The sequence below is a fragment of the Mobula birostris genome, chromosome 18, assembly GCF_030028105.1.
Source record: "Mobula birostris isolate sMobBir1 chromosome 18, sMobBir1.hap1, whole genome shotgun sequence".
NCBI classification, from domain to species: domain Eukaryota; kingdom Metazoa; phylum Chordata; class Chondrichthyes; order Myliobatiformes; family Myliobatidae; genus Mobula; species Mobula birostris.
In genome coordinates this window covers 38,674,834-38,787,944 of record NC_092387.1, presented here as the reverse complement: position 1 = coordinate 38,787,944, position 113,111 = coordinate 38,674,834, and the positions used below count along the sequence as shown (strand labels likewise).

Below are 113,111 nucleotides of genomic sequence, written 5' to 3'. Positions count from 1 at the left end.
GGCTTTCAGAGAGATAGTTAACTGTCCTTATACATAGGCCACTGAAAGCCAATAAGAAATCAGGATACATTAAATGTTATCCTTTGCAAAGAGGGGATTTAGGTAAAGAAATAAAGATGTGTTAATGTGATTATACAGGACATTTGGTGAGACTGCCTGGAGAATTGCGTACTTAAGAAAAGGGCTAAGTGCAGTGAACACTTACCAGGCTGGTTCCAAGTGTAGCAGGTTTATCATAGGAGGAGTGATTGAGCAGACTAGGGCTATATTCCCTAGGTTTGAAAGACAAAGCAGAGACTTCATTGGAACTTGTTATATTCCTACAGAAATCAACTGGCTGATGCAGAGAAGATGGTCTGGAACCAGGGAGAGGATCATAATAAGGGAGTTGTGCAGCCTCCCCTCCCTGGACCATGTCTACACTTGTCTCGGTAAAGACAACTACCCCAGAAACGTTCTCTTCTCCCTCCCATCGGGTAGAATATACAAACACCTGAAAGCACGTAGCATCAGGCTTAAGAATAGCTTCTACCCTGCCGTTATTAGACTATTGAACAGACCCCAAGTACAATAAAATGGATTCAGCCTCATAATCAACCTCATTACGGCCTTGTACCTTATTACCTGCCTGCGTTACACTTTCCCTATAACACCTTATTCTGCTTTCTGTAATTGTTTTCCCTTGTACAACCTCAATACATTGTTGTAATTGGATGATACCCAAAACATTTCAACTGTATCTTAGAGCATGTGACAATAAATGTAATAAATTGTTTTTTTATTATTATTATTATGCTATTTAGGACAGAGAGGAGAAACTTCTTCACTCAAAGAGCGAACAATTTTTTTGAATTATATACCCTAGATGTTGGTGGAGGTTCGATCATTATTATTCAAAAGAGATTTCTAGACACTAAGGGATATGGGGATAGTGCAGGGAAGTGTTGAGATGGAACAGCAGTGATTTTGATGAATACCAAAGCAGCCTCCAAGGACTGACCATCCTGCTCCCCTTTTTTAGGATTTAATGACCTGCCCTCCTAATTTTTTCTTCCACATCTCTATTTCCATAGTCTACTGAGATATGGTGGAGGAAGTGAGACAATCTTGGGATGATGGCCCATTGAACTGTCCTTTTCGAAAAGGACCTAATTAACACATCTCCATTAAACCCTTGCCCATCTAATTATTAAATGCAGAATACTGCACACCTCGTATGATGATACCTTGGTGCCTCATCACCTCAGTTCATTACAGTATGTAGGTTGCCACATGCATAGTGCATTGGTGTAGTCAGCAGCTTCTCTTACATTAACTCATCCCATCAATAAATTGGTCCACAGTTAGTTCATCCGCTTCCCTATAAAAATCTCCACCACCTACCTTCTTGACGACAAGATCCAAACCCTCACCACGAAATTAGGAAATTTCTCCTCAATTCAAAGAGATTTAACTGTCTTTGTACATGGGCTACCGAAAGCCAAAAGCATTCAGGACAAATTGTATGTTGTCCTTTGCAATGAAAGGATTTGAGTAAAGGAATGAATTCATTATTGGATTTAGTTGAATATCTGATATTTCTAGGCCCTGTATTTTGGATTCCTTCACATGTGGAAACACATGTCCAGCCAATCCATCACCTCCCCTCTCACTCCTTCCTTTCCTAGATAAGATAGTTCTACTTTGGGTCTTTCCACAACCATTTGATTCTCCCAAGTTTGCCTGTTCAAAATCTGATGCTTTATCACAATGAATACAGTGCCTAGTTTAAGACAAGAGAGAAACAGGACCTCTCTCTGAGATGTCCTCATCTGCTAAGAGTAAACATGAGAGATGTTTGCAAATCTCTGGCTGGTAATTGAGGTAGTTGCCAAAGGACTGAGCACTCTTTCGGGCTGGCCATGGCCCGGGACAACTACACTGTAGCCTCAGAAGAGAGATCACTCTTCACGATGGCACAAGATGAGGAAACAGATGCTAATCTGCTCCGATCACTGGAGCACAGACAGTCTGTGGCATGTCAGGCCTAACAGTCTGCAATTTGGGCCAGGGACCAGGGACAATTTTTCTGCACTAAACAAATCTTTCTCAGAGGGCTCGGAACGCTGACTCATCAGGCTGTTCGACAGCCATGATCAATTGCTTTTTGGACAACAAGCAAGAAACTGGATAGGGACAGCCACAGGCGAGAGGTGCTAAATGGATGACTCTTGTTCCAATTTGCTATGTCTCTCATTTCGGACAGAGAACACATATTACTGGAAGCAGCAAGACCCATCAGATCTACCTTACAATGATGAACTCTTGGCCACTGGCCATTGGACAGAAGCCCACAACGTTAGTCTGTGAAGGTCCAGTTCCTTCCAGACGCAGACTGAATTTTAATGAAATCAGTAACTTTGAAGCTCAGTACTTGCTGCTGCCTCTGGGTTTTAAAAGTTTCATTTTATATGACACTCATAATTCAAGTTTGGTTCACTTCAAACCAGCTCAGTGGGGAGTCAGTTCTGAGTTCTTACAGCTCCGAACCAATACTGACGCTGCATTCAAACACAACCCCCACCCTGGGTTACCAGCCAGTGATCACCACAGAACGTTCCCATGAAGCTACTGGGAAAGTGGCCTGGACTGAACACGCAGCACCTTCTGGTCAGAGGCCTCTTACAGTCTCATTCTTGGGACACTAGGCGTTACTGCCACAGCTGGAATTTGCCAGCTACTGTGAGGGCCCCTCCCTCAAAGCCACTGCAAGGCACAGTCTGCAGGCATCCTCAGCGAGGAATCTCAGGATACGGACCCAGAGATAAAACAACAGCAATGCATCTCCATGTTGGGTTGTCTACGTACTGCCTTTGTCCTCATCAGTCATGGTCATGGACTTAGAAGGTGCTGGTTCAGAATTCTTGGCATTATGTGGATCGTGTGTCTACTATTGTCAGGATTATACTCCATTGAATAACTTCAAGCTTCAGGTTCTTTTAAAAGAAAACAATACACCACATGTTGTCAGAACATTTTGTTTAATTGGATTTAAAAAGTCAATAGTGTTGAGGGGGGAAGGGGAAGGATGGGGAGGGGGAAGAGATGAGATAAGTGGAGTGCAAGTACATTAACATCTTTTACAAAATCCTTTATGAAAATACATGCAATACAACTTGAGAGCTTTGTAGCTACATTTCCTTACAGTAAGATGACTACTCTCAGCAGGTGGAGCTATGTGAGTTTTGATCAAGTTATCCCAGTCATGAACAGAGAATACAAAGTAAACTCAACCGAAATGAGTAAAAGTTTTAATAAAATCTGCCCTGATTTCCTAAAGTTTCGTTTGGAGTATTAAGAGTCCTTATAAATCGAGACTTACACAGAGCTTGGACAAATGGCTGAGAGAAAACGGCTGTGCAGCATTATCTCAAGAACCTCAAACTGAACTCTGAGCGCAATGATACATCTATGTTTGTTTGCATTCACAGTGCACAGCCACAACATTCTTGCTTCGGTCAGGCAGTAAATTCAACTATTCCCAAGCAGTTTCAAGGTTCCATACCTTGAAATGTCTGCCTCAACTGTTGGGGCAATGGAGGGAAGTGTGCTGGGGAGAAAGATGATTGTCCCACATTCTGGGCCACAATACAGTAGCCAGCAACAGGTATCACATTGCACAGACGTACCAAAATAGGGCTTAAGTATGTGATACCTACAGGAGGTAGTTGAAAAATTCACCAAACTCAATAGCAACTAAGGCCCTACCTAAATTACAATATTGCAGAATTGGGTCAAAGTGCCAACTACAGACTTATTCACCCCCTCAACATCTGAGAAAGACAAGATAAGAGAAGGTGAAGGAGTCAGAGTGAGAGGGAGAGTCAGTCAGTGGGACATACTCCTGGAGCTGGATTCTGTTTCCCTCAGCCCAAACATAAGATGGGGCGAAGTGTCCCAAGTAATTCCAAGGGTAGGTTACTCTTGATAAATCCATCAGTCTCCCTTGTCAAGATCTTCTGTTACCTAATAATGCCAATTAAGGGTAGACTTTGCATGCTACACTTTACATAGTTCAACCACCACTGGCCTCAAATGGAGAAGAGAAGCTCCCAAGAAGTTGTCAGCCTCTGTCGCGATAAATGCGACACCTCACATAGGCACGTAATCCGCCTCAATTTTCCTCAGCCGCTTGTTGTCATCCACCTTGAGTTGGAGCAAGTTGTGTTATCGTCCAGCAAGCAGGAAGAGTCAGTGTTTGCACAATCGGCCACAGCAGAGGGTGCAAGGGCGAGGAGGTTCAAAGATTGAAAAAAAAGAGAATGTAAGTTCCTGCATATTCGACTCAACTGCCATCTTCCAAGAATCCTCTATCTCAAAAAAATCTTTTGCGAACAGAGTGAGGAGCAGTCTGAATTGTTTACAGCAGCTGGGACTGTTTATACTACAAATTACAAAGAGTTCCAAGAAATTTAATTAGAAAGAAGTTTAATTTAAAAAAAAATTAAAGCAGTAAAATGAAACATCACTGCAAAATGTGATATTCTAAAGGAGTGTAAAAAAGTGGATGCTGAGCAGATGTTTCTTCTGAAGTAAGGGGTAATCTAAAACCGAGGTAGGGGGTGGGTGGAGAGACAGCTTCAGGATTTAGATGAGGAGGAGGAATGCTTTTGTGGATCTTTGGCAATCTCACTGAATGCATCCAAGTCCAAACTGGTCCAAATCTTGGTTTACAGGAGAATTGAGGGTTTTGTGAAACTTACAGTGTGAAGGCCTGGCTCAACAGTGGAACAAGCATATTGGACTTGTAGTTCAGTTGTTCCAATTACTTGTATCCTTATGAAAAACTGCAACTTGGCTTCCATAAGGATACAAGTGTTTGACGGGTCTGGGCCTGTACTCGCTGGAGTTTAGATGAAAGGTTGGGGGGCGGGGCGGATCTCATTGCAATTTAGCATATATTCAAAGGCCTAGATAGAGGAGAGGATATTCTCAATAGTGGGAGAGTCTAGGACCAGTCATCACATTTCTGGTGTTTAATATAAAGCAACTACTCACATCGTAGCCCCGAAGGACAGCAAGGTGGAAAGCCAGGAGCTGGAGTGGAATAACGCTGAGGATGCCTTGCAGACAGTCGACTGTGTGAGGGACCCTGATGGCCCGGTAGGCATTTTTCACCGTCTCTTCGTCGCCCTTCTCGCAGATCAGAATGGGCTGTCCCTGCAAAACAGAAAACAGCCAGGTGACTGGACTTGGTGCCTGCACATTGAATAACAGCTCCTGGACCAGCTACACTGTTCCAAATTCGTCCCCGACATTCTGTATCCCTGGTGCTAGGAGAATAAAACCTGCTTCTAGACTATGTAAAACCACGGCGTTGGAACAGGGTTTAAAAATAAACCGATGGGCTCCAGGACTGTGGCCCAAGCACTACAATGGAGCAAAGAATTCAAATATATCGGGACGTGGAGCAATTTAGTACAGAAACGGCTCTTCCACTTGGTGAGACTGTGCGACCACCAACCACCCATTCACATTCAGCCCAACCTTTTATTTTCTCTCCCCACCCCCGCCACTCATTTGCATTAACCATCCACTAATGTACTCAAGGTACATAATTAACAGTGGCCAATCAACCCAGCAACCCACACACCTTTGGCATATGGAAGGAAACACTAGCAGTCACAGGGAGAACATGAAAAGTTCCACCTGGGTCGCTGGCAGTGTCACCCTTACCTGGTCTCCAAGGAGGGCTGAGTTTGATACCAATCCAATTAAGGAGGAATTCAGGTACCTCTACCTTCAGTGACAGAAGTGCAGGAAAGGCAGTCCTGCCATCTTTCTAACACAAGCAGTTGTCACCAGCTCACGAAGCACACACGGGAGGACCATTAACCTCACCGGCTCCTTACTCCTGTGTAGCAACAGTCATGAGCAGACAAGCAAAGGAGGAATACTCAGCAGTCAGGCAGGATCTACGGAGGGAAATTTTGGGGCAAGACGTTGCCTGCCCATTTCTCACCTCAGCTGCTGCCTGACCTGCCGAGTTCCTCCAGCATTTTGCTCTTTGCTCCAGATTTCCGCGATCTCTTGCGTCTCCCTGAGCGCTCAGCAGCCCATGTGTGTGTCGCAAGGGAGAGGCAAGCGACTACAGATGCAGACCCAGATGAGAAAGGTCTAGAACTGTGGAGCCTTCATGGAACAACAGCACACTTCAACGTCTTCCTATGATTAGGCAGAGTCACACATAAACCCATTTTTCTAAAAGAAATCTAAAAGGTAAACATTGCAAATATCTAGACAGCTACAGTCATTAAACCAGCTCAGAGCTTCCTTTCTTAAGGCTGGCAGGCAGAACTGTGCACGAGCCAAAACAAATATCACCATTTCAAAAGCCGTTGAAACACGAAGGCCACATTTTCACTCAGAACACCGAGGCTCACAGCATCTCAAATGGTTCCAGCAATCCGTGGCCCCACTGTCACCTGGCATAGGCTTACAATCCGTAAACAAGATGGCATCAAAGGAAGAATTTAAAAAAAAAGAAAATATTTTACACGTTCTCGCAGTTGCAATTTTAAAATGGGGAGGACGAGTCCAGGAAGACGGGATTAGAGTCTTACAGCATGGAAAAAGTCTGTCAGTCTACTGACCCAATTGATCAGGTACTATTTCTACTGAGCTTATTTTTCAGTACGTAACAGTGATAAAGTCATACAATATGGAAACAGACCCTTCAGCCCAATTTGTCTATGCTGACCAAGTTGCCCACTAAGCATTTGGCCTGTGTCCTCCTAAACCTTGCTTATCCATATGACTCATCCAAATGTCTTTGAACGTGACTGGCTGGCACACACAATTGTGAGTGTTATGTCCCCCTCCGGTTATCCCCCCTCTCAAAGACTGTCACAGGGAAGTGAGCTCATTGGTCCTTCTTGTAGTTGCCCAGAGTTTAGGGATTTTAAGCTTTCACATCTCTGCAAACCGATTCGCCAATCCACTTATTTGCCGAGAAGAGGCAGTGGATGGGTTTTGGAGCTGACGTGGGCTACTAGCATGCACTTTGTCGGGCTGAATGGCCTATTCCCTGCAGCAGCATAGCATGGGCTCCCCCACCGGTACCAGATCCAAAGGACACCTCCAAAGCTGTCAGTGTTTACCTGGCGAGCCACCACCTGTTGCAGTGCGTTCTGGCACTTGGTAAAGGTGGGATCCCGCATGACAATCATGATGACTGGCATTCGATTATCCACCAGGGCCAAAGGTCCATGTTTCAGCTCTCCTGCCAAGATTCCCTCTGAATGCATGAAGGTTATCTCCTTAATTTTCTGCAATTTAAAAGGGGCAAACGTCACTTACATTGTGGTAGCAGAGACAGAGGACCCTAAGAAAACTTCATTGAAAGCAACTGCTCTGAACATGACCAGAAGAAACTGTACAGAAAGTCAGCAAATCACCGAAACCAGCAGACTCTGTCTACACTTCCTGCTGCCTCAGTGAAGCCACCAGCGCAATCAAAATCTCTACCCACCCGAGATTTTCTCTCCTCTCCCCTCTTCCACTGGGCAGAAGATACAATAACCTGAAAGCATGTACCACCAGGCTCAAGGACAGCTTCTACCCTGATGTAATAGGACTATTAAATCACTCCCTGGTATGATAAGATGAACTCTTGACCTCATGATCTACCCCGTTACAATCTTGCACTTTATGATCTTTAGATCCTGCACTGCACTTTCTCTGAAGCTTTTACATTTTAATCTGCATTGTTATTGCTCTACCTCAATGCACTGTGTAGTAACTTAATCTGTAAGATCAATATTTAAAGGCAAACTCTTCACTGCACCTCGGTACATTTGACAATAATAAACTGATACCAAGACTATGAGCACAAAGTCCATTACTTAGTCCACAAAAGCAATCACTGTGTGACTTAACATGGCATTTACTAAATTAGGGATGTGTTAAGCAGGATAATTAACCATTTAAGCAGTGCCCATTGGCTGTGGACCCCACAGCATCCCCTGACTGACTAGTAAAGATTTTGGTAATATTGAAATTATTAGCCACTTAATAGATCATTGGAATCTGGTCTCAGTTAATTGGGAGACACAAACTTCCCCTTTTGCCCAGAAGCATGTGTGTTACTCACCAGCGCTCCCTCCAGGCATGTGGCATAATGATAGCCACGACCCATAATAAGCACAGACTTCTGCTGATACAACTCGCTGGCTAACTTCTGGATTTCCTCGTCCAAGTTTAGAACTTCCTTTATTTGGTCTAGAAGAGAAAACAAAAAAAATGGTGTGGAGAAGTTGGCAGGTGGAAATGGAAAACAGATAAAGCTTACTTTTTGAGCCACTTGAACTACATGGTCTTGGTATTCTAAGATATGGCAGTGCATGAACAAACAATATTTGTATGTTCATTATAGCTACAATTTACCAGTAATACAGAGTATTGATATGAGTACGCTGGTGCAACTGGAATTGCTATGACAATTTCCACTTAATGCAGCGAAAAGTTCCAAGTTGAACTTTTTCAAACAAGATTTGGAAGTGAACTACACAAACGAGCTTCTGGTTGGCAGGCTGGCCAAAAAGGTGGGCTTCCAGGAGCAATCAGGGAGCTGAGGGCCCAAGAATCTTACAGAGGCTATTTCCAAAGATTAGGGTGAAGGCACTGACACCTGTGGGGGGACGGAATCCGGGGTTGTCTTTGAGGGACAAGTGCATGAGCTTTGAAGGGAGTGACTGAAAGGTCTTAAAGAGGCCACAGAAGAAGTTTTGAATACAAGAATTGTAAAAGATAAGGTGGGTGAAGTATCAGAAAAGTGACCAACTACAATTATGACAAAGTACAATGACAACAAAATCATAAGCATGTATAACCCACTGTATGTTGAATTACTAAACCTGAGGTCGTAACTAATTTCCTACAACCTGGACCATATCAAAAATACTGCACTGGTTTCAAAGCATTTTGGGATGTCCAAAAGTGCAAAACAAATGTGGCTTCTTTCTTTCCACAATCATTCTCTCCCACAGTCAAAGATATTGCTTCAACAATCTTAGTCTGCAGATGTTTGAATGTGGACATATAAGAATACAAAGCAGCATAAATTTTACCCAGGAACTTCAACACAGCCTGGCTTACTTTTGAAAAATTTAACCCAAACATATGAGGGGCAATTGATAAGTTTGTGGCCTAAGGTAGAAGGAGATGAGTTATACAGCTCTCCTTACATGCACGTGCAGTTCAACTCTTTGAGTGATTATGCAGAAAGTCTGGAGTTAATAACTCATCGGGGTGATTGATAAGTTTGTGGCCTAAGGTAGAAGGAGATGCGTTATTAACTTCAAACTTTCTGCATAATCACTCAAAGAGTTGACCTGCATGTGCCTGTAACGAGAGCTGTATAACTCATCTCCTTCTACCTTAGGCCACAAACTTATCAATCACCCATCAGTGGACACTTTCTGGAGGTCCAAGATCCGTATGCTCCACGACCGCTGGACAAGTCTGTAAATGTAGGAGGGGACTATGTTGAAAAATAAATGTACTAGGTTTTCTAAAATTGACTCCTTCTACCTTAGGCCAGAAACTTATCAATCACCCCTCGTAACTGCACTTCTTTACAACACTGTAGCGCAGGCAACCGAAACTACATCCCCTCCCAATATACACCCTTGTGATTTTACAGGGGTGGATTCCCTTTCCAGCTCAGATTACCTGGTAGAGTCTGGAGACCCTGAATGATCTCCCTCCGTCTTTTCTGCATAGATATTCGGTCTTCTGATATCATGAGAGCAAACATTACCAGGGCCACAAACTGGCTTGTGTAGACCTGCAGAGCAGATGAATAATTGAGACTGGTCTGATCCCCTGCACCAAGTCCAATGTCAGAGTTTATCAGGGAAAATAAGGTGGCTGGCCAGTAAATAGAATCCATAAAACCCTCCATCTGGTTAAAGCATTTCCCCATAAAACAGCAAAAACCATTATTTGGAATGTAATTAAAACCCAAGTTGATCTCTCATTCTGCTGTCTTCATACCTTCCGGCTGATCACTGGCTACAGAGATATCAAATGTATGGCAATATTTCAGAAATCTGCACAGACTTAGAACACGGACAGACTCCTGAATGGACATTGAACCCATGAACGAACACGCCTTACTTTTATTATAGAAGCTGCTGGCCTGCTGAGTTCCTCCAGCATTTTGTTATTTTTATTATTTCTGTTTTTGCACTATTTTTAATTTAACAATTTAATGTACATATATACTTACTGTAATTGATTTACTTATTTATGTTCTTTCTATATTATCATGTATTGCATTGTAGTGCTCTCACTAAGTTAACAAATATCACAACATATGCAGGTGATACTAAACCTGATTCTGATTCTGATCCTAAGTGGAGCTTGTTTCAAAAGGCTCAGAATCAGAGGAGTATAGAAGAACTAGAAAAGGGCAATAATAAATGGAGGACACTCATCACTGCTCATTATAATTCCACAGTGATACGGCAATTTACAGAGAAAGACTCCAGCTGCAGTATTGTCTGCATACAAGTCCTCAAAATGTCCCCGAGTGGCAGCTATTTTTCATTTAAGCTTTAGCAATCATTTTCTCAGAAGAAAGAATAGTGACCCGTTCACGTGTTTTATTTTACGACTTCAAATCTTGGTTCAGAGAACATTTTCCCCAGAAGATCATCTGACCACTTCCTGGCAATTTTGCTGAATGAGTACAATCTAGCCACAAAGACTATAGAGCAACTGGACAAGAATTACAGAGTAAGGCCCAACTGGTTTCCTCCAGATTCAATGGGAATACTAACCTACCATGTTCTATTAGGAAGATTACTGATTAGAATCATAGAGAAGTACAGCACTGAAACACCCTTTGGCCCATCTAGTCCATGCCAAAACCATTTACACTGCCTACTCTCATCGACCTGCTCCAGAACCATAATCCTCCATACCCCTATCATCCATGAACTATCCAAACTGCTCTTAAACATTGAAATCGAGCTCGCATGCACCACTTATGCTGGCAGCTCATTCCACACTCTCACAACCCTCTGAGTGTATAAGTTTTTCTTCATGTTTCCCTTGTACTTCTCACCTTTCACCCTTAACCCATGACTTCGGGTTGTAGTCCCACCCACCCTCAGTGGAAAAAGCCTGCTTGAATTTACGCTACCTATACCCCTCATAATTTTGTATAGATCTATCAAATTTCCTCTCAATCTTCTACTTTCTAAAAAATACAGTGCTAACCTCTTCAATCTTTCCTTATAGCTCAGGTCCTTCAGACCCGACAAAAGCTTGTGAATTTTCTCAGTACTCGTTCAACCTGGTTTACATCTTGTCTGTAGGTAGATGACCAAAACTGCACACAATATACCAAATTAGGCCTCATCAACGTCTTATACAACTTCAGCATAACAACCTTATCTCCTGTACTCAATACATTGATTTATGAAGGCCAATGTGCCAAAACCTTTCTTTATGACCCTACCTACCCCTAACGCCACTTTCAACAAATTATGGACCTATATTTCCAGATCCCTTTCTTTTATCACACTCCTCAGTGCCCAAGCATTCGCTGTAAGGCCTAGTTGGTCCTACCGAAGTACAATACTGACACTTGTCTGCATTAAATTCCACTGCCATTTTTCAGCCACTTTTTCCAGCTGATGCAGATCCCTCTGCAAGCCATGATAGCCTTCCTCACTGTCCACCACACCCCCAATCTTGGTGTCATCCGCAAATTTGCTGATCCAGTTAACCACGTTATCATCCAGATCACTGATATACATGACAAACAATGACGGACCCAGCACTGATCCCTGCAGCACACTACTAGTCACAGGCCTCCAGTTAGAGAGGCAACCTTCTACTACCTCTCTCTGGGTTCTCCCACAATGTCTCATCCAATTTACTATCTTGTCCTGAATGACTGAACCCTCTTGACCAGCCTCCTATGTGGGACCCTGTCAAACGCTTTACTAAGTTCAATGTCGACACCATCCACTGCCTTTGCCTTCATCCACGTTCCTAGTAACTTTCTCGAAAAACTCTAGGAGATTGGTTAGTCATGACCTATCACGCACAAAGCCATGCTGACTAACCTTACTCAGTCCACATCCATCATAATACTTACATATCGGGTCCCTTAGGCACAGGATACATGGTAAAATATGGGATACCACCACAACAAACTCCAAGAGGTTAAATTCCTCCCAGAAAGTTTCCAATACGCCTCCCTTCCGTTGGATGCCAAAACTTACTAGACCACCTGTTTACCGTAATCTTCAGTGCAAATTTTAATCCTTTACATTAGCCTGACGTTATTTTCAGCAGTTTTCCATTTCCTTTATCATTCAGAGGCAACGCAGAACCTTAAAGCCAACTCTGATCTTTTTTTTTTAAATGGAATATGACAATAATAGGAATATTGTGCCCAGCTAAAGGATAAAAAGCCAAAAACTGATCTTGCAGCAATTACATCACTGTACTTCCCTTCTGCATCAGGATGTTGTGGTAAGCCACAATCCAAGTATGCAATTCAGACCGTCCCAGAGTAGCTCTGAGGGAATGGTACATCCAAATGAGGTCATGAACAATCTTCCCACTGCCAGACATCGCTGCGGCCCCTGGCCTTTATCGACTGCTATCCAAAATCATTTTACAACTATCTTGGAACAGGCACCAATTTGGCTGCTGCACTTATCAACAATACTAGTAGCTACCTTTAAAGAAATAAGTTGCCTGCGAGATCTTTTTGTGGGTGGAGAGTTGTGACTGCAAAGTTCTTTAGGTTTCCGAGTTGTGTTGTGTACAAGGCTTGTCTCCCATGAATCGGCAGGGCCACTTGCACTCAGCACATCCAGGCACATTTCTGAAGTTTGGACCTCTCAATGTGGACCCTGTCAGGATTTGTTTACTTCAGAATACTTGCGCTCTAATAATCTTTTGGCAACAGGAAGGAAGTGTATGAACAGGTAAACATCCAACGCCAGAGATGTGCAGAGCGCCATGTTAGGAGAGTGGTATGAGTCAGTGTGCCCATCACAATGGATCTGTAAGTTGACAGAACAGGAGTGATACAACCACCTTAGGGATGGTTGTTTAAAGAATCTGCTCAGCCCTTCAGCCCGGTGTGAGGCATGAGGTTACCTTTTCCTCAGTGCTGCAGCCTCATTTCCACCTCAAATGTTATCTCACACAATGACAATGGATAGATCAACCAATGCAGCAAAGTGGAGCAAGTACTGGAACCACTGCCTCATAGGTTCAGAGACTGCCTCATCCATGTGGAGTCTGCACGTTCTGAACAATTTTGTTTAATTTGTTCGCAGGTTGTGAGTAAAGCTGGAATTGTGCTCAACTACTTCAGGGGACAATTAAGGGTTAAACACACTGGGTATTTGCAGCCACTTATAGACAAACCAGGTACGGGCAGCAACGAAACAGACGTGTTTTATTACTTCAGGGAGCAATTAAGGGTTAAACACACTGAGTATTTGCAGCCTTTTATGGACAATCCAAGTAAAGGCAGCAATGAAGCAGATGTGTTTTTAACAGCGGTCTGGTAATTTAACGATCACCTAGTACTTTCGCCACGCTGAATTCCAGATCATATTTAATAACCTGAATTTAAATCCCCTACTTGCTTTGAAAATGAACAGAATCCAAGATTTTATAGAGAGTTGGAATGCAAAAGCAAGCTAGTGAGGTATAGAAATTAGGAATCTGGTAGAATATTGCATCCGATTTAGCACGTCACATTCTAAGAAGCACCTCTGGCATTGGGAGGCCACCGAGAGGACATGTTGGAGCTGTGTCTACAAAGGGCCTCATTCATGAGGAGCGTGTGGAAGTACTAGGATTGTTCTCTTGTGAGAGAGGCTATTGGGAGATAAAATAAAGGTGTGCATAATTATATAGAGTATGGTTGAGGCTGGTAAAGAGACGATGTTTTAATTGGCAGATTATGGATTCTATTCAACAATCTTCACAATCTAACTGTACATAAAGCACAAACCCAATGATCATACACAGCTGGATCTCCTGGTTTAACATACACGGAAAATGCCAGGAGTAGGCCATTCAGCCTGTTGAGCTTACACTCCTTCTTCAGAATGAGCCATCTCATCACCAAGTTCTCTTACCCTCCCTATGCTCCTGGATTCCATGTCCCTTCAGGAATTTATGAATCCTCTTAAATATATTCAGCAATCTGGGTTTTACAACTTTCATCTTCAGTACATAAATACCTCCCCACAGTATCTCAGTCCCAAATGTCTTGCCTTGTAACACAATACTCCAGCTCCCTCACCCCCAGTCAGTAAAAGCACCCACCACACTACCAGTCTAAACTAAATCCCCTCTCAATTCTTCTAAAGAGCTCCCAAATTAACTGGGTTCTGCCCTGTGCATTTTGCTTCAAAACTATCATAGGATATCCACACAGCTTGGAGCTGGTCTAACGACCTACCTTTGTGCTGGCCACACCAATTTCTGGTCCAGCGTTGACATGAACGCCGCAGTCGGTTTCGCGGGAGATTGAGCTGCCCACTGTGTTGGTGATGCCAACAGTTAGGGCTCGTCTCCCTTTGCAATACCTCAAGGCCATTAAAGTGTCAGCAGTTTCACCTGCAGAACAAAGAATGGATATGTGACTGAGATCAAAACGCACTGCTGGGGTATTTCATCAGCCACTGAATCCCAATCCATGATGCAATACATTCAGCATTGGTGCAGGATGCAAACCAAATAATCAACCAATAGAGAAACCACACCACACCAACAACTCGGACCCTTAGCATTCCATGTTGAAAGGAACGTCATCAAAAACATGTGACACCAGGAACAATAAAGGGGAAGGGAATAAAGTAGGCAATAGATTTTAAGGAATCCCCCACAGTAGAACTGGTAGAGGGATTCATTCAAGAAAATCCATAAGTTTTTTTTAGATGGGACAGTATATTTCCGAGCCTAAAATCAGTAAAAAGACAGACTTGGATATGCAGTAAGAACTTAGGAAGCACGAGCCCAATTTCATGAATCAATATAAACTATTTTGTATGAAATATCTTGAATAATCTGTCATTTGATTTGCAAAAATATATATACACATACACACACATATATATGCACATATATATAATTTAGCTCTGTAAAGATTAGATTCAGGAATAAAGTGAAATGATTAGGCAACTTTAAAATGAAAGCTTAAACCTTTTTGAATTAACATCCAATAATCTAATATATATTATCTGAAGTAAATAACGGCATCAATGTCTTTGTTCAATTTTCTGTGACCCTTTCACAAGCTCTCCACCTGCCTAAACCATCAGACACCTCCTGCCCCATCTGCGGGGGAGACTCTCTCTCTCACTGGACTTAGTTACCTTTAAACCCACAGAATTGAAGCAATAATTCAACCTCAACCCCAAGGGACTGGCTAAGATGCTGATTCCGAAAAAGCCAATAGAACATCCTCATAAAAATGCTAATGATATTTCCAATTTATGACAAGACAGATTTGTTTGAATATTGAAAGGCATAGACAGAGTGGATGTAGAGCTGATGTTTCCTATAGCCGGTGAGTCCAGGAACGGACAACACAGCCTCAGAACAGTAGAACATCCCTGTAGAACAGAGATGAGGAGGAATTTCTTTAGAAAGAAGTTGGTGAATCTGGGCAATTCATTGCCACGGACAGTTGTGGAGGCCAAGTCATTGAGTATGTTTAAAGCGAAGGTTGATAGGTTCTCGATTAGTCAGGGTATCAAACGTTATGGGGAGAAGGCAGGTGAAAGGGGTTGAGAGGGATAATCAGCCATGATCGAATGGCAGTGCAGACTTGAAGGGCTGAGACCCTTAATTCTGCTCCTATGTCTTAAGGTTTAATATCAAGAATCTTTAAGGCAGTCCGATTTATAGAATAGACATCTTAAATTCAATGGTTATGTTGACAAGTGATAGTGGCTGGCACATCACTTTCACCAATACACTCACTACACAGAAATGTATCCAAACAAAACAGAAAGGTGCAAGAATAAATTGGCATAAAATGGAAGAGAAATTATGTCCAATTCTGACAACAGGGCTGACATCCAGTAGGTCACACAGTAAAGGCTGATTTATACTTCTGCGTCAAATCAACGTCATAACCTACACAAGTGGCCTACGTGCGTTGCGAGCATTTATACTTGTGCGTTGGTGTGTCTGCGTTGCTCTGCAATTCGCGCACGTCACGCATGCGCACACACCTGCCCGTGCAAGGCTTCATGGTTATGGTAGTCTTTCTCGGGGTAAACAAGTTTTAAGCGAGCGTCCTTTTTCGTAAAAGCGAAATGTGTCCTCCATAATTTTGGAGGTCTGTAAAGCTTTATGGAAAGCACTGCAGCCAGAGTTCCTTCCCTGCCCTTCAGTCGCCCAGTGGCAAGCTGTTGCAGCATAGGAGGAAATGCGATGCTACCAAGCACACCAATCACAGCTGTTGCAGCATAGGAGGAAATGCGATGCTACCAAGCACACCAATCACAGCTGTTGCAGTCTGCGTTGCCGTGATGCATAGTTACGTTTTGGGAGAGGTGCGTGTCAGGCTACGGCGTAGGGATCCGCGTAGGCACTGCGTAGGCTTCGCGGCTACGCCGTAGGTCGGCGTTGATTTGACGCACAAGTATAAATCAGCCTTTAGCCAGCGTCTGTTGGGAAGACAGGGTGATTCTACATCCCCTTACTGTTACATATTGTGTGGAGCAAGAACAACAACTGAGAAGTACAATTAAATATTTTTACTGAGTCATGTTAGCATTAGCACACTCTGGGCAACACGGCGTGGGAGTGAGGAAATGGGCCCACAGAGATACAAAATATACACTCTTGGAAGCCCGCGCCAAAAGAGAGCGCCTCCTGGACAGAGAAGCCCAATTGATTTACCACACGATTGATCAGCCGTATTCACATTCCACAGTGTTGTAATCGATCTGATATGTTTTATCTCCTTTCAATTCAAATAATTAAATAATCCTGTTGTGCTCCACAGAGCATTGGTAACTGAGGTTTCATTCGACAGGTTGACTAGCAGTTAACCTTTTAACAGTTGGGTTCAAGTTACTGAAGCCCAAGGCACATAAACATAAACTAGGTTTCTGCCTTTGTATCAGAGCAGTGACATTTAATGTACCAGATTGCTCTCAGCAGTACAAGACTACAGCAACTACGTCCTAAATATTTCTGCATTGGAGTGGTTTGTATCAGGATCCAAATCTGCATCTGGTTTGTGGAGACTAAATGTCTCACAGTTCACCAACCCTGACAACACGCTCGACAGATACGGCAACTTATAAACTACCAGTGCATTTCCGCACCCGCATATGATGGGAAGACATGCACATATTCCAATGCCACTCAAGTTAAACCAAACAGAGAGTGGTTGCCAGGTCAGTGAAGGTAAGCTCCTTTTTATTGAAACAGACGATATTCTGTCTGGGTATCCTCCAACTCGATAGTATGAATATCAATTTCTCCTTCCGGTGAACAAAACTCCTCCTCTCCCTTTCCTCTATTCCCCATTCTGACATTTTACTTCTCATCTGCCTATTACTTCCCCCTGGTCCCCTCCTCCTTCCTCTTCTCCTATGGTCCACTCTCCTCCCCTATCAGATTCTTTCTTCTCTAATCCTTGAACTTTCCCACCCACCTAGCTTCGCCCATCACCAGCTAGCCTTCTTCCCCCCTCCCCCCCACCTTTTTTTATTCAGGCATCTTCCCTCTTCCTTCTCAGGACTGAAGAAGGGTCACGGCCTGAAACGTCGACCGTTTATTCATTTCCATAGTTGGTGCCTGACCTGCCGAGTTCCTCCAGCATTTTGTGCCTGTTAAGTCAAGAGAGAGAGATCTGACGGCAATAATTAAATTATAACAGGTTTTGATGAGGTTGGTAAGTAATCCAGCGGCATGTTTAAGATCTACATGTTTAATAGCTCATCCTAGTCATAAATTGGTAAGTTAACTGGTCACTGTAAACTGGCCCTAATGCATGGGGTGCTAGGAAAATGAGGGAGAACTTGGTGCATAGTTGAGAGAGGAAAATGAGTGGCAGAATGGAATTGCTATGAGAGGCATCATCACGTCAATCGTCTTTTTCTATACTGTAAGCTACATTGAGAGCTGGAGTCCACACCCAACTCCAGTGGATGTGAGGGCCCACTGTCTTCTACCAAATCAGCCATTACAGTAACTACACATTGAAGACTGGTGGATATGTATTTAAGGTGAGGCAGGGGAAAGTTTAAGAGATGTGTGGGACAATTTTTAGAGAGAGTGGTAGGTGCCTGGAATGGCCAGCCAGGGGTATGGCGGACGCAGATACATCAGTGGTGTTTAAGAGACTATTAGAAGGGTGTGTGGATAGGCAGCAATATGGATCGTATGCATGCAGAAGAGATTTAATTTGACAGCATGTTCAGTACAATCAGACTAAGGGCTTGTTCCTATACTCTAATGCTCCATGTCCCAAGCTTTAAAGCAACTGTGGCAAGCTAATAGTGGGAAATCCACAGTCACCTTAGAAGAATTGACTAGCGTGTACTTGTCCTGGGACCAATCAAGAACCTTCTGATTACTAACCAGCCAGACCATTGGGAACACATCTTCTCATACTGGAAAGCTACTTGATCGTCATAAAAATCCAGGTGGTGCTTTAAAGTCCTTCAAGATAACTCCACTGAACTGTTCTATATTCCATGTACTCCAACAGACACTGAAGGGGGTTGTAATGACAATTTTGGAACTGCCTTCAATAAAGTAAGGTGCCAAGGCCCAAACTACCTGGCCACTCTGCTGGAAGATATGTTGGGACTCCACGACTATTCAGATTGAATCACCACCACTTTCTCTGGGTGACTGACGTTAATGTCGTGGAGTGTCACACAGCATGGAAAAATACCATTCAACGTATCTCCCTGCCCACCCATACCTACAATTCAGGCATCCTACACTAATCCACTGCTTACTCTCTCTTCACTTTTAGTGAATTTTATCAATCACATTCACACTGGGCACAATTTACAAAGAGATTTTAACATACAAGTTTGGTAAATGATAAGGGGAGGGGGAACCCACAAAGACACACAAACTCCACACATTAGCACCAGAGATTGGGATTACATATCAGTGACTGAAGCTGCAAAACTCAACAAGCTGTGCCATCTCACATTAAATCTGGCCTCACCAAATATTTCAAAACTAAGAGAAAAAGTGTCACGGTAGTGCACGACATCTTACGATAAAGAAAACAGCATGTATAAGAATGGAAGTAACTACGGCTTCTAAATGAAGCTGGGAACTAGTGCGATACAATACGTGGATCTTTGTGGGTGACTGTCTCCAGCAAAACACACGTTGTTCAGTCTGTTATTTAACAAATTCAAAGGCAGTTTTTATTTTCAACAAGCTAAAAGAATTTCAACAGAATGTAAACTAACTCAGAAGAAAATGGAGTTTAATTCACCAGCAAGGTCCTGGGGAACACTTCACAATGCCTCCAGTTTAATCCACTTTGTCCAGGGCAGTGACATACTCCAAGAGCAAACCCTTCACCCAGTGGGTGGGCATCAGACAGCTACTTATCCTCTCGACTCCTGAAGTTTGGCCCTCTGCCATCCCAGCCCAGCAACATACCTGCTTGTTGTTGGAGCTTTTCCCAAGCCAGAGCCAAATACAGGAGACGGGTTCAAATCCCACAGGAGAGTTTGGGGAGTTGGACTCAGTTTGAGCATAAGACTGTAAGACACAGGGACAACTTTAGGCCACTCGGCCAATCGTGTCTGCTCTGCTGTTTCATTGTGGCTGATCCATTTTCCCTCTCAACCTTCTCCTGCCTTCTCCCAATGCCCTGACTAATTAAGAAACAACCTCCGCCTTAAATTCACCCCATGACCAAGCCTCTACAGCACCTGTGACAACAAATTCCAGATTCACCACCCGATGCCTAAAGAAATTCCTCCACATCTCCATTCCAAATGGACATCCCTCTATTCTGAGGCTCTGCCCTCTGGTCCTAAACTCCCCAACCATATGAAACATCCATTCTATCTAGGTCTTTCAACACTCAATAGGTTTCAATGAGAACCCTCCTCATTCTTCAAAACCTAATGAGTAAAGGCCTAGAGCCATGAATTGCTGCTCATATGACAAGCCTTTCATTCCTGGAATCATTCTCGTGAAGTTCCTCTGAACCCTCTTTGACGTCTCTGCAATAATCTGGCAAAATGAAGCAGAGGTGAGGTGAACATGCCTATTGGATCCATATGGGATTCCAATCCAAGCTCCTAACTGCCCTGTGAAGTGACTTGGCAAGCCCCCACACTGACATCAGATCACAAGGAAGAATGAGGTGAGGCAGGTCCGGTTGACTTGCCACCATTTCCTCAGGGAGAACCAAAACTTGGTCAGTGAATGCTGACTTTGTTCAGCAGTCCAACAAATAACAGTACATTCAGAAACACATTTCACAAATGCTGCGTCGTACCTGACTGGCTGAGGAAAAAGCAGACGTCGTCCCGGAAAACAGGTGTACTGCGATCCAGGAAATCGCTGGAAAGTTCCACCATAACTGGCAGCTCCGTCAGCTCCTCTAGGATCTGTCGTGTCTGAAAGAGGAATCAGGGAACAGGAAGATGTCAAGTCAATGGCAATCGTGTGGGAAAAAACAGGAAAAGGAATCGCTTCTAAAAGCAAATATCAAGAGTGGATGTGCAAAGGCGTCTTGCACGCCAATATCAAGCAATTAAAAGGCAAATGTTATGTTGGCAATAAAGAAAAAATATTGCCATAATTTACAGAGTTATAGCAAGACCATCCCCAGAACAATGCCTGCAACTTTCATCCTGGGATATACTTGCCCAAGGGAGTACATTTCACACAGAGGATTTTTGAAGAGCCACTGCCCCATAGCTTCCGTGACTTAGGTCAATGTCTGTGTGGAGTCTGCATGCTCCCCCTGTGGATTTCCTCTGCAGGTACTTTGCTTTCCTCCCACACCCCAACAATCTGCGGGCTGCTCGGGGTTAATCTGCCTTGCGTCCGCAGCGTGTGAACGAGTGGCAGGTGATGGAATGTGTGGTGAAGAAATGGAAAAAGGATTCATGTAAATGTTTGCTTTATACTCTGTGCTGACGTGGTAGCTTCTGTGCTGTATCACTGACTTTGTGACTTAATAACTACTTCTCATACAAGTCCCATGGAAGTGCCTTTTTGTTAAGACAATACTATTTCAAAATTGCAAGAAACATGTTTGACTGCTGAAGATGTAGTTGTATTGTAGTTTTCATGTAAATTTGTTCAACTCAGATTTCTATTTGTTGCTGAACTATTGAACCATTGGCGTCACATCCAATACAATTTGCAGCCTTTTCCTTCCGTCCTACAAAGTGACTCCCAAACAAGGGCATATTCTGGACAAGCGATCAAGAATAGGAACCATGTCCCCTTGCCACCCAATCTCAGGATGGCACCTTCCACACCTCAGCTGGGTGTTCCAATCTGGTGCCTTCATAACTCATCCGAAACTCTGCCCCAGAGAGTGGAGCATACAACACAGATATAATTGTCAGGAAAATACTAAGAGAGAGCTACTTTGTCAGAAGTGCCTTCGTAAGTGACAATAAAGCCAAGCCCCGTACCCCGCCCCGCCCCCCCCCCCCCCCCCCGGACGGAGTAGTCAAGCTCTCCTACGTCTTCTTAAATATCATCACTAAAACTGTTTGCCGCATTAATTTTTTGTAGGACTTTAGCTATGAACAACATTTTGCTACACTACGGCAGTCACTACATTTCAAAAAGTTCCTAAATACTTTAGGATATCCTAGGATTGTAAAAGGCACTACACTTCCCCACTCCACCATCCCATCCACCAACAAACACCCTTCCCCACCACCACCATCTCATCCACCAAAACCCTTCCCCACCCCACCATCCCATCCACCAACAAACACCCTTCCCCACCCCCACCATCCCATCCACCAAATCCCTTTCCCACCCCACCATCCCATCCACCAACAAACACCCTTCCCCACCCCCACCATCCCATCCACCAAATCCCTTTCCCCACCCCACCATCTCATCCACCAACAAACACCCTTCCCCACCCCACCATCCCATCCACCAACAAACACCCTTCCCCACCCCCACCATCCCATCCACCAAATCCCTTTCCCCACCCCACCATCTCATCCACCAACAAACACCCTTCCCCACCCCACCATCCCATCCACCAACAAACACCCTTCCCCACCCCCACCATCCCATCCACCAAATCCCTTTCCCACCCCACCATCCCATCCACCAAATCCCTTCCCCACCCCACCATCCCATCCACCAACAAACACCTTTCCCCACCCCACCATCTCATCCACCAACAAACACCCTTCCCCACCCCACCATCTCATCCACCAACAAACACCCTTCCCCACCCCCACCATCCCATCCACCAAATCCCTTTCCCACCCCACCATCCCATCCACCAAATCCCTTCCCCATCCCACCATCCCATCCACCAACAAACACCTTTCCCCACCCCACCATCTCATCCACCAACAAACACCCTTCCCCACCCCACCATCCCATCCACCAACACCCTTCCTCACCCCCCACCATCCCATCCACCAACACCCTTCCTCACCCCCACCATCCCATCCACCAACACCCTTCCTCACCCCCACCATCTCATCCACCAAACACCCTTCCCCACCCCACCATCCCATCCACCAACACCCTTCCTCACCCCCCACCATCCCATCCACCAACACCCTTCCCCACCCCACCATCTCATCCACCAACAAACACCCTTCCCCACCCCACCATCCCATCCACCAACACCCTTCCTCACCCCCACCATCCCATCCACCAACACCCTTCCTCACCCCCACTATCCCATCCACCAACAAACACCCTTCCCCACCCCACCATCCCATCCACCAAATCCCTTCCGTCCACCATCCCACCCACCAAATCCCTTCCCCACCCCACCATCCCATCCACCAACAAACACCCTTCCCCACCCCACCATCTCATCCACCAACACCCTTCCCCACCCCACCATCCCATCCACCAACACCCTTCCTCACCCCCACCATCCCATCCACCAACAAACACCCTACCCCACCCCACCATCCCATCCACCAAATCCCTTCCCTGCCCCACCATCCCATCCACCAACAAACACCCTACCCCACCCCACCATCCCATCCACCAAATCCCTTCCCTGCCCCACCATCCCATCCACCAACAAACACCCTTCCCCACCACCATCCCATCCACCAACACCCTTCCTCACCCCCACCATCCCATCCAACACCTTTCCTCACCCCCACCATCCCATCCACCAACAAACACCCTTCCCCATCCCACCATCCCATCCACCAAATCCCTTCTCCGCCCCACCATCCCATCCACCAACAAACACCCTTCCCCACCCCACCATCTCATCCACCAAATCCCTTCCCCGCCCCACCATCCCATCCACTAAATCCCTTCCCCACCCCACCATCCCATCCACCAACAAACACCCTTCCCCACCCCACCATCTCATCCACCAACAAACACCCTTCCCCACCCCACCATCCCATCCACCAACACTCTTCCTCACCCCCATCATCCCATCCACCAAAAGCCTTCCCCATTCCACCCATACCAGTCGCTTTACCCTGTTTTAGTACTTACTTATAAACTGTAATTTTTATTTTATCCTGAGGAAAGACAACCGTCCTGAACCACGAACTGTTGTCACCTTAACCATGTTGCAGACAGCACTCAGCCAGGTGGAAAGTATCCGTGAAGGGAGAAACAGAGTTAACTTTTCAGGTCACTGACCCTTCTTCAGTTCATTGATCTGAAACGTTAGCTCCATTTCTGTATCCACAGATGCTGCTGAACTTGTTGAGTGTTCACAGCAATCAGTTTTTGTGTCAGGTTTGCAACATCTGCACATCCCCCCCCCCCACTCTCAGTGACTCTTGTTACGTACCCCGTAACTGGGTTGCCAAACCAGCAGAAATGGATCACTCAGTTGGAGTCTGGATTACTAGATCTAAGAAAGTTTTATTAAAGAAACAAGCAACACAGTAATTGAAAGGATAATAAATGCAACAGTTCAGCAATGATAAACACACATGTGCACAGAATTAAGATAACAGGATCAATCAAGCTCTATCGTTGTCTAGGGGTAAATGACCAATTTCAAAGTGACACAAAGTCCAGTTCAATTTAGTTCAGTTCGCAGTAATCGTTGCCATGGCGATGGACAATGTTGGGGGAAGGAGAGAGAGAACAAGAACGAATGATCATTCTAAACGGCTTCCACACACAGACCTGCGATATTGCTCACAAGCAGCTTTCGGGCGGGTCCTTTGTGATGTCACCTGAGGTCACCGACTGTGACTCCTCCTCCAGATGCGCTCGATCCTCTGCAGTGAACCTGGCACCCAAGCAAGGGTGGACACACACCGAGTTCCCACTGATCGTACCCTTCCACCCTGTGCGTCTATGGCTTGGTTCCGCAACCAGCCTTCCAAAACGACTCCCGCCGACTTGCGGGGGGGCACCGCTTCCAGGGTCTCGTCACCTCGTGGTGTCGTGTGTGTCCTGCCTTAGTGAACCTGTCCCTTTTTATCCCCCTGCTGGGGTATCGCCTGTCCATCACTTCAAACAGTTCAGGGTTCAAAGGGGGAGCCACTCCAGACAGCTCTCTCTCCCATCTCTTCATTACATATCTCCAAATGCTGCTCCATTGTCTTCCTTATCTCTCTCTTGAAGACAGGTGACAGACCAACTGCTGATCACACAGGACAGCTAACATCTTATCTATGTGTATTCTTGTCACACTCTAAACTCATGAGGGGTATAGATCGGTTGAATTCACACAGTCTTTTTCCTCAGGAAAGGGGTACAAAACACTAGAGGACATAATTTAATGTGAGAGGGGAAGATTTCTTTCATGCAGTGTGGGCATCTATGTAGATTGAGCTGCCAGAGGAGGTGGATGAGGCAGGTACAACAATAACGTTTAAGAGACACTTGGTCAGGTACATATATAGACCAACCGCTGACAAGCAGGACTGGCTTACGCAGGGCATCTTGGTCAGCATGGGCAAGTTGGGCTGAATAGCCTTTTTCAAAGTTCAAAGCAAAATTATCAAAGTACATTTATGATGCCATATACCGGTTTGAAATTTTTATGCAGGAATTTACAGTAGAATAAATAAATACAACAGAATCAATGAAAAATTGCACATAAAGTCTGACAAACAACCAATGTGAAAAAGGCAAACTGTGCAAATACAAAAAAAATCATAATAAATCAAAAATCCTTTAATAGGACTGGAGTTTAATATTCTGTATCTGAGACAAATAAATCAGTTCTATTTAAAAAAAAAATAATAAATCAATAATACCGAGAACGAGTTGAAAAGACCTGGAAAGTGCATCCATAGGTTGTGTAATCAGTTTAGTGTTGAGGTGAGTGAAGTTATCCACACTAGTTCAGGAGCTTGATGGTGTAATGGTAATAACTGTTCCTGAACCTGGTGGTGCGCGATCTATGGCTCCTGTATCTCCTTCGCGATGGCAGCAGCAAGAAGAGAGCATGGCCTGGACCGTGTTTCTGTGATGCATTACCCATTGACTCTGCTTTGGGCCTAATAAGTCCTTGGGGACGGATCATGGTTCTGTTTCGGACTGTCTGGGAAACTGGCAGAGTGCCCCTTGGGAAAGGGAGCTGAACAGGGACCCTCAGGGAAGCACTAGAGAAGGAAACTGGATCTGTGCCAGCAAATGTTAGTTCTCAAAATTCACCGCAGTTTTAGCCAAGTCAAGCCACCTCCTCATTCACTGAGTGGTTTCACATGTTCCAAGAAAGCTTCCAAATGCAGACAGGAGTTGATTACATCAGGGAACATGACTAAAGAGCAAATGGCCGACTTCACTTCTGCTGGGCAACTTGTGGTGTAAATAAGCAACCAAAAGGCCAACATCAGGAGTACAGTCGCACAATTATCACACAGCAAACTCTGCTCTGCTTGGGGCAATAACTGAGTGTCTGGGGAGGTGCTGGTTTGTGGGGGAGCAGCAATGGCGCAGGGCTTGACAGTGCTACAATTTACATATGAATTCAATTTCTGGAGAGATAATTGCCTCATTAGAATCAAACAGGATTAATGAGGCGTGCAGCCTGTCAATATGCGGCACAGTTCTGCGTTAAACACCTCCCCGCCCAGCCTTTTTCAGTCAGGAGACAATTTGTCACCATTAGACAACAGGGGATGCCAGCTGTGTGAGACAGACTCCAGATAGAGAACTGCAATAAATTACTGCTAACACGTCCCTTCAGTCAGCACCGCGCACGCCCCTCCGAATACCAAGCACTCGTCCTCCTCTCCCTTCTCCCCTGTTCCGCGTCTCGACACCACCCCACTTTGCCATCCTCAGAAATCTACAGAAACCTGCCCACCCCCCACAATTCCTTCCCCTCCTACTAACCATCACCTTTACTCAAGCCGGACTCAATCCCTTCTCCACCCACCAACTCAAAAACCCCAACCCATTTGCACAAACCCCATCTAATCCTTTCTGCACCCACCCTCCCAACCCTTTCACCACCCACTCTGGCTAGATGAGGGTGTATCAGTGGAATTCATTGCCACAGACAGCTCTGAAGGCCAAGCCTTTAGGTAATTTTAAAGTGAAGGTTGATAGGTTCTTGCTTTGTAAGGGCATCAAATGCTACAGGGAGAATGGGGTTGGGAGGGAAAATAAATTAGCCTTGATCAAATGGGAGAGCAGACTCAATGGGCCGAATGGCCCGATTCTGCTCTTATCTTCCCTCGCTCACCCAGTCACTACTCTGCTCAACCCGAGGTTGGGGTTCCTAACCTTAAATCTGGTATTGATGGCTGATCTCCTGCACAGACTTGCAGGAAATCATTCAGGTTTAAAAATACTTTGTGCTTGCAAATAATATGACTAGACATGTTCATTTATAAATTATAAAAGGATGGTTGAAGAAGGACGGCAAGACTGGAAGTTGATGAATTACCCAGTCAGGCATGGAAGAATCTCCTTCTCAATTGGCACAGGAAGGGCAGGATGTAGCATAGTTAGCCAATAACAGAGGAGAGCTGGGTCACGTTAAAAAAAAAGCTTTCAAGAATAGGTCTAGCAACACTGTCCAAATTTATAATCTTGGCCTCTGCTGACATTACTCAGTCAAAGATGCAGTGTGATGGTCAAAGGCACTCTTGACTTGCAATTTATCACAATAGGTTCTGATAGGCTCCTAATGGGATCCCTGGGTCGTTGTATATGTGGCTCACCCCTCCTTAGTAAACTGCAGATATACACCTCCTGTGAGACGCAGCAGGTTTCATACAATCATAGAATTGTACAGCACAGAAACGTATTATGTTCTTACCCTTCTGCTCCTTGTGTATGCGAGTACCTGACCAAGTGTCTTATAAATGTTGTAATAGTATCTGCCTCCATTTCCTTCTCTGACAGCTCATTCCAAATATTCACCACACTCTGTGTGGAAAAAATTTACCTCTCAGATCTTGCCTCTTTCTTTAAACTAGTGCCCTTTAGTTTTAGATACCACTGTCCAGGGGAAACGACTTTGACTATCTTCATCTTTCGTAATTTGGTAAATCTCCGTAAGGTCACCTCTCAACTTCCTGCATTCCAAGTAGTACAACTCCTGCCTATGCAATCTCTCCATTCCAGGCAAATCTCTTCTGCACTCTCTCTGCAGCTACCACATCCTTCCTGTAGTGTGACAACCAGGAGCAGTCTAACCAACAACTTGTGCAACTGCAATGAGGTCCCAACTCATATACCCAGTGCCTTGCACAATGAAGGCTTTATCACTGCTCTATCTACCTGTAACACCAAGTCTATAACTCCCTGAATGTGAATACAGCCCTTCAAAAAAGGTTTTTGATGGCTTTTTTTTGGTTTGGTCCAGGCAGTTCATCAGTGCATTAAATTTCTCAAAATGGATTGATATTTTTTCAATGTTCAATGGTTATATTGATGAAGTGTTCTCTTTCTCTCTCTCTCTCTCTCTCTCTCACACACACACACACACACACACACACACAAAGTGAACTTATCATGACAGAAATAAAAACAGAAAATGGTTGAATATTCAGTAGGTTAGTCTGTATCTGTAGAGAAAGAAACAAAATTACTGTCTCAAATTGGAGGAGTTGTGTACAGAAAGGACAGTTGTCAAAGGATGCAGTGGGTCATAGATCAGTTGGAAGTTTGGGAGCAAAAGGGCAGATGATAGTTAATCCAGACAAGTGTAAGGTCTTGCGCTTCAAGGGCCAACCACAAGATGGGTGTGTACAATGAATGTTAAGCACCTAGGAACATTAACATTGAATAGGTCTTGGAGTGCAAGTCCGTAGCCGTCCAAAAGTGGCAACACAAATGGGTAAGAAGGTGAAGAAGGTGTACAATGTGCTTACATTCGTCAGTCCAGGCTTTGGGAATAAAAGTTGGGAAGTCATGTAGAACTCTGGTTAGGCCACATTTGGAGTATTGTGTCAGTTCCTGCCATCAAATTGTATGAAGAATATAGAGGCTTTGGACTGGGTGCAGAAGCAGTATTAGAGAGTATTAACTGAAAAGAGAGGCTGGACAAACTTGGGTTGCTTTCTCTGGGCATTCTCTGAGTGGTGACCTGACAGAACTTTATAAAAGTAAGAGAGGCAGTGAAAGAGTAGGTAGTCAGTGTATTTTTCCCAAGGTGGAAATGGCAAATATGAGAGGGCACTGATTTAAAAGGGGAGGGGGAATGTTTTAGGAGATTTGTGGCCCAAATTTTTCTGATTTTGGTTCCTGGAACACGCTGCCAGGGGTGGTGGTACAAACAGATACGATTGCAATATTTAAGAGACATTGAGAGAGATTTCAGAACAGGCAGGGAACAGAGGGATGCAGACCATGAATACATGGATAGGACTAGTTAAGATTGGCTTCATGGTTATTGCCCACAAGATAGGCCAAAGGACCAATTCGTGTGGAATATTTTTGTGCTTTATGTAAAGGGGAGTTCCTTAATGAATACATCACCAGTGAGAGGGACCTTGATGTTTATGAGCACAGTGTAAAACAGGCTGATATGCTTGAACATTACCATGTTAAGAAAGAGGATGTGCTGGAACTTTAGAAAAACATTAGGATAGACAAGTCCCTGGGGCAAGATAGGATATATCACAGGTTACTACAGAAAGCGAGGGAAGAGATTGCTGCAACTTTGGCGAAGATATTTGAATCCTCACTGGGCACAACAGAAGTATCAGATGATTGGAGGATGGCAAATGTTTTTCTTTCGTTCACAAAAGAGAGAAGGGACAACTACGAGAATTATAGACCAGTGAGCCTTACTTAGTGGTGGGCAAATTGTTGAGGAAGATTCTCAAAGGCAGGATTGATGAGTATTTGAAGAAGTATAGCCTGGTTAGGGATAATCTGCATGGCTTTGTGAGGTACAGGTCATGCCTCACGAGCCTGACAGAATTCTTTGAGGATGTGACAAAGGACATTGATAAAGTGCGGTGGATGTGGAGTATATGGATTTTAGTAAGGTACTTGATCAGATTCCCCATGATAGGCTCGTTCAGAAAGTCAGGAGGCATGAGATCCCGGGATAATTGATTGTGTGGATGCAGAGTTGGCTTACATTTAGAAGGCGGAGGGTGGTAGTAGATGGAGTGTAATCTGTCTGGAGATCGGTGACCAGTGGTGTTCCACAGAGATCTGTTCTAGGACCACTGTTCTTTATGATTTTTTTACAAATGACATAGATGAGGAAGTGGAACGGTGGGTTAGCAAGTTTGTAGATGATGGGAAAGATGATGGAGTAGTGGATAGTGTGGAGGGTTGTTATAGGTTGCAATGGGATGTTGACAGAATGCAGAGTTGAGCTGAGATATAGCAGATGGAATTCAACCCAGCAAAGTGTGCAGTAATTTACTTTGGAAGGTCAAATTTGAGGGCAGAATATAGGGTAATGGCAGGATTCTTGGCAGAGGAACAGAGGGATCTTGGGGTTCCACAAATTTGCTGCACAAGTTGATAGAGCTGTTAAGAAGACATATGCTGTATTGGCCTTTGTTAATCGGGGCATTGAGTTCAAGAACCACGAGGTAATGTTGCAACTCTGTAAAACCCTGGTTAGACCACACTTGGAATATTGTGTGTTCAGTTCTGGTCGCCTCATTATAGAAAGGATGTGCTAGAGAGTGCAGTGGAGATACACCAGGATGCTGCTTGACTAGGGCCATCTCTTACAAAGATAAATTAAGCAAGCTAGGGCTTTTCTCTTTGGAGCAAAAGAGATGGAGGATGAGAGGTGACTTACTAGAGGCGTACAGGATGATTAAGAGGCATAGATTGACTGGATAGCCAGAAACTTTTTCCCCGGGAAGAAACGGCTCAGACAAGAGGGGCATTTCTTTAAGCTGGTTGGAGGAAAGTATAGGGAGGATGTCAGAGGTAAGCTCTTTACACAGAAAGTGGTAGGTGCATGGAACGCCCTGTCAGGGGTGGTGGTGGAGGCAGATACATTAGGACATTTAAGAAACTCTTAGAAAGGTACGTAGCTGATAGAAGAATGGAGGGCCTTGCAGGAAAGAATGGTTGGATTGTTGATGGGCTGAAGGGCCTGTATTGCGCTATATTATTCTATGTTCTAAACTGATGATCTCCCATCTCTCAAGAGTCCAAGTAAGCTTCATGTATTATTAGGAAAGGGAAAATAAGGAGATGCGTCTAATATTTGAATGTCAGCCATGTGAAATGCTAACATTGATTCCCTCCCCACAGATGCTGCCTGACCTGCAGAGTACTTGAGAATTTACTGTTTTTACTTCATACTGCTTTTGTTTGCTTCACACTTTAACCAGCACACTTCCAACACCAGTCACACATCATCAGCTGTGTATACACTTCAGACTTGAACCAGCCCATCACTAACACCAGTCACACTTCATCAACTAACTCTACACTACGAGGGCACGGAGCAAGAAGGCTACACATCCCTGGGCACCTGGGAAATGGGCAGTCAATTGTGGCTCCAAAGCAACATCCACAAAATACATGCAAGACACGCACAGATCAAACAGAAAATGTGCTGTCCTGAAAATAATGCTGTGACTTCATGGGATGGTCATAGTAAAACTTGAATCAGATCTTTTGATACTTGCTCTAAGTTTAAGAATGTTAGACAATAATGAAAACATACCGCCAGTCCAGAATGATAACTCGTTCCACAGGCAATAATTAGCAAACGTCTGCATCTTCTGATTTCTTTAATTGAATCCTTTAATCCACCAAGGATCACTTAAAAAAACAGACAAAAAATTTACAATAATAAGGTTGAGCCAAACATCACGGCTGATCAATTTGCCTGAGGCTACATAAAGTCAGCCAAGTTTACCAGGGCCGGTATATTGGTGAGACCTGATGTAGATTGGGAGACCACTTCACCAAGCACCTATGGGTGCTAGTGCCGAGTCCACGACAAAAAGTGGCATCACCCTGCAGCCACCCATTTCAATTCTTCTTCCTATTCCAGCATGTCAGCCCATGGCCTCCTTTACTGCCGCGATGAAGCCATGCTCAGGTTGGAGGAGCAACACCTTATATTCTGTCTGATTAGCCTCCAACCTGTTGGCGTGAACATTGATTTCTCGAACTTCCAGTAGTTACCCTCCCCGTCCACCTTCTTCACCATTCCATATTCCTGTTTCCCTCTCTCACCTCATCTCCTTACCTGCCCATCACCTCCCTCTGGTACTTCTCCCCCTCTCCTGGTTTCACCTATCACCTGCCACCTTGTACTTCTTCCTCCCCTCCCGCCACCATTTTACTCTGACTTCTCCCCTTCCTTTCCAGTCTCGAAGAAGGTTCTCAGCCCGAAATGTCAACTGTTTACTCGTTTCCATCGGTGTGTGTGTTACTCCAGATTTCCAGCAACAGCAGATTTCATCACATTATTGTTACCAGGGAACTAGGTTGTTAGGGATCTAGTTGTGATGGAATGAAGGGATAGGTAAATAGGGGGGAAAAACAGAGGACAATGATTAACTTGTAATCAGTCACCTTGTATGAGTTTGGACAAGTCAGAAAGAAGCTTTACCCAGCAACTGGTGACGTAGTAGTCACTGTTCTCTAAAGACAGGCAAAGGCTCAAATAAGGAACTATCTGATCTTGCAGAAGCAGCTCAACGTATAGCTAAATATGGGAGGGATAAGGTAACAGCTAGGATGTTCTGGAGAAAAGGGGAAAGGTCCTAATGAGGAACTGGTGGGCTAGCTTTGGCTTAAAATAATTATAACTAACTGACCAATGATTATCTTACATCTAATTGTATCTTAGCATGTGATTGAAATAATTCTAATATTGTCTAAACTTGTAATTGTAAGACCGGTTGTTAAGAGGGGAAATCCCCCACGCGAAGGTCAGGACCCTGAAGTGGGAGTGAGAAAAGGATCAATGTTATAGATTGTGGAGAACTGTGTAATTCGGGGGCAGTTTCTGGACTGGCTCTTTTGGGAGATCAGTCTGTAACTTCCCCCATAGCATGCTATGAGTAGAGAATAAAGTTTTGAAAACAATTACGTGTGTCAGTGCATTTATGGTACAATTGCTATTGCATCGGGTCCGATCGAATACGACAATTTGGCGAGCCAAGCCCGGAGGTCCAAATCGAGGGCCTCGTTAGATGGTGTCAGAGGTCGAATCGGTGGCGGTGACCTGAGGCAGATGGGCTCACAAGGTAAGAGTCACCTTGAACCTCTCTCATTAATTGTCCACCTTGACAATCCCCTCGTCTGGCGGGTAATCCTCTGACGGACCCCCTTCGAAAGCCCGAGCACCACAGTTTAAAAGAGGGGTTAGAGTCCCCAACAAGGTAAGGTAAGGGGTTAGAGTCCCCAACAAAGGTAAGGTAAGGGGTTAGAGTCCCCGACAAAGGTAAGGGGTTAGAGTTCCCAATGAAGTATATGGTGAGGTAAGGGGCAGGAGTCCCCAATGAGGTATTGAGATTCTCAAAGCCTGCCGGTGCTAAACAAATTGGGCAGCGGATCACTGGTAGTAGTCTATTACATTTTTCTTTTGAGTGTGTTACAGCAAATTGGTCAGCAGGTTAGTGGCAGTAACCTATTACATTTGGAGCTGGTGACCATTCCATTGGCGTGGGGGGGCCGGGGCATGCAGACGCAGTAAATTAATCAGCACAGGGCAGAGCAGATGTTTGGCCAAACACAGGGGAAGTGGCTTTCCCCTGCAATTTATCCGGATGCTGTAAATACGTTTTGTGGTATACTTGTGACAATCAGCACCCTGCCTTAGACTGGTTGTTAAGAGGGGAAATCCCACAGGCGAAGATCAGGATTTTGAAGTGGGTGCAGAGAGACACGGCACAAAATTAACGGGAAGTAGGGGTTATAGATTATAAGGTGGTAAAGCCGCACTCTGGAGTATCAGCACCCAGCCTTAGACTGGTTGTTAAGAGGGGAAATCCCCCACGCGAAGGTCAGGACCCTGAAGTGGGAGTGAGAAAAGGAGGCAGCTGACCCACCCGATTAGGGAGCACGGGGCAAACGTTAGATAAGTCTGTAAATAACAGGCCATTGTTTAAACTTTGTAAAGATGACCCAGAGAGAGAGAATGATTACCGAACGTTATCGGCATGCCTAAATAAGAAATTGGGGAGTGAAATTTGGCCTCTGGGTGGGACATGGGATTTAGATAACTGTCTAAAGGCAGAAGAAGCAATCTGGAAGCGTAATACCAGACAAAAATGGAAGGTTTTAATGTCCAATTGGAGAAAAAAATGGCCAAGGAATTAAGTAACAAATCTAACAAATTAGTTGGGAGCATAACGCACGTCGCTGAGGAATTAGTGTATGTGACAGTGAAGGAAATTCGAAACCGTGGGAGGTATTAAAAGGATTGTGTGAGGATCACGATAAGAATAAGGAAGAACAGGATATATAAAAAAAAGGAGATAGGTGGGCTAAGGATAGACGGAAGAATGATGATGAAGCCAGCAAAAGTAAAACTGAGGTAGCTCTTGACCTGTCTGGACTGCCCATGCTCTTTAATGATAATGAGATTGAGGAGGAGGAGGTATGGCATATCCCCGTTAAACCTCCTACAGGCCATACTCCTCCCCGAAAAATTAGCCATTATTAAATGTTTGGCTCATCTAAAGGATGAATCTGTAGTGAATAAAAGCAATAACAGGGCCGATTTGGCAGCTAAACAGGCTGCGCAAGAAGGGACTCCTATAGTTTTAACTGCAGGACGATTGGCCTTCACCCTGACTAAAACACCACGAGCGTCGGGCACTCCAGACAGGGCTACAGTTCAAAAGCTTCAGGGGGACACCCCTGATTCAGAGAAACAACTTTGGAAGACACACAGATGTATGCATTCGGTGTCCACGGGCCTCTGGCATACTCCAGTTGACCAACTTTGCATTCCTAATACATTGCTGCCTACGTTGCTCGATTGCTTGCATACGGACACCCACTTTGGCAAGGGGAGAATGAGTAATATTTTGCTCTGAACATGGTGGCACCCCAGGCTGGAGGAAGCTGCTGCAGCAAAAAATACAAGCCTGTTTGATTTGCCAAAAGACAAGCGCGGGAAAGGGAGTAAAGTGTGCCCCAGGGAAAACCCCCTTGCCAAGTGGTCCTTTTGAATGTATTCAGCTTGATTTTATCGAACTACCGCGCGTAAAATGTTATAAGTATTGTTTAGTGATTGTGGATGTGTTCAGAAAATGGATTGAAGCCTTTCCGACCACCAATAATAAAGCTTCTACGGTGGTAAGGTTGTTGCTTACAGAAATTACACCAAGATTCGGAGTACCCAGACAAATAAGTTTGGATAATGGCCCCCACTTTGTAGGAAATATAAATAAAGAACTATGTGAGGTGCTGCACATCGAACAGCAGTTTCATTCCACTTACCGCCCGAAGGCTGCAGGAGGAGGGGAACGGGCCAACGGCACCCTGAAAAACGAGCTGTCTAAGTTAATGTCCAAAACCGGACTGAGTTGGCTGAAGGTCCTTCCGCTGGCTTTATACCATATGAGAATTACCCCACATTCCACTACAGCGGTATCTGCAGCTGAAATTGTTTATGGGCGTCCTGGAATGACCCCGTGGGACGCTGACATGCAGCTTCCCACCCAAATTGATCTAAATGTTATGGGGGACGAATTGCAGAATTACTTTCGCCAACTAACATCCTCTCTAAAGTTTCTTCACTCCCAGGTGCAGAATACCCTGAAGGAACCTGGAGACCAGGAAAAGGTGTGGCCAGAGTTGAAAATTGGAGATTCAGTACTGATCCGGGTTGGGGAGCGTCCCAAGCTTAGACCCCAGTGGAAAGGGCCATTCCAGATACTCCTGCAAACACCAACAGCCTTTAGGGTTCAAGGGCACAGCCGCTGGATCCACCCGAGTGATTGCAAACAATGGGCTCCGCAGGTGGACTAAAGACTGTTATTGAACTTTTTGCTATTATGATTGCCCCCATGGCACTAAGCCTGAAGGACAATTTACTTTATAAAGCTCACATGCGTCTGCATGGTAACCGTACTGCATGTTATCCTTTGGTAAAATCTGTAGATGCATTGTTTGTCGCTAACCCATCAGGGCTAAATTGGGCAGAAAATGACTTAATACTGGTGGATAGATCAGGGGCAGGATGTAAAGGGACCAGGGGAAAGTTTAAAAGGGGGGGTCAGGGGTAAGTGTCTTTGGAGAGTAGGGGATGAGAATGTGGGTGCATTGGGAATTATCCCTTCTGTTTTGTGGGTGAAGGGGAGGGGTGCGTCCTTGCCAGGGTACCCCAGGAGATACCTTGCCTTCAGAAAACTTGCCTGGACCGCCGATGTAAGATAAGCCAGGGAATATTCTCTCGCGAATGTATCCACGAACTATGCGTGCCCCTCTCTAAGGGAACTCAGTATGTGTGTGGATATTGCAATGGGACTTATGTGTCGGCAGGTTCAGAGACTTTTGAGTACTCCTCCCTATATCTACAGAAGCACTTGTGGTAATAAAATAGTGAGTTACACAAATACTTGCTACAGGGCCAAGAGAGGATATGTGTTATTGTTTAGTGGCACCTATACTACAGCTACCAACACTCTGCCTAACCTCTTTGCAGTAGGAACGATCGGACCACTTTCTGTTCCCTGCCCCCAGGCTGCCCACGTTCAACGGCGACTGACAGCTCGAGCCGCGAGTAAAGAATCCTGTGCTGACTGGAGGAGTCCCGTTACTCTGGGCTATGGGTTCCTGAGTGCTCTCTCTCTAGGGAGTTCGGCAGGAACCATGGCCACGATGAACCGCAACTACATCATTTGTAGGCTGGCGGCACTGGGGAACAGTACGATGGAAGGTCTGGAGGCTGTTAACAGAGAATTGGTGGAGTTGCAACTTTACGCACAGCAGACCAGGTATGCTGTGGATTATCAGTTGGCCCAACAGGAAGGGGTGTGCGCAATAGTCGGAGACAAATGTATCACCATGTCACTGACGAATCATACGTGACCCATGCCATTCAGTCTATTAAGAAACAATTGGATGATTTCAGGCAGCGTTCAGGGAAGGGGGATGGCTGGTTAGGATGGTTGCAGGGAGGATCATGGGGGTCTTATTTGCTGCATGGGCTGATAATTCTCATTGTTATAATTATTGCTTGCTGTGTGATAATGACCTGCCTGAATGGTGGCTGCCGACTTTGCATGGAGAGACTGATGCTGCTTTGCTCAGTCCCTGTTTGATTGTTTATCATAAAGTGATAAAAAGGGGGGAATGATGGAATGAAGGGATAGGTAAATAGGGGGAAAAACAGAGGACAATGATTAACTTATAATCAATCACCTTGTAAGCGCCTTAGCTTACTGCTTTGGACAAGTTTGGACAAGTCAGTAAGAAGCTTTACCCAGCAACTGGTGACGTACTGGTCATTGTTCTCTAAAGACAGGCAAAGGCTCAAATAAGGAACTATCTGATCTTGCAGAAGCAGCTCAAGGTATAGCTAAATATGGGAGGGATGAGATAACAGCTAGAATGTTCTGGAGAAAAGGGGAAGAGGACCTGATGGGCTAGCTTTGGCTTAAAATAATTATAACTAACTGACCAATGATTATCTTACATCTAATTGTATCTTAGCATGTGACTGAAATGATTCTAATATTGTCTAAACTTGTAATCGTAAGATTTCCTACTACCTGATCAATGTTATAGATAGTGGATAACTGTGTAATTCAGGGGCAGTTTCTGGACTGGCTCTTTTGGGAGATCAGTCTGTAACTTCCCCCATAGCATGCTATGAGTAGAGAATAAAGGTTTGAAAAGAATTACGTGTGTCAGTGTATTTGTGGTACAATTGCTATTGCATCGGGTCCGATCGAGTACGACAGGTGGAGCTGGCTAGGGCTTTACTCTTTGGAGAGAAGGAGGATGAGAGAAGACATGATAGAGGTGTACAAGATAATAAGAGGAATAGATAGAGTGGGCAGCCAGTGCCTCTTCCCCAGGGCACCACTGCTCAATACAAGAGGACATGGCTTTAAGTTAAGGGGTGGGAAGTTCAAGGGGGATATTAGAGGAAGGTTTTTTACTCAGAAAGTGGTTGGTGCATGGAATATATTGCCTGAGTCAGTGGTGAAGGCAGATACAATAGTGAAATTTAAGAGACTACTAGACAGGTATATGGAGGAATTTAAGGTGGGGGATTTTATGGAAGGCGGGGGTTCAAGGGTCGGCAGAGCATAGTGGGCCGAAGGGCCTGTACTGTGCTGTACTATTCTATGTTTCCGATCATCTTCAGGAAGAAAGTAATCTAATACCATGCCTACACTTCACTAGACATCCTTACAAGGCAAGTCTTGATCAGCATGGAAGAGTTTGTCCAAAGGGCCTGCCTCTGTATTAATACTCTACGAATCTAGATCACAGCAATAGGAGAATTAACTGCTGCGTCACGAAAATCATGGAACTTTCTCAGACTTCACACCCAGAAATACCTGTTATCTGGGAATTAAAAGATCATATTGCCACCAACTAAACACAACTGTGAACTGACCTGGTCTGCAGTACAACCCCGAATACAAATAATGGTGTTAGTCTGGGAATTGGGTTGGACTGTCCCCAACCAATAGCCCAGCAGTAATGGGCCGAAGTGTGGTACATGCCTCCCCCTCCCCCCTCCACTGGAAGGTGGCCTGATTGGTGGAGTGGCTTGCTGACATAGCCAGCTCCAACCAGATGCTTCCAATTAATTCCCTCACCACTCATTTGGGAGATGGAATCAACCCCGCACCCGCACCCCGCCCCCCCCAGCTTACATCTAGTTTGAAGGCCTTTGACAGGCAGTAATCTGTTAAAGATCATAAGGATATTCTGGAGACAGCTCCCAGAATGTGTCCCACCTCACAAGACCCCTCTTGGGCAAGGTATTAGTTCAACTGACCCTACCTATCCATGCAGCTCCCCCTCTTCACATCCCGACTAATTCCCAGGAATTTCCAGGCTTTATCGAGGCAATAAATGGCAGCATTTCCAAAGAGTTGGATATTGAAAAGATGAGTTCATAGAACAGAGTTAATACCGGTGTTGTGTTCGAAATTGACTCGCCCTCTCATTGTGTTCACCACTGATTCTGGCTGCTCAAAGATTTCTTTCTGCATAAAGGAACTGTAGCTTCCTGTGGAAAGGTCAGGCAGAATCATAACATGAGCATCATTTCATACAGAAAAGATCAGATGTTTCTGTCAAGAAGGTAAAAAAGTCCTAGAGCTATGCTTGTAATAATTCATCAAACATTCACAAAGGTTCATGTTAGCTAATAGCTAATCAGTACCTAACATGAATTTTTGCTGTAAAAATAGTTTTAACATTATTGTTTACCCATTTTAAGGTACACTTACAAGTTCAGCTTCAGGGCAAGGCAACCTACAGTTGATTGTGGTAGGGAACTAAAGCTCACCAAATCTCACAATACGGTAAAATTCTGATCATTCGGCATCCAATTGTTCAGAAATTCTGATAATCTGGCTTTTGGTGCATTCACTCATCCAGAACACAAGCCAGAGATCCACAGTGTACAGCCATAGACGGGGATGTGGACTGTGATCCAGAGCGGGGCTCAAGGTTTCAAACACAGGAAGATAACTACCGACCGGTAGGGTGGCACAAAAGTGGCAGATGGAACTGAGTCCAGAGGAATGTGAGGTGATGTATTTTGGGGAGGTAAGCAAGATGAAGTGATGATAGTTGGATGCCATTAACCTTGTGCCCAGGAATCTCTTAAAACGAGCCAGACAGGTAGATATGCTGGTTAAGTTGGCACATAGAACACCTGCCAATTTCAGCCGACGCAGGGCTTGAAAGAGTAGACAGATCATGTTAAAACTGCACAAAACACTTGTTAGGTCACAGTTACAGGACTGTGGACATTTCCGATCACTACACTGCAAAAAAAGATGTAAAAAGCTGTAAAAAAAAAATGTAAAAAGATGTAAAAACTTAACTGGTGCAACAGAAACAGAGAATTCAATGGGTCAGGCCATTTCTATGGGAAGACAAACCCCAGGCTCACATCTGAACTGACAAAGGGTCTCCAACCTGAAACATTGACTCTTTCCCTCGATACAGCCTGACCTGCTGAGTATTTCTGGTATTTTCTGTTTCTGTTTCAGATTTACAGCATCTGCAGCTGTCGAGGAGTTGAGGCAATATTTTTCTAACCCTCTAGAGGTGGGACTCTGAACCCAAAACCCCACCTTAACTCTCACAATTAAAGATATCTGAACAAGCTCTTTGAGAGTGCTAACCAACCATATAGATAGAGTTGGATGTCGCAGTACCAACCAGCTTTACTTATGGCCTCCACACACACAATGGGCTGAATAGATGACTTCCCCACTTTAAGACGGTGCGTTCACATGCGTCCTTACCCTTCATCATCTGTTGCAGCTCCACCTGCAGTATCTGAATACCACGTGCCGGGTGGTCGCTTGCGGTGCGCTCGACCCGGTGAATCGAGAGACAGCCATCCACCACTGCCGCCACATCATCATCCTCCAGGAAAATCGCTCGGTTCGTGTGTTCGACGATCGCACTGCAAAATGAATCAAAATAATGATGTCCCGCCAAAAAAAATCACCACCGTCATCTAAGAAACATATAAATGAGGCCACTAAAAAACATGGATCATTTGCTCAGAAAGTCTGTGATACCACAGACTTTCCTCTCCACTTCTCACTATCACGAGCACTCCCAACTTCTAGCACTGATAAAACAACTGTAAATAATTACATTCAATATATTAATGTCTGTAGTATTTGGTTTTAATCCTCTTTATTAACAAAAAGCTAATCTTATTATTTACAGTATCACTTCTTGTGTGCCCTCTTTAACATTATCACCACTTACAGACACTCTGCTTTCATGGTGTTGGTTTCAGCGTGGTTCCAGAATTGTGAGTTCCATTCCTGGGAGCTGAACTAACACTGGTTATGATATCTCAATGAGAATAAGGAGCATTGGTACAACCAGTCTTAAATTTCAGTCAGGGATACGCAAAAAAAAAAGGAAGAGGAACAACTTTTTAATTATTTGCTGCTGGTCAGCTACTAGTATCCAGATACAATTAGTTCAGGAATTCCAATCCCACAGTTCCCGATACTTTTCAGTAATGACTGCGCGGCTCCTGCCCACTATCCCTATCCCACTCCTGCTATCTTCCCTCCCAGTATCCTGTACTCACTATGCTCCCTTCTAGTGCTCCAGGATTCCGAAATATCTCCTCTCAACTGTTCATCGCAATCCCATACTCACTCTAGGTGTCCCAATCCCATCTGTACCCTACTCTCCCTTTTCTAAGATCCCTCACCATTTCTGTGATTCATCTAAAAGCAATATTCTCAGGTTGACCAATTGACATCCCTGTTACATTTAAGCTTCACCATCCTAATGAAGACTTTGTTAACCACATACCAATTGCCGGTAGATATCCATGCAAATCATTAACTGAGCCCAATTTAGCTGCCTTTCCTAACAACCATTTGTTGATCCCATGTTAGAATCAGTCTTAGATGTCAGACAGGGATACTCAAAACATCCTTATCTGAAAGCTAAAAGGAAGACAATCTAATTTCAAGCTATATTTCAAGTACTGCCAACACATACTGTAAATAAAGCCAATCTCCAGTTGGAAATACTGGAGTCTCTGAGCTATTTAACCATCCATCAACTACAAAGGAACCCAAGCCTTCAGTCCAAAATTAGACAGAAGCCTCATAACTACAAATACCTTTAGCTGAACAGCAGCTGAACTCTAATGTTCCTCATATGTTGTTTTTGTAACGTTAGCAGGCCAATCTTTACTTTGGCAGATTACAATACACATGTAAGGCTGAGATATTCCTACCCTAGTGAATGGAATGAGAAATGATGGACAAAGTTGTACTAAAAGTTATCCAACTCCGTAACACTTAGGAGACTTTCTGAATTAATGAACATCATTACTCAGTTTGTACTCACGTTTAATAAGATGTTACACAGTAGCATATAAAACTTTTCAATAAACCCTGTGAGTTTAAAATTCAAAGTACATTTATCATCGAAGTATGTTAACGTTATACAACTTTGAGATTCACCTCCTTATAGGCAGCCACAAAACAAAGAAACCTAAAATAAACCGTGCAAACAATGAAAGTAAGCAAATAGCAATTAGAACAAAAGTGAGTCTGTAGACACGAAGCCTGAAGCAGCCGGTGCAGGGCACAGCCTCGACCAGCACAGAGTTGAGTGCAGGAAATGTGGGGAACAGGACACCAGGGAGCCAGGTGGTGAATCAAAGGAATAACTAGATGTCAGATTATCTAACTTTTACTGTATTCAATTTCCAGCTGCCACAAGTCACTCACTCTGCACTTTGCCACAAATGTAAATTAATAAAATACCCAGTGATTTCTTTCCTTTGCTGACTTCTAGTGGAACTTCAGTTTTACAAGTTTGCCATCTTAAAGCAGTCAGAAAGGACATGCCTCACTAACTACGTTATTCTGGTGACACAAAAATGGGATATGTGAGCAATGCTCAAAGAGTTGGCAAATGTTTAAGTTCAAATGGAAATCTACAAGAATGAGCTGAAACATTTCACCTACAAGAAAATATATGTTACCTCTGATTTTACAGACTTCACTCCCATACAATGGACACAAGAGAATTAGCATAATAAAATGTAACTATTCACCTGGCATCTGACGCAAAGTAGTACTCCACTGACTTTTCTTCCCCAACAGGGTACAAAGAGGTAGAAGCATCGATGCGAGGCAGTGGACAGCTCATCTTTAATTCTTTACCTGCTAAAAGCATTCAAAAATCTAATTACTCAGGAGAGACTGGCATTTGTATCATCCCCACCAGCCCCTTGCCAATGGAAGCTCTGAACCAAAGGACAAACACAGATTGATGGGCACTGGATTGATGTACAGCAAGAAGTCTTTATTTAGACCCAATAAAAACAAGATGGGGAGATCCTACAGTAGTCCTAATCAGCTATTTAGCCAACACCAAACAGCCTCTGTGACCATTTTATTCATATTCTGAATTCAATTTGTGCCTCAGATCACCATTAAAAATACATTCACTGAAACGCATTTGGTTGATATTCCCAGTGTAAACTATTTTACTTTGCCCATCCGAACCAAGTTGGTGAGACAATTCATGATAAAATTGTATCCCTGGCCCCCAGGATCTAATAGGTTTGAGCATAGTATATTAAATAAAGCCTTGCAGTATTATGATGAGAAATACAGTCTTTGTAGATAATTCGTGTCTCATTTCACACAATGAATGAACTCCTTTACCCTTAGATCCAGTGTTACTTACATGTCCGATACAGAACTGGTATGTGATCTGTCGAAAGTTTATGGTTACTTCTCACACCGATCATCAGAGGACTTCCCCGTCTAGATATTTTTTAAAAAATCAGCACTATGTATTTAATCAGTATTTAAAAACACTTTCAAAGATGTTGATGTTAAGAAAGGGAAAATATACTTCATAAACCTGGGAAATGACACTGCTCCAAATTACATTGTAAAGGAAGGACGATGACCAGTTCTCTCCCTTACAATGCAGGGACACGGAGAACCCAATTCCTGCATAGCAAAGAGAGAGCTGATCAAGTAATTTGTTTTTATGAGATTCTCAAAGAAAAATGTGGACTATGACATTGGACAAACTCCTAAGTCTTCTTAGGATTATGACACCTTCCTGTAGGGTTAGCAACTAGAGGGTAGAGTTGGAGGTGGAGGAGCATTTTCTGGATATCACAAAACCATTATCCTTTATTCAAAGTCTGCAGGAAAATTTGAAGCTGCAATCTTCTTCCACAGCTCCAACATGTTCCAATATGGTGAAAGAGCTTTGATTTCTGTTCTCCTCGACTTACTTAGAAACATTATAACTAGGACACAATTCAAAGGTACAAAGGTTCATTTTATTATCAAAGTATGTACGCAGAATACAACTCTGAGATTTGTCTTCTCCAGATAGCCATGAAATGCAGGAAAGTCATGAAATTCATGAAATTCATTGAAAGAAACAACGTCAATGCCACCCCCCCCCCCACCGCATGAAAAAGAAAAAGAAACAAAACTTGCAAAACCCAAACCCCCCAACCCCTCCCTCACACATCACCCACCTGGACATGGCAGCTAAAAAATCAAATCCCTAACCCCCAAGCCCCTCCCTTGCAAAAAAAAGCAACTCAAAAATTAAATATCCAATATTAAATAAACTGCACAATATTCCAGGAAGGGTCTCACCAATGTCTCATACAGCTATAACATGATGCCCTAACTCCCTTGTTCTCAAAAGGCCCTCAGTCTTCTGATGGCAATATTGATCAGCCAGGAATGAAGGGCATCGAGAGCAACATACACAAAATACTGGAGGAATGTGACAATTCAGGCAACATCTATGGAGGGGAATAAACAGTTGATATTTCAGGCCGAGAAGAGTATCGGCTAAAAATATCGATGCTTATTCCCCTCTAAAGATGCTGTCTGACTTACTGTGTTCCTCCAGCAATTTTTGTGTATCGCTTAAGATTTTCATCATCTGCAGAATCTCTTGATCCTATAAAGGGCGTCTAAGGGGCTGGAATGGCATGAAATAGGGGAGTTAATGCTGGGTTTTTGAAATCTTTGGAAGACACGGTCTCACAGTGCAGGAACGTCAGAAACTGGAAGGCCAGCAATGTGGGAATAGAATGCAGGGAGTTCCAATGTTGGTGCTGGATGGTCTGTGCGCAGGGAATTTCATACCTGCCTGGTTGGGATTGGCAGAATTGTCTCAAGTGCTATAGTTTTCATATTTCTTTGGATACAATCACAGCAGATCACAAAATTCAAACAAGTATTATATGGCATCTCTATTGAATGAATTTATTTGTGTCTACTTGAGAAAGACCGAAAACAAATAACATGACTGTCAGACTTGCGGGTCACTCAACTCCACATCCAATTATTTCCCTAAGACTAAAAGACACTGGGGCAGAACTAGGCCATTCAGCCGATTGTGTCTGGTCCATCATTTGATCATGGCAGATTTATTTTCTGTCTCAACCCCTTTCTCCCCATAACCTTTGATCTAATCAAGAACCTATCAACCTCTGCTTTAAATATGGACTTGTCCTCCACAGCCATCGGTGGCAATGAATTCCACAGGTTCACCACCCTCGGGCTAAAGAAATTCACCCTCTTCTCTGTTCCAAAGGGGCGTCCTATTCTGAAGTTGTCCCCTCTGGTCCTAGGATCTTCCAGTATTGGAAACATCCTCTCCACATCCACTCTATCTAGGTCTTCCACTATTCGGTAGGTTTCAGTGAGATTGCCCAAATGAGATATCAAAATTAATCTGCAAGTCAACGTTTGTGTTTACCTTTGGGCATTTTGTGAAGAGTTGGCAGAGTCTACTTTGGATGGGAACAAAGAGTCAAGATTCCAGATCCAGATGTCAAGAGAGAGAAGGCAGTTGAATGGGGTTGAGAGGGATAATACATCAGCCACAATAGAATGGTGTAGCAGACTCGATTGTCAGTGGCCTAATTCTGCTCTTATGTCTTATGATTCTACTCATCCTCTTGTACATTTAGCATAATTACATCAATTCTAGTTGGCCAAACTTCGGGCAATGCAGTTACTGAGTGGACTGTTGAAGAAGAGCAGTCGTTTTTGATAACAATTCCTAACAATGTGGTCCTGCCAGAGAGCGGACCATTTCAGCAATAAAGAGGACACAGACAAATATGGCTGTCAGTCATGGCTCAGTTGGTACCTACTTCTTTACGGAAGTTGCAGGCTCAAGCCACAGTTAAAAACTTGACTACCAGAGGTTGCTCCAGTGTCAGTAGTGCGTGTTTTGGATAAGACATTAAGATGTTCAGTATCCACTTGGATTTGCACAAGGTTCTGTGGTACTATTTTGAAAATAAACAGGAGAATTGCTCCCACTCTGTGTCAAAATATCCCCCAGTCAATACATTGAAGAAGATTATCGGGTCATTAATCCAACACTATTCATGGGATGTTACTGTTTACAATAGTGACTGCACTATTATGATCCACTTCACCACAGGCTCCTTTGAAATTCATACCCTCATCACCTGGCCCATTCACTTCCTAACTTGGTGTGAACTATGTGTGACTCCTGCCACAAAGCAAAACTGGACCAGATTAGAATGCATTAGATATGGAACGAGGTGTTGACAGAGTATAGATTCAAAGGATGGGGCTGATCCTGGATGTTTCACTTGGAGCACAAGGATTATGGGACCACGGATCAACTTTATTCACTGTATACATTCACCCACATTCAGAATTTGCTGTAGTGTGTTAAAAGGGTGTGACTTGCAATAGAAAAATAACAACATTCAACAAGTATAACAAATAAAGAATAAAAAAAAATTAGAGGTTAAAGTACAGATATGGAATAAAATATGCATAAATCCTTAAATACTAGCAAGTATTTACAATGTAAACATTATAAGCTCTAAAGTGTTTACAGTACAGTGCAGTGACTAGAGAGGGGCGGGAATGATACCTAGAATGGTTGATCAGATTAACCGCCTAGGGGAAGAAACTTTGAAGATGGTGTTAAATTTTTGTCTGAAGAGCTTGATAGCACTTTCCAGAAGCATGCTTTTAGTAAAGGCAGTTTGCACTGTCCACAATTCTCTGTATATTTAAATTTTCATTTCTGGCAGTCAGCCCCAATACAAAATCCACTAAACAAGTAGTTTTATGCAGCAGAGAGGGCCTCAAGATGGCTGTGGCTCAAAACAGGGGAGCCATGGAGTCATAAGTAGCTAGCCATCTGGACACAAGCTGGGGTCTGATCAGCCCCGGCTGGGTCACCTGGAGGAGGTTGTATGATGTTGAAAGACCCGAAACACCCGATGATTCCAGGAACATCACTGAAGATGTGTCCCGAAGCATCAATAGATGTATGTACACAGCTATAAGCTTCCAACTGGCCAATTTTCAAATGCTTGTGGTACTGAAGTCTAGTCAACTCAACAGTGCTGTTGCAAAAATTTCTCAATATCCCAGTTAAAACTCATCTTTTCTCCCAACTACGAAGTCAGAAGCAGCCCTCTTGCCGACAATAGTGATGTATAATTAGCTTCCTCATGTCTCAGATGTAGAAGCAATTTCTGCCAGTTTCCAGTGTGATAAGTTCAATGTCAGACGTCGGCCATCTCCAGAACAAAGGCCACCATTCAGCGGAACTACCACTGCCATGTACCTGACTCTCAGCACCCCGAAGGCCACCAGTATGTGGAAATCTCTTCCACTGCTGTAACCAACCACCATCTACTGTGTACATCTAAAGGAGGTTTATAGAACATAAACGTTACAGCACAATACAAGTCCTTTGGCCTACGATGTAATGCCAACCTTTTAACGTACTCTAAAATGAAACTAACCCTTCCCTCCCACACAGCCCCCCGTTTTTCTATCATCCATGTGCCTTCCTAAGAGTTTCTTCAATACCCCTAATGTATTTGCCTCCACCACCACCCCTGGAAGGGCATTCCATGCACCCACCACTCTGTGTGAAACAGAACATAATTAAAAGCCCGGAGCAGTAGGTGCCCATAATATGCTGCCAAGGGAGATAGCAGGACAGATATAACAGCATTGTTTCAGAGACAGACAGGTGAGGACAGAAGAATTAAGGGATGTAGACCATGTGCAGTTTAACATTGCGATCATGGTTGACATACACCATTGGCTGAAGGGTCTGTTCCTATACAGGATTGTTCAAAGTTCTATGTCCTATGATGAACTCCTATAGCTTTGTTTTGTTCTAGTCGTGTTCTTTCTTGTAAAAATCATATTCAATTATGCTTAACTTGTTTTTCTTATGAATACTACTTACCTAATGCTACGCGCTGCAAGTAAGCTATACATCACAGCTATGCATAGATGCAGTTGTGCATATGCTAATAAACTCAACTTTGATGGAAATTTTCCAGTTAACAACCCCTGCCACCCAGAGAGACAAGGACAGAGGTGCAAGGGAGCACCACCAACTGCGTCGTTTCTCTGACCTGTTCAGCAGACAGTTTGGACACTGAACCTCCATTCCTGTCTCAACCCTGGTGAAACCATGAACACATGCCAACCTTCCAGCCCTGTGCAAGCAAATTCACCACATGGGCTGCAGATGTTCAAACAGATTCACCACTTTCTTTTGAAAGGCAAGGAAGTGCTGGTCTCGGCATGCCAAGGAGAAAACATTGTGAATTCCATTAAGTGGCTGTACCAAATAGCCGAAGTTTCATGAAAATAGTTATAAAGGTATAAAAAAAGACAGACTACTGTTTAACTGAGTAAAAATTATGTATTCAAATGAAATACAGTACAAATTAGAACATTACTATAGTACTATAAAACAGTAGTTTTAATTCTATTGTAGTTCCTAATAGTTATTGGTGGAGTATTTACTCAATGTACGCTGCCGTGTATGGGGTGTCCAAGGAAGTATAGCAACTCTGGTGAAGGGGCTTGTCAAGTCATTCTGGGGCAACTCACTCAACTTTGGTTCCCACCAGACACTCAGCTCTCAGCTGTGGCTTCAAGTAGATGTTTGCCACACCCCGATACACCGCTTCGACAGGTGGGCTAAACCAGATAAAGGCAGCTGGCAGGGCCTCATATTCCTGTGAAATAGGGACATACCTGTCCGAGCACGTGAAGTCAGCTCTGGCGGACCGAGATCAGCAGCGTGATCCAGCAGCCAGGAAGGTGGTTCTGTAGCGCATCATGGAGAACAAACGGCATAATAAGGCACAGAAGAATTCATGGTTATCCATTGTAACATAGGAAGATCCTAATTTGTGACGACTAAAACAGGATCCAGACTTCTGAGGTCGAGAGAGTGGAACTGTCCCAGTACATACATCAAAGTTGCTGGTGAATGCAACAGGCCAGGCAGCATCTCTAGGAAGGGGCACAGTTGACATTTCAGGCCGAGACTCTTCGTCAGGACTGCTGCGTTCACCAGCAACTTTGATGGGTGTTGCTTGAATTTCCAGTATCTGCAAAATTCCTCGTGTTTGCTGTCCCAGTACAATGGCTTTTCCATTTTAAAAACTCTCCCACACATGTTTCACTGTCATCATTGGATACAATGGACAACCAACACACTGCTGTGCTCTTTTGGTTCACTGCAACTGAATAAAATTGGCCCAGGCACCTAATGCAGATAATAGATTGCTTTCAATGACTGCATCCCCCACATCTTCATTTTCATTGTAACATTCAAGATGATTGCCGATACCTTCAAATTCTTACTAGCTCCTAACTTGCTGAAATACTGAAATCGTTTCATTTGCTCTCCCAGATGTTTCTGGCATCTCCAAGCCTGAATGCTTGAAACCGCCGTGAGCAAGACAATTCTAAATTGTCTTATATTGCTTATTTCTCACCAACTATCTGTGACAAAAAAAATGCTGATATTTGAACACAAGCACATGCAAATTATGCTATTTAAATTCAGTTCCCTCTAAGCACGGTGTAGTGTCTGACAGCCACACAAGTTCACCTGACCTACGCTAGTTAGAAACTATTCAGCAACAGTCTCCTGTCTCGATTAGGTGGCACAGTGTCCCAAGTAAACAAAGAGAATTCCCACTATTTTCTCCATTAGTTTTGTTCTTCCAAATAAGCAGCTGCCCTGATCAACCGATGGACCAATTAACTAGAATTCACCATGCACAGTTATTTAAAAATTTAAACTATCTTTTTAATTCTAGATGCTGGTTGTGAAATAAAGGCAAAATCTTTGGAACACTTTGGTTGAAGAGCTAAGATATGAAGCACACACTGGAGGGATGGGGAACTTCAGGTTGCTAAAAGGTTTACATTGAAAGCTGAGTAAAATTATAAAAATAACTCAACAGCTTCCTGTTAGTGATCACATTACTCTGAAGCTTCATTGAGCAAAGCCTGCAGATTTCAGTGGAGTGGCTTTTGGAGACCAGTTTATTTTACCCATTCCCACCCAGCATAAATATACACATCAACTACAGAGTAAACAGAGAATCACTAGTTTAGTGAGATTTGTAGGATGGCAACTCTGCTAAAATTCCTGTGGATTTGCTGACAGATGTACTCATTTGCCAGGAATAGTCATCTTTTAATATATTTCTCCATCCAACCTTCTTGCAGTTTTGACTGGGAGGTGATGTGTCCTGGAGTCTGAGGTCACAAAACTGGTACCTCATAGCTATTGTGAATGAATTCCTGACATTCTTGTCGGTGTCTTAATCCCAAGGAATAGCATCTATGAAAGCAATGCACAGCTTATACTTTCACAAGAAACTAGAAGACTTCATCACCTGGGAACTGAATTGGTTCTTGGATCTGTGAGAACGCTGACCTAAAAACCTGTCCAGAGAACTTCCATTGGCATCAGACCTGGCTGCCTTTTACAAGGCGGTGCACTATCCACATGCAGCCATGAAGGTTTAATTTATCATTAAGCCTTTATTTTGCCTGATGTAAACTGCAATCTTTTGGGGTTAAGGAGAATTTCTTTGGGGGGGGGGAGGAGGAAGGCTGAGTGTGGTAGCTATTTCCTAGTATAGGGTCAGATGATTGCAATCTTGAAATGTCTGACGAGTGAAACTTTCAACAGAGGAGGTGAGAGAGGGAATAGGGAGGGAGCACAAAGGGTACACAAGCCCAGGGTTGGAGAAATTTTTCAGATGGTTGTAGGGTATAGGGGAAGTGTTTTGAAAGACGGAGATATGGGAACATGAGGGAGAGGTTTTTTTTTGAAAATGTGTGCTACTGGGCTGGGAGGTAATGCAGAACTGTGAATAGGACTGCACACAAGGAACTAAACCAGGAGATTTGGAAGAGCTACAGGCTATGGAGGGAGGCTGACCAACAGACAGTGTTCGTCAGGGGTGATGGAAGTAGAATTGGAGTCTCATCCCTGCCAGAACTTCCTTCCTGTCCATTAGAATAGAGTTCATGGACACCAAGACTTAACTCTGTGTGCCATTCCTGTCATTTCATCTGATAGGGCAGCATTTCTGGTGCCCAGCTAACAGTTATGGCCATAACCATGGTCACCACCGAGAACAATCCCCCAAAAGCCCAGCATTGCAGCTTGAGTATTTTGAAGCTCGCCGATTCTGAACAGGCAAGTACCAAACTCCCATGCAGAACCAACATTGAAACTCCCTGCATTCTATTCCCAGATTGCTGGCCTTCCAGTTCCTGACCTTCCTGCACTGTGAGACTGAGTCTTCCAAAGTGCTCAACAACCCAGCATTAACTTCCCATTCTCATGCCAGTCCAACCCCTAGATGCTCTTCATAGACACAAGAGATTCTGCAGATGATGAAAATCTTAAGCAATACACACTAAAGGAACTCAGTAAGTCAGGCAGCATCTTTGGAGGGAAATAAACAAGTCAGCTTTTCTGGCCGATACTTTTCTCAGCCTGAAGTGTCAACTGTTTATTCCCCTCCATAGATGCTGCCTGACTTGCCATATTCCTTCCGTATTTTGTGTGTGTTGCCTTAGATGCCCTTCACTCCTGGCTGATCAATATTCCCATCAGAAGACTGTGCCTTCTGCGTACCAGGGAGTTAGGACATCATGCTATAGCTGCAAGAGACATTGGTGAGACCCTACCTGGAATATGCTGTGCAGATTTAGTTGCAATGTTACAGGAAGGATTCAATTAAGCTAGAGAGAGTGCAGAAAAATTCCACAAGGATGCTGACAGGTCTGAAGGACTTATCAGGAGAGGCTGGGCCTTTTGCTCTCTGGAGCACGGGAGACTGAGAGTTGACCTTAGAAATGTTTTCAAAATCATGAGGGTAGCAGATAAGGTGAGTAGTTACAGACCTTCTTCTCCAGGATAGGGGAGTCTAAAATTAGAAGGCACAAGTTTAGGGTGAGAGGGGAAAGATTTAGAAGGGTGCTGTGGGACAGGTTTTGTCACATGGAGGGTGGTGGGTACATGGAATAAGCTATCAAAGACGTCATGTACCATATTTGAAAGACACTTGAGAGACAGATTCATGGATAGGAAAGGTTTTGTGGAATATGGACTAAATGCAGGCAAACTGCACCAGCTCAGGATAGTACCTTGGTTGCCAAGGATGTGTTGGACCAATGAGACAAATTGCTTTTAGTATATAGTGATGTTTTCTGTATAGGTTAATGGAACTCCAGGTTGAGAGATATTTCAATCTATTGCTGAATGCAGACAAAAATAGTTTTTCCAATGCCATTACTGGGTAGGCTACCATTTAGTAAGCTGTATATAAAATGCATGAAAATCTCTCTCTAAAATCCAGAGCTAGGATAGATTACCTGGTGCAGACAGCTTGCCCAGGGAAGTGAACGCTCTTGAACACCAACGCAAAGGCACCTTCCTGTAAAATCAGCATAGTCACTAGTGTACAACACAAAGCAATTTTTATCAAAAATCTGAAAACAATGTTTTCATCCTTAAAGTAGCTATTTTTAGTAATTATATAAGAGGGACTAAGTTTCCTTTCAATATCAGCTTATATAACATCAATTACAGCAGCTGAAGCAATCTTTTGTCAGATCTTGTCTGATCACCTGCCACCAGCTCAGATGGGTACTCCTGTGCACTGATGATTAGTGTTGCTCAACATGGTAATTAAAACAAGCCCAGGCCACTCAAGTTTGGGTCTTTGGCCAAAGGCAATATCATACACACAACAGAAGTTGGTTGCAGGTCAGATTCCAGCAGACAGAATCAGAGTTGTAACAGCATGCAAACTGGCCCTTCATCCCACCAAGTCCTGGCCCACCATCAAAAACTCATTTAAACCAATTTTTTATTCTCCTCCCATTCCCATTGCCCTCCCCACTGCCCGGATTCTAACATCACATACTCTAGGGGCAATTTACATGTATAATTAACCCACTGCCATTTGCCTGGTCTATGGAATGAAACTGAAGCACTGTGGGGTAAACCCACACAGTCACAAGGAGAATGTGCAAATTCCACACAGACAGTACCCAAGGCCAGGACTGAATCCATCTCACCGAGACTTGAGACAGTGACTCCACCAACTGCACCAGCATCATTCCAATGAAAGATGAGGAAGGAACAAGATCTCAGGATCATTTGCGTAGGTCTGTTGACAAACTGGCACGTGCCTTTCCTCCGAGGGGGGCCACACCAGTTCTCATGGAGGTGTCGGAGTGGAAAGGGTGAGCAGCTTCAAGGCCTTGGGCATCAACATTTGAGACGATCTATCCTGTGCCCAACACATTGATGCAATCACGAAGAATGCACACCAGTGACTATACTTCACTAAGATTTTGAGGAGATTTTGTACATCATCAAAAACTCCAGCAAATTTCAGCAGAAGTATGGTGGAGAGCATTCTGCTTGGCTGCACTGCAGCCTAGTATAGAGGCTCCAAAGTAGAGGATTGCAAGAGAGTTGTAGACTTAGCCAGCTCCATCACATACATATCTTGGTGCCTTAATAAGGTGGCATCCATCACTGAAGACCCTCACCATCTGGGAAAGGAGCCTGAAGACCCAAACTCAGTGATTCAGAAACAGCTTCTTCCCCTCTACCATCAGGTTTCTGAATGGTCCATGAACAAATCTCATTATTCCTTTTTATGCAAGGTTTATGTATTTTGGTAATTTATAGTAATTTTTAAGTCTTTGCACTGTGCTACTACTGCAAAATAACAAATTTTACCACATAAGCAGTGATAATCATAATCTGCCTGTGTGAAGGAGATAGATGATTCGAGATGCTTCCTGCGGCTTTACTGAGGTGCAATATTGCACAAGAATAATCTGCTCGAGCCAGAATGATGGAAAGGTGAAACCCATTTGAAACCACATCAACTAATCTGTAAGGAGATTAATAGCTGCCATAGTGTTGCCTACATAGGGAATAAATTTATTTACTGACACATTTCTCCTTTTCTTCCCATTTGGGGTCTGAGCTTAAATTCAGTAAGAAAGTACTTTCGTCACCCTGCAATTAATAGATATTCTTTTAATTTGTTTTAAAATAAATTCTTGCTCTTGCATTTCTGTTCCTTCCCATGATAAATCATCCATGATCAAATGGTATGGCAGACTCGACGGGACAAATGGCCTGATCTTGCTCCTACATTTTATCACCTTATGATAATCAAACTATGTCATAAAATAGAGAGCATGCGAGAACATGAAAGTACAAGAGCAAGAACAAATGGATTGATTATAATGAGACAGTGAAATTTGGTGAAAAAAAATTCAAAGGTGAAATATTCACGGAAAGAGTTTGAAGTCGGCTGCACAGAGAACCATCACTTTTCTAAACGTATGAAAAGTCCAGCGCCTTCGACTAGGAGTTTCAGTAGGGGGAATGTGATGACCCAAACCATTCTCAATCATTGCACTGCTGGTTAGCCATTGTTTCAGTAAGATTTCATGCAAGGCTCTAGAAGAAGGCGAGAGATCCCCACACCCCCCCCCCCACCCCCCAGCTCTCCTGGTCACAGCCATGTTAGTTCACTGTTACTTCAACGATGACACAAAATTTGCACACCCCCTGCAAAAATAACAATTTGGCTAACATCCAATTTCAAATGCAATCTCATTAGTGCAACCTCTTGGTCAATGTCCCCATTGATTGAGGGATATGATTCCTCTCGTGACCTGGGTTCAATCTTGACCTCAAGTGCTGCCTGTGTCGAGCTTCTACTTCCTCTGTGACTGTGCGAGACACCCCTGGGTGCTCACGTTTCCTCCCAGTTAGTGGGCTACTTGAGCTCTGTAATTTACCCCAAGTGTGGGTGGGTGGCAGGAGATTCCGGAGGGGATGATGGGCTTGGGACAGAAAATAGGTTACAAGGAAATAAGCAAGACAATGGGATGGGACTGAGAGCTGACACTGACTCAGTGGGCTGAATGGCCTCAAGGTTATCAACTGTGAAATGATATAACATGCACATGATATAAAGACCTCCAGGCTGGCACAATGCTTGCACTTCTCACTCACCAGTTGCTGGATGACTCTCTCCACCAAAGTAGCAAAGCTGATGTTCTCATTCTCGCTGTTATCGTACACGTACTTGATCAGTTTGGCAATAGATTCCGTATCAGTCTCTGACTCAAACTTGTAACCTTTGCTTTCCTAAAAGGGAAACAAAATTCACGTGAAACAATTGCTCACAATGACAGCAGCAACTTGGGGTTCGCACTAAGGTGCCCCAAAGTTGCATTGTTGGGAGGGTGTAGTGAAATGGGAATTTACCTGGGGAGGTCAAAGGGCATCAGCAAATTTGGCTGAGGGGGATAGGCTTTGAAAATAGAGGATAGGAATTTCAAGGTAATTGAAAGCTCAGACATCAACACAAAGACAGAAGAAAGGGGGACAAAAAAACAGGTAAAATGGAGAGACAATTCATCAAAATTCAACATTGTGGCAATTACCATCAAAACACAAACTATGAACCCCAATGTACCTCCTCCTTCACTGCCACTCATCCACTGAGCCTTACTGTGTTTCCATTTGTTAGTGGTATAGGCAAGGAACAAATTATCTGGAGTTTGTGATATATGAAGCTACAATTACTTGGTTCAGAGGTATAATCCACATAATCTTCAATGTACGAAGGCATGAACAGTCAGGTTTCATAAGGCTGTTTTCTTTTTCTGCCTACGTGAAATGCCAGTGCAGTTTAAGACCATTTCTTTACTTTCAACACTAGTTATTGCTGATGGAATTTGCCCGGAAGATACCAAAGAAATTGCACAGTTAATGCCTTAACCTGAAAGTAATGCTATTCCAGTATAGCATTAAGCCATCTGGCCCACTGAATCTGCTCACCATTTGATCATGGGTGATTATTTTTGCTCTCAAACCCATTCTCCTGCCTTCTTCCCGTAACCTTTGATGTCCTAATTAAGTACTTGTCAACCTCCAGGTCATATACACAATGACCTAAACTCCATGGCTTTCTATGGCAATGAATTCCACAGATTCACTACCCCCTGGCTAAAGAAATCCCCCTTCATCTCTGTTCTAAATGGATGTCCTTCTATTTTGAGGCTGCCTCCTCTTGTCCTAGACTCTCCCATTACTGGAACAATTTTCTGCACATGGACTTTGTCCAGGCCTTTCAAGATTCGATAGATTTCAAAGATTCCACCTCATTCTTCTAAACAATAGCAAATACAGACCAAGAGACATCAAACTGTCCTCGTACGTTAAACCTCTCATTCCTGGGATCATTCCCGTAAACCTCCTCTGGACCTTTCCAATGGCAGCTAGATTATGCAGGAAGATTATGCATTTTAGTTGCAGGAATGCAGTCTGAACTAGTGATTTTTTTCTGACATGCAAGCACTGTTACGTGTTTCTTCACAGCTCAAGTCATACGAGAAGATAACCAGGCAAAGGTAAAAAAGATTCAAAGATGTGCTCAATGTTTCTCTGCAGAAATGCAATATCCCCAGCAACTCGTGGAGCCCCCTGGTGAAAGGCGGAGAAAGACTGGCAGTCAGAAGCTCAAGGACACATACTGAGAGCACACAGAAACAGAGTGTAAATGGCGGGAGTGCAGCAGCTCACAAACTACCCAGACCCCAACCCCTTCAGCCAGCTCCTACCTAGTCCATATTAGAGTCAGTTCGGACCCCACAGAGGGAAACCATCCTCAATCTTGAAGGATATGTCTTGATCATAACGAATCAGTCCCTCCCACATTTCTCAAACAGAAACACAAACACAGAATGGAGGATCATACAGATCTAAGAATTTTGAAGGAAGGCTACAAATATTCATAGATTCTGATGAGGAATATGGGAAGTCTCAGCTCATGACTTTCAGTGACCAAGAGAGTGAACACACACACACACACACACACACACACACACACACACACACACACACAAACACAAACACCCCTTTGCCAGAATGTTGCTTCAGGAGACAGGGAAAAACTGGAGGAAAGAATCATCAGGTAACCGTGCAAAATATAATTTACTAAAACATGCTGTTATTAGAGAACCTTTACATCAAGTTAATTGAGAGAATTTCCATGTGAAGGAATTACTGGGCACTGCACGAAAATGCTGTGGAAGCCAATGTTAAGCAATGCTAAGCATTGCTGAGTACTTACCAGGAACCTCTTTAGATTCATGTGGTTTGTAATTATGCCATTATGAATAACAACAAACTCTGCAATTTAAAAACAAAAATGTTAGTACAAGGAAGAGACAAGGAATGCTTAATTTTTCCACTGAAATCTAAGTCAAATTACTGACATATTTCACAAGTGTCGGTGCCCTTGATTACAAGATTTAATTTGAATTCAAAAACAAAACATTCATAAAACTAACATACTAGAAATACGAAACAGTTGCTGAATTTCTTTACATATACACATCAATGGGCTCTCTTCCAGAGAAGGTGGGACCTGTACAGAGGGAATGGTTTGCACTTGAACTAGAGGGGGACTAATATCCAAGAGGGAAGGTTTGCTAGTGTTGCATGGGGTGGTGGGGGGGGGGGGAGGTTAGTTTAGAGTTGCAGGGGAATGGGAACCAGAGCGTCACAACAGATAATGGAGAGAGGTGCTGACAAGCCTACGTACAAAGTCAGGAATTGAAACATTGAGCATGGAGAGACTAATGTTCTGAGTTTCAATGCAACATGTATTGTAGGAAAGGCAGATGAGCTCAGGGCATGGATAAGCACATGGGATTATCACATTGTAGCCATTAGTGAGACTTGGTTGCTGGAGGGGGCAGGACTGGCAGCTTGTGAGGTCAGAAATAGGAAGATCATACAGTTTAACACGTGGCTCAGGTGTTGCTATAGCAGGGAGGGCTTCAGATTTTTGGATCATTGGGCTTTCTTCCAGGGAATCTGGGACCTGTACAGAAGAGACTGTTTGCACCTGAATGTTGCAGGGGAATGGGAGCAAGAATGCCAGAGTAGATAGTGGAGAGGTTGTGGAGACATGTTATTAATACTTCAGACAAAGTCAGGAAGCAAAACGTTGAGCGTGTGGAACTAATGTTCTGAGCTTTGTATAATTCAGTGCAAGGGGTATCGTAGGAGAGGGAGATGAGCTCGGGATCAGCACATGGAATTATGACTTTGTAGCCAATCGTGAGACTTGGTTGCAGGAGGGGTAGGACTGGCAGCTCGATGTTCCAGGGTTCTGTCGTTCTAGATGTGATAGAGCAGGAGGGGTTAAATGGGGAGGGGTGGCATTACTAGTCTGGGAAAATGTCATAGCAATGCTTAGACAGAGAGCTCATCTAGAAAGGCTTTATGGGTAGAACTGAGGAACAAGAAAGGGATTATATTATAGACCAGCCAACAGTCCGCAATATTTAGAGGAGCAAATTTGTAGAGAGATCACAGACTATTGCAGGAAACACAAGTTTGTGATAGTAGGTAATTTTAAATTTCCTCAAAATGACTCGACTCCCATACTGTAAAAGGGATAGTTCAGAAAGTTTGTCAAATGTGTTCAGCAAAGTTTCCTTCATCAATACACAGAAGTCCCAACTAGTGAGTGCGATACTTGAGCTCCTAATAGGGAACGAGACAAGGCAGATAACAGTCCATTGTGTAGGTGAACACTTTGCATTTAGTGATCACAATGTCATTAATTCCAAAGTAAATATGCAAAAAGATAGGTCTGGTCCACGGGTTAAGATTCTAAATTGGAGAAAGACCAATTTTGATAGCATCAGAAAGGATCTGGTAAGCGTGGATTGAGACTGGCTATTTCCTGGAAAGGGTATACATGGTGAGTGGGCGGTCCTCAAAAGGGAAATCTTGAGAGTACAGAGTTTGTATGTTCCTGTCAGAATAAAAGGCAAGGATAACAGGTTTAGGGAACCTTGGTTTCAAGAAATATTGAGGCCTTGGTTAAGAAAAAAACCTGAGGTGCACAGCAGATATAGGCAGGCAAGAACAAAAAAGATGCTTGAGTACAAGGCTATAAGTCATAGGAGCAGAATTAAGCCATTTGTCCCATCAAGTCTCTTCTGCCATTCAATCATGGCTGATCCTTTTTATGCCTCCTCAGCCCCACTTTAGGGTGTTCTGCACAAGGACTCCCAAGTCCATTCGCATCTCAGATTTTTGGATTTTTCCCTGTCTAGCAGATAGTCTGCACATATATTTCTTCTACCAAAGTGCATGTCTAGGCAGAAAATGGTTCGGCACAGCCAAGAAGGGCCAAAAGGCCTGTTTCTGTGCTGTAGTTTTTCTATGGTTTCCATGGACCATGCACTTTCCAATATTGTGTTTTATTTGCCACTTTCTTGCCTATTCTCTAATCTGTCCAAGTCCTGCTGCAGCCTTCCTGTTTCCTCAACACTCCCAACAATTTTCAAATCATCAGCAAACTTGGCAACAAAACCATCTATTTCATCATCTAAATCATTGATAAACAGCATATAAAAAAAGTGGTCCCAACAGTGACCCCTGCTGAACATCACAAGTCATAGGCAGCCAACCAGAAAAGGATCATTTTTTCCCCCACTCGCCGGCTCCTACCAATCAGCCAATGCTATAACCATGCCAGTAACTTTCCTGCAATACCATGGGCTCTTAACTTGGTAAGCAGCCTCGTGTATGGCACCTTGTCAAGAGGGTTTTGAAAATCCAAATATACGACATCCCCTGCATCCCCTTTATCCATCCTATTTGTAATCTCCTCAAATAGTTCCAACAGGTTTGTCAGACAAGACTTTTCCTTAAGGGAGCCCTGCTGACTCTGTTCTATCTTGTCCTGTGCCACCAAGTACTCCATAACCTCATCCTTAACAACTGACTCTAACATCTTCCCAACCACTAAGGTCAAGGCTAACTGGTCTACAATTTACTTTTTTGCTGCCTCCCTCCTTTCTTAAAGAGTGGAGTGGCATTTCAAATTTTCTAGTGCTCCGGAACCATGCCAGAAAACACATAAGAAATGCAAGAAAACAGTTAAGAAGGAAATCAGGGAGGCTAAGACATGAGATTGCCCTAGCAGAAAAAGTAAAGGAAAATCCTAAGGGTTTCTACAGATATATTAAGAGCAAAAGGTTAGCAACAGATAGAATTGGTCCTCTAGAAGATCAGAGTAATAATGTTTGTGTGCAACTGAAAGAGATGGGTGAAGTACTAAATGGAATTTTTTTGCATCTGCATTACTCAGGAGATGGACACACAGTCTTCAGATGCAAGGTAATGCAGCAGTGAGATCATGGACCCCACAGAAATCACAGAAGTGGCATCATAGGTAAATAGGGTCGTAAAGAAAGCTTTTGGCATATTAGCCTTCATAAATCAATAACTTGGAGTATTGTGTGTTGCTTTGGTCATCTACCTACAGGAGAGATGTAAATAAGATTGAAAGAGTGCAGAAAAAAAATTTACAAGGATGTTGCCAGGACCAGAGGACCTGAGATATTGAGTAAGTTTAAATAGGTTAGGACTTTATACCCTAGAACACAGATTTGATAAATGTATAAATATCCTGAGAGGTATAGATGGGGTAAATGCAAGCAGGCTTTTTCCACTGAGATTGGGTGAAACTAGATCTAGAGCTCATGGGTTACTGTGAAAGGTGAAATGTTTTAAGGGCAACATGAGGGAGAACTTCTTCACTCAGAGGGTGGTGAGAGTGTGGAACGAGTTGCCAGCCCAAGTGGTGGATGCAGGGTCGATTTCAACATTTAAGAGAAATCTGGGTAGGTACATGGATGGAAAGGGTATGGAGTGCTATGGTCTGGGTGCGGGTCAATGGAGCAGTTAATGGATTGGCACAGACTCGATGGGCTGAAAGGCCTGCTTCTGTGCAGTACTACTTTATGACTCTAAAGATTGTCATCATTAATACATTCTATGTACAAAGCACTGGTTTAAGATGGTACTGGTGAAGCACAGTGACTATTTGCCTATAGCAAACAAAATAAAGAAAACTACTAATTACTTTATTAATCACACTTTTTCTGGAAAACAATCACTGCAATCGATACCCTGCAACTTCCTTTTTGGAGTTGAGCTTTTGAACTGCCTGTATGACCTGGCATTTTTGAGGTGTGAACTGAAGTGTCGAAGGAGCGGGACAGTTGCAGAGAAGCATGTGAGGGCTGACTCAAGGCAGTGGGGCCCAGGCCCGAGAGCGGAGAATGAGCCAATGCTTGGCCATTGCTGGAGCGGACCTGGAGGTGACTCGGTGTGGCAGAACCAAGGTAAGGCGAGCTGAGGTGAAGCAGGGCCAGAGAACAAAGAAAGTCCCACTGGGCAAACTGGAACGGTCAGGTATGGGTCAAATCGAGGTGACGGGCCCAGGCCTGAGAGCATATCAAAGCAGCAGGGCCTGAGTTCGAGAGTAAGGAATCACCCCAGGTTTGACAACAGTCAGGTATGGGTCGAAGAGTGACTCAAAGTGGCAGGGCCCAGGTGTGAGAGTGAGGAACAGCCTGAGACTTGGACAATTTAAGCACAAGGTGACGCTGAAAAGGTCATAGTGTTGGAGCCAGAGGTGAGGGATGGGCTAGTTCAATTCACTGCTTTGCGGAGTTTACCCATCTCTGCGCTGAACTGAGGCTGTCATCCACAACTAACCGGCTACTGGATCTGCTGCAGTGATGACTGAGTTTGACACTATGGACTCTCTGTTGTGAACTTCAGTTGCTTGCTTGCTTTTGTTATTTGCACAATTTGTTTCTTTTTCTGCACATTGGCAGTTTGACAGTCTTTTTTTAAAAAAAATGGGTTCTGTTGGAGCTCTTTGTTTTGTGGCTGACTGTAAGGAGAAGAATCTCAAGGTTGTATGGCAGTGATCCCTAACCTCCGGGCTGCAGACCGATACATTGCCGCGAAGAATACAGTGGTGCAGCAGTAGTCAGGACGCACCCAGCACATTTTTAAGAAAAAAACCGAAATAAACAAGCTAATTAATTAGGTGCCGCCTAGCATGTAAATGTCGGCCATTTATGTGTGGGGCAGCACCTAATTAATTAGTTGTTTATTTCGGCTTTTTTCTTAAAGATGTGCTGGGTGCGTCCCGACTACCATTGCACCACTGTATTCTTTGCGGCAATGTATCGGTCCGCAGCCTGGAGGTTAGGGATCACTGTTGTATGTGGTTACACACTTCGATAATAAGTGTACTTTGACTTTGACTTAGGCCAGTGTCAGTCATGTGAACAGTACAACCTCAAAGTATCTGAGACTCAGGACCCAGCCTCCCAGTGTCCAGTGACAGCAGGGCCTGAGACTGTAGTCCTTCCTCACAATACTGAGCAATGCATCTCACTATATGCTTCGATATACACGTCATAAATAAACTTGAAATTTGAATCTCGGATCCCTCAGCACGCATTCCTGTAGCCAAGTGGCACCAATTACTTATGAATATCTTTTGTACTGGAAGAATAAAGAGTGTCCTTCCCAGGAGTGCCAGTTTTCCAGCAACACTCTTACTTTGAACATACTCAAAGGAATCATTCTAATCAGTCCAACCAGTTCATTCTAAGATTATACAGTGCACAGATTTCCACTGGCCTTCTTCCTTTCCAGTCCAGATGAAGGGTCTTGACCTGAAACGTTGTCTCTGTTCTTTTCCTTAGATGCTGCCTGGCCATTTGAGTTCCTCCAGCAATTTTTTTGTGTGAATTTCTCTGGATTTCTAACATCTGTAGAAGTCCTTGTGTTTTTAATGTGCTGCTCCACTGTAAAGTCTCTCTGAGGTAAGTTTAAATCTTTGATGGGAGTTCTGCCTCACTGCTTCCCCTTGTTGATAACTCCTGCTCACCGACTCTTCAACCATGTGATCACCCAGATTCATGCCCACAGTCCTGTGTCCTTTCTGGGAACTTGTCTTCAACCCTTTACCTTCTCCAAGTATCACCTCCCAGCTTCTTACTTCATCTCTCCTCCTCCACCACCCATCTTTCCCCTCATCTGGCTACAGCTATACCTTTTGGCTTGCACTCCTTCCCCTCCCCTAACCTCCTCCTTCCCCCTTCCTCTTCCACCCTGATGAAGGATCTCAGCCTGAAACTTGACCTGTTGAGTTGGTTATTCCACTACAGGAAGGAAGTTGAGGCTTTAGAGAGGGTCCAGAAGTAGCTTACCAGGATGCTGCCTGGTTTGGAGGACATGTGCTATCACGAGAGGCTGGATAATCTTGGGTTGTTTTCTGTGGAGGAGCTGAGATGGAGGGAAGATCTGATAGAGATTTGTAAGATTATGAGAGGCATAGATAGAGCAGACAGGGAATATGTGTTTCCCAGGGTTGAGATGTCGAATACCAGAGGGCATGCACTGAAGGTGGGTGGTGGGGGAGGGGTAGGTTCAAGGGGGCTACCTTGAAGGGTAAGCCTGGGAGGGGCAAGCCTTTTTTTTTTAAACTCAGAGAGTGGTGGATGCCTGGAATGTGCTGCCTGGTGTGGTGGTAGTGGCAAAAACATTAGAGGCTCTTAACAGACGCTTGGATAGGCACATGGATGTAAGAAAAATGGAGGGATATGGTCATTGTGTAGGTAGGAGGGATTAGTGTGCTTGATTTGCTTTTTAACGGTTTGGCACAACACTGTGGGCTGAATGGCCTGTACCTGTGCTGTACTCTTTTCTGCTCTATGTTCCTCCAGTATTTTGTGTGTGTTACTCTGGATTCCCAGCATCTGCAGAATGTCTTGTGTTTGTATTTGCATAACAGTCTATGTCCCTCTGAAAGAGCTGCTGAGACACAGTATGATGATTCAGCTGAAAGATGATACCTTAGACCATGCAATGGACGCTCAATGCAGCAATAAAGTGCCCATTTAGGTGATGTGCTCCCCGAGGATCAAACCCAAGGAAAACATAACCCACTATGGCAGTTTTAACAGCCAACTATGACTGAGACGCCATAAAGCATTGGTCAGACAACATTTGAAGTATTGTGAGCTGTTTTGGGTCCCGTAAGGATATGCTGACATTTGAAAGGGTCCGGGGTAGTTTACAAGAATGATCCTGGGGATCTGGGATTGAAAGGGTTACTGGATGAGAAGCATTTGATAGCTCTGTGCTGTAATTGTTGGAGCTTAGAAGAAAGTGGGGTGGGGGGAGTGGGATCTCACTGAAGCCTACCAAATACTGAAATGTCTGGATAAAGTGGACATGGAGAGGACGTTAACAATAGTGTGAGAGTCCAGGACCAAAGGGCACAGCTTCAGTCGCCTTAGAACAGCGAAGAGGAGGAATTTCTTTAGCCAGAGGGTGGTGAATCTGTGCAATTCATTGCCAGAGATGGCTGTGGAGGCCAAGTCATTGGGTATATTTAAAGCAGAGGTTAGTAGGTTCTTGATTAGTAAGAGCATCAAAGGTTTACGTGGAGAAGACAGGAGAATGAGGTTGAGAGGGAAAATAAATCCAGAGTGATCAAATGATGGAACAGACTCAACGGGACAAATGGACAAAATCTGCTCTTATGTTTTATGGTCTTATAGTTAAATGGAGACAACGTTGCAGATCACCGCTAATTCAAATGTATACTGGAGCAGGTTCCAAGGGGGTGAAAGACCTCCCACCATAACCTCTAAATTGTAGCCAGGAGAGCTACCAGGCAAGCTGACACCTGACAGCAAAGGACCATCATACTTTGCCAAGGCCGACTTTCAATCTGTTTCCTATAGCCCGCATCACAAAACCAGTTGCATTAAATGATACAAGCATGAAAATTTGCTGCCCAGTCTGTTCAATGATTACTCCTGCCCAGGCTCTTCTCCCATGTCTGGCAGAGGAGAGGCAGTTTACAGCCCTATTTTTAAGCTCCTGGCTTCTTCATACTACCCTTCATCAGCCTTTTCATAGGTCCATAAGCAAAGGTTTCTCGTGCACTCCAAAAAGCAGGAGACATTAGAAACACATTGGGTGTTTGCTGGCCAGTGGTGTAATGGCATTAGCACTGGACTTCCGAGGCAAGTGGCACAGGGTTCGAATCCGGCCGGCTCCTTGCACGCTTTCCATCTGTGCTGGGTTCAGCGTCGAGGTAGCAACCTGGCCTCATAAAAAACAGACAAATTGATAAAGAAACGGCAAGGTTGCCATTTGATGAGCTACAAGGCACAGAAAGGAATAACAAGGTTGGGCGAAATGGCTCCAGGATGCTGACTGGGAGTTATTAGTAATTTTTATACCCAAATTCCTTGGTGAGATCAGAAGGGAACCACTGATAACAGAATCAATGGGCAGGTGAGTCGTAAGTACTTTTCATGAACTCTAAAACCCAACTTTCCCTTGGTGACATTAAGCTTAACAATCAGCACAAAATGATGCTTGAAGGCATTGAGTAATTGAGTTGGAATGAAAAGGAGAAATATTGCCCTTCAGCCAATCCACTGACAGGTGTGGACAAGACCTGATAGATTAATAACTATTTGTCAAGGTACCAAAACCAGCTTCTGAAAAGTCTGACTGCCTTGTTCAATCAATCTCTCTGATCATCTGGTAAAATCCTTCATTGAACCAGAAAGGGGGCAGGGGATAATGAGAATACATTTCACATCCTACATCTCAAGACATGCTACCAGTTAAATTCTACCTCTAAAAATAAAAAAAATGCTTTCCCGCCTACAAACATTCTGCAAGCAAACATTCCTCAATCCTGTCAGGTACGTGGCACCACTGAAGGTCCTTCCCCAGGTTACGGGCAGGCCTCTCTTCCTCAGAACTAACCGTAATCTGACCAGTTAAATTGGGATCTTGGCCGCCCAGCAACATATCTAAATAAAAGCAGAGGCCAACTAGCGGCAAAGTTTAGTTAAGCCAGGGTGTTCAACTAAACCATTCAGATTTTATCATGGACCGAGCTCCCATATGGCAGATGGTGCCTGCAACTCCACAGCAGCTGGTAAATCCACCCCTCCTCTCACCAACACTTGTCTGTACGTATGGACTGTATATAAATCAGGCAATCATAGCCTGGGAAAGACCTGTTTCTGTTCTGTATATAGCATGCCGAGAGCAGCTTAGCTGTAGGCAGCAGTGAAGTGTTGGGGTGGTGCAGAAAGAAAGGAACGCAACAAGCATAATTTTCCAGCACCTCCAGGCAGCTCTCCATTCTCTCTGTATCACACAAGGTGCTGCAGGAGGAAGAAAACCTGCAGGGAGAGGTGGGATGAGGAAGGAAAGGGACAATGAAATGGACAAGGCAGTGTGACAAACAGTGATGGTGCTAGGAATCACGGCTCCTTACGGGGAGCAAGTTCAGAAATCAGAGGTACAAAGGGACTCAGGAGTCCAAGCAACACACCCAAAGTGCTGGAGGAACTCAGCAGGCCAGGCAGCATCTATGGAAAAGAGTAAACGGTCGACATTTCTGGCCAAGACCCTTCATTCTGATGACGTTGACTGTTTACTCTTTACCATAGATGCTGCCTGGTCTGCTGAGTTCCTCCAGCACTTTGGGTGTGCTGTTTGGATTTCCAGCATCCCAGATTTTCTCGTCTTTGTAATTGGGAGTCCTGGTTCAGGATTCTCTAGAGGTTAACTTGCAGGTTGACTTCTGTAGTAAGTAAAGCTAATGCATTGTCAACAGTCAGCATTCATTTCAAGAATATAAAAGCAAGAATGTATTGCTGAGGCTTTAAGACATTGGTCAGTCCACGCTTAGAGTACCCAGAGCTGCTTTGGGCCCATATCCAAGGAAGGATGTGCTGTCTTTGGAGAGAGTCCAGAGAAGGATAATGAGAATGAAAGGGGTTAATTTATGCAGAGCATTTAATGGTTCTGGGCCTAAATTTTATGTGTAGTTTCATCTTTGTGGCCATAACTGATAAATTTTAAAATACAATAACTCATCCAAAGATAATCACTTAACTAGAATTTTCCCTGATATTTTCATTTGCATATTGCTAAATAGTGTTCACTGGTTTATTTTTTAATTTCAATAAATATTACAATCCAAATCACCGGTGGAGATTAGGATCAAAAATGTTCACAGCATGTAATTTTCTTCTAATTTTGCAGATATTATAATGTGCATGATTATGGTGTGGAGTGTTTAAAAAATATCAAACATGTGCTTGAACAGGCGTGTATAGTTCAGAGCCACCAATTTTCTACCTCGACCATCCCTGCCCTCCCACCCACAAGAGGCAGAAGACACCCCAGCAACAGAAAATCAAAGACACCGGGGAGTTGTTGAAAATGTAAACAAGACAAATAACCCAGAAATTTGTCTCACTTCAAACATTAATATTTTACCATTTATTAGGAACAGTACTTATCTATAGGTCAATGCCTCTCTCTGATCACTCATGAACAATGTGACATGAACAATAAGTGTCAAGTCTTCCATGGTTCAAGATTCTCTGGAACCATTCAAGATTTTAACTGTACTTATTGATTTTCATAAGCACATCACTTCGTATGAATTTTACATCCTGTTGGTCAGGATTTTCTCTGCCTGAGGAAATAGCTTCACCGGTATTACACACTTGCCCTATTTCAACAGCCTCAAATTCCAGGTTAAAGCCTTGTTCCATAAACTTCCCACTGCCTCCTTAGGTCACATTCACTGACTCACATTACAAATCAACTGTCATCGCAGAGGCAAGGATTTACTTCAGTGTCACTGGTCTCCAGGGTGGGAAGAGAGCAGTACTGTATCCTGTTGGGAGAAAGCCTGCTCATATTTTTGACAATGTGGAACATTCCCCAAATTATTTTTATGGAAGGAAAATGCCGAAGGCTGCTCAACCCCAAGGCAGAAAACTGTGTGGCTCACGACCCCAGCACCTCAAACATTTCACCACCAAACTCATCTCTCTTTCCATACAGAATGCCTCAGATTACCCCATCAGACTGCAATGTACATCAGCCTCACCCAACACCCTTCCAGTGACTTTCATTCTATTTGCAAGACAGTCCTTGTCACTCCGAGTTTGTGTGCACCTATATTATACAAGACATTTCATGCCTGTCCTGGTCTCAAGATTAAGTGAAACAGGGTTGGAGAGGTGGTTGATAACAGAAAATCAAGGTCTATTCATCTGCCTTCTAATCATCCTTGTAGTTGTGTGATACAATATTAGTAAATCAGCTTTTATAACAATTCACACCAGTTCCAGACATGTGACAAGGAGAATCAGAATCAGGTTTATTATCACCGATGTATGTCATGAAATTTGTTAATTTTGAGGCAGCAGTACAACGCAATGCATAATAATGGAGAGAGAAAAGTGAATAGTTAAATTAATTAAATAGTGCAAAATAGAAATAAAGTAGTGAGGTAGTGTCCATGGGTTCAATGTCCATTCAGAAATCAGATAGCAGAGGGGAAGAAGCTGTTCCTGAATCACTGAGTGTGTGCCTTCAGGCTTCTGTATCTCCTTCCTGATACAAGCAACAAGAAGAGGGCATGTCCCGGCTGATGGGGGTCCTTACTGATGGACACCACCTTTCTTAGGCACCCAATGATAAAGCCACAGGTCTAACCTCACCCATTACTACCAACACATCGTCTCATACGACAAATGCAATTGATATTCGACACATTTGGCATGGCCACCTCAGGAAGGTAAACATCTGCTCAGTCTATACCTCTCATAATTTTATATAGTTCCATCAGGTTACCCCTGAACCTCTTGACACCCCAGTGGGAACAATCCCAGTTTGTCCAACCTCTCCTTATAATTGATACTCTCCAAACCAGGCAACATCCCAGTGAACCTCTTGTGCAGCCAATCCAAAGCCTCTCCCTCCTTCCTGTAACATGATGACCAGAATTCCACCTGTGGCCTAACCGGGTTCAGTGCCCCAAACAAGGAAGGCAAGAACACCGTACGCCCTCTTTACCACACTATCACCTTCCGGTGCTACATTCCGAGAGCTACAGCCTTGCACCTTAAGATCCTTCAGATTAAATGGTTCATTTTGGCGGGGGATTACTCACTGCTGGTATTCCATGTGTTGTTATCATTCCTTCTGTAACACACACAAAATGCCAGAGGAACTCAGCAGGTCAGCCAGCATCTATGGAGAGGAATAAACAGTCAAAGTTTTGGGCCGAGACCCTTCAACAGGACACGTCCCCAGATGTTGATTGTTTATCCCTCTCCACAGATGCTGCCTGACCTGTTGAGTTCCTCCGGCATTTTGTGTGTGTTACTTGGGATTTCCAGCATTCACTGAGTCCTGTGATTAGTCATTCTTTCTTTAGCATCCACAGGTTCCTCAGAATACATGGCTGTTGGCAGGCCATTGTATCCACGTAGCAACAGCAAATCTGTACATGATTTACTGCTTCCAAAAAATAAGTTATGTTTTAAATAAAAATAATCCAATTTGCCACTCCATTTCTATAGAACGTTATTGTCTGCAAGCTGTTAAGAGAAGCCATAAGTTTATAAAAATCAGAATTTCTTTCCCCAGCAGAAGAGGTCTTCACTGACCAATTTAACACAACCCACAATAACATTACTGGTCTAATTTTTACGATACATATATCATAAATATTTAAAACAACGTATTTACTGTGCTCCAGCTAGGCACTCCAGTTGCCTTATTTTTAAACAAGTACAGTTCTATTTGCAGGGATAATGTTTGAACAGTGACAGTGAAGGTAAACAGCAAACAAATATTAATGCAGGTCACAGCAAGCAGAAAACAACCATGTACATGTCTCTAACTGGATTGATTGCACGTCAACCTCCACTTGAGGCCGGGCAACTGTACTCTCACCACACCAAGTCTCTAAGTGGCTTTTGATCATGTTCCCTGTCTTAAGGTGGTTTCCAAGCACAAATATCAAACTGCTGATGTAATTGTGAAGGTGACTTGTTTTTGACAAACTGCTCTTTGCTGGCTGGCAGCAATCTGCAGCCATCTGTACAAAAGTATGGGCACTGGGGATCACCAGCAGGGGGCAGGCCTTTGCAATGTGACTGAGCAGACAAAATGTACACTAATTCTGTAAACTAATATCCTATCTCAATCTGACGCCTGGCTTCCAGTTTCAGCTTCTTTTGGGGCAAGAGTTCCGGATCTATTTGTGTGAATTGGTGTTCTTCACAAACAATATCAAGAAGCTTTGCCCTCATTTTAAGATTAAACCCCAGGTTCTAGATTTCCTATTATACTCTTTTAACCACCTTAAACATATTAGTTGACCCCACAACAATCTTCAATAGACAAGAGATTACTGGTGCTGTCTGTGTGGAGTTTGCATGTTTTCCACATGTCCATGAGTATTCGTCCAGAAACTTCAGTTGCCTCCCATGTTCCAAAACCTCATATGTGGGAAGGTAATTGGCTACTCTAATTTACCCTTTTTCTGTAGGGGTGGAAGAATGTGGGCAATGTAAAGGGGTGCAGTTAGTGGGAATATGGAGAAAAATAAAATAGGATTAGCACGGATACAATGGGATTAGTGTAAATGGGCAGGTGATGTGCGGGACAGACTCAATGGGCCACAAAAACAAGACAGGACAAAGGAGCAGAAGTCGGCCATTCGGCCCATCGAGTCTGCTCCGCCACATGGCCTGATTACATACTGTATAACTATAAAATAATTTTCACTTGAAACCTGATTCTCATCAATTAGTCCAGCATCAATCCAACAAATCTGTCTGTTCACATCACCAATCATTAATCCACACACACACACACACACCTGCAAGAAATCACCTTGTGGAGGAACTCAGTAGGTCAAGCAGCAGCATCTGTGATGGCGGGGTGAGAAATAACTATTGAGGGTTTGGATTGAAACGCCACATCAGGACCTGTTCCGTCCCCATCGCCTCCCCTCCTCTGGGTCCTAGTTGTCATGGAGACACTGGCAAAAGGGGCCTAATTACTGCACGTGATGCCAGATGAGGGAAATGGATCCAGGAAGCCAGATCTGGGCATCACAAAACTCTCTAGACCAATCAAGGAAATGCTGGACAGGTAGGGAAGGTTTGTACAGCATATAAAATCAATCTGATGAAGCGTTATCAACCTAAAACAATTCTCTCTCCATAGGTACTGCCTTACCTCCAGGGTATTTTCAGTATTTTATTTTTCATTATACAAACTTCCTGCTCCTAGATGATTTTTAAATGTAGCATCCCTAATCAATTACCTCCCCTTCACATCAAGTTGAAAAGATATTTCTTCTGGCGAAATATCTTTGGCAGCTTCCCACACTCCCAGTTCAGGTTCAGTGGGGTATAACCCCATTCCTGGCTACAAGAACATGAAATACTTGACGAGGTGACCTTTCTCTACATTCACCTCTGTGAATCCCCTAGACTGAGTGGGAGACAGCTTTAGAATATGCATCACAAACTGACTCCACCTTCATTACAACGATCTCCTGCTTTCACCTCAGAAATATTGCACCCATCTGCCCCAGCCTGTCTGTGACTGAAACCATCAGCAATCCTGTGACCTCCAGACTGAACTGAGGTTCTGGTGGTTTAACTCTCCTCTCTCCCCACCCCTGCCATGCTGTGCCCTCTGTAAACTCTGCCATCCATCTCCCATCTCACTTCAAGCCTCGTTCATCCCTCATTCTCATGCTCCCCATCCATCAATATCTCACTTATCACATTCTCACCTTAGTGCTCTGACTATTCCTTGGCCCCCCCCCCACCACCTATCCCCGAACTTTCTGCACGTCCATTCCACCCCAAGGTTTGCTGTTAATACAATCCCCACACCGTGCACACCGACACTGGCAGCTGCTTCTGCAGCCATGCAAACCATTCTTTCTCTAAAGAAGCCTCTCCATCTCTCTTTCCGAAAGAGCACAAGGCATAGGAGCAGAATTAGGCCATTCGGCCGATTGAATCTGCTCTGCCATTCAATCATGGCTGATTTATTTTTCCTCTCAACCCCACTCTTCTGCCTTCCGCACATAAACTTTGATAATCCTACCAATCAACCTCCGCTTTAGATATGCCCAATCACTTAGCCTTCACAGTCCCTGCACAATAATGTCCGCACATTCACCACCATATGGCTAAAGAAATTCCTCCTCACCTCTATCCACTATACTGGGGCTTTGCCCTCTGGTTTTAGATTATCCCACTATGTATTAGAAACAACTTCTGCGCGTCCACTCTATCTAGGCTTTTCAATATTCAATAGGTTTCAATGAAATCCCTCTTCCCCCCCCACCCCCGCAATCTTCTAAACTCCAGTGAGTACAGGCCCAGAGCCATCAAACACTCCTCATATGTTAACTCTTTCATTCTCTGGAATCTTTCCTCCTTTAAGACCATCTTTAAAACCTACACCTTTTCCTAAGCCTTTAGTCACCCATCTAATGACTCCTTAGGTGACTCAGTATCAGAGTCTATGATCAGGTCCTATGCTGCACTTTGGTGCACGTTGTGACGCTGCAGGTGTTGCACAAAGGCACGTTTTTGCTGCTGTGGCTCTTGTTGGAGGACATGGCTCTTTTTATTCATACCTGACGCTGAGCTGGCTGCCAGGCTGCATTTGTCACATCAAGTCAAGAGATTCATGGATTGTAAGCAAGCTCACATCTATTTTTCTAAAATAAGAACAACATAATCCCAGCAATGGCTGTTCAAAGAGTAAAGATGGAACAATCCCAAACTACGAAAAACAATTGATTTCTAAGATGCATCTCATCCCTGGCTCTGGCTGATGGAGCAAGCCTATTCGTTGAGTGTTGCATCTAGAGGACAACTCCAGCTCAAATAGCCAAGGGCATAAGGAAACCCTTCAAACATTGTTTCAGGACAGAACACCTTGGATTCCTCAATAGTGCCTAGGTCAGGGGTTCCCAACCTGGAGTCCATGGTAGGGGTCCATGGCATAAAAAATGCTGGGAACCCCTGCTCTAGATGCACTTCCCTCTATCACTCATTTCCAAAGATGGCCCCCATGCTATACACCTCCTTCCCCATCTCCAAAGTTGCTCTCTAGGATGTACAGAGCGTCCCTCACTACCATCCATATCCCAGGATAATCTCCAGGGTGTAAATTTCATCTCCTTTCTGCTCTATCACCTATTCCCAAGGACTTTCGCCAGGATGTGCACACTTCCAACTGAACTACCATCTACCCCCAAGGATGGTCTCAAAGGCATAGTCTTCCTCTATCAACCACTCCTAAACATAGTCCATAAGCTACACACTCCCTGTCTAGTGTATTTCCAAGCCTCAGAATACAAGGACGCCCCTTTAGAACTGAGATGAGGATGAGGAACTTAGCTACAAGGTGACGAACCTGTGGGATTCAATGCCACAGATGACTGTGGAGGCCAAGTCATTAGGTATATTTAAAGCAGAAGTTGATTGGCTCTTGACTAGTAAGGGCATCAAAAGTTAAGGGGAGAAGACTGGAGAATCGGGTTGAGAGGGATAATAAATCAACCATGATGAGCAGATTTGATGGGCCAAATGGCCTAATTCTGCTCCTATATATTACTGTCCTATGGTCTTATGTGCTCCAGGACAAACTCTCCCTCTAGCAACCATTACCAAAGATGGTCTCCAGCACAAACCCACCTTTCCCCAACTCAGAGATAGTTACCCACCTTCTGCCACTATCTCAAAGGTTATTTGCAGAAGCCCGGAGAGATGTCCCTTCACTATACTATAAAGTTTTAATCAATCCCTATGGTCAATAAAGTGTTGCAAGAATGATCAACCTTCCTTTCAAAGGCACAATACATTAGACTGTATCAGAGACAATGAGACAACGTTAGCCATGAGGTATCAAGGCACTTAAAGATCTTTTTAATGTAAGAATTTAACATATAAAAGAACCCTCCTAGAGGAGCACAACCTTGTCGTGGTTTGGAGGCTTCAGTGACCCAATGCTGGAGTCAGGGCTTTATGCTTTGGCTTTTGGCAGGGTCACCCATGCCAAACAGGTCAAAGGGTACAAGCCAAACTAAGAGGAGTCCACCGGTCCTCCAGGTTCGGGGGTTCGACTTGGGGCTAACAACCCTGATTGGTAAAACAAAACTTACAGAAACAACAATGAAGAATCCTTCTACATCCGAAGTCTCCTGTCAGACTTGCTGACTGATAGAAGTGAAAACTGAGCTACTGGCAGAATGAAGGAAACTCTGAACACCACCAGAGACAGAGGACCTTCATTGCTGCCCTAAATGCCAGCACTATAATGGGCAGTAGGGATTAAAAGAACACTGCATTATAATACAGCAAAGACGTTAAATATTGAACTATTCAATGTTCCAGTTCAGGAACAGTTATTACTCTACAACCATCAGGATCTTGATGGTGTGGATAATTTTAATCACCATTACCAACTCTACAACCTGCAGACTCATTTTCAAGGAGGTTTTACAATTCATGCTCTCAGTTTTATTTTATATTTGTGCACAGTTTGGCTTCATTAGTACATTGCTGCTTATCAGTCTTTGTCAGATTATGTACAGTTTTTCATGAATTCTATTCTATTTCTTCTGTAAGTGCTGGCGAGCAAATGAATCTCGAGATACTATATTCAAAGTACGTTTATTAACAAAGAATGTTTAAATTATACAACCTTGAGATTATTCTACTTACAGGCAGCTGCAAAGCAAGAACCCTGAAAGACCCCAATTTTAAAAAAAAGACCAGTTCCCAATGCGCAGAGAAAGAGAAAAAAAACCACAAATCATGCAAACAATAGACGCAAGCAAATGCAACAGCATTCTGAACCAAACTGAGTCCCCAGATCCAAGTCAGGAGCAGCCTGGAACAAGTCCAAAGCCTCAGTATTTAGTTCAGCATATTAGCGGGGCAAATTGCTGCAAAGTTCACAGACACGAAACACAGCAGGGGGCAGTAATATTATTTATATGTATGATTGCATTGCAAAACACTCACCGCTGTCTTTATCTGACCTCTGTGGATGAGCATTTACAGAATTAGGAACACCATGTGTTGCCCAGCGAATATGAGCAATAGCAAAATGTGTTTTGTGTTCAACATCAAAGTCAATATCTTCTTGTTCTAGAAGAAAATGAGAATATATTTAACATACAATAGTGTGACAAAACTTGCTAATCCAATTGTCTTACGGATGAAAATATTTATACAAATAAAGTGCTTCAACCTTGGAATACCTTTCAGAAATAGCCAACATCACCCAAGGTGCATATATAAAATGATTTTCATTTCTACGCAGACCCTCAAGAACAGAGTAGACGAGGGGGCATCGTGGGGTATTTGTATTTTCAAATGGTCCTACATAGAACTTTTGATGGACAAGTATAAAACCCATGGAATTTACAGTTATACATTAACAATGATTTAAAGCTGGTTAACAGATAGAAAAGAGGAATAAATGGATTCTTCTTGAGTTGGTAGGTAGTAACTAGTGGGTAATCTCAAAGCTGGGTTATCAATAATTTGTCCAAGGGGTCCTAAATGGAACATTTCCAAATTCGGCTTCCAACATGAAACTAAGTGGCAATGAGAATACTTTATACTTTATTGTCGCCAAAACAATTAATACTAGAACATACAATCATCACAGCGATATTTGATTCTGTGCTTCCCACTCCCTGGATTACAAATATTAAATATTAAAAATGGTAAAAATTGGTAAATATTAAAATTTTAAATTATAAATCATAAATAAAAAATAGAAGAATGGAAAGTAAGGTCGTACAAAAAAACTGAGAGGCAGGTCTGGATATTTGGAGGGTACGGCCCAGATCCGGGTCAGGATCCGTTCAGCAGTCTTATCACAGTTGGAAAGAAGCTGTTCACAAATCTGGCCGTATGCGTCTTTAAGCTCCCGAGCCTTCTCCCGGAGGGAAGAGGGACGAAAAGTGTGTTGGCTGGGTGGGTCGTGTCCTTGATTATCCTGGCAGCACTGCTCCGACAGCGTGCAGCGTAAAGTGAGTCCAAGGACAGAAGATTGGTTTGTGTGATGTGTTACACCATGTTCACGATCTTCTGCAGCTTCTTTTGGTCTTGGACAGGACAACTTCCATACCAGGTTGTGATGCACCCTAGAAGAACGCTTTCTACGGTGCATCTATAAAAATTAGTGAGGGTTTTAGGGGACAGGCCAAATTTCTTTAGTTTTCTCAGGAAGTAAAGGCGCTGGTGGGCCTTCTTGACAGTGAACTCTGCTTGGTTGGACCAAGTCAGGTCATTTGTGATATTGACCCCGAGGAACTTAAAGCTTTTGACCTGTTCCACTTGCGCACCACCGATGTAAATTGGGTCGTGAGGTCCGCTACTCCTTCTGAATTCAACAACCGATTCCTTCATCTTGCTGACGTTGAGGGATAGGTTATTGTCGTCGCACCATGCCACCAGGTTCTTAATTTCCTCTCTGTACTCAAACTCATCATTACCCGAGATACGACCTACAGTTGTTGTGTCATCAGCAAACTTATATATTGAGTTCGATGGAAACTTGGCTACACAATCATGGGTGTACAGAGAGTACAGCAGGGGGCTGAGTACACAGCCTTGTGGGGCACCGGTGCTCAGAGTGATTGTAGAGGAGAGCTTGTCCCCTATTTTTACATCCTGGGAACTGTCTCTGAATACAAAGCTGCTTCTAGAGGAAACTAACTATCAAACCAAGTGTATAATAGCATAGCAGCTGGAGTAGAGCATGGAACCGAGTCTGAATCAGATTTATTATCACTGACATATGTTGTGAAATTTGTTCTTTTGTGGCAGGAGTATAGTGCAAGACATAAAAAGTTAAAGTATATAAATAAAGTGCAAGATGGAAATAACAAGATTGAGTTGACAGGTTCACGGACCGTTCAGAAATCTGGTGCTGGGGAGGAAGAAGCTATTTCCAAGATGTTGAGTATGAGGTTATTCACTTTAAAGTGGTGAGACTGGGAAACGTTGATATTCAAAGGGACATGGAGGTACACAAGACATAAAAAAAAACTTTCAGGCAAGTGGAGCTGGCAATTAGGAAAGAAAATGAAAATGCTTGGTCCTACTACAATCACACAGGACCCCAGTGAAGCTACAAATGATAATTATTTTGGTAACCTAGACAGGTCAGAAATCAGGAAACGAGCTCCCACACACAGCTAAAGGTGGCCACTGCCCCCCAGCAGCTGGCAAACCCATTCCACCGATCTCCCAAATATTTAACTGTACGTGTGGGCTATGTATAGGTTAGTGAGGATGTGTCTTAACCTGGAGTTCTGCACTCACTTCCCCAAATGACTCTCAGAGGCAACAGTTACCCACCTCCAGGCTAAAAGAGAGTGCAACTTTGAAAAATTGATGAGCTCTGTTATTCTTGTCCACATGTAATTTTTCTTGTCTTATTTTATTACAGATGTGTGAAATCCTAAGCACTGCATTCCAATGTTGATAGGTCATTGATATCAAAGCAGACAGCTCCATGCACCAGTGTCCTCAGCTGTACTCTACACCTGTCTCTAACTTTCAACTGGAAGAGGATGGAAGGCCTTTAATTGGTGAAACTGAAACCCTTGGAAGCCACAGACTTTTCAAAAATCAGCTGATAGTGGTAACCTGCAAGTCCAGAAGGAAACAAAAACTTTTGCTTGCAGTTTTCTGGCTTTGCTTGAAATGTTCCCACACTTCATTTGCAGGGCCTGGGCTGCCATAATTGAAAGCAGGTTTTCATTTACACAGAAAATTCCCAAGAACTGCTTTGATCTCAGTTTTCTTTTAAATATAAAATGTCAAAATAGTTAGGAAGGAATGGATTAAAAGCAATAAAGTTAACTTCCAGGAGAAACAGAGGGAACCTTCACTGGAGCGTAAATACTGGCCTAAAATAGCTGAATGAATAGTCAGATTTTGTGTTGCAAACTCCACATCATTCTACCATATTTAATCTTATAAAAGCAAATTTATATGACGTAATCCCAAAAAATCTAATGCTGCTTTTAAAAAGCCTTCCCACATTGCAACAGGTATCTAATACATTGTACTTACTGTTTATTTCCTCTTCCAGCGACTTTATTTTGCCGTCTGTTTTAATGATACAGATATGTTTCCCTTCGCTTTCACAATCCTTGTTATTTCCTCCATCGATTCCAATACCTTGGAAGAGAGAAATTTATAGTCAACAGTATCCCCATTTAACATAACGAGTCAACAAATTAACATAATCTAATATGGTCCACCTCCGGCCATCCCTTCTTGGGATGTTTTAGAGTTGAACAGATTGATTGGCAAATGGGAATCGGAGTTGGAAAAAGGGAAATGTCCAGATGTTAGGAATAAGATACAAAGAACAGTGCAATAGGGTGAGAGAGGAGAAGTTGTATTGAGTGGGATTAAGCACATTGAAGTAAAGGCATGGGTTGGAAGTGGTTGAGGGACCCCCCCCCTGCCTTCCTGCCTCTAGTCTTCATTTACTGTGTGCCCACACGCATCCACATTCCAGTAACCAGGAAAGTGCAACTTCACGCCAAGCTCTGAAAGCCTCCACAAAAGCTCCTGTACCTAATCAACACGGGTCAGAGTTCAAACCACACGCTTGAGCTTAAAACAGGGCGGTGCACTTCCCAGACCGCGAGGGATCCAAACATATCTTCCCCAAGAGCAACAGCTGTGCTCAGAAATGTGCAAGTACACCCCCAATGAACATAACAATAAAACTATTCATCTCAGCTCTGGGAAAATCTCACAGCCGAAGATATTTTGCTCTGCATGAGAAGATGCAGATTGGCAGTTACATTCATGTGTCATTTCCTGGCCACAGAGTGTTTTATAAAGAACTGAGTATTCCTCATGGGGAGATACCTAGAACACTTGGCAGCATACACACACACAAGTGAAGTCCAACAAAGGCTATGATGATGGATGAGGGAGAAATGGTGGCCAGGCCATAGAAGGAACACCCTCATTCTTTGAAGAAGCCAGTACAGTGGTCACTCACAGGCAATTTTTTTGGGGATCTTAGCTCCCTGAGTGAATGTACAGCAAGCCCTGAGCCTGAAACTGATGCGTCAGTCTAGACAGGATGCTCATACTTCTGGAATGCTCAGAACATAAGTTACTTGTGTAATTTAAGACGTTTTCCTTCGGGGTTTGGAGTAGAATGACAATATTTTAATGAGGAAATCTTCTTTCACGGTGCACTTGATCAATTTTCACCAGTAATGATGAGCAGGGCAGTTGTGATTCAGAGAAAGTGTTTTCCTGTACTATGCGCTACTCATCTCTGGAGGCGAGGGAGAGGAGTAGATGAAAACCAGATCCTTTTCTTACAGCACAAGGTCCGGGGGTGGGGGTGCGGGGAAGAACACCTCAGTAATCAGATCTGTGCCACAGTAACCCTATTACAAGCCAGTATTCAGAGTCAGACCAGGTCATTAAAGGTGGTAAGTTAGGGGTATCAAACTAGCCCTTATTTTTGATGTTTCCCAGAAACTTGCTTCATTTTTTTTAGGCAAGAGTCACAGTTCATAGTCATAGTCATACTTTATTGATCCCGCGCGAAATTGGTTTTCGTTACAGTTCTGACTTATTCCACATAGTTTCCAACTAAATTTCCCACCCATCACACTTACCCTCCATCACATTTACTGGCATATCTAGATTATTCATTATTTCTCTACTCATTGCTCTCATCATAGTCTCTATCCATCAGCTCTGACTCACTATCTCATCCTTCACTTCACTCAATGCCCCAGCAAAAGACTTTTTCATTCTCTTCAGGCTCCAAAGTTTTGTAAGCTTCAAATAGCCACTGAATGCAAGCACTTTTTTTCAGACCTTTCTGCTGAACCCAATTCTCCCGTGAGATTTACCCCTTGCCTATTTCTTTTTGATCATTCCCTCCTTGGTCCTGGACAATCAGCCCTGTGTAGAACTTTAAATTCATCCCTTATGTCTGCTTCTGAATCGATTCCTGGGCTGCATTCCTCATTAGCCACCTTTGTCTCAGCTCCTATTTAGTTGGTGAGAAGTCCTCACCAAGGACTAGACCCTTTCTCCAGTCTTCAGCATTCCTGGTCCACATGGGCCTGATCACTCAACCTCTTTAAACCTATTCCTCCAATGCAATGCCAGCCACATTGATCGCTACCCTTCCCTTATCCTGCCACCAAGTTTTTCCATCTGTAAGACACCAGTAAACAACTGCTGGAGACACAACACTAGCATCCCCAGCAGTTGTTTGGTGGTGTCAGACAGTGTCTTTCAACTGCATCCTTTCCCTCCTGCCAGGGACACAAACTGCCCTTCCAGGGGACGGAGGTAAAGACGGCACCAGAGGGCAACTTCTCCCAGCTCATCAGCGGAGCAGATTAAATTTATCTTCTTTCTAATGCCTCCTCTTCCCTTTTCAAGGCAGCTGGGGTCCTGTTGGAGTGCACGGTCTACAGCTGCACTCAAACTGCGGCGTGTTTCTCTTCTTGGAACTCGCTGAGCAGGCGCATTTTCAATATCTCCCAGGAGCAGCCTGGAAGAAGGGCACATTCAGGATGTGGCCTTGTGCGGACCTCTTGCTGTGGAAGGAGTGATCTCCCTCTCTCCCCCTTGTTAGTGACAGAGAAAGCCTGTAGGATGTCAGACTGTTGGGATGAACAGTGGTTTTTGATGGAGTGTAGACCATGCACTCCTTTGGGGCTTCGCTGTTGCTTGCATGGTGGGTGGTAGGAATGCCGATGCTTTCCAATGGAATGTGGAGGGAGGGAGGAGTGTGGAGGGTTGATGCTGTTAGCGCGTGGGAGGGGGCAGGGGGCTTTACGGTTCTCATATTTTTTTCTGTCATTCATTCTTTGGAGTTTTTCTGTTTTGAGGATGTCTACAGAGAGTAAAAATTTCAGGCTTTATTCTGTATACATTCTCTTAAATGGAACCATTGCGATAATTCTCTTGCTCTTTTTCCAGTGTAGTGTACTGCAGTGAGTGCTCTGAGGATTACTTGAGTTTCCAGCTACCTGTCATTTTTGGTTCGTTATTCTACTTCCTCACTACCTTCTGGTATATGCACCATTCCAATGAAGTATGATGCAAGCTCACGGAACAGGACACAAACTAATCACATCAGATAACCAGCCAGTCTAATCTTACATTTCAGTTCGAGCAATAATTCTCAACTCCCCATCCTTTCTGAGAATTTCAGGTTTAGTTCAATTCCTGCGAATTCTATGTGGCATCTTGTGTGATTCACTCACATATACCCCCCCTTTTTTCAGCTGACACCATCAACACCCATTCGCTCATCTCCCCTATCACTGATCTCTTGTTACTAACCCTTAGCTAATTGCCAATTCTCACCCATTGGGAAAGAGTAATGGTAAGTAAGTTCAGGTACGGCAAACTTAGTTGCTTTGTCCATGCAAAGCCCTTCCCCACTGTTGGGTTTAGTCAGCTTGTCCAGTTATGAAGCAGCCAAAGCGTTAACACAAAGACCATTATAAGGTGAACGACATATTAAGTAGGCATCGCGGTAGTGTAGTGGGTTAGCATGATGCTAGTACAACTCGGAGCATCCCAGAGTTTGAAGTTCAATTTTAGTGCAGTTCTTTAGGGAGCCTTGATATGGGTTTTCCCCAGGTGCTCTGGTTTTCTCCCACAGTCCAAAGACGTAGCTGGTAGATTAATTGATCACTGTAAATTGCCCTGTGATTGGGTTAGGGTTAATCGGGGCGGGGCTCGAAGGACCGAAAGGGCCTACTCCGTGTTATATTGCTAAATAAATCTGCATGAAACATTTGGATGACAACATTGTCAGTATACTTAGTAAGTTTGTAGACAACAGCAAAATTCAGCATGTAGTAGACAATGAGGAAAGTTACCTAAGATTACAACTGGTAATTGGAGAAGTGGGCAAGGAATGGCAGATGGAATTTAATGTGGTCAAGTGTGAGGTGTTATGTTTTGCTAAATTAAACCAGGGTAGGAGGTACAAAGTACATGTTAGGGTCCTGAAGAGTGCTGTAAATCAGAGATACCACGGGCTACTGCACATAATTCCCTGAAAGTGGTGACACAAGTGAAGAGGTTGGCAAAGGCAACATTTGGCATGCTTGCTTTCATTGCCCAGGCCACTGGGTCCAAGAGCTCGGACGTCAGGTTGCAACTGTACAAGTTGTTGGTGAGATCGTACTTGTGAGTATTTTATGTAGTTCTGGTCACCCAGCTATAGAAAAGATGCCATTAAGCTGGCAAGGGGGCAAAAAAGATTCATAAGGATGTTTTTGGGACTGGAGGGCTTGGGTTATAAGTAAAGGCTGGGACTATTTTTCTCTGGAGCTCAGGAAACTGTGTGGTGATCTTATAGAGGTATATAAAACTTTGAGTCTTTAGAATCATGAGGGGATGTAGATAAGGTGGGTGGTCACGGTCTTTTTCCCAGGATAGAGGAGTCTAAAATTGCAGTACGGATAGTAGATTTAAAGTGACAGGGGTAAGATTTAAAAGAGACCTGAGGGGAAACTTTTTCACACAGTGGATGGTGGGTATATGGAACGAGCTACCAGAGGAAGCCGTGGAGATGGGTACAATTACAATGTTTTAAAAACATTTAGGCAGGTACATGGATAGGAAATTACTAGGATATGGCCAAAATGCAGGCAAATGAGACTAACTTGGATAGATATCTCAGTTGACATGGATGTGTTGCGCTGAGGTGTCTGCTTCCATACCACGTAACTATCTGACTTCACATCCCTACAGATCATAGAGGTCTGAGAAGTGACAGCAGCTTTACAAGCACACACAGGGCTCATGACAAAAGTCAAGAGCACACCGCTGTGGGTATGAAAACGGAAGGTGATGGAAGTGCTCAGCAGGCCAAGCAGCGAGGAGGGAAAGCTAGGTTCAAGCACATTAATGGGGCCTGGGCGGAGAGAAGAACAACAGTTGGGGGGCGGGGGCAGAGAAAGAGGGGAGTTTTGATCAACTTGTTGGGATGGAAAAGCCAAAAGTAAAAAAGGTTGGTGGATGCATTGACTTGCAATGGTTATATTTCCTGGATCACAAGGTAGCACTGGCCTCACAGGTTATGGCAACTGAGGAAGCATGTCTGGAAGTTCAAGTACGCACCACAGCTTTTGCTCCCAACATCATGCGATCAAAAATTAATCCTTTATTCATTGAGATACAGCGCGGAATAGCTCTTTCCAGCTCGAAAGCCATGCCACACAGCAACCCCTGATTTAATGCTAGACTAATCACGAGAAAATTTACAATGACCAATTAACCTACCAACTGCTGCATCTTTGGATTGTGGGGAGAAACCAGAGGAAATTCACATGTCACGGGGAGAACATACAAGCTCCTTACAGGCATTGGTGGGAATTGAACTGGGATCGCCCGTACCAGAAAGCACTGTGCTAACCACTATGCTAGCATTGCCACCCCTGTCCATCAGTGAAGCGTGAGAGCAATCATTAGCAGTTCACTCTATACAATTTGCCAAATTTGTCTGGGCCGTTTCTGTGGAGGGTCACTCTGCAGACCTAGATGTGACTTCAATGCTATGGGATGACATCACTGTGGAGCAAATAACTGCAGATGCTGGAAATCTAAAATAAAAACAGAAAATATTGTGAATACCAATGCTGGAAATCCAAAGCAGCACACACAAAATGCTGGAGGAATTCAGTTGGTCAGGCTGTGAAATGAATAAACAGTTGACGTTTCAGGCTGAGACCCTTCAACAGAATTGGAAAGGAAGGGGAAAAAGCCAGAATAAAAAGGTGGGAGCACCAGAAGGTTGTCTATTGTATCTGGTGCTCCTGATGTGGCCTCCTCTACGTAAACTGGGGAGACCACTTTGTTGAGCAGCTCCGCACCCAAAAGTGGAATTTCCTGATGGCCAACCATTTCAATTCCTCTCCTCATTCCCGTTCCAACATGTTGGTCCATGGCCTCCTCTTCTGCCACGATGAGGCTACCCTCAGGGTGGAAGAGCAACGCCTCATATTCCAGCTGAGTAGCCTCCAACCTGATGACATGAACATCAATTTCTCCTTCCAGTAAAAACTTTTTCCTGCCCTCTTCGCCTCTTCTCCTATTTCCCACTCTAGTCTCTTCTTCTCCTCGCCTGCCTATCACTTCCCTCTAATGCCCCTCCTAATTCACTTTCTCCCATGATCCACCCTACTCCAATAGCAGAGTAGATTTCTTCTCCAACCCTTTACCTTTCCCACCTACCTGGCTTCACTCATCACCTTCTAGCTTGCCTATTTCCCCTCACCCCACCTTACTAATCTGCCATTTTCTTCCCTATTCCTTTCCAGCCCTGATGAAGGATCTCAACCAGAAATATCAACTGTTCATTTATTTCCATAGATGCTGCCTGACCTGCTGAGTTCCTCCAGCATTTTGTGTGTGCTGCTCTGGATTTCCAGCATCTGCAGAATCTCGTGTTTAAAATCCTCAGGCACTCGCGAAAAAGAGAAAGAATTAATGTTTCAGGCTCAGAATCTCTCATCAGAATGAGGAAACATGAGGAATCAGGCGTACAGCAAGCTGTAGCCAAGTAAGGAAGGGTGGTGAGAACAAGGCAATGTCTGCCAAAGAGTGGAATCAGGCAGAGCACATGAGGTGGGGGTGTTGGCTCAGCGATGGTGGTCAAGTTTCTGTCTTCAGCTGTACACAGGAGGGAGGTTTAAAAAGAAACACAAAAACCAATCTCCCTTGTGTCCATGGCCAATCTAATGAACACTTTCAACTTTTGCTGCTTTCATTCCAGATTTCCAGCATCTGCACTTTGGGAATTTCACTTTTGCTTGGAAAACCTTTCATTTCACATGTTCTTTTGTTCTTAATCTTACTGCTATATCCATTACAACTGCCCCCCGCCCCCCAACATCCCACAATTTACCACCTTCAACATCTCAGAATTCCAACATCGCAGCTTCAGACCAACAGCTGTGCACTCTGGCCCTGTCCCCAACCTTTTCCAACACCCCCACACCATCAACAAGGCTCTAACAACAATTCTACTCCTCTGACCCACTCCCCCCACCTTCCAAGCCAAAAAAGGCCATGACTGATGCCCTAAACTCAAGTCCTAAAAAGTGAGGTCCAGCCATTACAATTAAAACCATTTGTTCCATGCAATGAAGGTAGATGCTTAAAAGAACAAAACAATGATTATCACAGTACTTCAGCACTGCGTTATCTACTCTGAAGATGTGCTATTAATTTCTTGATAGAGTACTTTGTTGATTCAAAAACCAGTTCTGTCTAGTGAACCTGTTCCACAGGTATAGGTGTGCCTTAGCAAAGTAATCAAGGATGTAATCTTTCAGAGTGTAAAGTACATACAGTGGTATGCAAAAGTTTGGGCACCCCATTTCAAAGTTTCTGTTACTGTGAATAGCTAAGTGAGTAAAAGATGACCTGATTTCCAAAAGGCATAAAGTTAAAGATGACACATTTCTTTAATATTTTAAGCAAGATTACTTTTTATTTCCATCTTTTACAGTTTCAAAATAACAAAAAAAGAAGAGGGCCTGAAGCAAAAGTTTGGGCACCCTGTATGGTCAGTACTTAGGAACACCCCCTTTGGCAAGTATCACAGCTTGTAAATGCTTTCTGTAGCCAGCTAAGAGTCTTTCAATTCTTGTTTGAGGGATTTTGGCTCATTCTTCCTTGCAAAACGCTTCTAGTTCTGGGAGATTCTTGGGCCGTCTTGCATGCACTGCTCTTTTGAGGTCTATCCACAGATTCTCGATGATGTTTAGGTCGGGGGACTGTGAGGGCCATGGCAAAACCTTCAGCTTGCGCCTCCTGACGTAGCCCATTGTGGATTTTGAGGTGTGTTTAGGACCATTATCCTGTTGTAGAAGCCATCCTCTTTTCATCTTCAGCTATTTTACAGACAGTGTGATGTTTGCTTCCAGAATTTGCTAGTATTTAATTGAAGTCATTCTTCCCTCTACCAGTGAAATGTTCCCCATGCCACTGGCTGCAACACAAACCCAAAGCATGATCGATCCACCCCTGTGCTTAACAGTTGGAGAGGTGTTTTTTTCATGAAATTTTGCACCCCTTTTTCTCCAAACATACCTTTGCTCATTGCAGCCAAAAAGTTCTATTTTAACTTCATCAGTCCACAGGACTTGCTTCCAAAATGCATCAGGCTTGTTTAGATGTTCCTTTGCAAACTTCCGATGCTGAATTTTGTGGTGAGGATACATGAAAGGGTTTTCTTCTGATGATTCTTCCATGAAGGTCATATTTGTGCAGGTGTCACTGCACAGTAGAACAGTGCACCACCACTCCAGAGTCTGCTAAATCTTCCTGAAGATCCTTTGCAGTCAAACAGGGGTTTTGATTTGCTTTTCTAGCAGTCCTACGAGCAGTTCTCTCAGAAAGTTTTCTTAGCCTTCCAGACCTCAACTTGACCTCCATTGTTCCTGTTAACTGCCATTTCTTAATTACATTACAAACTGAGGAAACGGCTACCTGAAAACGCTTTGCTATCTTCTTTAGCCTTCTCCTGCTTTGTGGGCATCATTTATTTTAATTTTCAGTGTGCTAGGCAGCTGCTTAGATGAGCCCATGGCTGCTGATTGTTGGGACAAGGTTTGAGGAGTCAGGGTGTTTATGAAGCTTTGAAATTTGCATCACCTGGCCTTTCCTAATGATGACTGTGAAGAAGCCATAGCCCTAACAAGCTAATTAAGGTCTGAGACCTTGGTAAAGGTTATCTGAGAGCTCAAATCTCTTGGGGTACCCAAACTTTTGCATGGTGCTCCTTTCCTTTTTTCACTCTAAAATTGTACAAGACAAAAATAATACAGTAATCTTGCTTAAAATGTTGAAAATAATGTTTCATCTTTAACTTTATGCCTTTTGGAGATCAGTTCATCTTCTACTCACTTTAACTATTCACAGTAACAGAAATTTTGACTGGGGGTGCCCAAACTTTTGCATGCCACTGTATATGTCACCATAAACTATCCTGAGATTTGTTTCCTTGTGGGCATTCACGGTAAATACAAAGAAATGCAATAGAATCAATGAAAAACTGCACATAACAAGGAAGGACAAACAACTAATGTGCAAAAACAAAAAAATTGTAAATAAATAATAAATATGGAGAACATGAGTTGTAGAGACCTTGAAAGAGAGCCCGTAGGTTGTGGAACTAGTTCGTTGTGGGGATGAGTGAAATTGTACTCTCTGATTTAAGTGCCTGCTGGTTCAGAGGTAATAACTGTACCTGAGCCTGGTGGTGTGGGACCCATTTAACATGTACCCAAGAGTTACATTTTCAAATAACCTTACTGCATCCCCCTAACCACCATTCCCTGCAGCCCCTCACCCACAGTCCAATGTTGGCTATTTTGCTGAGGAAAACACAAGATGCTGGATGAACTGGCGGCATCCATGGAGGGAAGTGGACAGTCAACGTTATGGATCGGCACCCTTCATCTTGGACTTGTGATTTTGTTCTACTCCAGAATTTGAGTCAAGTCCTGGACTGACATGTCAGTGATTCCATGTGTCCTGACCATTACCTTTCATTTCACCCCTCTTGGCAAGATCTACACCTCAGGACTACTGAGCAATGATCCTCCCCATTATATCTACCACTTGCCCTTGATATATAATGGCATTTCCATCACCAAGACTCACTGACCAGAAACTCAAAAGGACCAGCACCATAAAGATTGTAGCTACAACAGCAGGTCCAAAAGTGGATATCCTGCAGCGAATTATTCAACTCTTGACACCTCAAAGTACCTACAAGGCAAAAGTCTGAAGTTTAAGGAACTCCCAAGAAACTCGGCATCTAATTCAAGTGAGCTTGTCACATTGGTGGCACCTGCTCAGCTACCGCAAGAGGAGTCACAGAAAAATACAGCACAGAGACTGGCTCTTTGGCCTATCTATGCAGCCATCAAAACAGCCCACTCCCATCAACCTGCATCAGGACCATAGCTCTCCATACCCCTACCATCTATGTACCTATCCAAACTTTCCGAAACAGTGAAATTGAGCCAGCATGCACCATTTGCACTGGCAGTTCACTCCACACTCACGACCCTCTGAGCAAAGACATTTCTCCTCATGTTCTTAAGCTTTTCACATTTCACCCTTAACCCATGACCTTCAGTTGCAGACCCACCCAAGCTCAGTGGAAAAAGCCTTCTTGCATTTACCCTATCTATACCCTTCAATTGTATATACCTCTATCAAATCTCCTCTCAATCTTCTATGTTCCAAGAAATAAAGCCCCAACCTATTCAGGTTTTTCATGTAACTCTGGTCCTCCAGACCCGGCAACATCCTTGAAAAATTTCTTTGCATTTTTTCAACCTTATTTACATCTTTCCTGTAGGTAGGTGACCAAAACTGCTCAGAATACTCAACATCAGGCCTCACCAAAGTCTTATATAACTTTAGCATAACATGTGCCAAAAGCTTTCTTCACAACCCTATTAACATGTGGGCCACTTTTGATGAATTATGGACGTATATTCCCTGCTTCCTTTGTTCTACTGCACTCCTGGTTGCCCTACCATTTACTGTGTAAGACCTACCCTGGTTGATCCTACTGAAGTGCAACCCCTCATACTTGTCTACATTAAATTCCATCTGCCATTTTTTAGCCCATTTTTTCAGCTGGTCCAGATCCTTCTACAAGCCATGATAGCCTTCCTCGCTGCCCACTAGACCCCCTATCTTGGTGTTATCCACAAATCTGCTAATTCATTTAATCACATTATTATCCAGATTGTTTGCCTATAATTTCCTGCTTTATTTTTTCAAGCCCTTCTTAAAAAGAGGAACAACATTGGCTATCCTCCAATCCTCCAGCACCTCACCTGTCACTAAGGATGCTAGAGCCCTGGCAGTTTCTGCACTTGCCTTCCACAGGGTCTGAGGGGACACCTTGTCAGGCCCTGAGGATTTATCCACCCAAATTTGCCTCAAGACAGCAAACATCTCTGTAATCTATATAGAGTACATGAAGTAGATGCCGTTTTGCCTCACTTCTATAGTCTGTGTCAGTCTCCTGAGTAAATGCAGATGCAGAAAATGTATTTAAGATCTCCCCCATCTCTTTTGGTTCCAGAGCACCATTTCTGTCCCTTGCAATCCTTTTGTTTTCAGCATATCTCTAGAATCCCTTAAGATACTTCTTCACCTTTTCAGCGAAGGCAACCTCATGCCTTTTTTTTTTAGCTCTCCATATTACTCTCTTCAATGTTCTCTTGCATTTCTTACACTCCATAAGCAACTACTTGTCTATACCTGCAGCGCACCTCCCTTTTGTTCTTAACCAGCGCCTCTGTTTGAAAACCGAGGTTCTCTATACCTGTTATCTTTACCTTTCATTCTGACAGGCACATATACGCTTTGTACTCTCAAAATTTCCACTTTGGAAGGCCTCCCACTTACAACAAACACAATCTACACTTGCCAGATCCTTTCTGTTATCATCAAAATTGGCCTTTCTCCAATTTAGAATTTCAGCCTGCAGACCAGACGCAGCTCTTTATATATTTACTTTGAAACTAATGGCATTGTGATCACTGGATGCAAAGTGTTCACCTACGCTAACTTCTGTCACCTGCCCTGTCTCATTCTCTGATAAAACTTTACTTATCCCGAAGGAAGTTATTGTTGAAAGGTTGCTCAGTCAGAAACATATACTTTAAAATACAAAATGTAAGCATTGAGGAAGAAAAAAAGAATACAAAATGTGCATTAAAAAGTAATAGTGCAAAATACAGGTGTGCAATAAAACCATATACTTATATACTTCAGGAAGAGGAGACATAGAGTCATACAGCCACAGGGAGAAAGGATCTCCTGTGGGGTTCAGTGGTGCATCTCAGTGGCATCAGTCTGTTACTAAAGGTGCTAAAATAGCATAGCAAGTATCGCACCCTCTCATGGGACTTCCATGTACTGATTAAGGAAACACTGCTGAACACATTTGACAAACACTGTCCCATCTAGTCCTTTTACAGTATGGGAGTTGCAGTCAATACGTGTAAAGTTAAAATCACCTAGTAAAAGATCTAATATGTCTCGCAACAGTCTGTGATCTCTCTACAAATTTGTTCCTCTAAACCCCTCAGACTGTTGGGTGGTCTGTAATGTGGCTCCATTAATGTCGTCATACCTTTCTTACTACTCTTCCGGAAGTGGTTGAGGCAGGTTTGATGTTGTTGTTTAAAGTTAAATTGGATAAATATATGGACAGGAAAGGAATGGAGGGTTATGGGCTGAGTGCAGGTCGGTGGGACTAGGTGAGAGTAAGAGTTCGGCACGGACTAGAAGGGCCGAGATGGCCTGTTTCCGTGCTGTGATTGTTATATGGTTATAAGATGAAAAAAGGGTCAGCCATGATTCGATGGGCCAAATAGCCTAATTCTGCTCCTATGTCTTATGGTCCATTAACATGGACATACCTTTCTCATTACTCAGTTCCACCCATAATGCCTCACTAGGTGAGCTCTCCAGTCTGTCCTGACTGAGCACTGCAGTGACATTTTCCTTACCTCTCCTCCTTTAATTTCTCCCCCTCTGTCATGTCTAAAACAACAGAACCCTGGAATATTGAGCTGCGAGCCCTGGAGGAAGAGGATTAACTTTATTCGCCATATACATTTACATATATTCGAAAATTGCCGTGGTGTGCTGCTGCTAAATGCAACAGAAAATGACAACATTCAACAACTACACAAATTAAAAAAATATATAAAAATGTCAGTACAGATATAGAATAAAATGTGCACAAATATCAGCATGTACATACACTGTAAATGGCAATATAAGCAGTGGTTTAAAGTGTTTACAGTGCAGTGCAGTAATTGAGGTAATACACTAGGGGGGAATGGGGGGGGGGCTAATTAAAATGGTTGATCAGACTATCTCCCTGGGGTAAGAAACTTTTAAGATGGTGTGAAGGTTTTGTTTTAATAGCCCTATAGCTTTTTCCAGCAGGAAAAGGCAGTTTGCTCGGTGGGTAATGTCCACATGATTTTTTCTTGCCTACTTCATGTCCTAGACACACACACGTCTTGCAGTGAATGTGTTCTCCACTACTGGCACACAATGCCCGCAAAGTGTATCTGCTACAAGCAGTTGTGCACCCAGGCTACTCTTACAGCATCTCCCACACATGGGACCTCTACCAAGAAGAAAAATAGCTCTGTGTCTATGACTGCACCATTAGCTCCAAGCTCCCCTCCAAACCGTACACCCTCCTCCCCAACACAACAATCCATCACTGGCCCTTCATCATTATTTCATCTGAATGTTGGTACTCCTTCTGCAAGAACACCTTTACAAAATACACTGTGACAGTTCAAACGGTAGCTAATCACCAGCTTGTCAAGAGCAGTTAATAATGTGCAATAAATATTTGCCATATCAGCAACAGCTCGATGCCAGAAGTCAGCAGGTTGCGTCTTAGTTAGTTCAGTCACCTTGCTGCAGCATTTCCATAATTCGTAATGACTCAAGGGTGTTTATGGATGTCAGGAGATCACGGACAGTTACTGAAATGCAAATCTTTCTCCCTACGTTGTGCAAAAATCAAATAAGTTACTGTTAGTTGCTGGACAGGAATTTAAGAAATAAGGTGCTTTCAAATTCAAATAATTCCCTTTGGCTATGATGAATCAGCCCAATAAATGATACAGTCAATTCATCCAGAAAGCCAACCATGACTCCTTTCAGATACTGGTCGGACACATCCCTGTACTTCCTCAACACCAGTAGGACAGAGGACACAAGACCATAAGTCAAATCAAAATGGCAAAAGGCCCTGGAAGCGGAGACACCGGGTAGGCAAGGTGGCAAAGTTGGCAGAGGGCAGGGCTCCCCAACCTTTATTTATGCCGTGGACCAATACCATTAAGCAAGGGGTCCGTGGACCCCAAGTTGGAAACCCCTGGATTAGGGCATGCATGCTCTTATCAGTTGGGCACTGAGAACAAGAGTTAGTGAGACTGCATTAAAATATTGTGTGTAGCTCTGGTCGCAATTTCATAGGAAAGGTGTGATTAAACTGAAGAGGGTGCAGAAAATATTCACAAAGATGTTGCTGGGGCTGGAAAGCTTGAGTTATAAGGAGAGACTAGATGAGCTGTAACTGTGTTCCCTGGAGCAGAGGCTGAGAGGGTAACATCGTTGTGCTTTATAAGATCTGGAGGGGAACAGATAGGACAAATTGTCACAGAGTCATCATCATCATTATATGCCATGTTGCACGATGTGGGCAATCATGGTCTATAGCCATTATTGTTCTTGGCAAGTTTTCTACAGAAGTTTGCCATTGCCTTCTTCTGGGCAGTATCTTTACAAGACAGGTAACCTCAGCCATTATCAATACACTTCAGAGATTGTCTGCCTGGCGTCAGTGGTCGCATAACCAGGATCTGCTCACGTGACCGTCCACCACCTGCTCCCATGGCTTCATGTGACCCTGATCAGGGGGCTAAGCAGGTGACCTACAGGCTAGCGGAGGGAAGAAGTGACTTACACCTCCTTTGGTATCTCCACCCCACCACCAATTCCCAGAGTAGAGAAGTCTACGGGAAGAGGGCATAGCCTTAAAGGGGACTTGAGAGGAATGCTTTTACACACGTATACACACGAGTGGTGCATGCATGGAACAAGCTGCCAGAGGATATAGTAAAAGTGGGCACAAATACTTTTAAAACAATTTAGGCAAGTACATGGATAGCAGAGGCTTACAGGGATATGGGCCAAGCACAGGCAAATCGAACTAGCTTAGCTTAGCATTTCTAAGTTAGGCCTAAAGACCTGTTTCCCTGCTGTGTAACTCGTTTGTTATAACTATCCAAAATGACGCAAATCTGCAGATCCTCCTCCTGATTACCATCGATTGCCCTTCCTAAACTGCTGAATCAGTGCTCCTTTGATGTTGAACACTTGGAAGAAGCACTGGAAGTTGCAAGAATACACAATGTCCTGTGGGTGGGAAGACTAGCCAAGTCCTGAAGGATGCAGCAGCCGGACTGTGTCTGTGGTAGATGGTGCAGGAACCAACACGAGGAATATCAATCTACTGGAGAAACTCAGCATCTCTGGAGGGGATTGTTGACATTTCACCCCATAGATGTTGCTTGATCTACTGATTTCCTCTGTTGCTCCACACTCCAGCATCTGCAGTCTCTTGCATCAAAATGAGGGATAAATATTCTTCACCTTGTGCCAGCAATTTTCCTGTAGCAGACACATTTATCCAGGGTTGTAGTAACCACCGACCACATCATGTGGAGACAGAACTTTGCCTCCACAAGGACTGAGGACATCTCTGTGTAAGATGGGATAGATTCAAGAGATTTGGAAGTTCCAGCTGGGTACCCATGAAGTGCTAAGCACCAATGTCAGCAGCAGAAACGTAGACTGTATAAAACTCTGAGGAGCTCAGTAAGTCAAGCACCATCCATGAATGGAAATATCGACAGTCGATGTTTCGGGTCGAGACACTTCACCTGGAGATGGGGATCTAGCCGAATCAGTCCAGATGAGGGATCTTGACCTGAAACATCGGCTGTCCATTTCCCTCCGTGTGCTGCTCCAGATGTCAGCATCCGCACTCTTTCGTCTCTCCAGAAATGTACAGCAGCTCATTGTGAAACCTCATGGCCCCCGTTCTGCCCACGACTATCATCTGGGCTCAACAAGCAGTGCAGGAGGGCATGCTGGGAGCCTAACTAGAGATACTGAGGTGCTAACCTGGATGCAACTGCCAATCCAGGCCTGAACAGCAAAATATACGCGGCAGAGACAGAGCTAACCAATCTCATGCAACAGTAGCTCAGGTTGAAGCATCACATTCCAAACACACTGGGAACATAAACAATGAAACGGCTAACACTGAGTCAACTGCCTACAGGTGGGCCTACTCAACATTTAGGCGTAGGCCACCATCTGGGCCATACCCTCCTTTTGCAGCCTCCTTCAGACAGGAGGTACAGAGCTTGCAGTCCCACACCACCACGTTCAGGAGCAGTTACTTCCCTTCAACCATTCTGCCCTTGAACCAACTGCTAAAACCCTAATCACTGCAGTTTAGGAACACGGTGACCACTTTGCCCACTTCTTAGTCAAATAGATTTTTTTGTTCTAATTCTGTTTCCTTGAAAAAATTGTATATTTATTTATTTTGAGAAGCTGCGCAGAATAGGCTCTTCCGGCCCTTCAAACCGCACTGCCCAGCAATTCCCCAGTTTCATCCTAGCCTAATCACGGGACAATTTACAATGACCAATTAACCTACAAAGTGGTACATCTTTGGATTGTAGGAGGAAACCAGAGCACCCGGAGTAAACCTACGTGGTCACAGGGAGAATGTACAAACTCGGCAGTGGGAATTAAAGCCGGGTTATCTGTACTGTAAAGCGTTGCGCTAACCACCACACAATCATACCTCCTCAATTTATATCTAATTAGTGTTTTTCTTAGGCATACTGCCTACACACAGTGGCCGCTTTATTAGGGACACCTGCTCCTTAGCACAAATATATAACCATCCAATCGCATGGTAACAACTCAATGCATAAAAGCATGCAGACATGGTCAAGAGCTTCAGTTGCTGACCAAACATCAGAACGGGGAAGAAATATGATCAAAGTGACTTTGATTGTTGGTGCCAGATGGAGTGGTTTGAGTATCTCAGAAACTGAGATTTTCACAGACAACAGTCTCTAGAGTTTACAGAGAATAGTGCGAGAAACAAAATAAAAATCCAGTGAGCAGCAGTCCTGTTGGCAAAAACACCTTGTTAATGAGAGAGGTCAGAAGAGAAAATGCCAGACCGGTTCAAGCTGAGAGAAAGGTGGCAGTAACTGGAAGGGCAACACAGTAGCGTTGGAGTTCAGAATTCAAACCCAGCATCCTCTGTAAGGAGATTGTACATTCTATCTGTGGAATGCATGGAGTGCTCTTGTTTCCTCCCACATGTTAAATGGTCATTGTAAATTGTACAGCTTTTATAGATATGTAAAAAGGAAAAGACTGGTAAAGACAAATGTAGGTCCCCTACAGACAGAAACAGGTGAATTGATTATGGGGAGCAAGGACATGGCAGACCAATTGAATAATTACTTTGGTTCTGTCTTCACTAAGGAGGACATAAATAATCTTCCAGAAATAGTAGGGGACAGAGGGTCCAGTGAGATGGAGGAACTGAGCGAAATACTTGTCAGTAGGGAAGTGGTGTTAGGTAAATTGAAGGGATTGAAGGCAGATAAATCCCCAGGGCCAGATGGTCTGCATCCTAGAGTGCTTAAGGAAGTAGCCCAAGGAATAGTGGATGCATTAGTGATAATTTTTCAAAACTCGTTAGATTCTGGACTAGTTCCTGAGGATTGGAGGGTGGCTAATGTAACCCCACTTTTTAAAAAAGGAGGGAGAGAGAAACCGGGGAATTATAGACCGGTTAGCCTAACGTCGGTGGTGGGGAAACTGCTGGAGTCAGTTATCAAAGATGTGATAACAGCACATTTGGAAAGTGGTGAAATCATCGGACAAAGTCAGCATGGATTTGTGAAAGGAAAATCATGTCTGACGAATCTCATTGAATTTTTTGAGGATGTAACTAGTAGAGTGGATAGGGGAGAACCAGTGGATGTGGTATATTTGGATTTTCAAAAGGCTTTTGACAAGGTCCCACACAGGAGATTAGTGTGCAAACTTAAAGCACATGGTATTGGGGGTAAGGTATTGATGTGGATGGAGAATTGGTTAGCAGACAGGAAGCAAAGAGTGGGAATAAACGGGACCTTTTCAGAATGGCAGGCGGTGACTAGTTGGGTACCGCAAGGCTCAGTGCTGGGACCCCAGTTGTTTACAATATATATTAATGACTTGGATGAGGGAATTAAATGCAGCATCTCCAAGTTTGCGGATGACACGAAGCTGGGTGGCAGCGTTAGTTGTGAGGAGGATGCTAAGAGGATGCAGAGTGACTTGGATAGGTTGGGTGAGTGGGCAAATTCATAGCAGATGCAATTTAATGTGGATAAATGTGAAGTTATCCACTTTGGTGGCAAAAATAGGAAAACAGATTATTATCTGAATGGTGGCCGATTAGGAAAAGGGGAGGTGCAATGAGACCTGGGTGTCATTATACACCAGTCATTGAAAGTGGGCATGCAGGTACAGCAGGCGGTGAAAAAGGTGAATGGTATGCTGGCATTTATAGCAAGAGGATTTGAGTACAGGAGCAGCGAGGCACTACTGCAGTTGTACAAGGCCTTGGTGAGACCACACCTGGAGTATTGTGTGCAGTTTTGGTCTCCTAATCTGAGGAAAGACATCCTTGCCATAGAGGGAGTACAAAGAAGGTTCACCAGATTGATTCCTGGGATGGCAGGACTTTCATATGAAGAAAGACTGGATGAACTGGGCTTGTACTCGTTGGAATTTAGAAGATTGAGGGGGGATCTGATTGAAACGTATAAAATCCTAAAGGGATTGGACAGGCTAGATGCAGGAAGATTGTTCCCGATGTTCGGGAAGTCCAGAACAAGGGGTCACAGTTTGAGGATAAAGGGGAAGCCTTTTAGGACCGAGATTAGGAAAAACTTCTTCACTCAGAGAGTGGTGAATCTGTGGAATTCTCTGCCACAGGAAGCAGTTGAGGCCAGTACATTGGCTATATTTAAGGGGGGGTTAGATATGGCCCTTGTGGCTACGGGGATCAGGGGGTATGGAGGGAAGGCTGGGGCGGGGTTCTGAGTTGGATGACCAGCCATGATCATAATAAATGGCGGTGCAGGCTCGAAGGGCCGAATGGCCTACTCCTGCACCTATTTTCTATGTTTCTATGTCCCATGATTGGGTTAGGGTTAAATCCAAGGGTTGTCAGGGGTTGCTGGGTCATGAAGCTTGAAGGGCCAGAAGGGCCTATTCTGCACTGCATTTTTTATTTATGTGGACGTTGCCAGCTAAGCCAGCGTTTATTGCCCATCCCTAGTTGCCCTTGAGAAGGTGGTGCTGAGCTGCCTTCTCGTACTGCTGCAGTCCCTGAGGTGTAGGCATACCCACAGCGCTTTTAGGGAGGGAATTCCATGTTTTTGACCCAGCAGCAATGAAGGAATGGCGATATGTTTCCAAGTCAGGATTGTGAGTGACTAGGAGGGGATTTCCAACTGGTGGTGTTCCCAGGTATCTGCTGTTCTCGTCCTTCTAGATGGTAGTGGTCGTGCATCTGGAAGGTGCTGCCTTAAGAACTGTGGTGTGTTGTTGCAGTGCATCTTGTAGATAGTACACACTGCTGTAACTGTTCGTCGATGGTGGAGGGAATGGATGCTTATAGAAGAGGTACCAGTCAAGTGGGCTGCCTTGTACTGGATGGTGTCGAGCTTCTTGAGTGTTGATGGAGCTGCACTCATCCAGGCGAGTGGGTAGTATTCCATTACACTCCTGACCTGAGCCTTGTCGATGGTGGACAGGCTTTGGGGAGTCAGGAGGTGAGTTACACCCCACAGGATTTCTAGCCTTTGATCTGCTCTGGTAGCCACAGTGTTCATATGGCTAGACCAGTTCAGTTTCCTGTCAACGGTAACCCACAGGATATTGATGGTAGGAGAGTCAGTGATGGTGATGCCATCATCTCTAAATAAATCAGTCAACTCAAATAACCAAACCAAGCATTACAACACTGGTGTGCAGAACAGCACCTCTGAACACACTACATATTGAACCTTGAAGTGAATGGGCTACAGCAGTGGAAGATCACAAACATACACCCAGTGTCCATTTTATTAGGTACAGGAAGTACCAAATAAAATGGCCACTGAGTTACATTGTTTATACGTTTTTATGTATTACGCACACTGGCCATCACAGACAAAGCCAGCACCTATTGGCCTTCTGTAACAGCTATGATGCAATGCGCCAGTGATGCTGCTGCAAATGTGTTTTTCATTGCACCTATGCATTTGTGTACTTGCAAATGTGACACTTTGACAAGTAACATGCCAGAAAAGTGCCAGGCAGTGACCATCTCCAGCAAGAGTCAAACCATCTACCCTTTGCTCTCAATGTCATCATCGCCGCCAAGTCACCTCTATCAACATCCTGGGAGCATCACCATTGACCAGAAGCTGGACAGATAAGAGGCCAGAGACTACTGTATGAATTCTGTGACAAGTGCCTCACCTGTTGACATCCACAAGTCTTTCAGCATGTTTGAAGCACAAGTCAAGAGTGTGATGGAATACCCGGAGAAGTGAAACTCTTCCAACTGTCAAGAAACCCAGTACCATCTGGACAGCTGATTTGATTCATTTTTCCCCACCACCAATACGCAGTGAGTGAGCTGCAGTGTGTACCATCTACAAAGCAGACTGCAGTTACTCAGCAAGGCTACTTGGACAGCACACAAAACCATACCCTCTACCACCATGGAGCACAAGAGAGCATGGGAGTTCCTTCCAACTCACACACCATTCCGATTTGGAAATCTCTTTTTGGTCCTTCATGGCTACCACTGGGTCTAATTCCTGGAACAGCTCACCCCAGCACTGTGGGAGCTCGAGCCCCAGTAGGATGCAACACTTCAAGAAGGTAACTCACATCTAAATTTTTTTTTAAACTGCACAACAGAAATCTGAAAAACAAGAATTGCTAGAAACCCTAATCAATTCAAGGAAAAAGAGTCAATATTTCATGTCAGAGACCCTTCATTAGAACCAGGACAGACAGAAAGCCAGTTTTCAATAACGCTTAAGGTGGGGAGGTGGAGATTGTTAAAACAAAGGTATTATTTATAAAAGGGTAAGACCGAACAAGTTAATCTAGCAGCTTGAAGCAAATTTATTTTTATTTATTTTATTTAGAGATACAGCACGGAAACAGGTCATTCTAGTCCAATGAACCCGCACTGTCCAATTACACCCAAGTGTCCAATTAACCCAATAATCCGTCCATCTGTGGAATAAGAGGGGAAGCTGGAGCATTCAGAGGAAATCCATGTTGTCACGGGAAGAATGTACAAACTCGTTACAGAGAGCTGCAGAAGACGAACCCATAAAGCATTCGCACTAATCGCTGTAAAGTGTTCCGCTAACCGCTATACTACCGTGTAACCCCATGCCTCCTGTTTGCATAACACGTTGCTAATACCAAGGCTGCAGACAAGTACAGCAGGCCAGTATACATGACTAGAAAAAGAAAACTGAGCCAAAATGATGACTAGCCAAAAAGGCCAGTTATGTACAGACAGGAAGAGCTGAAGAACAGAAATAGTGGCAGATGGAGATCAAGCCAGATAAGTGTGAGGTGATTCACTCTGGTAGGTCAAATATGATGGCAGAGTATAGTACTAATGGCAAGACTCTTGGCAGTGTGGAGGATCAGGGGGATCTTGGGGTCCAAGTCCATAGGACGCTCAAAGCAGCCGCACAGGTTGACTCTGTGGTTAAGAAGGCATACGGCGTATTGGCCTTCATCAATCGTGGAATTGAATTTAGGAGCCGAGAGGTAATGTTGCAGCTATATAGGACCCTGGTCAGACCCCACTTGGAGTACTGTGCTCAGTTCTGTTCGCCTCACTACAAGAAGGATGTGGAAACCACAGAAAGGATGCAGAGGAGATTTACAAGGATGTTGCCTGGATTGGGGAGCATGCCTTATGAAAACAGGTTGAGTGAACTCGGCCTTTTTTCCTTGAAGCGACAAAGGATGAAAGGTGACCTGATAGAGATGTGTAAGATGATGAGAAGCATTGATTGTGTGGATAGTCAGATGCTTTTACCCAGGACTGAAATGGCTAACACAAGAGCGCACAGTTTTAAGGTGCTTGGAAGTAGGTACAGAGGAATGTCAGGGTAAGTTTTTTTTATGCAGAGAGTGGAGAGTGCGTGGAATGGGCTGCCAGCGACTGTGGTGGAGGCGGATACAATAGGGTCTTTTAAGAGACTCCTGGACAGGTACATGGAGCTTAGAAAAATAGAGGGCTGTGGGTAACCCTAGGTAATTTCTAAGGTAAGGACATGTTCGGCACAGTTTTGTGGGCCGAAGGGCCTGTATCATGCTGTAGGTTTTCTATGTTTCTAACTAAAGTTAGAGAAGTTAAACGTAGAAGTCCTGAAAGCTGCAGTGTGTTTAGAAGATAAGGCATTGCTTCTCAAGTCTGTGTGGAGTCTGAAATTATCAGTACAGCAGATCACACATATGGATAGGTGAGAGTGAGAGCGGGACGAGGAACTAAAGCGGCAGGAATTCAGGACCATCTTTGCCCACTGAGCGCAGGTGCCCGGCAAAACCATCACTCATGGTTGGTTTCTCTAACTCAAAGACCCTTTATGAAGATCAAATGAGGTATACTGGATTGGAAGAAGTGCAAATGAATCGTTGCTTCATTGGGAGTGGCCATTTCAGCCCCTGGATGGTGGGAAGGGGACAGGTGAAAAGGACAGATGCTGCACCCCCTTTGTTTGAGTGGATAAATACCGTATGAATTGGAATGGAAGACTGGGCCAGAGTGGTTGATAAAATGGACGGGACAGTGTCTGATGGTGCTGGTGATTCTTGTTAATGACTGCCAGGTAGCAGAGTAATGGAACAGTCAGTTCAATGCTTTAGAGGTGTTTAATTCCTTGTTGTTGACTGCAAGGAGTTTGTACTTTCCCCGGGTGACTACGTGGCTTTCCTCCAGTTCTCCGGTTTCTTCCCACATTCCAAAGGCATACAGTTCGGGTTAGTGAATTGTGGGCATGCTACATTGGTGCCAGAAGTGTGGCATCACTTGTGGACTGCCCAGCACAACCCTCACTGATTTGATTTGACTCAAATGATGTGTTTCTCTGTATGTTTCGATGTATTATTGCACTATTTATTGTGTTACGTACCCAGTAACTGGGTTGCCAAACCAGCAGAAATGGACCACTCGCTGGAGTCTGGATTACTAGGAACTAATAAAGTTTTATTAAAGAAATAAGTAACACAGTAATCTAATCGTAAGGATATAAATGCAACAGGTTAGCAATGATAATACACACATGTACACAGAACTAGGGCAATAGGGATCAACCAAGCTCTATCGCAGTCTAGGGGTAAAATGATCAGTCTCAAGTGATGCAGAGTTCATTTCAGCTTAGTGCAGTTCGCAGTAATCGCTGTTGTGCCGTTGGGGGAGGGAGGGAGGGGGAGAGAGGGGGAGAGGGGAGAGGGGAGAGGGGAGAGGAGAGAGGGGAGAGGAGAGAGGGGAGAGGAGAGAGGAGAGAGGGGAGAGGGGAGAGGGGAGAGGGGAGAGGGGGAGAGGGGGAGAGGGGGAGAGGGGGAGAGGGGGAGAGGGGAGAGGGGGAGAGGGGAGAGGGGGAGAGGGGGAGAGGGGGAGAGGGGGAGAGGGGGAGAGGGGGAGAGGGGGAGAGGGGGAGAGGGGGAGAGGGGGAGAGGGGGAGAGGGGGAGAGGGGGAGAGGGGGAGAGGGGAGAGGGGAGAGGGGAGAGGGGAGAGGGGAGAGGGGGGGGAGAGAGAGAGAGAGATGCAATTTGATTCAGGCAGACCTTTGATGTCTTCGCAGTTGGTTTCAGGCGGACCCTTTTATGTCTTCTATCCCGCTGTGGTCACCGACTGTGACCCCTCCGTTCTGGATATGATCGTTCTTCCGCAGTGAACCCGGCACCCAGGCAAGGGTGGACACACACACCGGGTTCCCACTAACCGTACCTTTTACACCCTGTGAGCCTATGGTCGGTTCCCGCGAACCGGACCTCCAAACTCCCACCAACTTATGGAGGCACACTGCTCTTTCCGGGGTCTCGTTATCTCGTCTCGTGGTGTGTCGCGTGCCTTAGCGAACCTGCTCTTTTTATCCCCCTGCTGGGGTATCACCTATCCATCAAACTTCAAACAGTTCAGGTTCAAAGTAACCGGTCTGTCAATATTCTGAATTGTGTTTCTTTTCCGTTAATCCCTCTCTCCTCTCTTATTAGCATTTTGAATGTTTCTCCATTGTCTCTCTTATCTCTCCAATTAGCATCAATCGTCCGATAGCTTGGTTTGGCATCACAATTGTAACATATTAATCTTTTTATGTCTAGCATTCTACTTATCTTTTGATGTACTATTGACAAATAAAGCTAATCTAATCTTTAAAAACAATTAGACTTGTAATATTTACCAGATGCCGCTGAAGTCAAGCACTAGTTGTCAATTAGACACTTTGGCAGCAGAATACGTTACTCAGATCTTAAGTGTTTTTGCCAGCTGTTGGGGGTGCACACAGTGCATGCAAGACCACAGCCAGGCCCCCGGAGGAGTCAGACGAGCAGAGTTGGCTGCCAAAATGTCGGGGACAGACTTAGTGCATGAACCGCCAAAACCCAATGGGTTAATGAATTTGCCGGGCCAGGTTAGATTAATAATAAGGTGACTCTTGTCCTGTGACACGAGTGCACGTTTCTACTGTACTGTACAATGTACGTGCATGGGGTGCTGTTGCCTAGGAGGGAGTCGCGAATCCAGCCCCGGATTAAAGTCAACCACCTCCCCTACTCCCACAAATTTCACGGAAAATGAAGTTGAATAGTCAAGAATGTCCTACTCAGAACCTAAGTGCCCAAAATCTGATGCAGTCGACACATGCCCCTCAGAGGAGGCTGAAACTAAAAATGGGTACGCAGTGGTTGGTACAATATGGAAGGTTCTTCTAAAGTTGCAGGTTAAACCATAATCTTTCCCCTTACTCCCAATATCCAACACTGAAACTTTGCCTACAATGTGCCAGACGGTAGAAAACCACAAGTTGAACACGCTCCTCTCCATAAACATTCCCAGTTTAGTAAATACAACACAGGGAGAGGGGCACAAAGAGCAGGACTCCCATAAGTTATTCAAAGTAATGTAACCAAGTTGCCCATAACATACATCATACACTCAACATATCAAAGCCTGCGGGGATCGGCTCCCTTTTCAAAATGCCGGTTTCGTTTATCCCTCAGCCTGCCTTGCCTGACACGTGGAGAGTGGATGCTGCACTTCCCTGCAAAACACTTCAAGATAACCAGAGGAAGAGAGAGTTGCAATGTAAATGCAACTTCCATCTCTCATGCAAAAATTAAATCACCTTACCTGCAGAATCATAACCTCTGTATTCAAGTCTTTGAAGCCCTTTGAATAAGATTTCAACAATTTCTCTTCTTGTCCGGGGAACAAGGTGATTCAGGTAGGCAAAAATTCCTTGAAAACAAAATAAGTGATTGGGTGTCAAGTTTCGGTAACTATACAATATGAGTAACGATTCTTTTGAACTATCAAATTGCAAGCACTTCCTACTTCTGACAGACTTCATGTAACACTGCCCACCCATGTTTCATTGATCGTAGCCCCAGTCCCATTAAGGATGGCTGTATGCCATCTCACCCAATTGTACAATAAGATGATGGCCAAATGCCAACCTCATCCATTTTCCCTCTGATTGTCATACATCAAGTCAAAAACACAAAGAATTCTGGAGATGCTGGAAATCTTGAGGATGCACACAAAATGCTGGAGGAACTCAGTGGAGAGGAATAAACAGTCGATGTTTCTGGCTGAGACCCTTCTTCAGGACTGGAAAGGGAAGGGGGCAGAAGTCAGACTAAGGTGGGTGGGGGCAGGAGGAGTACGAGCTGATATGTGATAGGTGAGACCTGATGAGGGGGAAGGTAGGATGAAATACAAAGCTGGGAAGTGATATGTGGAAGAAAAATTATTCATCTGTCCTCAATGAAAGTGAAGCACTCAAAAGTCTATTGACTAAAGTCTTGTACATTCATACCAAATGTGTATCCAGTCTCTTGTCTTGAGTTTGTCATTTACAACCCACTATCTGATGGCAATTCTCCATCCTCAATCACCAACCCCTTACTCTGAGGCCTAAACTTTCCAGCCAGGAAAAATAAAAGACCTCTCACTAACCGCACTGTCAACCCACCATACATTCTTAAGTAATTCAACATGCTTGCCTCTCATTCTTCCAAACTCTAGAACACAAAGGCCCAATTATACAATCTTACCTCAAAGAACAAACCCTCCTTTCAGTAATCAATCTACTAATTCTTCATTACACTGTGCCCAAGGCAAATAAAACACCTCTTGGATATGCAGACTAAAACTGAGCACCGTATTCAGGGTGCAGGCGCACCAAAACAAGCACAGACAACCCTTACCTGTACAGACCCCATCCATGTTTAATAGTCTATTTTCTTGGTGTTCTTGTACATCAGTCATTGAAAGCAAGCATCCAGGTACAGCAGGCAGTAAAGAAAGCTAATGGCATGCTGGCCTTCATAACAAGGAGAATTGAGTATAGGAGCAAAGAAGTCCTTCTGCAGCTGTACAGGGCCCTGGAGAGGCCCCACCTGGAGTATTGTGTGCTGTTTTGGTCTCCAAATTTGAGGAAGGACATTCTTGCTATTGAGGTAGGTTCATAAGGTTAATTCCCGGGATGGCGGGACTGTCATATGTTGAAAGATTGGAGCGACTGGGCTTGTATACACTGGAATTTAGAAGGATGAGAGGGGATCTGATTGAAACATATAAGATTATTAAGGGATTGGACACGCTGGAGGCAGGAAGCATGTTCCTGCTGATGGGTCCAGAACCATAGGTCACAGTTTAAGAATAAGGGGTAGGCCATTTAGAACGGAGTTGAGGAAAAGCTTTTTCACCCAGAGAGGGGTGGATATGTGGAATGCTCTGCCCCAGAAGGCAGTGGAGGCCAAGTCTCTGGATGTTTTCAAGAAAGAGATGGATAGAGTTCTGAAATATAGCGGAATCAAAGGTTATGGGGATAAGGCAGGAACTGGATACTGATTGTGGATGATCAGCCATGATCACAGTGAATGGCGGTGCTGGTTCAAAGGGCCGAATGGCCTAACCCTGCACCTATTGTCTATTGTCTTTCCGGTCCCTTGGAAGTACTTGGGCAATAACTTAATGCATTTCATGTAGAAGTGCACCTGGAAAATACTGGGGCTGGTTAAAGCCACTGCTGATGTTGGAGATTACAGTGGACCACTGTGGAAGTGCCAGCTGCCTGGCACACAAGCCAGATTTGACACTGGTATCACCACATGCTGCCTATGCTGTTCTGCTGGGATTCTTATGGAGCCAACAGGTCTGCCAGCTCAGATCCTATATTACATTAAACCCAATGCAACCAGATAAACGCAAGGCATTTGCTCTGCGGAGAAGTACAAGTTTCTATCGATCAAGATGCTTTAAATGGTTTCAAGTTAATTTCTCAGTATGTAGGTATACCTCTTAACTTTAGAAATGAAATTAATAATTGGAATAATTCTTTGGAACTGTATCCAAATATTACTGAACATGAATGGTGAAGATGTTAACAAATATTCAGTGCCCCCACCACATGTCCCTGTACACCACCATCCAAGGACGGGACATTACCAGCAGTCAATGGGATTCCCAGAAGGTAGAGGGTTCCCTGTGCAGACCTGTACCAAGTGACCCTCAGTGGGAACCTGCACCGGAGGTGGCACGTCATCAAAGGTTCATTCAGTGATATAGAGGCAATAGTCTAGTCGTCTCATTGTTACTATCTGCAAAGTAGCCTCGTTAAACACATTTATGAGGAATGAAAGGAAAGGGCTAGATTAAAGTTTTTTTGCATGTTTGGGAATCCTGCTACCGTAAATCATTTAGTTTATATATTTCCAATGGCATATAAGACTGCAATTTAGCCCATCAAGTTGTGCCAACTTTTAGAACAATTCCATTACTCTCATTTCCCAAAGAGTTTCTCAATAACTGATTCTTTTTCACACGCCCCATCAATTCCACCCTGATCCTTTTACCACCCACCTATACTAGGGGCAATCTACAGCTGCCAAGTAACCTACCAACCCTCACGTCTTTGAAACATGTGAAGGAACCAGAGTACGTAGAGGAAACACAGGCAGAATGTAAAAACTTCACACAGATGGCACCAGAGGTCAGGATCGAACCTGGATCATTGGACTATTACCTACCACGCCTCTGTGTCAACCTCACTTTTCCAGAAACATTAACTATTTTGACCTGGCTACATCATCAATTCCCCACGCATTATTAACTGAAGTCCGGTGGAGGAAGGAAGTTAAATCGTGCCTCACCAACACTTGTTGACCTATCATTAAAAAATTGGTATGATCAGTATTAAGATTCCTGAGCAGGGAATGTATGGCCAGTCCGCACATTGATGGCTTTGATCAGCGTTATGGCAACAGTTTTGTTAGACCAAACTGTCCTTACAGGACTGATCCACTGACCTGTTCCCAAGTAACACACACACAATTTCAGAGCTACACAGCATCTATGGAAAGGAATAAAGAGTCGACATTTTGGGCTGAGACCCTTCATCAGGAAGCTCTCAGCCCGAAATATCCCACTCCACCCCTTCCTCTAAAACCAGTGAGTATAGAGTCCAAGAGCAGTGTGGGGCCAACAGTGTGATTCCATTAAATAACTCTACTGAGAAAACAAACATCCATGCAGTTGTAATGCAATCAAAGAGACATGCAGCAATTAAATCTCTTAGGAAAAGTATAAAGATCGGTAAGGATAATAGAAATTAATATGGGACAAAATATGCTCTGTAAACCACTTACAGATGTATGAAATAAAATGGGACCTGCTAAATAATTCCGACATCTTCTGCTATTATTTTGGATTTACTATGCTGTTTTTTGTGTTTCAATATGCACTCAGGCCCTTGCCCTGGTGAAGAACTGGTTTAGCCCTTTTGAGATGACAGTCACATCATACAGCAAGTCATTCCCACAGCTCACGGCTCCCTGGGAAAAGAACTAGCCAACGATCCACAGATCTGTCAAATTCACTGGAAGGATAGGTGAACTAAAGTCAGTGCTCTCTTCAAGGCAAATGTCCCAAGTACAGAGGTCTGTCAATGACATTAAAGGCCTTGTGGAGATGGAATACTCCTGAAACGGACACTCTTTCCTAAGCTCTGGCGATCAGCATGTGGATAGAGGATGTGCTCAAAGCCTCTTTGATGAAGTGCAACATCTCCACCGATGATAGGGAATCTCCAATCCATGACTGCTCAACTTGAAGAAGCAGCTGTGATTTGAAAACCTCGATCCTGTACTTTGGGAACAGAAAAGCCATGTATACCATCAGGCTTCTGAACCAGTGTGGAGATCTTCACTCACCGAAGCACAGAACTGATCATTGAATACAACCCTTGGACCCACTTTCAGACTCTACAACTCATATCCTCAGTAATTACTTATTATTTTTAATCACTTGTTTCTTTTGCACAATTTGTCAGTCTTGGGTGTAGCTTTTCATTGATTCTATTGGACTTCTTTGTTCTACTGTGAATGCCTTCAAGAAAATGAACTACAAGGTAGTATTTGGTGACATATACGTACTTTGATAATAAAATTTATTTTGAATTGAATAGGCATGGAGGGAGGGCATCATCCTTCCCAACAGATATGTCCTATGTCTGTGGAAGAAGCTGTGGTTCCCACATTGGCCTTATTAGCCAGTTTGGAAACCACAAAAGTAGTGTGGAGGAAAGTAATTCTTAATCCCAAGAGAATAAACAAGAAAAAGATCATTCCAGCATAATTTATATTCAGGTACTTTGATAATATGCAAACCCCAAAATTACAATAACCAGCCAGGTCACATGTAATTCTTTGGTGCTTAAACATAAACAGACCCAGATAATAAAATCCAGGGTGTTTCTTTGAACATTATCCAACGCTACAAAATCTACTCGTTTAATATGCACCGTGTGGTTCTATAGAGATGGAATAATGCTTTCTTTGTTTTCCTAAATTTTGCTACCTTAGACTCCAAGAGAAACATAATCTGTAATCCTGAGTATTTTCTTTTTAACTTTGTTCTCTGCTAACTGTAGTCTTAGGAGCCAAGAGTAGCTATACAGCATTCAGGCACTCAGGCCTATTTAACAAGACCACATAAACACACAACGGAGCGCAAATGCTGAAGGAACTCAGTAAGTCAGGCAAAAATTATGGAGGAGAATAAACAGTTGACATTTTCTGCCAAAAATATCCTGTCTGGGTAGTCTCCAACCCGATTTCTCCAGATTCTGGTAATCTCTCACCCCTCTCCTTCTCTCTTTAACCATTCCAAATTCTAGTTACCCTCTCACCCCTTCTCTTCCCACTTGCCCATCATCTCCCTCTGTTTTCTGTTTCTCCTTCCCTTTGTTTCATGGTCTACTGAACTCTCTATTACTTTCTCCTTCTTCAGCTCTTTACCTCTTCCACCCATCCCTTCCAGCTTCTTACTTCAACCCCCCTTCCCCACATCCCTCCTCACCTGGTCTCACCTATCACCTGCCAGCTTGTACTTCTTCCTCTACTCCCAACCTTCTTATTCTGGCTTCTGCCCCTTTCCTTTCCAGTCCTGATGAAGGGTGTCGGCCCAAAACGTTGACTGTTCATCCTCCTCCATCGATACTGCACGACTTGCTGAGTTTCTCCAGTATTTTCTATGTGTTACTCATCAAGATGACAGCTAATATGATTGTAGCTCAGCTCCACATTTCCATCGCCACCCCCCCTGTATTTATCAATAAAAGTTACCAATCTCTGCATTAAAACCATTGAAAATCTCTGTTTTTAGATTTTTGAGATCCTTTAGAATTTCTAGTGACTCACAGCCCTGTGCATTTGGCTAAGTCTTAGGATTGTAAATAGCATAACATTTATCTAAAATTGCCAATGCACTGAAAGATATAAAAGCTGTTTGAATTTGATTGTTCTCCTATACTTTATGAGGATTCTCCAACTGCTTGTATTATCAAGTTTATTGATCAAGCTGTCAACACCAATGTCTATTTTCAGTGTTCCTGATTGCAAGACATGTTTAGCCAGTGATAGTGCCCATCAACCCCCATGTCTAGCTACAGTGGGGGCCAGGGTTCAGGGCCTGGCCAGATATGGGCAGGTGTATGGACTGAGTACTATAGAAAGCTGAATCAAGTGTCTGACCTGGTGACCAGGGCAAAGTGACCAGAGACAGGACTGAATAGGCTGAAACAAGGGCCAGAGGAGACAAGAGAGCAGGGAGTGGAACCGGAATTGGTGATTGGTTAATTATGGTCACATGCACCAAGATAATATCTGAAAACTTTGTTTTGCATGCCATCTGTACAGACAATTTCAAAGCATCTGAACATCAAGATAGTAGAAGGGATAAATAACAGAAATGTAGAATATTGTAAGTTCAAAATACATTTACTATCGAAGTACTTATACATTATACAACCTTGAGATTCATCTCCTTGCAGGTAGCCACAAAACAAAAAAACCTAAAAGAACCCATTAAAAAAAAGACTGCCAAACACCCAATGTGCACAGAGAAAAAAAAAAACAAATTGTGCAAACAACAAAAATAAACAAATAGCATTCGGACATGAAGCCCAGAGCAACTGGAGCAGGCTACAGCATCAGTTTAGTGCAGAGCCGAATAAACGTTGTGAAGCAGTGAGCAGAAACTGGCCCAACCCTCACCTCTTGTTCTGACACCCTGCCTTTTCAATCTATTGGGCCCAGCGTTTAAATCGGCCAAACCTCAGATCATTCCTTGCACTAGGACCCAGGCTCCGTCGCATCGATATGCTCTGGGCCTGGACTCTGCTGCTTCATTTCGGCCTGTATCTGCCCTTTCCAAATCAGCCTGGTGCTGAGATCGATCAAACCTCACTTCTCAGTTTAGGTGGACAGTAGAGGCAGTATACATTATGGCGCGCTAAGCAGAGGCAGATACATTACAGACATTAAAGAAACAGTACCATAAAGATGAAAGGGAAATAGAGGACTATGTGGAAGGGAAGGGTTAAATTGATCTTGGTTGACTGCGTGTCACATTCGGAATAAGATGGACAAACTCATGGTGCAATTAGAGATTGGTCAGTATGACGTCGTGGGCATCACTGAGTCATGGCTGCAAGAAGGCCACAGTTGGGAGCTTAACATCAAAGGATATACTTTGTATCGAAAGGACAAGCAGGGAGGCAGGCGGTGGTGTGGCTCTTTTGGTAAGAGATGGAATTCCAACTTTAGAAAGAGATGACATAGGGTCAGAGAATGTTGAAGCTTTATGGGTGGAGTTACAAAACTGCAACAGTTAAAAAAAATTATGGGAAACATATATAGGCCCCCAAATAGTAGCCAAGATGTGGGGTCGAGATTGCAAAGGGAGCTGGAAAAGACATGTAATAAGGGTAATGACACAATTGTAATAGGGGACTTCAATATGTAAGGGAATTGGGAAAATCAGGTTGATGTCGGATTGCAAGACAGGAAATTTGTTGAATGTCTACAAGATGGTTTTTTACAACAGCTAGTGCTTGAGCCTTCTCAGGGAAAGGCAATCTTAGATTGGGTGTTCTGTAATAACCCAGATCGTATTAGGGAGCTTAACGGAAGGAAACCCTTAGGAGGCAGTGATCATAATATGATTGAATTCCTACTGCAATTTGAAAGGGAGAATAATAACTCATATGCATCAGTATCGCAACGGAATAAAGGGAATTACAGAGACATGAAAGAGGAGCTTGTCCAGGTGGCTGGAGGAGAATACTGACGGGGATGACAGCAGAATGGAGATGGCTGTCGTTCTAAGAATAGTTCACAAGGCGCAGGATAGATATGTTCCACAGAGGAAGAAGTTCTCAAATGGCAGGGGTAGACAACTGTAGCTGACAAAGAAGTTAAGGACTGCATAAAAGCCAAGGAAAGGGCATTTAAGGTAGCAAAAGTGAGTGGGAAGCTTTTAAAATCCAAAAAAAGGCAACTAAAAAAGTTGTAAGAAAGGGAAAGATGAAATATGAGGGCAGACTAGCCAATAATATAAAGCAGGATATCCAAAGTTTTTTCAGTTATATGAAGAGCAAAGAGGGTGGTTAAAGTTGATACTGGACCACTGGAAAATGATACTGGTGAGATAGTAATGGGGGACAAAGAAAAGGCAGATGGACTTAATGGGTACTTTGCATCTGTCTTCACAGTGGAAGACAATAGCAGTGTGCCAGAGATCTGTGAGTGTCAGGGAGCAGGAGTGAGTGCCATTACTATTACAAAGTGTTAGGCAAACCCAAAGGTCTTATGGTGGATAAGTCACCTGGGCCAGATGGACTACATCCCAGAGTCCTGAGAGAGGTTGCTGAAGAGATAACAGATGCACTGGTTATGATCTTTCAAGAATCACTTGATCCTGGCATGGTCCCAGAGGACTAGAAGCTTGCAAATGTCACTCCACTCTTTCAGAAGGGAGGAAGGCAAAAGAAAGGAAATTATAGGCCAGTTAGCCTAACCTCAGTGGTTGGGAAAGTGTTGGATCTACTATTAAGGATGAGGTTTCCAGGTATCTTGAGACTAATGATAAAATAAGTCATGGTTTCTGTAAAGGGAAATCTTGCCTGTTTGATAAGGTGCCACACATGAGGCTGCTTAACAAGATAAAATCCTACGGCATTACAGGAAAGATACCAGCATGGATAGTGGAATGGCTGACAGGCAGGAAGCAGTGTGGGAATAAAAGTGGTCTTTTCTGGTTGGCTGCCAGTGACAAGTGGTGTTCCTCAGGGATCAGTATTGGGACTGCTACTTTTCACATTGTTTGTCAATGATTTAGAAAATGGAATTGATGGCTTTGTGGTAAAGTTTGCAGATGATCTGAAGATAAGTAGAGGGATAGGTAGTGCTGAGGAAGGAATGTGATTGCAGGAGGACTTAGACAAGTTGGAAGAAAGGGCAAAAAAGTGGCAGATGGAATACAGTGTTGGGAAATGTATGACAATGCGTTTTGGTAAAAGGAACAATAGTGTGGACTATTATCCAAATGGGGAGAAGGTTCAAAGATCAGAGGTGCTCCCGTGTTTCATGGAGTATTGTGTACAGTTTTGCTCTTCTACCTACAGAAGAGATGTAAATAAGATTAAAAGTGCAGAGAAAATTTACAAGGATGCTGCTAGGACTTGAGGATCTAAGTTATAGGGAAAGGTTGAATAGGTTAGGACTTTTTTCCCTAGAACGTGGAAAACTGAGGGAAGATTTGATAGAGGTATACAAAATTCTGAGGAGTATAGATAGGGCTAATGCCAGCAAGCTTTTTCCTCTGAGGTTGGGTGAGACTAGAACAAGAGGCCATCCATGAGTCAAGGGTGAAAGGTGAAAGGCGAAATGTTGAGGGAGAATTTCTTCACTCAGAGGGCGAGTGAGCGTACGGAATGAGGTGCCAGTGTAAGTGGTGGGTATAGGTTCGATTTCAACATTTAAGAGAAATTTGGATAGGTGCACAGATGGGAGAGTTATGGAGGGCTATGGTCCGGGTGTAGATCGTTGGGACTAAGCAGATTGATGTTTCCGCACGGACTCGACGGGCCGAAGGTTCTGTTTCTGTGCTGTAGCGTTCTCTGACTTAAACACACAAGAACGCAATAACCACTAATTAACGTTTCTTTCTGTTGCAGCATTTGAAACGAACTTCTGAAAAAGTACTAACTGCAAGAAAATTGAATTTTATATATATATTTTATACGATCATTTAAGGTCGCTATACTCGATCACTAAACCACTCATAGAACACAATCTTTCCAATATATAAAACTATATATATATATATAGTTTTAAAAAAGCAGTAGAATACATCAATTACACCACAAATTCCGCGGTATATAGTTACCCGAAATACGTGCCTCTTTGAGCGTCTGCTTAATACCCTTTCTATCAGAACCCCTGACGACCTCAATCCAACTCTGTCATCACTGAAAATCAGTCACTTCTCTCCCCATCCACGTTTGTCAAACGTGTGCAAAGGCAGGACACAACCACCAAGATACTTGCTCCAAAACGTATCCTGATACATTGCTCATGTTACCGTCGACCCTCCGCCCCAACCCCCACAGCTACACGCAATTAAAAAATACCTAGTACAATTGAAGGAAATGAAAACGGGACCTGGAACTATCAGGTTTTAATTAAAAATACAATCTCACCATAATCCTAACACAAGCAGTAATCTTCTGATACTCTTAAGAAGCTACAAGCTGTTTTATTAAAGCACATGCACAAGAAAAAAAAGCCATGCGTAGTCAGCTAAGGCAGCTTGTATGAAAAGAGAAGCCGGGACGCCACATATAGGGAGCTACAGAATCTCCCCCAGCTGACACTTACCGCACATTTTCTTTGCGAACGTTGACTCCTTTGTTACTACCACTACCCAACCTGGTAACTTTCTGTCACAACATTCTACGTGCCGAACACGTCACCACCTCCCCCGACACATCTGCGACGGCGTGGCCAATCGCCGTGATCAGCTCCGATTGCATCATAGCCTTCTTCCCATCAATTTGCGAAACGGTGGTAGTCGGATGAAGTTGTGAGTGCTCGTCCGTCTCTCTCATCGTTGACCTACGTCTCTGTGCTGCGACACCACCGGTCTAATTACGAATATCAAAATAAAAATGCAGATGCCGGAAAACTGGAATAAAAACAGGAAGTTGTTTTAAAACTTGCAAAACGAGCAGAGAAAGAGTCGACGTTTCGGGTCAGCGACCTTCAGCAGAACT

At 43.8% G+C, this 113,111-nt stretch overlaps 1 protein-coding gene across 2 annotated transcripts; it reads right to left on the bottom strand.

Moving 5' to 3' along the window:
• Window positions 1–3,003: 3,003 nt before the first annotated feature.
• On the bottom strand, window positions 3,004–112,889 carry LOC140212068 (glutamine--fructose-6-phosphate aminotransferase [isomerizing] 1-like). 2 transcript variants are annotated; one of them, XM_072282541.1, is made up of 19 exons: window positions 112,717–112,889; window positions 102,623–102,730; window positions 77,568–77,675; window positions 74,496–74,621; window positions 56,819–56,877; window positions 54,694–54,828; window positions 52,017–52,078; window positions 42,997–43,076; window positions 42,359–42,470; window positions 40,056–40,219; window positions 38,708–38,803; window positions 31,310–31,407; window positions 20,537–20,657; window positions 14,489–14,646; window positions 9,712–9,826; window positions 8,132–8,259; window positions 7,140–7,307; window positions 5,038–5,199; window positions 3,004–4,185 (listed from the first exon to the last, which is right to left on the bottom strand). In XM_072282541.1, the coding sequence occupies exons 1-19, from the start codon at window positions 112,721–112,723 to the stop codon at window positions 4,132–4,134; spliced, it is 2,061 nt and encodes a 686-aa protein (XP_072138642.1). In that variant the 5' UTR covers window positions 112,724–112,889; the 3' UTR covers window positions 3,004–4,131. The 2 variants fall into 2 exon arrangements, with proteins under 2 accessions (XP_072138642.1, XP_072138643.1); XM_072282542.1 differs by having other exon boundaries at window positions 42,359–42,467.
• Window positions 112,890–113,111: the final 222 nt, after the last annotated feature.

Bases quoted from the DNA above. Each gene is read 5' to 3' on its own strand.
- LOC140212068 (XM_072282541.1), bottom strand. The intron at 54,829-56,818 runs GTAAGTACTCAG...TTTCCCTTTTAG, and splicing joins TGAATCTAAAGAGGTTCCTG to GAAAGCAAAGGTTACAAGTT. The intron at 5,200-7,139 runs GTAAACACTGAC...TCTGTTTTGCAG, and splicing joins AACAGGTGGTGGCTCGCCAG to GGACAGCCCATTCTGATCTG.